This window comes from Mobula hypostoma, chromosome 7, assembly GCF_963921235.1.
Source record: "Mobula hypostoma chromosome 7, sMobHyp1.1, whole genome shotgun sequence".
NCBI classification, from domain to species: domain Eukaryota; kingdom Metazoa; phylum Chordata; class Chondrichthyes; order Myliobatiformes; family Myliobatidae; genus Mobula; species Mobula hypostoma.
This window is the reverse complement of record NC_086103.1, coordinates 171,226,335-171,370,513: the sequence shown is the minus strand read 5'-3', so window position 1 is coordinate 171,370,513 and position 144,179 is coordinate 171,226,335. Positions and strand designations below refer to the sequence as shown.

General features: G+C 42.1%; 1 protein-coding gene across 2 annotated transcripts; it reads left to right on the top strand.

Annotated features, from left to right (window-relative positions):
- Positions 1-34,288: 34,288 nt before the first annotated feature.
- Positions 34,289-132,973, top strand: LOC134349755 (interleukin-13 receptor subunit alpha-2-like). Of its 2 annotated transcripts, XM_063054570.1 has the most exons (12): positions 34,289-34,588; positions 62,783-62,911; positions 81,419-81,568; positions 96,538-96,695; positions 101,970-102,111; positions 103,041-103,161; positions 103,254-103,441; positions 103,549-103,688; positions 116,688-116,826; positions 119,287-119,380; positions 121,904-121,988; positions 131,725-132,973. In XM_063054570.1, the coding sequence occupies exons 3-12, from the start codon at positions 81,481-81,483 to the stop codon at positions 131,902-131,904; spliced, it is 1,335 nt and encodes a 444-aa protein (XP_062910640.1). In that variant the 5' UTR covers positions 34,289-34,588; positions 62,783-62,911; positions 81,419-81,480; the 3' UTR covers positions 131,905-132,973. The 2 variants fall into 2 exon arrangements, with proteins under 2 accessions (XP_062910640.1, XP_062910641.1); XM_063054571.1 differs by lacking the exon at positions 103,041-103,161 and having other exon boundaries at positions 103,295-103,441.
- Positions 132,974-144,179: the final 11,206 nt, after the last annotated feature.

Genomic DNA, 144,179 nt, shown 5'->3' with positions numbered 1-144,179 from the left:
AATGGGGAGAAATTCAAACATCAGAGGTGTAGAGGGACTTAGGAGTCCTCGTGCAAGACACCAGAAGGTTAATTTACAGGGTGAGTTTGTGGTAAAGAAGGCAAATGCAATGCTGGCATTTATTTCGAGGGGAATAGAATGTAAAAGCAAGGAGAAAATGCTGAGGCTTTATAAGACACTGGTCATGCCACACTTGGAGTATTGTCAACAGTTTTGGACTCCAGATCTCAGAAAGGATGTGACTTCATTGGAGAGTGTACAGGGGAGGTTCACAAGGATGATTCCAGGAATTAAGAGGTTAACATGTGAGAAGTGTTTGGCAGCTTTGGGCTTGTACTCACCGGAATTCAGAAGAATGCGGTGTGGATCTCACTGAACCTATCGAATGCTGAAAGGACTAGATAGGGCGGATGTGGAGAGGATGTTTCCTATGGTGGGGGCTATCCAGAACTAGAGGGCACAGCCTCAAAATTGAGGGGTGACCTTTTAGAACATAGGTAAGAAGGAATTCTTTTAGCCAGAGAGTAGTAAATCTGTGGAATGCTCTGCCACAAACTTTGGTGGAGGCCAAGTCCATGGGTATATTTAAGGTGAAGTTCATATTTTTATTGATTGGTCAGGGCATCAAAGAATATGGTGAGAATTATGGGGTTGAGTGTGATCCAGGATCAGCCATGATGGAATGGCAGAGCAGACTGGAAGGGCTGAATGGCCTCATTCTGCTCCTATATCTTATGGTGTTTTGGTCTAAGTGGTCTGTTTCTTTATCCATGAATCTAATAACTGTTATTATTGTTTCTAGGGGGTTTGAGGTATTAGAGAGATGAGCCATCTTAAAGGTTTCATAAAAAAGGCCACATGGCTGTGAAATAATTCTTTATTGGATGGATGAATATTAGCTAGGAAAATATGAGAACTCCAATTATTTTTTCTTTTGGGTCCTTAATCTTCTTAACATTTTGGATTACTGGTATAAGATGGTGCTATCCAAGATATGTGACAACTTACTGGTAGTTGGAAAGCAAAGGAATTTGATTTAAAACATTATTAATAAATCATTTTTTGAAGTTTATTGTGGTAAACTATCACCACAAACAATGAAGAAGCAAGTGAGGACAAAGCGAACTCGAGAGGCGTGCCCTGCTGATGCGCTGCAAAAACGATGCACTTTGAGTTGGAGCCGTGGTGTTTGGAGTGGGTGATTCGGAGGGCAGTAAATGGGTTGGAGGAGTTCCGATGCCCATTCAACTAATATGCATGCAAGGGTAGATCACTCCAAGTGCTGTTTGGAAAGGTCAAGAAAGGCTTCTTTGAGAGCAAAATCCAGGGTCCAAAGAAAATTGCTGGGTGGCATGCACTAGGCCTGGAGTGATTCGCCGTGATGATGCCCAGGTCTTAATGTGATGTACAATGTGCTGTTTGGTCATTGTAAACGCCACCCGAATAGACTAGGAAAGAAGGGTGTTGGGCACTGGATGACATTGAACTGCTCTAAGCGCCAAGCTGATTTAGAGAGGTAGAGAATGGCCTCTCCAACAGGGAAATGTAGGCCCAGAGTGATCCACTGTGGCGGGGCCGCGGTCCTAGTTCGAGGTTCATAGAATTTAAATGCCAGCCCAGATAGCCTCATCTCTCCATGACACTAAGGCGGTAAGACTGCCCTCCGCAGCCGTGCTTCATGTCTGCGAACTTTGTGGTGATTTCCCGGCTAATATGATGAACTGAATGCTGAGGCTTTGGGCCTACTCCAGGTTGTTCTGGGGATTTGGACTTAGTTTGCTTTGGAATGCCGTTGGTATTGCTCACTTCTACTGTTTGCATGATCTCTTCAGATTTTTTTTGTCTTCCTGTGTGGGCCTGTTTAGCAAACAAATGCCAAGGTTGTATAAATTATACATTCTTTGATAATAAATGCACTTTGAATCTTTGAACATCCATTTGAAAAGTCACCACAACTTGACATCAGACCGCCAACTCAGAACAATACTGCTATTAATTTTCTCGGACAGAGATGACGCAATTAATACATGGTTACATTTGTTTCAGTAAACATAATGGGTCAACTAATTGGACACAGGTCACCCAAACCTTCAGTTAGTTAGTTCTTAAAAACCATGAGGTTAACAAATTTTATGTAAACACATAAGCATTTGAAAAAGAGACTTTGGAGGAATCTGTAGAAATGCCGAATGCTAAAGGGCGTGTATTTAATGTGAGAGGGGAAAAGTTGAAAGGAAACCTACACCCTAACACAAAAAGTGGTGGGAGCCAGGAATGAGCTGCCGGGGTGATGCTGGAAAAAGATATGATGGTGGCATTTAAGAGGCTTTTCAACTGACAGATAAATAGGCAGTGAATTCAGGGATATGGTTCTTGTGCAGGCAGAAGAAATTTAGTTTCAGTTGTCATGGTGGACTGAACGGGCTGCTCCTCTGCTGTAAAGTTCTCTTAATCTGATAAAGACTTCAGTATTGCCTTCAGAGAATACAATTGATGACTGACGGTTGCTTGCCTGGTTGATACTGAGTTAGAGGACTAAAATGGAAAGGAGGAACAGGAGATACTGAATGAAACATAAACATTACTCTTCATAAGACTTTTATCTATTTCCCCAAGTGAGGACTCCAAAATGAAGAGTCACCATATCCTCACCAATAGTTCAAGTAGGGCAGTCAGGACAGTTTCCTGACAAAGAAAGGCAGTTAAAAGATATATCCTGTTACCAAGCATAGCAGTTGAATCAATTAACAGGGGACTGCCAATGAGAAGGTTACAAATCTATATAATAGAACAGGTAATATCAGTGGGGTTAGTTTATGAGGGGGTACTTAGAAGCTCATGTGGAACACCGACATCAACCAGTTGGGGAGAAGGACTTGTCCCAAGCTGTAAATCGTATCCCAATTCCATATCATAAAATAAATAATATAAAAATGCCACATGAATTCATAAGATATTGGATAATTTTGGAGAGGAGGAGTAACATGATAGAATTGTACAGAATTATAAAGGGTTTTGATAGGGTAAATTATAATAAGCTTTTTCCCACAACAATGTATCTATAAACCAAGGGGATCGTTTAAGGTAAGGGGTAAGATTTTGAAAGAGGATGTTTAGAAATGTTTCACCCAGTGCTTGTTCGGAATTTGGAACTCAATACCTGAGAAACAGTCTTTCATGACGTTTAAGAACTACGTTTGTATATAGGCAAGCATTTGAATCACGAAAGCATAGAAGGCTACAGTCTGTGGTAAATGAGACTTGTTTTGATGGATATTCAGATTCAGATTCACTTATTTATCACATGTACATCAAAAATATTCTGTGAAGTATGTTTCTCTCAATCTCCTCAATAACTACTTTCAATTCCCTGTCCTCGATTACCTAATTTTCACTATGCATGTCCAGTCCCTTACACTTCTATCTCCCTTCAAGAAGGCCTTAAAGCTCTCCACTTCTTTCTCAATAAAAGAACCAACCTGTTCCCCTCCAGAACCACCTTCCTCCATCTGGCAGAATTGGTCCTCACCCTCAACGATTTTTCTTTTAGCTTTTCCCACTTTCTGCAGACTCAAGGAGTAGCCTCATGGGCCCCAGCTATGCCTGCTTTTTTGTTGGCTACATTGAACAGTCCATGTTCCATGCCTTCCCTGATAATATTTCCCAACTCGTAAATGATTGCTTTCATGACTGCATTGGTGCTACTTCACCCAGCCATACTGAGCTTGTCAATTTAATCAACTTGGCCTCCAACTTCCACCCAGCCCTTAAATTCACTTGGTCCATTTCCAACACCTCCCTTCTCTTTCTCAATCTCTTTGTCTCCATATCTGGAGACAAACGTTTAACCAACACCTTTTATAAACCTTCTGATTTGCATGGTTACCTTGACTATATCTCTTCCCACCTTGTGTCCTATAAAATGCTATTCCCTTTTCTCAATTCCTTCAACTCCACTGCATCTGTTCCCAGGATGAAGCCTTTCTTTCCAGGACAGCAGAGATGTCCTCCTTCTTCAAAGAGTGGTGTTTCCTTTTCTCTGCCATTGACACTGTCCTCAGCCGCTTCGCCTCCATTTCCCAGACATTCACAAACATCCTAACTTCCTGCCGCCTTAACAGTGATAGAGTTCCCCTTGTGTTTACCTACCACCCCATGAGCCTCCACATACAACACATCATTCTCCACAGCTTCCGCCATCTCCAAAGGGATCGTACCACCAAACATGTCTTTACCTTTCCCCCACTCTCCACTTTCCGCAGGGACCGCTCCCTCCATGATTCCCTAGTTTATTCGTCCCTCCCCACTAATCTCCCACCCGACACTTATCCCTGCAAGTGGCCAAAGTGCCACATCTGCCTACTCACCTCCTCCATCACCTCCATTCAGGATCCCAGTCAGTCCTTCCGGGTGAGACAATGCTTCACCTGCGAATCTGCAGGGGCTGTCTATTGTGTCCGGTGCTCCTGAAGCAGCCTCCTCTACACTGGTGAGACATGTCGTTAATTGGGGGAAATGCTTCATCGAGCACCTCAGTTCTATCCGCCAAAAGCATAACTTTCCAGTGGCTCAACTTTTTAATTCAGTTTCCCATTCCTGTTCTAACATGTCGGTCCATGGCCTCCTTTTGTGTCATGATGAGGCCACCCTCAGGGTGGAGGAACAACACCTTACATTTCATCTGGGTAGCCTCCAACCTGATAGCATGAATATCAATTTCTCCTTCCAGTAAAAAAAATCCCTCTCTCTCCCCTCTTCTTCTGTTCCCTACTCTGGCCTCTTACCTATTCTCAGCTGGTCATCAACTCCTCTAGGTCCTCTCCTCCTCCTCTTTCTCCTCTGGTCCACTTTCCTTTCCTATTAGATTCCTTCATCTCCAGTCCTTAAAATTTCCCTCCCACCTGGCTTCACCTATCACCTTCCAGTCATCCTTCTGCCCTTCCCCCCACCGATTTATTTGGGTGTCTTCCCCCTTCCATTCCAGTCCTGAAGAAGGGCCTCAGGCTGACGTGTCGACTGTTTGTTCACCTCCGTAGATGCTGCATGACGCGTTGCGTTGCTCCAACATCTTGTATGTGTTGCAAATGAGTCTCGATGTTGTGTCTGATAATATGTATGCACTTTGTTAATAAAGTTACTTTGAACTTTGAAGAGAGCCAAAATATTGAGGTAATGTTCATAAGTTCATTGACCATTCAGAAATCTGATTGTGGAGAGGAAGTGACTGTTCGAAAACATTAAATGCGCATCTTCAGGCTCTTGTACTTCTTTCCTGGTGGTAGCAATTGAGAATAGGGAACATCCGGAGTGGTGGGTTCTGTAATGATGAATACCGCCTTTTTCTGACCGTAATGGGGAACTATTTCTTTAATATGAAGGTTTTCTTCTCAAGTGACCTCCTCAATTATCTTGCGTTATCATAAATAATTATGCGTTGCTGCTGGCTGTAAACTCTTCAGTCCATCAGAGGTTCTTCCTTGATGAACTTTGCTTGTTGTAAACAGAAATTTACTGCAATAGACCGAGATAGAACATAAACAACACTGAGCGGAGAAGTTAACTGAGTTATTCTGAAAGGGAAGTTGCTAGTTATTTCTGAAAGCAAATTAACAACTGCTGGTTTCCACCTGAACCACAGAAACAACCAGTTTTACATCTCATTTGAATTACTTATGGGGGATGTCAAGGTCTGCTCAACGTTTTCGATCATTTACTTTCAACCTTAGTTTATTTGTGACCTATCTCCATTGCCTCCTCCTCCCCCGACTCCAACTTCAATGATCATGCATCTGATTTAAAAACTAAATTAGTATCTTTACTTGCAAAATGGAGTTCCCGAACTCTACCATCCTCTATGGAGCACAGTTCACTGGGAAAACTTTCCTTTCACTTTTAGAGTAAAGTATAGAATAGTATTCACTATGGAAAAGGATCTTGGTGATTGTAGTGATGACTTGCAGCGGACTGAAAAGCTTGAGCATGTAGATAATAAGAAAGAGGATGTGCTGGAGCTTTTGGAAAGCATCAAGTTGGATAAGTCGCCGGGACCGGATGAGATGTACCCCAGGCTACTGTGGGAGGCAAGGGAGGAGATTGCTGAGCCTCTGCCGATCATCTTTGCATCATCAGTGGGGACTGCAGAGGTTCCAGAGGATTGGAGGGTTGTGGATTTTGTTCCCTTATTCAAGAAAGGGTGTAGAGATAGCCCAGGAAATTACAGACCAGTGAGTCTTACTTCAGTGGTTGGTAAGTTGATGGAGAAGATCCTGAGAGGCAGGATTTATGAACATTCGGAGAGGTATAATATGACTAGGAGTAGTCAGCATGGCTTTGTCAAGGGCAGGTCATGCCTTACGAGCCTGTTTGAATTTTTTGACGATGTGACTAAACACATTGATGAAGGAAGAGCAGTAGATCTAGTGTATATGGATTTCAGCAAGGCATTTGTTAAGATACACCATGCAAGGCATATTGAAAAAGTAAGGAGGCATGGCATCCAAGGAGACATTGCTTTCTGAATCCAGAACTGGCTTGCCCACAGAAGGCAAAAAGTGGTTGTAGACAGGTCGTTTTCTGCATGGAGGTCAGTGACCAGTGGTGTGCCTCCGGGATCTGTTCTAGGACCCTTACTCTTCGTGATTTTTATAAATGACCTGGGTGAGGAAGTGGGGGGATGAGTTAGTAAGTTTGCTGATGACACAGAGGTTGGGGGTGTTGTGGATAGTGTGGGGGGCTGTCAGAGGTTACAGCGGGACATTGATAGGATGCAAACCTGGGCTAAGAAGTGGCAGATGGAGTTCAACACCCATATAACTGTTATCTCAGTGTGAAGTGGTTCATTTTGGTAGGTCAAATATGATGGCAGAATATAGTATTAATGGTAAGACTCTTGGTAGCGTGGAGGATCAGAGGGATCTTGGGGTACGAGTCCATATGATGCTCAAAGCAGTTGCAAAGGTTGACTCTGTGGTTAAGAAGGCGTACGGTGTATTGGTCTTCATCAATCGTGGAATTGAAATTTAGGAGCCGAGAGGTAATGTCGCAGCTATATAGGACCTTGGTCAGACCCCACTGGGAGTACTGTGCTCAGTTCTGGTTGCCTCTTCAGGAAGGATGTGGAAACCATAGAAAGGGTGCAGAGGAGATTTACAAGGATGTTGCCTGGACTGGGGAGCATGCCTTATGAAAACAGGTTGAGTGAACTTGGCCTTTTCTCCTTGGAGTGACGGAGGATGAGAGGTGACCTGATTGAGGTGTTAAGATGATGAGAGGCATTGATCGTGTGGATAGTCAGAGGCTTTTTCCCAGGGCTGAAATGGCTGCCACAAGAGGGCACGGGTTTAAGGTGCTGGGGAGTAGGTACAGAGGAGATGTCAGGTGTAAGTTGTTTTTTTTACTCAGAGAGTGGTGAGTGTGTGGAATGGGCTGCCAGCAATGATGGTGGAGGTGGATACGATAGGGTCTTTTAAGAGGCTTTTGGATAGGTACATGGAGCTTAGAAAAATAGAAGGCTATGGTTAAGTCTAGTAATTTCTACGGTAGGGACATGCTTGGCACAACTTTGTGGACCGAAGGGCCTGTATTTTGCAGTAAGTTTTCTATGTCTCTAACACAAAATGCTGGAGGAACTCAGCAGGTCAGGCAGCATCTATGGAGAAGAATTCACAGTTGATATTTGATGCTGAGACCCTTGATGAAATATTTATTCCTCTCCATTTGTAACAACAAATACAGTAATACAGTGCAATGTATAAAATATACCAATAGTTATAATAAAAATATTTTAAAAAGTAGTGCCAAAAAAAGCAAAATAATGAGGTAGTGTTCATTGATTCATAGAACAGTCATAAATCTGATGGCAGAGCGGAAGTAGCTGTTTCTAAAATATATAGTGTGTATCTTCAGGTTCCCATACTTCCTTCCTCTTAGTAATTGTGAGGGTCACCAGCTAACTCAAGTGCAAGATTCAGTAATTCAAACAAAGCAAAAGATTTATTACAGAAATTAACCATCAACACTAACAAGAACCCACACAAACTATACAGAATCTTGAAGATTTAATATCGCTCACGATACACAGAAGAACTTGGTCTGAGTTTCACCAGACAAGGATCCACAATGAATGAGCAGAGGAGTTGGCGTAGTCCTCAGAAATACACCCTGGAGCACGTAGGAACTCAGGACCAATCAGTCAACCTAGGTGCCCAAATGAAGTAATAATCGCCAAAGACTACAATATCAGACATTCAAAATACCATGCTAATTAAATTGTCCCAAATTGAATAAAGGTGATAAATTCAAAGAGAGTTTAACAATCCTCATGATACCAAATGAGATGCCTGCAACAGAAAGTAAAAAAAAGCAGAGCTAGTCCAAAAACAAGCAATTAGACATAAAAGGTAAACTATCCCAGGAACACTGCACACCCATGAGGTGACACTGAGAAAATACAATCCACATGCTCACTAACAAAAGTATCTTCTTTTTCTTGTAGAAATGACCCCTGGTTGTGCAGGTAATAATGAGAAAAGAGCACATCCTAGGTGGTGAGGGTCCTGAACAAGGAATGTCCCCTTTTTAAGGCATCACCTTTTGAGGATGTTCTCAATGGGTGGAGGAGGGGGGACGATAGTGCCCATCATGGAGATTAGGATACTACAACAAAGCCTACATTTATTGTTCATCCCTAGGTGCCCTTGAGAAGATGCTGATAAGTCACCACCTTGAACCATTACAATCTTCTGATGAGGAATACCCTAATCTCAATGTTGGGTGGAAAGTTCCAAGAGTTCCCAGGTTGTGCTATGCATGATTACAGTCGGTGCAGAACTGCTACCTCCTGGGCATCATTTTATTATCTATGTTGATTATAACTTGAGATTTTTTGTGAAACCTTAGTAACTCGTATACATTGAATTCTATGTTTTCCGAGACTCTTCAACTCAAACTGCTCCATGGAAGTGGCTTCTGAAATAGCTGTTAATAATCAATAATTAATTCACTAAGCATTGTCAATAATTCAACACCTCTTTCAAAGAAGTGACTATTTGATGATTCTATTTATGACAAGGTTGATTGCATTCCAATTTTAGACGTTCCCTTCAGAAGCTATGGTAGAAATTAGCTACATATCAGCTAAAAATAACCAGGTGTAAGGTGTTTTCCCATTTAAATGAGTATTTTACACTCATTCAAGGGACATGATATTGTGTACCAGATGAGGGAAATTCTAAGCAACAAGAACAAGCAGAAGGCTTATATACAAGCACATTTTCAAAGAGCGATGCTACAAAAAAGTAGCAGCCATCATAAAGGATGCCCATTATCTGGGCCGTGCTCTCTTCTTGCTACTTACATTGAGCAGGAGGTACACGAGCCTTAGGTCCCACATCAGTAGGTTCAGGAGCAGTGATTACTCTTCAGCCATTAGGCTCCTGACTGGCAGGGATAACTTCACTCACCTCGATGATGAACTGATTCCAAAACCTATATAGTCACTTTTAAGGTCTCTGCAACTCATGTTCTCAGTATTATTTATTTATTTTTAAAAATTATTTGCAAGATTTGTCTACTTTTGCACAAGGTTGCTTATCTGTCTTGTTATGTAAATTCAATTAAATTTCTTAATCTTCCTGTAAATGCCTGCAAGAAAATAAATCTCACTATGATACATGGTGATATATACGTACCTTGATAATAAACTTACTTTGAACTTCGAAATTTTAAGTTCAGAATTTTAGACAGTGAGATCAAAATATATTGTCTCATTAGAGCAATGAACCTTCCAGTCAGCTGAAAAACAAATTAAATAAAATTTTCGATTCACGAGGTCAAAGAGCACCTGGAGGAAACCCATGTGGTTACAGACAGAGCATGCAAACTGCACAGACAAACAGAAACTGAGGTCCAAATTGAACCCAAGTCTTGAGAGCTCTGAAGCAGCATGCTGTTCTGCTCTGTTACGATGGGAGATGATACAATTTTATTGTAACTCTGCCATGGACAGTCCCAAACCCAGCTGTGAAAGGAGGAGGGTAGAGCATGGAGCTAACAAACGTATCCTGCAAAACCCAACAGAAGCTCCAAAACAATCTCATTCCTGGAAGAGGAAGGATCTTCACCAAGAAGATGTATGACATTTTGTGGTGAAAGCTGACCAAACTATGGCTGAGGACAGAGGACCCTGCTGAGATGCTGTCAGTGGCCTATGCCACAGTCAGGGTGATGGGCTTTAAAAGAAGAAATGTCTTTATACACATACTCCTCTCTTACCCTCTAATGAACTAAGCAGAAAGGTTTTCAATACAGGCCTTCATGATCTGTCTTTCATTTACACTTTTCTTCCTTGGTTCAGACTCTCACAGGCATGCTTTCATCTATCAAAAAATATTTAATTTACCTAAGAACGTAAACACGAGGAATTCTGCAGATGCTGGAAATTCAAGCAACACACATCAAAGTTGCTGGTGAACGCAGCAGGCCAGGCAGCATCTCCAGGAAGAGGTACAGTCGACGTTTCGTGCCGAGACCCTTCGTCAGGACTAACTGAAAGAAGAGCTAGTAAGAGATTTGAAAGTGGGAGGGGGAGGGGGACGGGGAGATCCAAAATGATAGGAGAAGACAGGAGGGGGAGGGATGGAGCCAAGAGCTGGACAGGTGATTGGCAAAAGGGATATGAGAGGATCATGGGACAGGAGGCCCAGGGAGAAGGAAAAGGGGTGGGGGGAACCCAGAGGATGGGCAAGGGGTATAGTCAGAGGGACAAAGGGAGACAAAGGAGAGAGAGAGAAAGAACGTGTATATAAATAAATAACGGATGGGGTACAAGGGGGAGGTGGGACATTAGCGGAAGTTAGAGAAGTCAATGTTCATGCCATCAGGTTGGAGGCTACCGAGACGGAATATAAGGTGTTGTTCCTCCAACCTGACCGTGGCTTCATCTTTACAGTAGAGGAGGCTGTGGACAGACATATCAGAATGGGAATGGGATGTGGAATTAAAATGTGTGGCCACTGGGAGATCCTGCTTTCTCTGGCGGACACTCAGGTTGGAGGAACAACACCTTATATTCCGTCTGGGTAGCCTCCAACCTGATGGCATGAACATTGACTTCTCTAACTTCCGCTAATGCCCCATCTCCCCCTCGTACCCCATCCGTTATTTATATACACACATTCTTTCTCTCACTCTCCTTTCTCTCCCTCTGTCTCTCTGACTATATCCCTTGCCCATCCTCTGGGTTTTCCCCCCTCTTCCTTTTCCTTCTCCCTGGGCCTCCGGTCCCATGATCCTTTCATATCCCTTTTGCCAATCAACTGTTCAGCTCTTGGCTCCATTCCTCCCCCTCCTGTCTTCTCCTATCATTTTGGATCTCCCCCTCCCCCTCCCCCTTTCAAATCTCTTACTAGCTCTTCCTTCAGTTAGTCCTGATGAAGGGTCTCAGCCCGAAACGTCGACTGTACCTCTTCCTAGAGATGCTGCCTGGCCTGCTGCGTTCACCAGCAACCTTGATGTGTGTAATTTACCTAAGAGCTGTCTATTCAACATCAATGAACATGGCTTTATTTGGTAATCAGGCTTAGAATTCTGGGAGTGGGGAAGGCACCCATTGCAAATGGACAGACTCAGCAGGTCAGGCAGCTTCTATGGAGGGAAATGACATCACTGTTGACAACGATGCGTACAGAGAAAGATCAGCTGGGTGAATGGTGTCGCAACAAACACTTCACACTCAATGTCAACAAGTTGAAGGAATTGATAGTGAACTTCAGGAAGGAGAAGTCAGAATATCACACACCAGTCCTCAGCAGAGGAAAAGCTGAATAGTTTCAAGTTCCTGGGCGTCAATACTTCAGTGAATCTATCCTGGCCTCAACACTGATGCAATCTTGAGAAAGACGCACCAGCAGTTCCACTTTATTGGGAGTTTGAGAGGATTTGGTATGTCACCAATGTTCTCTCTAAGGTGTGTGCATGTGTGTATGCAAACATCGTTTGCTATTAGTGCGCAAAGGAATCTAATCTGCACTCAAAAGGTTGTCACACTCTACCTCATTGGCAAGTTCAGTATCTTTCATGATTGTACAAAATCTGTGTTGCATGCAATGATTTCTAAATACAATACCTATCTGGATATTTTGTCAACTAGCTTTGTAATTTTATAAGTTTTGTTTGACAATTTCAAACAGCCTCAATGACATTTGAAAAGATTGATATTACGACATGCTGTTATACAGAATGTGAGAAATAAGGTTCATTGATGTGTATTATTTGACTTCTTTAAACAATGAACAACAGACTGGACTTGGTAGTTTATTATCTTTGGAATAGCTTCAGGTTTATTTCCACTTAAAAATTTAGCGTGCATGTTGTTGTCACTGGGCAAAAAATTGCACAGCGTGAGATTTTTGTGCACACTGGTCATTACAAAGTAGAGGAAATATTGTCTGTCACCAATATTTTTACTAATTTCTACAGATGTACAGTAGAGAGAATTCTGACATCACAGCCTGGTATGTAGGCTCCAATGCACAGGATTGTAAGGGTCTGTGGAGGATGTAGATATGCCCAGGCTCCCACCTTCATCTTCAAGAAACAGTGTATTGAAGTGGTATCCATGATTAGGGACCCTCACTATCAGGTATGTGCCCTTCTCTCATTACAATCATCAGGGAGGCAGTACAGGGGCCTGGAGACCCCCATTCGACAATTCAGAAACAGTGCTTTCCCCTCCACCATCAGGTTTCTCAGTGGTCTGTGAACACTACCTTGTTAGGGTTTTTTTCCTCTATTTATTATTTTATAATTTTTATGTTTTTGATTGTATTCTCTGACTACCGCTACAAGGCAACAGATTTCGTATCGTCTAAGTCAGTGATTAAAAAAACATTAGATACCTGACATTTCAAGTCAAGATCCTTCACCTATTGTGAATTCCAGCATCTCTTGTATCTCCAATGACTATACAAATGCATGTCCTGGTGATGAACACTCCACAAACAACCACAGTCACCCTGAGACAGAAGTTCTGAACACACTGTAAAAGTCTGAAAATTCTGTATACAGCATATATACTTTGATAATGAATGAAACTTTGAACCTTTTGAACACCAATATTCCTTTGCATTCCAAATTGCCAAAAGCATCATAAGATATTTTGGAGCGGAGTTATTGAAATGATATCTAATCCTGGACCTCCTAAGAAGATTTTAGCATGGATGATAAAGAACTGAGTTGTAGTTCGAGTCATCTCTTAAGAAAAAGGAAGCAGAAATATCTGGAAACGTAATACTGATGGCAGAACAGCCAATTAAATTTATGGATGATCATTTGGCTATAAATAAACTTAAGGAAGTAACAGAAGAGGAATAAGATAGGTTGGGGGGGGGTGGCATGAAGGCATGTGCAAGACATTGAGAAAATAGGTGCAAATTTAAAAATTGAGGTGTTTCAACAGGAGGCACTGCAGATCAACTTGCTAACATGATGAGTGAAAGAATCCAGATCTGGTAGAATCCAAGATAGCAAATAATGGTAAGTAGTGGATTAGGCAAATTGTGTAAAATTATGGAAGTATACAGTGTGCTGGAAGATTAGAAAAGAAATTTGAAACTCAACTCAGGTTCACATATTGCATCAAGGTTCTGCAGAAGACAGTTGGCAGTAAGGGAAGTAAAGAAACATACATCAAAGTTGCTGGTGAACGCAGCAGGCCAGGCAGCATCTATAGGAAGAGGCGCAGTCGACGTTTCAGGCCGAGACCCTTCGTCAGGACTAACTGAAGGAAGGGAAGTAAAGAAGGTGGGTATGAATTGGAGTTTGCCAATGGACTCAATAGCCTTGGTCTTCCTGACATATAAATTAACAAAATTGTTATTTGACATGTGGATAGTAGAAAAGGCGAGAGGCATGCTGGTGAGACAAGCTTGTGTGTTGTGAGCAAGCTGTAGACTCAAAAAAGTGGAATTTGGGTCAGGGCATGAGGTTTCAACTCAGCCGAATATGCTGACTGTGTACAGTTGACTTTTTTCCTCAGTAAAGAACATCACAAACCACAAAACTGAAGGTTAGTTTCACAGCACAAGTGGTTTTTAACCATTGTCTCTACGACAGATTGAATCACATGTTTAATTTCTATTTGAGTGGCGGGGTAGCATAGCTGTTAACAGCAGTGACATGGGTTCAATTCTGTCACTGCTTGTAAGGAGTTTCTGCACTCTCTCCGTGGCCACGTGGGTTCCCTCCCGGTGTACCACTGAAATGTGGAGGCATGGCGATGTAAGGCATCGAACCAGAAATCCTATGAACTCAGTTAATGATCTATAGATATGAGTTCAAATCCCATCATAAAAACGGAGGCATTTAAGATTCCTTTAAATGAATCTGGAACAAAAGAAAGAAATTCGAAAAAGAGGTTATGAAAACAGCAGTCTGTTGGTAATTCAATGTCTTTTGAAAATAAAAACTATTGTTTTCACCTGGTCTCTGCTTTTAGGCAGTATATGAGGATTAGTTTCCTTAAAGTTGTCACAGCCAAGTGGTTGGGGACTAGTAGTGGGGATTAGAGCCCACTACCTATCGAATGTTCCCAATGGTATGCATCTCAAATGACAATCAAGTCCAGCTCCTAAACATGAGAAGGTCAGCAGATGCTGGAGAGTCAAAGCTACACGCACACAAAATGCTGGAGGAACTCAGCAGGCCAGGTAACATCTATGGAACAGAGTAAACAGTCAACGTTTCGGGCCACGGCTCTTCCTCAGGACTGGAAAGAACGGGGAGGTCAGAGTTAGAAGATGGGGTCAGGGGAAAAAGAAGTACTGTACAAGGCGGCAAGTAATAGGTGAAACTGGGAGAGGGGGAGGGGGTGAAGAAAAGAGCTGGGAAATTGATTGGTCAGAGATAAAGGGCTGGAGGGGGGGAAATCTGATAGGAGATGGTAGTAGAGCATGGAAGAAAGGAAAGGAGGAGGAGAACGAGAGGGAGGGTGTGGGCAGGTAGTCATAGTCATAGTCATACTTTATTGATCCTGGGGGAAATTGGTTTTCGTTACAGTTGCACCATAAATAATTAAATAGTAATAAAACCATAAATAGTTAAATAGTAAAATGTAAATTATGCCAGGAAATAAGTCCAGGACCAGCCTATTGGCTCAGGGTGTCTGACCCTCCAAGGGAGGAGTTATAAAGTTTGATGGCCACAGGCAGGAATGACTTCCTATGACGCTCTGTGTTGCATCTCGGTGGAATGAGTCTTTGGCTGAATGTACTCCTGTGCCCACCCAGTACATTATGTAGTGGATGGGAGACATTGTCCAAGATGGCATGCAACTTGGACAGCACCCTCTTTTCAGACACCGCCATCAGAAAGTCCAGTTCCATCCCCACAGCATCACTGGCCTGACGAATGAGAATGAAATACCATAAGGTGAGAGAGGGAAGCAGGAATGGGGAATGGTGAAGGAGATTTGGGGGGGGCAATTACCGGAAGTTCAAGAAATCGATCTTCATGCCATCAAGTTGGAGGCTACCCTGCTCCTCTGCTTCATGTCTGGCTGAGCCACCAGGCCCGTTGGAGCTGTTTCTACTGACAAAGAAGGGACAAAGTTCAGTCATTGGTACCTTAAAACCTCTCACCTTTGGGAAGATGGGGCTTATCAGCTGTGATAAGCAGCTCACCTGGGAGAAGGAAAACTCTGATTTCAAAGCTCCGCTGCCCTGTGGGTATACCCGCAAGGCAGTGGGTAGGCTTTTGAAATAAATCCTGAGGAAAGGTCTGGAGCTAGAGTCCCTAAGGCAGTCCTACATTGAGTTGAGTGGCAACTCCTGCGATGTCTCTGGTGCCAAAATGTATCAGACTCTGCTGTTCCTGTGGTTTCATCTGCTGCATAGAGAGGGTGAGCCTGCTCCATGGACAACAGCTTGCTCTCTGTATCGTACTGCCCTGGCATACCTGTGTATCATGTAGATAGCTAGGATGCCAATACCAATGGAGAGCCTGCATCTGGATTGAGGATTATTTGTTCATTTGAGAATAACCCGAATAATCACATTGTCAAGTTTGCCGATGATAGGACAGTGGTGGGGCTCACCACCAACAATGATGAGATGGCCTATGGAGAGGAGGTAGAAGAGCTCGAGGCCTTTTCCCAGGTAAGTGATCTCTTCTTCAACGTCAGCAAGACAAAGGAGATGGTTATCAACTTCAGGAGAGCTCGTACAACTCACACCACTCTTTCCATTAGCAGCACAGCTGTGGAAGCTGTGAGCAGTTTCAAATGCCTGGTAGTGCACATGTCTCACAACCTCTCATGATCCCAGAACAACTTATGAACAAACAGTAAAGTCCACCAGTGCCTCTGCTTTCTTAGGAAGCTGAGGAGAGCTGGACTTTGCACATCTATACTCACACCATTCTACAGATGCGCAGTAGAGAGCATCCTAACCAACTGCATCACTGCATGGTAAGGAAACTGCACTGTGCCAGACAGGAAAGCTCTACCACAGGTGGTCAAGTCTGCCCATTGCATCACTGGCACCTGCCTACTCGCAACCTTGGACATATATGCAGAAAGGTGCCTGAACAGGGCCAGCAACATTATGAAGGATCCCACCCACCCTACTCATGGACTGTTTGTCCCATGCCCACGAGAGAGGAGGCTATGTAGCATCCATACCAGGACCACCAGACCTGAAAACAGTTACTTTCTCCAAACAGTAAGGCAGATCAACCACACCTAACACTAACCTACAACCACTATTTTATCAGTCACCTCACATAAAGACACTCCTGCACCTAGTGTCACTTTATCAGTCAACGATCTATGTATATAAGCAATCTTACAGTATGTATTCCTTTGTGCTGCATCGGATCTGGAGTAACAATGATTCCACTCTCCTTGCACGTGTACTGTTAATGACATTAAGCAACCCTGAATCTTCAATCTCATTCTATCTCATATCTACATTATTATCCTGGGAAGCCTCCAACCTGATGGCATGAATATCAGTTTGTCCTTCTGGGATAACCTTTACCGCCCTCCTCCCCTCTTCTTCTATTCCCCATTTTGGCCTTTTACCTCTACTCACTTGCCTTTTACTTATTCCCAGGGCCCCTCATCCTTTCCTTTCTCCTATGGTCGACTCTGCTCTCCTATCAGCTTCTCCAGCCATTGACCTTCCCCATCAACCTGGCTTCACCTACCACTTTTTAGCTGCCCTTCTTCCTCTCCCGCCACCCTTTCATTCTGGCAGTTCTAAAGTTCCTTTTCAGTTCTGTAGAAAGATCTTGGCCTGAAATGTCGAGTGCTTATTCATTTCCATAGATGCTGCCTGACTTGCTGACTTGCTCCACAATTATAAGACCATAAGACGATAAACTATAGGGGCAGAATTGGGCCATTTGGCCCAATGAATCTGCTGCACCATTTCATCATGGCTGATCCAGTTTTCCTCTCAGCCACAATCTTCTTCCTTACCAGAGGGTGGTGAATCCATGGAATTTGTTGCCAGGGGTGGCAGTGGAGGCCAAGACATTGGGTGTATTTAAGGCAGAGATTGATAGGTATCTGAGTAGCCAGGGCATCAAAGGTTATGGTGAGAAGGTTGGGAAGAGGGACTAAATGGAAGAATGGATCAGCTCATGATAAAATGGCAGAGCAGACTCGACGGGCCAAAAGGCTGACTTCTGCTGCTTTGTCTTATGGTCTTATGGTTTTATCCTCGTATCCTTTCATGCCCTAACCAATCAAGCATCTATTAACCTCTACCTTAAATATACATAAAAACTGGGCCTCCACAGCTGCCTGTGGCAAGGAATTCCAAAGATTCACCACTCTCTGGCCAAAGGAATTTCTCCTCATCTTCATTCTAAAAGGACATGCCTCTATTCTGAGGCTGTTTCCTCTTGTCTTAGAATCCCCGACCATAGGAACCATCCTCTGTCGTTACGGGGGACTGATGGCAGACCCAAATGCAAAACACAGACACTGAAGTACTAGGAACAGGACAGGACTAGAGACTAGAGTTAGGGACGTGACTGGATGCAGACTAGGAGCTGGGACAAGAACACAAACTTGGGCTAGAACATCGGCTAGGCAAGCGGGACCAGGACAAGGAACTGAGAACTAGGAACCTGGGCTTGGACTCCGAGCCAGAGACTGGACAAGGATCCAGAACCTGGTCTTGACTTGGGCTCGGACCCCGGAACTAGGCGAGGACATGACATGCTCTTGGGAGACAGGAACGTCGGAACACAAAGCCAGAAGCCTTGACTTGGTCTTGGGGAGGACAGGAACACAGAACCTTAGTCTAGAGCATGGGAATACGGAACCTTCGATTTGAGAGACAGGAACATGGAACACAGAGCCAGGACCCCTCCTTAGGAACAGGATGTAGGGCTGGGACTCATACACAGAATGCTGAACACGACGAGACAGTTCTCAACACGAGGTAGCGGCAAACAGCCGGACCTACCTAGCGAAGGTGTGGACAGAGACAGTTCCCAAAACTAGGTAGCGGCAAATGGCCAGACCTACCTAGCGAAGGCGTGGACACAGGGACAATTGCCAACACTAGGTAGCAGCAAACGGCCAGACCTACCTAGCGAAGGCGTGGACACAGAGACAGTTCCCAACACTAGGTAGCGGCAAATGGCCAGACCTACCTAGCGAGGGCGTGGACACAGAGGCAGTTCCAACTCAACGATAGACAGTTCCTTATCTCGACACAGCAAGGCTCCTGTCTTGCTCCAGTGGTTGAACTTGACAAGGTTGCAGGCAAGGCTCCAGAATGAAGGGGAAGGAAGGGAACAGTCCAGCCTCAGGGTAACAGCAAAGATGGCCTGGCTTACCCAACAGAGACAAGGACAGGAAGGATCAGATCCAACTGCAGGATAACAGCAAAGACGACTTGACTTACCCCACAGAGGCAAGGACGGGATACTGACAAGATGAACCAGCAACCACACTTGAACCCAGGGCCACTTATATTCCCAGCCCCAAGACGAGCATCAGGTGCCTGTGATTAAGCCCAACTGAAACAAGGGACAGCCGGAAGACCCGGAGTCTGGAGACCATGGACCGGACAGTGAACCGGAACACAGACTTCACGGACCAGACCATGACATCCTCTCCACGTCCACTCTATCAAGGCCTTTCACCAATGGATAGGTTTCAATTAGGTCACCTCTCATTCTTCTGAATTCTTGTGAAATACAGGTCCAGAGTCAGCAGACACTGTTCATACAACAAGCCATTCAATCCTGGAATCATTTTCATGAACCTCCTGTGAACTCTCTCCAGTTTCAGCACATCCTTTCTAAAGTAAGGGGCCCACACCTGTTCACAATACTCCAAGTGAGGCCTCACTAGTGCTATAAAAAGCTTCAACATTACATTCTTGCTTTTATATTCTAGTCCTTTTGAAATGCATGCTAACATTGCAATTGCCATTCTCACCACAGACTCAACCTGCAAACTAAACTTTAGGGAATCCTGGACAAAGACTCCCAAGTCCCTTTGTTTCTCTTTTTTTTGTATTTTCTCTCCATTTAGAAAACAGTCAACTCTTTCATTTCTGCTACCAAACTGCATAACATAAACTTCTTTACACTGTATTCCATTTGCCATTTCTTTGCCCATTCCCCTAATCTGTCTAGGTCCTTATGTAGCCTCTCATCTTCCTCAAAACTACCAGCCACTTGACTATATTCATATTATCTGTAAACTTTACAACAAAACCATCAATTCCATCACGCAGATTATTGACATATAACATAAAAGAATCAGTCCCAACACAGACCCCTGTGGAACACCGCTAATCTCAGGTAAGATTTTTCAGGTAAGATTTTCCAGTGAGGAAACCACACTTATGCCCTATTTTATCATGTGCCTCCAAGTTCCCTGAAACCTCATCCGTAATAATTGACTCTAACATCTTCCCAACCACTGAGGTCAGACTAACTGACCTATAATTTCCTTTCTTCTGCTTCTCTCCCTTCTTGAAGAGTGGAGTGACATTTGCAATTTTCCAGACCATTCTGGAATCAAGCGATTCTTGAAAATACATTACTAATCTCTTCAGCCACCCCTTTCAGAACCCTGGGGTGCACACCATCTGGTCCAGGTGACTTATCTATTTTCAGAACCTTTCAGTTTCCCAATAACCTTCTCTCTAGTTATGGTAGCTTCACACACTTCATGCTCCCTGACACCTGGAACTTCCACCATACTGCTAGTGTCTTCCACAGTGAAAACTAATGCAAAATATTTATTCAGTTCATCCGCTATTCTGTTGTCCACCACTGCTACCTATCCAACGTCTTTTACCAACGGTCCGATATCCATGCTCACCTCTCTTTTACACTTCAGGTATCTGAAGAAACTTTTGGTATCTTCTTTAATATTCCTGGCTAGCTTACTTTCGTATTCCACCTTTACCTTCTTTAATACTTTTTTAGTTGCCTTCTGTTGGTTTTAAAATCTTTCCAATCCTCTAACTTCCCACTAATTTTTGCTCTGTTATATACCCTGTCTTTGGCTTTGACTGCTCTTATTAGCCAATGTTGTGTCATCTTGCTTTTGGAATACTTCTTCCTGTTTGGGATGCATATATCCTGTGCCTTCCAAATTGCTTCCAGAAATTCCAGTCATTGCCGCTCTGCCAGTGTTCTTTTCCAATGCATCCTGGCCAATTCCTCTCCCGTGTCTCTGTAATTCCCTTTACTCCACTGTAAAACTGATACATCTGACTCTAGCTTCTCTTTCTCAAACTTCAGGGTGAATTTGATCATATTATGATCTCTTGCCTCTAAGAGTTCTTTTACCTTAAACTCTAATCGATTCTGGTTCATTGCACAACACCTAATCCAGAATAACTGATACTTTAATAGGCTCAACCATGAACTGCTCTAAAAAGCCATTTAATAGGCACTCTAGAAATTCCTCCTCCTGGAATCCAGCACCAACCTGATTTTCTCGATCTACCTGCATTGTGAAGTCCCCCATGACTATTGTAGCATTGCTCTTTTGGCATGCATTTTCCATCTCCCATTGCAGTTGTAGGCAACATCCTTACTACCGTTTGGGGGTCTGTATACAACTCCCATCAGGCTCTTTTTACCCTTGCAGTTCCTTAATGATTCAACACCTTCCGACCTTATTCACCTCTTTCTAATGATTTGATTTAACTTTTTACAAACAGAGCAACACCGGCCCCTCTGCCTTCCTGCCTATCCTTTTGATACAATATATATCCTTGGCATTAAGCTCCCAGCTATAATCTTTCAGCCATGATTCCATGATGCATACAACATCATACCTACCAATCTGCAACTGTTTGCAAGTTCGTCTCTCTTATTCCATATGGTACATTCACTCAGATACAACACCTTCAGTGCTGTATTCACCTTTTTCAATTTTGTTGCACCATGCTCAATATTTTGATTGCTAACTTTGTGTGATGTCTCACCAACATCTCCCTCCGCTAACTGTACTGGCACTCTGGTTCCCATCCCCCTGCAACTCTTGCAACTCTAGTTTAAATCCCACCATGCAGCATCAACAAACCTTCCCACTGAGATATTAGTCCCCGTCCAGTTTAAGTGTAAACTGTCCTTTCTGTATAGGTCTCACCTTCCCTGGAAGAGAGACCAATGATCAAAAAATCTTATGCCCTCCCTCCTACACTAACTTCTTAGCCATGTATTACACTGTATAATTTTTCTAGTTCTAGCCATGTTCTAGCATGTGGAACAGGTAGCAATCCTGAGATCACAACCCTGGAGATCCTGCCTTTTAACTTTGCACTTAACTCCCTGAACTCCCTATGCAAAACCTCGTCACTCGTCCCACCCATGTCATTGGTATCTACATGGACCACGACTTGTGGCTGTTCACACTTCCCCTTAAGAATGCTGAGGACGCAATCCGAGATATCCCTGACGCTGGCACCCGGAAGGCAACATACCACCTGGGAATCTCGTTCTCACTCACAGAACCTCCTGTGCATTCACCTAACGAATACCCTATCATAACAGCATGCCTTTTCTTCTCCCTTCCCGTCTAAGTCACAGAGGCAGACTCAGTGCCGGAGACCCAACCACTGCGACTTTCCTCTGTTAGGTCATCCTCCCCCCGCCACCCCAACATTATCCAAAATGATATACCTGTTGTTGAGGGGGATGGCCACAGGGATACCCTGCACTGGCTCCTTAACCCCTTTCTCCTTCCTGACGGTCATCCAGTTTCCTATGTCCTACTACCTTCCTATATATGTCCTATCTATCAACCCCTCTGCCTCCCAAATGATCTGGAGTTCATCCAGTTCCAGTTCTAACTCGTTAATATGGTTTGCTAGCAGCTGCAGCTGGATGAACTTCTCGCAGCTGTATTGGTCAGGGATACTGGAGGTCTCCCTACCTTCCCACATCCCGCAAGAGGAGCATCGCACTATCCTGCCTGTCATCTTGACTGTCCTAGCTGAACAGGTATAATGAAGAGAAGGGAAAATAAAAACTTGAACTTTGCTTTCTCTGAATGAAGCCCCTCTCCACTGAAGCCTCAAAGAGCGAAAGCCTTGAGATCACCACTCTGACTATGTGTGTGTTACTTTGAATCTTACTCTGGGTGGGATATGCCACCAGTGGGACAAATTGTGCTAGAGTACGTAACGTGATTGCTTCTGTTCTTTACTGCTCTTTGTGCTTGCTCTCTATGGGCTTAGAGCTGAGAGACATTCAGTCCTCAATCCCTCACCAGACACTGCCTGCATTATTGTTTATTATTGTCAAAGGTCCCAAAATGCAGTGAAGAGATTTTGTTTCTGTGCCATCCAGACAGATCATGGCATACAGAAGTACATCAATGCAGTTAAAGAAAAACAGAATGAGAATAAAGTGTTACAGTTGAAGAGTAAATGCAGTATAGGTAAACAAATTAAATGTGAAGGCCATGATGAGGTAGATTTGGGAATCCACTCAACTGAGTGATCCAGCACATCTCTGCCTTCAAGAAGTTTCCATGAAGCGAGTGTGTACTTGGACGGCCTCGAGGTGAAGAAACTTCGAGATGGGGCACACGCTGACGTTCGACTCCAATGCACCTATTTAAGCATCCATTAATCACTGAATAAAGCGCCGATGAAGACTAAGATATCGCGCGGATGTGGAAGGCGAGCAGAAGCCCAGCACTGACTGCCTTGCCTTTTAATTGGTGCCAGAGAAGCAGTCTGTGAGAGGCCTGTCGCTGTGTGACTCACTGTGGTAGATGGGTAGACCTCTTGTGTGGTGTCCCCTCTTTTGATGATGAAGGAGGACGTTACCGTGGTTCTGTGTTATGGATTGGACCATTGCGTTTATGGACTGCGGACATTTTTCAGACATATGGTTTTTAATATGCTGTGTTCTTCACACGCTTCTTTCTGTTTTGTTGTGTGAGGGGAGGGTGTTTGGGGTTTGGGGAGGGGTTGATGTTCTTGTTGCATTCTGTTAGTTATTTTTTGAGCGGGGCGGGGGTTATGGGGGGAGTTGATGATTGGGATGCCATTCTTTTTTGTGCAATGGGGTGGGTTTGGTGTTTCTCTCCGAATGACTATCATGCTGTTTCTCTGTTTCATGGCTATCTGGAGAAATGAATCTCAGAGTTGTATATGGATACATAAATAAAACTTTGAGATCAATAATTCATCTTTCAGTATATGAGTAGAATAGAAGTCGTTTTTGACTCTTGTGGTACACAAGCTTTTGTGTCGTTAGCCTTACAGGAGAGAATGGCCCTGGTTGGAGTGGTCAGTTGCTTGCCTGAGGCAATGAGAAGTGTGAACAGAGTCAATAGAGGGAAGGCTGGTTTGTTTGATGGACTGGGCTGCTTTCACATCTCTCTGCAGTTTCTTGCAGTCTTGGAAAGAGCAGTGACCATGCCAAGCTGTGATGTATGTGGATGGGATGGTGTCTGTAAAAATTGGTCAGGATTTTTGGGACATGGCACATGTCCTTAGACTTCTGAGGAAGCAGAGGTATTGGCACACTCTCTTGGCTATAGGGGCCACACTGGGTGATCCACGACTAATTTCAGTGATTTTTTTTTTATACCTAAGAACTTAAAGGTCTCATCCATTTCCAGCACACTGCCAGTGATACAAACAGGAGCGTGTACTCCACTCTGTTCCTGAAGTTAATGGTCAGCTCTTTTGTTCTGCCAACATTGGGTTGTGTTGATACCATGTCACGAGGATTTCTGTCTCCTTATTATCCTTTGCCTCATCATTGTTTAATATCTAGCTGGCTACAGAAGCGTCATTTATAAATTTGTAAATGGACTTAGAAGCAGGAATTTGTCATACAGTCATCAGTGGGTGGATTTATATTAGCCAGTGGTTCTGCGAATGGGTGAGGAAGTTGAAGATTTCACAATGACATCTTGTGAATGTTCTCGAAACATTTTCCTCGCCTGCCAGGAAACCGCTTCTCCTGATGAAGTTCAGAGAAGATCTCTTACTATTTGAGTTTAATATATGGCGAATTGATTGTGGTCAGAGCCTCAGTGTTGGGAATGTTGGTTAGAGAGGGCACACCTAAATTGCATAATCTATCATGCAAGTGGATTTGGTTCATTTTACAAAGATGTCTTTGTCTTTTAGATGTCAATGATTCCAAAACATTCAGAACAAAAGATACCACTGATGGTCAGTAGACCACGAGCTTGTTACCATGTTATGGTCTATTTATTAATACATATCTGCCCCGGCATCTGAAGATTGTGTAGATAGATGAAAGGCAATGCTGTGTTTTCTTATTGTTGTATAGCTTCTTTGAATGGCTCTGGAAATAAGGAAATATACCCTTCCAGCCCAATAAGCTTTTACCACCTTATTACACCCATGTGATCTATTAACATGCGCACCTTTGGAATAGGGGAGGCAATTAGAGCACCAGGAGGTGCAAGCCGATCAAGGTGGTGGGTTTCTGGCCCAAGGGGACGTGGTCAAGGGGAGAACATAAACTCCTCATAGACAGTGGCAGAATTGAACCCAGGTCATCGGCACTGTATTAGCATTGCAAAGCTCAAAGTACAAAGTAAATTTATTGTCAAAGTACATACATGTCACTACATACAACCCTGAGGTTCATTTTCTTGCGGGCACATTCAGTAAATCCAATAACCATAATAGAATTAATGAAAGCCATGGTGGCAACCAATATGCAAAAGAAACAAACTACGCAAATTTAAAAGGAAAAAAAGTAAGTAATAAATACGGAGAGTGTGCGATGAAGAGTCCTTGAAAGTGAGTCCATAAGTTGTGGGAACATTTCAGTGATGGGGCAAGTGAAGTTGAGTGAAGTTATCCCCTTTGATTCAAGAGCCTGAAGGTTGAGGGATAATAAGTGTTTCTGAACCTGGTGGCTTGAGTCCTGAGGCTCCTGTACATTCAAAGTATATTTATTATCAAAGTAGGAATACATTATACAACCTTCAGATTCATCTCCTAACATGCAGCCATGAAACAAAGAAACCCAAAGAACCCATGAAAAAAGGATTCTGTCAAACACCCAACGTTCAGAGGGAAAAAGCACATCATGCAAACAGTAACCACAAGTAAATAGCGCTCTGAACTGAAGTCCACAAAGAGAGTGGCGTAGTCCAGCACCCAGCCAAGTGGTGGAGTTGTGATCTGAACCGGCCCAGCTTGGGCCCAGACACCCTGACTTTTTCAATCTGGATCAGCGCTAAATCGACATCCAAACATTGGGTTCCATTGCCCTGATGCGCTCTGGGGCCAGGACCCCACCACCTTGATTCGGCTTGTACCTAAGCTTTCCTATTCGCCCGTGCGCACGAGTTTCCATCCAAACATTGAGTTCAGTCTCCCTGATCAGCTGTGGTGTCTGGACCCTGCCACCTTGATTCAGCCTGTACCTGAGCTTTCTGATTCGGCCCTGCACTTAAGTCTCTGTCCAAACATCGAATTCACTCGAATCGGGATGCTCTGTTACCTGGATCTCGCCGTCTCAATCTGACTTTCAGCACGGTGCTTAAAATGATTGAAGTTCAGGGCTTTCTCACTCTTGGCAACCGGCCTGCTGCCTCGCCTTGCCTTGGTTCTGCCGCATCGAATTGCCTCCGGGTCCAAATGGAAGTTCCAGAATATTACTTGCAATGATCATTTGCCAGAAGAAAAAGTGAGTAACAAAGCATTTAGTTGTTTTCCTTGTTTCATTAGCTACCAGTCAGAAGTCACTCATGATTGCCAGTGCCATCTTAAGCAAGGAGCACCTGATGGCAGCTGTGAGAAGAGCACATGACTTGGCTGAGGGGTTCCCTGATGATGGGTGCAGCTTTCCTGCACCAGTGCTCCCTGTAGATGTGCGTAATGGTGGGGAAGGAGTTACCATGATGGGCTGGGCTGTATCCACTAGTTTTTGCAGGATTTTCCATTCAAGGGCATAGGTGTGTAACACCCCGGCTCACGTTTTTACTGCTATGCTGTAGGCATTTCACTTAGCAGTTCTGTAAGAGTAGTCTGTTCTGCTTTCAGCCTGTTCGGGTTATTGTTGAAGATAAGGGATGCTGAGGAATGTGTATCATCCAATTAGGAAGGTTGGTTACAATTTTCTGCCCTTGTGACCAAAGAGAAATAATAGCATCTTTACTTTTATTTGATCCGGTTTATGTGCCAAAGCCAGTTTAAGATAAAATGCTAATTATTTTATGTACTCCTTCCACTGATTTGACAGGTCACTTTCCTAGTTGGCTGTTAATTGTGCCGACATGAATCAGGGTCACAAAGTCATGCAGCACAGAAACAGACTATTTGGTCTACCCTATTCATGCCCAACATCATCTACCCTCTTAATTTAATTGCACACTTCTCCCTCAGTACATGATCTGAATCAGGAGTGATTGTATCTGCTGTTTGATTTTCTGATCCAGACATGAAGTATACATTTTGTAATTTCATCAGCTGGTGTCAGTGAAGATCAGTGCAAAATCTGGCCCTTCTCTCCAAGCTGCAGAGCTAACATGAACCTCGTACACCAATATCTCCTCTACATTAGTAACAAGATCATCATGACACCAGCAGCTGCAGTAGTCAACTGAGACTTGCGTTCATGTATATTTACATAGAAACATAGAAACATAGAAAATAGGTGCAGGAGTAGGCCATTTGGCCCTTCGAGCCTGCGCCGCCATTCAGTATGATCATGGCTGATTATCCAACTCAGAACCCTGTACCAGCCTTCCCTCCATACCCGCTGATCCCTTTAGCCACAAGGGCCATATCTAACTCCCTCTTAAATATAGCCAATGAACTGGCCTCAACTGTTTCCTGTGGCAGAGAATTCCACAGATTCACCACTCTCTGTGTGAAGAAGTTTTTCCTCATCTCAGTCCTAAAAGGCTTCCCCTTTATCCTTAAACTGTGACCCCTCGTTCTGGACTTCCCCAACATCGGGAACAATCTTCCTGCATCTAGCCTGTCCAATCCCTTGGAGGACAAACTCCAATTCAGCATTCATTTATCTATGAAGATTGTGACAAGATGGGCTTTATAGACAATATCCATGTGATAAAGCTCCCCTCCAAATCCAAGATCTCGATTTTGCAGATGACATAGTCCTGCTCTCTGACCAGATGGAGGAAGCACAGCAGCTACTGACAAAAGTGGAAATTGAGTGTAATAAAGTTGTTCTTCTCCTAAACGCTAAAAAGACAGAGTACATGGCGTTTAACTGCAACGAAGGTACTCTCAAGACTGTAAAGAATGATACCATTAGGAAAGTCTTTGACTACAAGTACCTCAGGTCAAGGATGATGAGTTCGGAGAAGGACATAAGGATATGGAAGGCGCTGGTGTGGAGGGCTATGAACGACATGAAGGAAGTCTGGATGTTGAACCTGACCAGAGGGTTTAGAAAGAGGATTTTCATAGCAGTCATAGAGTCTATTCTCATGTACGGATGCGAGACATGGACACTCACCAAGACTATGCAAAAGTCTCTAGATGGTTGCCATACACGAATGCTCTGGGTGGCTCTTAACGTGAGTTGGCAAAAACACACGAACGTAGAGCTCTATAACGACCTACCGATGCTGACCACTAAAATCGAGGCGAGAAGACTGAAACTAGCGGGGCACTGTCTACGCCACCCCGAGCTACCTGCCAGCCTAGTCATCATATGGGAGCCCAAGCATGGGAGGATGAACCCTGGGCACCCTCCCAAGACTATGGTCAACACGCTCCTAGAAGACAGCGGCGCGGCTAATGTAGATGAACTGAACACACTGATGAGGGAGAGGGAGAAGTGGAGAGTCCGTCATCGTGCCCAACGCCGGCCCTCTAGGCTTGAGTCTACGTAGCAGCAGCAGCCAAATCTGTGTCAAGATGGGCTTTATGGTCGAACTTGATATGATAAAGGTTCCCCTATCAACCTATGGCAGGATGGGTCTATGGTCAATATCCATGTGACAAGGGTCCCCCACCAGCATCAGAATTAGAATCAGGTTTATTATCACCAGCATGTGATGTGAAATTTGTTAACTGAACAGCAACAGTTCAATGAACTACATAATCTAGAAGAGAAAAAAACCAAGTAAATCAATTGCAGTGTACATATTCTGAATAGATTTAAAGAAGTGCCATAAACAGAAATACTGTATATTAAAAAAAAGTGAGGTAGTGTCCAAGGGTTCAATGTCCGTTTAGGAATTGGATGGCAGAGGTGAAGAAGCTGTTCCTGAATCGCTGAGTGTGTGTCTTCGGGCTTCTGTATCTCCTACCTAATGGTAACAGTGAGAAAAGGGCATGCCCTGGTTGCTGGACGTCCTTAATAATGGACACTGCCTTTTTGAGACACTGCTCCCTGAAGATGTCCTGAGTACTTTGTAGGCTAGTACCCAAGATGGAGCTGACTAAATTTACAACCCTCTGCAGCTTCTTTCAGTCCTGTGCAGTAGCCCCTCCATACCAGACAGTGATGCAGCCTGTCAGAATGCTCTCCACAGTACAACTATAGAAGTTTTTGAGTGTATTTGTTGACATGCCAAATCGTTTCAAACTCCTAATGAAGTATAGCCACTGTCTTGCCTTCTTCATAACTGCATCGATATGTTGGTGCCAGGTTAGATCCTCAGAGACTTTGACACCCAGGAACATGAAACTGCTCACTCTCTCCACTTCTGATCCATCTATGAGGATTGGTATGTGTTCCTTCATCTTATCCTTCCTGAAGTCCACAGTCAGCTCTTTCATCTTACTGACGTTGAGTGCCAGTTTGTTGCTGTGGCACAACTCCACTAGTTGGCATATCTCACTCCTGTATGCCCTCTTGTCACCACCTGAGATTCTACCAACAATCAACACACATCAAAGTTGCTGGTGAACGCAGCAGACCAGGCAGCATCTCTAGGAAGAAGTACAGTCGACGTTTCGGGCCGAGACCCTTCTTCAGGACTGATGAAGGGTCTCGGCCTGAAACATCGACTGTACCTCTTCCTAGAGATGCTGCCTGGCCTGCTGCATTCACCGGCAACTTTGATGTGTGTTGCTTCCTCGTGTTTGCGTTCTACCAACAAGGTTGTATCATCTGGAAATGTATAGATGATATTTGAGCTATGCCTAGCCACACAGTCATGTGAGAGTAGAGCAGTGTGCAAAGCACATACCCTTGAAGTGCACCAGTGTTGATTGTCAGCGAGGAGGAGATGTCAGCACCAATCCGCACTGATTGCGGTCTTCCAGTTAGGAAATTCAGGATCCAACTGCAGAGGGAGGTACAGAGGCCCAGGTTCTGCAACTTCTCAATCAGGCTCCTGGGAATGATGGTATTAGATGCTGAGCTATAGTCCATGAACAGCATCCTGACATAGGTGTTTGTACTGTCCAGGTGATCTAAAGCCGTGTGGAGAGCCATTGAGATTGTGTCTGCCGTTGACTTATTGTGGCAATAGGCAAATTGTCACCAACCTGTGACAAGATGGGTTTTATGGTCAATATCCATGTGATAAGGGTCCCCCACCAACCTGTCCTAATCTACTGTACTTACTAACAACAAACATCCATATACATTCTTTGGAAACCTTTTGGTTAAAGCAGACATCAGTAATGAAGTTTACCATTGCCTGCCTCCAAAAAAACTCTATGAATATTGGCTCTCCCTTTTATTGAGTAACATAAATCAAGATCTTAAATCAAGCACACAGCTAACAAATTACAAGGCATCTGTAATCTCGGACCTTCCCTATGCTTTGGAGAACCAAACCATTTGCAGCAGGCATCTCAAAGCTTCGGCAAGATGCCACCAGTACAGTAACCGTGACATTCTCCAAATCTACCCGGAATGCCTGAAATGAAACAGTAAGTATCATTCACTCCCACAGTGTTTCTGGTGGTTTGTTTATTTTTTTTACTTCAAGTTCCCATCAACTGCAACAGCATATTTCATTAGCTTGGTGGTGGCGGGGGGCACAAATCAACTGACCTTTTTGATGGTCGCATCACGGGAATCTGGCTTTAATTAAACCTATTTCAATTACCCAGGCCCTGAGTGAAGATTTATACTCATCACTGATGAATGGACAATCAACCTGAGAATCGGAATCTGAAGCAGGTATATTATCACTGACATACAGAATTTGTTACTTTGTGGCAGCAATACAAAGTCATAAAAAAGATCTTTCCATTGTGAGACCATAAGACATAAGAGAAGAATTAGGGCCATCGAGTCTGTTCCATCATTCAATCATGGCTGATCTTTCTTTCTCCTCCTCAGCCCCAGTCTCAGCTTTCCCCTGGTAACCTTTGATGCCATGTCCAATCAAGAACCTATCAAGCTCTGCCTTCAATTCACTGAAAGACCTGACCTCCACAGCTGTTTGTGGTAATAAATTCCACAAATTCACCATTCCTGGCTGCACATGATCCTCACTGGGGCTAAGCAGGTGCTGCACCTTGCCCAAGGGTGACTTGCAAACCAGCAGAGTGAAGGAGTGCTTTACTCCTTTGGTGGAGACATATAGCGAAGAGGTGCTTGTGGATACATCGACCCTTCAGAAGGGAAGAAGCTGTGTAGGTCTTCCGGCTCCTGTACCCCCTCCTGACTGTATTACAGTAATGAGAATATAGCATTTTATTTATTTAATGAGCCTCATCAATCCCTTGATTTAATCCCAGCCACAGGACAATATACAATGGCCAATTAACCTACCAAACAGTAAGTCTTTGTAATGTGTGAGGAAACCGTTGCACTTCGAGGAAACCCCGTTAGTCACGGGGTACAAAGTCATTGGATACAAACTCCTTACGGGCAGCACCGGGAATTGTACCCGGGTCACCTGTACTGTAGAGAGTTGTGCTACCCAATACGCTATTGTGTTGTCCAGTCATGTCCTGTATGGCGAAAGTCCTTAATGCTACCATTTCTTATTTGTTGATACTTGCGGTTATCACTTTCCTTAATGTGGTAAATTGGATCAGCAAATTTGCTGATGATACAAAGATTGAAGGTGTAGTAGACAGTGAGGAAGGTTTTCAGACCCTGCAGAGGGACTTGGACCAGCTGGAAAAATGGGCTGAAAAATGGCAGATGGAGTTTAATACAGACAAGTGTGAGGTATTGCACGTTGGAAGGACAAACCAAGGAAGAACATACAGGGTTAATGGTAAGGCACTGAGGAGCGCAGTAGAACAGAGGGATCTGGGAATACAGATACAAAATTCCCTAAAAGTGGCGTCACAAGTAGATAGGGTCGTAAAGAGAGCTTTTGGTACATTGGCCTTTATTAATCAAAGTATTGAGTATAAGAGCTGGAATGTTATGATGAGGTTGTACAAGGCATTTGTGAGGCCGAATCTGGAGTATTGTGTTCAGTTTTGGTCACCAAATTACAGGAAGGATATAAATAAGGTTGAAAGAGTGCAGAGAAGGTTTACAAGGATGTTGAGGAACTTGAGGAACTCAGTTACAGAGAAAGGTTGAATAGGTTAGGACTTTATTCCCTGGAGCGTAGAAGAATGAGGGGAGATTTGATAGAGGTATATAAAATTATGAAGGGTATAGATAGAGTGAATGCAAGCAGGCTTTTTCCACTGAGGCAAGGGGAGAAAAAAACCAGAGGACATGGGTTTAGGGTGAGGGGGAAAAAGTTTAAAGGGAACATTAGTGAGGTGCTTCTTCACACAGAGAGTGGTGGGAGTATGGAATGAGCTGCCAGACGAGGTGGTAAATGCGGGTTCTTTTTTAACATTTAAGAATAAATTGGACAGATACATGGATGGGAGGTGTATGGAGGGATATGGTCCGTGTGCAGGTCAGTGGGACTAGGCAGAAAATGGTTCTGCACAGCCAAGAAGGGCCAAAAGGCCTGTTTCTGTGCTGTAGTTTTCTATGGTTCTATGGTTCTATATCAAATTTCCAGCAATGGCTTCTTTTGTGTTTTCTCTTAACATGCTGCAAGCAGATGTCTCCACCTTTACCCTACTTTCATCCACCCCTGCAGGTCTCCATTTGACTCTTCTTTTTCCTTGACTATTTTCACGTATCATTCATCTGCCTGTGTCTTCCAACACCACCCCACCCCCTCCCTCTCTCACACCCATCCCACACACCCTACCAAACACTTGGCTCCACCTACCTATCATCCCTCAGCTTTCCACCTATGACCTACCAGCCCGTGTCTCAGCAACCCCTCACCTCTATATCGACTCCATTTCCCTCTTATTTTAATATGTGCAAATTTGATTCAATGACTACAATATTACAGCAAAACAAAATACAGTATTCAAAAAGGTGGTGTCCAGCTTTAAGGAACCTGTCACACACGACATGCCCTCCTCTCATTGCTATCATCAGGGATGAGATACAGGAGCCTGAAGACACATACTCAATGCTTCAAGAGCAGCTTCTTCTCTTCCACCATCAAATTTCTGAATGGACGATGTGCCTCACTTTTTTTTCTTTCTTTGCTCTAGTTTTGCATTTATTATTTAATATGTATAGATATTTATATACTTAAATTATAAAATTAAAAGTAAAAGATGTTTTTCATATTGTAATTTTTAGTTTTTAATTATGTACTGCAATATATTGCTGCTGCAAAATAACAAATTTAACGGCATATGCCAGTGATGTTAAACCTGATTCTGCGATTACATACATATTAACAGTTTCAAATTAATTTCAACAATCAAGTCCAGTCCCTGTGGAGCCACGATTCCTGGAAATCCCCCCATTACCCCTGCCCCCTTCCCTCTCTGCATTCAGTCCTACTCCAGAGTATCAACCTGGTATGCTGACAGTTCCTTTGTCTCGCTCCCCCCCCCCCCACAATGTCTACCCAAGCTGCTGAGTTCCTCCCGCAGTTCATTTCTCACTACCATTTCCTGTACATGGCCCCTCTTGCATCTACTCAGTTCAGCAAGTTTGCCTGCAATGTTAAAAAAAATGACAAAAAGATTTTATGTTGTAATTTTTACATTGACCTGATTTTTTTTGCACTAATCAGAAACCATTATAGAATTAACGAGTATAAAACAGACATAGGGATGTGATGGAAATTCATGCTTAACTTTGCAGTGAAATTTTATACATCTTCAGTGCATGGGCATTGTCCCTGAGAAGCTGTTGGCTCACCTTAAACTTGACTATCAAAATCCTGAAAATGCACATTACCAGGCTCATGAACAGCTTCTACTTTGCTGTTAGAAATCTAATCAATCTATTGCATGACAAAATGGACTCGATTTTACCATCTACTTTATCATACGCTTGTACGTTGGCTGCCTGCACTGCACGCTCTGTAATATCATTGCACACTCTGCATTTAGTTATTACTTTTCTGAATAATTCCTGAGAGGACACAGGAGCCCTGGTTTACCAGCACACTTCAAGGACAATGCCGATATCTTTTGGCAAGACTCTCTCAGTACTTCGACAAGGTGTCTGTCTTGATAGTCCTATTGCCTATTATGTATTTTTATTCAAGGCTTTGGGCAGCCCATCCCTAAGTGCCCTTGGTGAATTGTGGTGAGATGCCTTCCGGAACAGCTGCAAACATTTTTTAAAAAGTGCTGATTGGGAGAGAATTCCGGGGTTTTGACCCAGCAAAGGTGAAGGAAAAGCAATATTTTTCCCGTAAGTCAGGATGCTGTGTGGCTTGGAGGGCAAATTCGAGGGGGTGGTACTGCCCGTACTTTTGCTGTCCTTGCCCTTCTAGCCAGTAGGGGGCGTGGTCTTGGAAGGTTGCTGCCCAAGGAGTCCATGCGAATGGGATTTCAATCCGATTTAAACTTGTGCTTTTGTGATTTTAAAAGGAAGGGACTAAATCGAGCTAGAAAAAAGTCGAACCAAAACTGGCTCGTGTTCTGTTTCGCTGCGTCCAAGGACCTTGGCTTCACAGATTAAGGCATATCAGATGATCAGGAAGTTTTGTTTATTGGAGCAGTGACCACAACAGAAGAGCAGAGAGGGACTTTCCAATATATTAGCAGTCTTCACACACTGAGCCGCAAAAGCAGAACACACTAAGCGACAGAGTAAGTCGGTGCCGACGAAGCAGCATCTGCCTTGTACTTGGAGACAATCTCAAGAAAGGAAGGTAAGGTTCGATTCCATCTTACAACTCAAGCTTTTTCATCGGTTATTTCAATTCAAATAACTAAAGGTATTTGTTTTAAAGAAACAAACACGTGATCGTTAAGACAACTTTTCAACTAACTGCTCTGGCACTCTAGATCCCATCGCCCGGCAACTCTAGTTTAAACCCCACCGTGCAGTATTAACAAACCTTCCCACTGGGGATAGTAGTCCCTGTCCAGTTCAAATGCAAACCGATCCTCCTATACAGTCCCCACCTTCCCTGGAAGAGAGATCAATGATCCAACAATCTTACGCTCTTCCTTCTACACCAATCCTTGGCACGTATTGAACTGTATAATCTTCCTAGTTCCGTCCTCACTAGCACGTGGCATGGGTAGCAATCCAGACAGCACACTCCAGGAGGTCCTGCCCATTAATTTAGCACCCAATTCCGTACGCAGAACCTCGTCACTCGTACCACCCATTGATACCTACATGGACCACAACTTCTGGCTGTTCACCCTCCCACTTAAGAATGCTGAGGACTCGATCCGAGATATATATCCGGGAGGCAACATACCTCCTGGGAATCTCGTTCTCGCTCACAGAACCTCCTGTCCGTTCCCCTAACTAACGATTCCCCTATCACTATAGCATGCCCCTCCTCCCCCATTCCCTTCTGATTCCCAGAGGCAGACTCGGTGCCCGAGACCCGACCAATGTGACTTTCCTCTTTTAGGTCATCTTCCCGCCCCCCACCCCCGAACCCCGACAGTATCTAAAGCCTGTTGTTGAGGGGGATGGCCGCAGGGGTAGTCTGCACTGGCCCCTTATCCTCCTTACCGAGTCCTGCACCTCAGGCGTAACTACCTCTCTATGTCCTATCACCCGCTCAAGCTTCCCGAATGATCCAATTTTCATCCAGTTCCAGCTCCAACTCCTTGATGCAGATTTGTTAGAAGCTGGAGCTGGAAGCGCTTCTTACAGTCGTAGTTGTCAGGGATACTGGAGGTTTCCCTTCCTTCCCACATCCCGCAAGAGGAGCATTTCACTATCCTACCTGGCATCTCTACTATTCTAGCTGACTTAACCTCGAGCTTTTCTTTTTTTTTTGCCTTCTCTGGATGAAGTCTCTGGCTGAAACCTCGAAGAGCTAAAGCCTCAAGATCACTACTCAGACGACAGCCGCTGTGCTTGTGTTTGCTTTAATTTGCTCTTGCTAATCAATCCCAAACGTCGAATGGGCGCTGGTCAAAGCTCTTTTTCACTGACCCGACTCGCTGCTGCCTTGTGCTCGGGCAGTGGAGCTGACTGTAGTCCCCTTCTCTTAGACTTCTGATGTCTGGATTGGCCGCTGGTCAAAGCTCTCTTTCGCTCCAGGGACTCGTTGCGAAGTTACAGGAAGCCAATGGCAGAGTAACTAGGCTCTCATCCTGGTTTTAATTAAAATCCATCAGCGGGGTTCTAAATGAGTTGAGTTTGTCAATAGATTGCTTTGGAAGGCCAGTAAAAAGTGTATTGCTGGAATCTAGTCTATTCCATATAAAAGCATACGTTAGTTTTGTAGCATCATCACGTGACTGACACGAGTGCATATTTGCGATGCTTCTTAAGTGTCGACATGCTCTCTGGTCATTTCTTCACGTGGGAGTTAAACTTCAAATCCAAATCAGGGGTTACACCCTGATTTTTACAAGGGGAGCCAAGATTGCATGTTTCTTAAGAACTTTATTTCTTTTGGCTATGGGGCCCGGCCAAAATCATTCCATTTTCATCTTCATTTAGTTCTTGGAAATTGTTGTTCATCCACTTGTTTATTGTTGCCAAGCCAGAAGGAGAGAAAGTATTACAGACATCGCACCCTGCAAACACTCATTTCAGGGAGGTCTCAACCTCATAGCAGTCTGTGTCAATGAATTTGTTAATTTTGCAAGACATCAGATTCACAAGTGTTTTCTGAGACAGCTGACTTCTAAATTCCGTCTTAATGTGACACACCATGCTGAATGCCCTTTCTACATCACAATTAGAATTTGGCGGCACCAAAAGCAGCTTCATCAACTGGAAGAGCTCTTTGAATCTCAACTGCCCTGTGCTCACAGATTTTACTTTGGACAGCTTCCCCCAGAACTCATCAACTGGCAAACTTTTGTAGTTTGGCATCAGTCCTTCAAGGTTAGTTGAGACATAATCTAGGACTCACCTCAACATGTCTTTTACAGTCATTTAACCCAGCATGGGCAATAGAAAAGTCACTGTTGCAAACAGTGCAGTGAGCAACACTGTCATTATTTTTGACCTCTATTGGGCAGGGGTACACTTTAGTGTAGTCTGGGGTGACGTACGTTTTATATTTTTTTTGGAACACTCTGCCATGGCGCTGTAGGACACTAAACTGAACTGATGGACAATGAAAGAGAGAGAGAGGTCGACTGTAAAACCTGCCCACAGAGAAAACTGATAGGTCTTCTTAGCACAAAGAGAGACCAATCAGGATGCTCTCCCCTCTCCCCTCTGGGAGCCACTATCAATATGCGGGAGACTCCCGGAACTTCTAGGAGAGGTGGGATGTCTGGTATTATTATTATCATCATCAGACTCAAGCTAGATATGCAATTGTGTTATCTGCATAACTGTGGACATCAAGTTTATGCTGTCAGATTATGTCTCCTAAGGGGAGCAGGTATAAGGAGAAGAGTTTGGTAACAAGACAACTTTCCTGAGCAACACCAGAAGGTCTAACTCTGCTCCTATGCTCTCTCAGTGCCAGCTGACAAATGGAGTGCAATCATATACAAATACTTCTTCTTGTCATTGGCATAGTGGAAGAGTATCCACAATCTTGTACCCATTAACACCAAGAATACAATACAGGGAAGCCCAACCCTGTCTCTAGTTGCTTGTTCATTCACAGAATGTTTGAGCTGTTTTCTTTTTTGCTTCTTGCCCTGGTCCAGTGCATTTCAGTTTGGAGACAAAGACTCAGGGAACAAGTGCCCGGTCAAATATATACCAGGATGGGTAAAGATGGTAGATATCCATCCCTGCAAGACATTCATGTGCCATTTTTAAATGAACAGTACAGCACAGTAACAAGCTCTTTGGCCCATGAAGTTGCTCTGAACATTTTAACCTACACCGCAATCAATCTCCTCCTGCCTTCCCACATAGTCCTCCATTTTTCTTCCATCCATGTGCTTATCTAAAAGTTTTTTAAAGTCCCTAATGTATCTGTCTCTGCCACCACCCCTGGCAGGATGTCCTATGCTATCACTACTCACTTTGTAAAAACCCTACCTCTGGCATTATATATTATTGGAATCAATTTAAAATGATCTCCTCCCATACTAGCCATTTCCACCCGGGGGGGTAAAAGCTCTTCAGCATGAGGGTAAACTTCACTTAGAGGGTCATGATAGTGTGGAACGAGTTGCTGGTGCAAGTGGTGCATGTGAGCTTGATTTGAACGTTTAAGAGAAGTTTGGACAGGTACATGGATGGTGGGGTATGGAGGCATATGGTCTGGGTGGAGCTGATGGGACTAGGCAGTTTAAATGGTTCAGCATGGACTAGATGGGCCGAAGCTCCTGTTTCTGTGTTGTACTTCCCCAAGACTCTAGTTGTATACTTGATCTATACCTCTTACTGTCTTGTACACCTCTATCAAGACACCTCTCATCCTCCTTCACTCTAAGAAAAGCCCTAACTTGCTCAAACTTTCCTCATGCTCTCTAATCCAGGCAGAATCCTGGTAAACCTCTTCTGCACCCTCATTCCTGTTGGTTGGAGACACAAGAGAGACTGCAGATGCTGGAAATCCATTTTAAAAGACAATTTAAGAAATTCATTTTTATTTTGTTGAGTTGAATTTGACTTACCAATGATAATGGTTCAAGCCCTGACAAAATGATTCTACAACACTATGAAAAGCTCTTGTGTCTCTGGAGCGTAAGTCCAAATTTCCACATGCCAGTAACAGTCACAACAATACCATAATTAGCCAAACTTACTGAGCCGTTGATAGCTTAGAATTAAGGTTAAGTGTCCTTCAGTACTTTTCTGGTCAGAGGGTGCAAACCTGGTTCTGCATTGCTTGTAGATTCAAGGCTACTGGTATCAATGTGCTTTGAATCTATTTTGCAATTGGGATGTCACAAAAAAGAGAAAGTAGAAATATGTTAAATGTCCCTCAAGCCCTGTTATGCTACCCAACAGGAACACTGCTGGGTCAGTGCCTTAGGACAGTATTGGAATTCAAATGGAAAGAAGCCTTAATAATACTTAACAAAAATTTTACAACAGTGGGGCCTTATTCACTGAATCACTATTCAGACATTTTGCCAGGTTAAGAATAAGCAATTTACTGATTTCAGTTGGGATCCTGAGGCTAAATATCAAGCAATACAGTGTCTCTTAAAAAGTATTCACCCCTGCTGACTTGGCCTCTCCAGGGCATTAACTTTGTTGTTTTTAAGCCATTCCTGTGTAGTTTTGGCTGTATGCTTGGAGTCATTGTCTTGATGGAAAACAATCTCCCAAGTCGCAGTTCTCTTGCAGACTGCATCTTGCGGACTCCCTGTATTTTGCTGCATTCATTTTACTTTCTACCTTCACAAGCCTTCTGGGGCCTGCTGCAGTGAAGCATCCTCACAGCATGATGCACCCATCAGCATGCTTCATGGTAGGGATCACACAAGAAATTCTGGAGGAACTCAGCAGACCAGGCAGCATCTATGGAAAAAAGTACAGTCAACATTTCGGGCCAAAAAGAGATACAGGGCTGGAGAAGATGGAGTCCAATAGGACAGAACAGAAGGCCATGGTAGGAAGAAAAGGGAGATGGGTACCAGAGGGAGGTGATGGGCAAGCAAGGAGATAAGATGAGAAAGGGGATGGGGAGAAGGCATTACCAGAATTTTGAGAAATCAATGTTCATGCCATCAGGTTGGAGACTACCCAGATGGAATATAAGTATTGTTCCTCCAACCTGAGTGTGGCCTCATTGCAACAGTAGAGGAGGCCATGGATCCTCATCTTTTTTTTTTCTCCAGTCTGGCTGAAGGGTCTCAGTTTGAAACATCGACTGTACTCTTTCCATAGATGCTGCCTGGCCTGCTGAGTTCCTCCTGCATTTTGAGTGTGTTGCTTGGATTTCCAGCATCTGCACATTTTCTCCTTTTCACGGTAGGGATGGTGTGTGTGGGTGATGATATTGCTGTGTTTGGCTTACACCAAACATAGTGTTTAGTCAGATGGCCAAAATCTCAATTTCAGTTTTATCAGACCATAGAACCTCCTTCCAGCTGATTTCAGAGTCTCCCATATGCCTTCTGGCAAACTCTAGCTGAGATTTCATGTGAGATTTTTTTTACAACAGTGGTTTTCTCTTTGCCACTCTCCTATAAGTCTGTGACAGGTGAAGCACCCAGGCAGCAGTTGTTCTCTGCCTTTTTTGCCACTGAAGTTTGTAACTGCTCCAGAGTTGTCATCGGTCACTTGGTGACTTCCCTCACTAGTCCCCTTCTTGCACAGTCACTCTGTTTTTGAGGACAGCCTGCTCTAGGCAGATATACAGCTATTCTTTCCATTTCTTGATGGTTGACTTTATGTATGTGGTCTCACAAACTACTTTTGTGTTTTGAATTAATTTGATGTTTTATTCATAAGGTCTGAATAATTTTAAATTTCTTCAGTGACTTGTGGTAAAGACTTGGATAGGGAAGGATGGATTTAAATACGAGAGGAGATCTAAATTTATGGCATTGAAACAATGGAAGCTAATGTAGTTCACTGACAACATGAGCAAGTCTTTGTAGATGACAGACTTCTGGAAAAGTAAGTTTGCAGTGGGAGACAGGCAATTTTAAAATTTGAGATATAGCGTGGAATAAGCCATTCTGGCCCTTCGAGTCGTGCCGCCCAGCAATCCTATGTCTTTGGACTGTGAGAGAAAACCAGAGCACCCGGAGGAAACCCACAGTCACAGGGAGAACGTTTAAACTACTCGCAGGCAGTGGCAGAAATTTAACCCTGGTCACCTGTACTGTAAAGCATTGTGCTAACCACTACGCTAAATGGTGAAGAATATATGATATGTGTCAGAGCATGATAGGAAGATGTGAATACTAAGATAGAGTCCAAGCCAAAGATTAAATGGTATTTATAATAGAGGTACTAAGAGCTTGAGGAAAAACTTGGGGTGGATGGGAGAACAGTAGTCAAAAAAATGATTACAAATGAATACATATTTGAAAGCCAAACAACTTAGAAACTGGGACGTGAGCCAAGAAAAGAAAGAAAGCTTTTCTATGAAGTGTGTAGTTACCATTTGGAAAATCTTCAACCGTTCCCAGAATGTGAATTACATTTCAGATGATTCAGTCTGATTCGTAAGTCATCAGGGACCCCCACCATACAGGTCTCTACTTGCTCTCACCATCAGAAAAGAGGTACAGGAGCCTCAGGGCTCTCACCACCAGGTTCAGGAACAGTTACTACCCTTCAACCATTTTGCTCTTGAACCAAAGCGGTTAACTTCACTCAGCTTCACTTGAACTGTTCCCACAACCAAGGACTCTTCACTTCATGTTCTCGATACTTACTGCTTATTTATTTATCATTATTAATACTTCTTTCTTTTTCTATTTTCAGTTTTTTGCATTTTGCACATTGCTTGGCCACCTCGTTGGTGCAATCCTTCACTGAGTTTATTATGGTTAATAGATCTATAGGGTATGCCCAGAAGAAAAAGAATCTTGGGATAGTATATGGTGACATATCCTATGTCACCATATAGTCATAGTCATATTTTATTGATCCCGAGGGAAATTGGGTTTCATTACAGTTGCACCAACCAAGAATAGAGTATAAATATAACAATATAAAACCATAAATAATTAAATAATATTATGTAAATTATGCCAGGAAATAAGCCCAGGACCAGCCTATTGGCTCAGGGTGTCTGACCCTCCAAGGGAGGAGTTGTAAAGTTTGATGGCCACAGGCAGGAATGACTTCCTATGACGTTCTGTGTTGCTTCAAAGTTCAAAGCAAATATAATAATACATTTGCTTTGAACTTTTATTTGTTCGTGATTTGAACATATGCAAGGGGAATTTGATTAGCAAAAGTAATTTGCATTTTCATTTGCCCACTATCAGTGTAAACCCAGACTAGAGAAACACAATAACTTCTGAAGTTCTAAGGGATGCGGTGAGCTAAACAAATTAAATGTGAGGTACGAAACAAAGGTCAACTGAGGCAAATTTCTCTCATTTCTTCAAATGCTGTCCTCTCACTTTCCCTTTTCAAACCTTGTCAAACTTCTATAGATCACAGTGCAAAGGGACTTGGAAGTCCTTGTGCAGGATTCCCTAAAGGTTCATTTTCAGATTGAGTGGGTGGCGAGGGAGGCAAATGCAATGTTAGTATTCATTTCGGAAGGACTGCAAAATCAAAACAAGAGAGTAATACTGAGGCTGTATAAAGTACTAGTGAGGCCCCACATGGAGTATTGTGAGTAGTTTAGAGCCCCTTATCTAAGAATAGATGTCCTGATATTAGAAAGAGTTCAAAGGAAGTTTATGAAAATGATTGCAGGAATGAAAAGCTTATTAGATGAGAAGTGTTTGATGGCTATGGGCCTGTATTCACTGAAATTCAGAAGAATGAGTTGATATCTTATTGAAACCTATTGAATGTTAAAGGTCTTGATAGAGTGGATGTGGAGAGGATGTTTCCTGTGGTTGGGGAGTCTAAGACCAGAGGACATTGAGAGATAGCCATATAGACAGAGATGAGGAGGAATTTCTTTAGTCAGAGAGTGATGAGGTCTATGGAAGGCAGAAGTTGATGGATTTTTGATCAGTAAGGGGTGCTGGAAAAGGCAGAAGACTGGGGATGAGAGGGAAGTGAATCAGCTATGCTGAAATGGCAGAGCAAACTTGAGGGCCATATAGCCTAATTCTGCTCCTCCATAGTTTTCTACTTGTGCTATCCTGACTGGTTGTTGTTAGGCTTGTCTGGACGTGAACCCAGGTCTCTAGTGTGGCAGTCCGGAACTCTACCACTGTTCGGAAGGGACCGACTGAGAAATGATCCAAGGTGCAGATGAATGTTTAGACAGGTACTTTATTGGATATTTTGCCTTTCCAGCACAGGTCCAAAACAAAGGCAATAATCCAAATCAGAAACACAGGCTGTGGTTCAATATAACAAAAACAGGAGTCCAAAAGGAGCAGACAAGCAATTCCAAAAAAGAACACACCAGACTGAATACACAGTTCTAAAGTAAAACAAGTCCAAAATGCAAAGTGCAAAAATAGCAAGGCAAGAACAAAAAAAAACACCCGAAGGGAATACTGCAGCGGAGTTATAAGACTATCAAGTGTTGGATCAAAGACTGAGCAAAGACTCAGTCCATTTCACACAGCTTAAGTACTCAAAACAAGTATTCACGGGCGTGGTCAATTATTATACAAAATAAAAATGAATTTCTTTAAATCTTACATCCGTCCCACAACATAAGGGAGTAAAAATATTTCGATATGAGGTGTCACAATGTGCAAACATGTGAATTTATAAGTTTAGTGACTTGTAGAAAGAATCTGTCCTGTAGCCTGTTGGTGCTGGCTTTAATGCTGTGGTACCGTTTGCAGGCAGAAGCAGCTGAAACTGTTTATGATTGGGGTGATTGGTTTTTCTAATGATCTCCCAGGCCTTCTTTCTGCACCTGCTGCTATAAATGTCCCCAGTGGAGGGGAGTTCACATCCACAGATGCGCTGGGCTGTCCGTACCACTTTCTGCAGTGCCCAGCAATCAAGGTTGGTGCAGTTCCCATACCAGGTGGTGATGCAGCCAGTCAGGGTGCTCTCAATGGTGCCCCTGTAGAAGGTCTTGAGGATTTGGGGGCTCATGCTGAACTTCTTCAGTTGCCTGAGATAGAGGAGGTGCTGTTGTGCGTTTTTTGTCACACAGCCAGTGTGTACAGTCCGGGTGAGATCATCGGTCATGAGTGTACCGAGGAACTTGAAACTACTCGCCCTTTCAACTGCTGACCCATTGATGTTGATTGGGGTGAGCCTTTTTCCATTCCTCCTGCAATCCACAATCAGCTCTTTTGTTTTTTGGACATTGAGGGACAGGTTGTTATCCTGGCACCACTTTGTCAGGGTGTCAACCTCTCCTCTGTAGGCTGTCTCATTACCACTAGAAATAAGGCCCATCAGAGTCATGTCATCTGCAAACTTGATCAGAAGATTGGAGCTGTCTGTGGCAGCACAGTCATGGGTGTAACGGGAGTAGAGAAGGGGACTTGGGACACAACCCTGGGGGGCACCTGTGTTGAGGGTCAGAGGGGCAGAGGTCAGGAAGCCCATCCTTACCACCTGTTGGCTATCTGATAGGAAGTCCAGGATCCAGCTGCACAAGGCAGGGTGCAGGCTGAGGTCTCTGAGCTTCCTCTCAAGTCTGGATTGAATTATGGTGTTGAATGCTGAACTGTAGTCCAGAAACAGCATTCTAACGTTGGCATTCCTCTTCTCTAGGTGAGTGAGGATGGTGTGTAGTGCTGTCGCTATGGCATCATCAGTAGACTGGTTCCTTCAGTAGGCGAATTGTAGGGGGTCCAGTGTGGGTGGTAGCAAGCTGCAGATGTAGTCCTTGACCAGCCTCTCAAAGCATTTGCTTATTGTTGAGGTGAGAGGGTGCCAATTATTCAGGCACGGAAGCTTGATTTTCTTAGGTACAGGGACAATGATGGACAATTTGAAACAGGAGGGCACTACACACCAGAAAAGGAAGAGATTAAAAATATCCATAAACACGCCAGCTAGCTGTTCCGCACACACATTGACGCCATCCCAAACGAGTAACACAGAAAGGCTAGAATGCTTAGAAACCAGACACCCACTAAGAGCTTCTGGTGCAAACACGAGGAATTCTGCAGATGCTGGAAATTCAAGCAACACACGTCAACGTTGTTGGTGAACGCAGCAGGCCAGGCAGCATCTCTAGGAAGAGGTACAGTCGACGTGTCGGGCCGAGACCCTTCGTCAGGACTAACTGAATTGTCGACTGTACCTCTTCCTAGAGATGCTGCCTGGCCTGCTGCGTTCACCAGCAACTTTGATGTGTGTTGCAAGAGCTTCTGGTGGACAACTGTGGGGTGGACCCAAAAGTCCTGACAGTTGGATCATGGCATGGGATAGAACCATTAATGCCCAAGAATGGAAAAGCTGGGCAAAAGTAGTGAATACAGCCCAGTCCATCTCAGGCAAAGCCCTCCCCTCCATTGAGCACATCTACACGAGAGAATAGAGCAGTGGGCTAAGCATGTATTCTTGAGTTGCATCATTGTTGATCGTCCGTGAGGAAGAGATGCTACTTCCGTTCCACAGAGACTATCGTTTCCTGGTGAAGAAGACATTTGCAGAGGGAGGCACAGGGGCCCAGGTTTTAGAGCTTGTCGATTAGAACTAATGGTATGATTGTGTTGAACACTGAGTTGTAGTCAATAAACAGCAGCTTGACATATTGTCCAGATGATTCAAGGCCGAGCGGAGAGTTATTGAGATTGCACCCACTGCAGACAGATTGTGGTGATGGGCAAATTGTTGCAGGCCCAGATCCTTGCCTAGGCAGACTGCAGCTATGCCTAGCCACAAGATTGCCGACAACCATTGTTGGCAGATTATCAGATGGTGATGAGGAGGCGTACAGAACTGAGACAGATCAACTGGTTGAGTGGTGTTGCAACAACAATCTCGCATCCAACGTCATTTACACCAAGGAATTGATTGTGGACTTCAGGAATAGGAAGTCGAAGTAACACAAATCAATCCTCATTGAGGGATCAGAGTGGAAAGGGTGAGCAGTTTCAAGTTCCTGGGTGCCAGAATCTCTGAAGATCTTTCCTGGGCCCAACCTATTGATGCAATTACAAGGAAGGCTATATTTCATTAGGCATTTGAGGAGAATTGGTATATCATAAAGATACTTGCAAATTTCTACACACATACCATGGACAGCAATCAAACTGGTTGCGTCACCATCTAGCATGGAGTGGCCACTGCACAGGGTCAGAAAGAAGGGCAGCATCCAGAATGCCTTTAAAAGGGGCAGAGGTCCTCAAAAAGATGGCATACATCAACAAGGAACCTATCACCAGGTCATGCCTTCTTCTCATTGTTACTATCAAGGAGATACAGGATACACACGCCACTGGTATTAACCTGGTTCTGATTCTGATACAAGGAGTGTGGTCACAGCATCCATCGTCAAGGACCTCCAGCATCCACTTCTCTTCTCACTGCTGACATCGAAAAGGAGGTATAGGAGCCTTCGCTCCCACGCCACCGGGTTCAGAAACAGTTATTACTCCTGGATAAGTTCACTCATTACAACACTGAACTGATTGCACAACCTATGGACTCACTTTGAAGGACTCTACAACTCCTGTTCTCACTATTATTTATTTACTTATTTATTGTTTGATTAATTGTATTTGCAGAGTTGAGTCCTTTTGCACGTTGATTGTTTGTCACACTTTGTTTGTGTGTAGGTTTTCGTTAATTCTGTTGTATTTCTTCAAAGTAAATTTATTATCAAAGTACATATATGTCTTCATATACTACCCTGAGATTGATTTGCTTGTGGGCATTCACAGAAAACAAAAAGAAACACAATGAAAACTGCACTCAAAGACATAGACACCAAAATCCTAATGGAAAGACGAGCACTCTGAAGGACTCACTCTGCTTCTGTTTTATAATTGCTGCCAGACTGGCTGTTTCCAGCACTTCCTGACTTTAATTTCAGATTTTCAGGATCCACAGCTCTTTTTCCTGTTGTGTAAGAATCTTACCCTGACTGACTTTTTAGTAATGCCAGTAAAGCAAAAATCTGTCTGAAACCTTCCAAAATTCCAGATGAGCAATTGCTTTGCAGAACCTTTTAGGAAAGATTGAATTCTTGTAATAGACCAGAATAGCCTTTGTGATTGAGTTAGAATGTACTGGTGTTTTGCTGTAAAGGAGGGAACTTCCGAAATGATCTACTAATTCGTGGAAGATGCTCTATATATTTGCAACACTTCATTTTTTTTTTTGGTTATTCTGGTTTGATCAGTTGGATCCCAATAGAAAATGGAACTAGAATGTTTTACTAATATGCCTTTAGCTTTAACATTTCTTCATAACACCTTTATAATTCTTCCCGTCTTGTGCTTAAGGCATGTTTTACACCCAGTGGCCACTTTTTTTTGGTCCCTTCTGGTACTTGTGTGTCAGTGACCAGAATATTTCTTTCCAGTTCGCTTATCACTCAAATCGATCCAGGAACTGTGCAATAGCCTCTGCCCTCCACTTTCTCCCATCCCACCTGGAAAACCGAGTCTTATACGCCAGACTACTGTTTATAGACTTCAGTTCAGCGATCAACACCATCTTACCCTAGAAACCGGTGAGGAAACTGCCCTCGCTGGGTCTCAACACCTCTCTCCGCAATTGAATACGGGACTTCTTAACAGTAACGCCGCAATCAGTCCGTGTGGGCAGCAACGTTTCTCGTCCCATTACGCTGAGCACTGATGCTCCCCTAGGCTGTGTGCTCAGCCCGCGACTATAACTGTTTCACAGGACCAACCTCAAGTTTGCAGATGACACAACAGTCGTTGGCCTTTTCAAGAATGCTGACGAGATGGAATATAGAGAGGAAGTGGAGCAACCAGTAGATTGGTGTGAGAAGAACAACCTAAGCCTGAATGTGAAGACAAAGGAAATCATTGTGGACTTCAGGAATGTTCAGACAAACCATCCCCCTCTGCGAATACATACCTGTTCCATAGAGAGAGTTAAGTGCACCAAGTTCTTGGGAGATCACATCATGGATGACCTCACCTGGTTCCTTAATATTATCTCCCTGAACTAGAAGGCACAGCAGTGCCTCAACTTCCTAAGACAGTTGAAGCAAGCAAGGCCCCCACCCCTCTTCTTAACTGCATTTTACAGGAGCACCATTGAAAGCGTCCTGACCAGTTGCATCTCCATCTGGTATGGGAGCAGTCAAGCTTCGTACCTGAAGTCCCTACAGAGGACTGTGAGAACAGCTGAGAGGATCATAGGGGTCTCCTTACCATTCTTTGGGTCAGTTATCAGGAACATTTAGTATTATCAAGGATCCCACCCACCCATCCATCCAGCATCCTCTGACTTTCTACCATCACACAGGAGACTATGATGCATAAAAACAAGAATGGTTAGAGTGAGGAACAGTTTCTTACCTCAGGCCATTAGACTTCTGAACTCCTTGCCGCATCGTATTCAAAGCATCACTGGTTAATCTGTTCTGTACCTGACAATATTTAATATTAATCCACTTCAGTTTGTTATTTATGTGTGATTCATCTGTAGATTTTCCTTACCTTCGTAAGTTATCATGTGCTGTGTCTGTAATGTGTACTACTTTGCTTGACACCCTGGTTTGAAGAAACATCTTGTTTCTATATATGTTATATGGTTATATATGTTCTGTACATATATAGTTAAATGACAATAGACTTGACTTCTGTACCTAATAAGGAGGCTGTTGAGTGTATGCTTGCGGCCTTCTGATACTGTAACTCATCCTCTTCAAGGTTCAACATATTGTGCATTCAGAGATGCTGTTCTGCACACCACTGTTGTAATGTGTGGTTATTTCAGTTATTGTGGCCTTCCTGTCAGCTTGAAACAGTCTGGCTTTTCTTCTCTGACCTCTGAAGATCTATCGTGGGCCGAACATATTGATGCAAATACAAAGAATTTCATTAGGAATTTGAGAAAACTCTCAGATTTCTATAGATGTTAGAATGCTGTCCAAAGTACATTTTGCATCAATGTCTGGTATGGAGTGACCAGTGTACAGGATTGGAAAAAGCTGCAAAAAGCTGTAAACTCAGTGAGCTCTATCACGAGCCTCCCCAGCATCCAGGACACCTTCAAAAGGCGATGCCACAAAAAGGCAGAATTAAGAACCTTGATTCCGCAATGGTGCCGGTGAACCATGGTGATGTTCTGCAGACTACGTGCAATACTTCTAAATTTATCTCTTTTGAATTACTCTCACCATAACCTGCAGCATGGAATTTCCCTTTAAGCAATTCACTTTTAAATTGACTTAATGCAGTACACCAATGCCCTTGAATGGAAAATCCTACAAAAAATAATGGATATGGTGTAGACTAAGTCCTCCCCACCATTGAGCACATCTACATGGAGCATTTTTACTGGAAACAGCATCCTTCATCAGGGAACCCCTCCACCCAAGTTATGTTCTCTTTTCACTGCTGCAATCAGGAAGAAGATGCAATAGCCTTGGAACTCACTCTGAGGTCAGGAACAGTCAACCATCAGGCTTTGGAACCAAAGGGGTAACTTCACATGTCCCTCACTGAACTGTTCCCACAACTTATGGACTCACTTTCAAGGACTCTTCATCTCATGTTCTCAATATTTATTGTTTATTTATCTACCTATCTCTTTGAAGGTTCAAAGGTTTATTTTATTATCAAAATACACAACTCTGAAATTCTATTCTCCGGGTAGCCATGAGAGCAAGAAAGAAAAGAAAGGCAACACAATGATCAACCCCCAATCCCACCTCCCTGCCAAAAAAAAACTCACAAAAGCAGATCAGGAACATCAACCCCCAATCTGTCCTCCTGCATAAAACCGAGCAAAAACGATCAAGGCACATTGACCCCCAGATTCCTCTTCCTGTACAAAATAAATGAACAAATCTGATCAGGCACGTTGAACCCCTCCCAAATCTCTACCCCATATAGAAACAGTTGAATAGATCAGGCACATCGGCCCCCAAATCCTTCCCCCGCAGAAAAAAAGAACAAAAACGATTAAGGCACATTGACCCCCAGATTCCTCCTCCCATACAAAATAAATGAACAAAGCTGATCAGGCACATCGAACCCCTCCCAAATCTCTCCCCCACATAAAAACCGTTGAATAGATCAGGGACTTTGGCCCCCAAATCCTTCCCCTGCAAACGGAAATTCTCTTTATCTATCTCTTTCTTTCTTCTTATTTGCATAGTTTGTCATCTTTTGCACACTGGTTGCCCTGTCGGGTGTGGTCTTTCATTAATTCTATTCTGGCCATTGGATTTCATGCATGTGCTTCGACTGGATTTTATATATTGGTTACATATATACACTTCGATAATAAATTTACATTGAACTTTAAGGACCTGCATTACCAGGACATGACCTCTTCTTATTGCTACTGTACCATCAAGGAGGAGACAAAGGAGCCTGAAGACACACTCAATGATTCAGGAATAGTTTCTTCCTCTTCATCAGATTTCTGAATGGACAATGTACCCATGAACACTACCTCACTAGCTTTTCCCTCTCTTTTTGCACTGCTTGTTTAACTTATTTTTAAATCTATACTTGTTGGAATTTATAGTTTTCATTATTATGTTTTGCATTGTGCTACTGCTGCAAAGCAACAAATTTCACCACATATGCTGGTGATAGTATATCTGATTCTGAACTGTAAATGATATGACAACCAAAATTTGCACTTGTATCTTGAATCTTATTGAATCTGAAATCTAGAACATTTGAGTCGAAGTGCTATATAACTCTGTAAGGCAAGGTCACTTAACCCATGTAATTAAGAAAGGCACTTATGAAAAGTTTTTGCTGGCAAAATTGTGCAGCAGCATTATTAATTAAATGTCGTGGTTTAGTGCTGGAAATCTGACCTATTCGTTACAGTAAATATTAAAAGAAAATCTGAGATTGAAATATTTACAGCCAGTGTTTTTGCAAGCTTTGGAATTGTAGTTCCTTAAAATTAGTGCTTTTTCAGCAAGATTCTTACATCTGAAAGCGAGATAGGCTTAAAAGGAAATTGCACTTCATTACAGAGTTGGCATGAGGGCACCACTTCTCAACCTTCACCCTTCCTTACTCTGAGTCAGATTAATTCTTCCCGTTAAAATTCTGCATTTGTTAGAGGCAAAAATTGCCATTTTAAATGCTTGAATTAGTTCCCCTAAACATTAGCTTGGTCTTTACTGACTGACTTTCCAAACGCTCTCATGAAAATGGCTTCCAGCTCCCACCCTACTTTTAAATTAGAAGTTTGTTTATTGAGCAAACAGTTAATTTGGAAGTCAGTAGCTCGAGGCCCATTGGCGGGAGCCCTGGGTCTGCGAATTTCCACACATCCGCTGGGGCAGTTCAAGGCCCAATGCCTGCAAGTCTGAGTCTGAGATCGTTGGAGACTGGAAGCTGAATAAGATGGACTATCCTGGGTTTAGAGGACTGTGTATGCATGCAGGTGGGAGGGAAGGTGCTTGTTTTACTGTTGTTTTGTTACCTGTGTTCTGTGTCATTATGCTGAGCACTGTGGGTATGCTATGTTGGCCTTCGAGTGTGAGGCAACGTTCACGGGCTGCACCCAGCATACCCTTGGGTGTACTAGTTGTTAATGCAAACAATGCATTTCACTGTAGTTTCTGATTTATATGTGATAAATAAACTTGTGCCTTGAATTCCCCTTTCTTTGATTACTGGCATTGAGAATCTTTTTATTGTTATGTCAGTCAAGAGAAATATTTTAACACGCACTGCGTTAGCATCAGCTTGTTGCTTTTGAACATTCAAGATTGGAATACACTTCTAAACACAATAAATATTCCAGCTAAGGGACTGACGCAATGTGCTGAAAGACATTCCTTTTGTCATGGGATCAGCAAAAATGTAGGCTCTTCAGCCCATCGTGTATCTGCTAACCATTTATACTCATCCAATCTATGCATCTGGCTTTTATCCTGCCTGTTATTCAGCTTCTACTGTTCATTCTTCCCAAATCTTGTGATGGTTGGGAACTTTTAGAATCAATTAAAAAACATAGATTTTTTTTTAATTGCTTTTATTTAAAAACGTGAACCTATTACTAGTTAATTTGTTAATTAACAGTATAGGCATGCATAGAAACAAATTATTTTTTTCTAAAAAGAGCTTACTTTTAAATGAATGGGTCACTCTAGAGGCATCAGCTAAAGCTAATATTGTGTTGTCATTGGGAAGGGTCCAGAGGGGGTTCACAAGAATGATCTAAAGAATGAAAGGGTTAACAAATGAGGAGCTTTTGATGGCTCTGGGCCTGTACTCACTGGAGTTTAGGAGCATGAGGGGGGATCCCATTGAAACCTATCGAATATTTAAAAAGCTAGTTAGAATGGATATGGAGAAGATCTTTTCTGTAGTGGGCAACTCTAGGAACAGAGGGCACAGCCTCCGTGTACAAGGATGTCACTTTAGAACAGAGATTAAGCTAATTTATTTAGTCAAAGGGTGGTGAATCTGTGGAATTCATTGCCACAAATGGCTGTGGAGGTCAAGGCATTTTTTTTAAAGTGGAGGCTGACAGGTTCATGATTAGTAGGAGTGTCAAAGATTATGGGGAGAAGCCAGGAGAATAGGGTTGAGAGAGATAGTAAATCAGTCATGACAGAATGGCAGCAAAGACTTGATCGGCCAAATGGCCCAATTTTGCCCCTATGTCTTATGGTTTTATGGTCTAACAAATAGGAGACCTGTAAGTATGAAGTATATCCAGGTTCTTCGATTAGCAAATTATCGAATGCCCCGGGGCTCAGTGACTCATCTGAAGCAGTAAGATATTGGAAATGTACACCTGACCTCCAATTTATTCCCAATTTCAGACTATAGCAGAAAGCTATTGTAGATTCCTTCAGCTGATCTCAGAGGGTGGTTTCAATACTTCCAGAAACAATGTACTTGGGGAGAGTCAACATGGTTATTGTTTGACAAATCTGGTAGATCTTTTAGAAGATGGAACTGCTGGGTGGCTAAGTGGGAATTAGTAGATGTATTGTGCATTCAGTGACCACTTTATTAGGTACCTCCTGTACTTAATAAATTGACCACTGAGCATACGTTCATGGTCTTCTGCTGCTGTAGCCCATCCACTTCATGGTTCAATGTCTTCAGAGATGCTCTTTTGTACACCACCGTTATAACACATTATTTGAGTTACTCTTGCCTTCTTGTCAGCTTGAACCAGTCTGGCCATTCTCTTCTGACCTCTCTCATTAACAAGGCATTTTCACCCACAGAAATGCTGCTCACTAGGTGTTTTTTTTTTGTTTTTTGCACCATTCTCTGTAAACTCTAGACTGTTGTGTGTGAAAATCATATGAGATTGGCAGTTTCTGAGATACTCAAGCCACTTAGATCACATTTATTCCTCATTTTGATGTTAGGTCTGAACAACAACTGAACCTCTTGACCATGTCTGGATTTTTTTTATGGATTAAGTTGATGCCACATGATTGGCTGATTAGATATTTGCATAAACGAGCAGGAGTACAAGTGAACCTAATAAAGTGACCACATCAATGAGTGTATTTGTAGTTTCAAACAGCAGTTTATATTTGGCGTTTCAAAAGGGTGTAATGTAAAATAAGAGCTAAGGGAATTGTTGGTTGTACATACTTGGAGGGGTTGTTATAGTGCAGATATACGTCGTGAACCTGTTGGAATGAGGTAGCGGTACATTTGAATATGTAATAACTATAAATTACAGTAAGAAAGCAGGCACGTGGCCAAGTGGTTAAGGCATTCGACTAGTGCTGTGAAGGTCGTGAGTTCGAGCCCCAGCCAAGGCCACGTGTTGTGTCCTTGAGCAAGGCACTTAACCACACATTGCTCTGCGACGACACCGGTGCTAAGCTGTATGGGTCCTAATGCCCTTCCCTTGGACAACATCGGTGTCGTGGAGAGGGGAGACTTGCAGCATGGGCAACTGCCAGTCTTCCATACAATCTTGCCCAGGCCTGCACCCTGAAGAGTGAAGACTTTCCAGGCGCAGATCCATGGTCTTATGTGTTTACTTTACTTTACAGTAAGAAATCAGGTTTATTTTCATCGGTACGTGATGTGAAATTTGTTAACTTAGCAGCGGTTCAATGCAATACATAGTATAGAGGAAATCAATCAATCAATCAATTATAGTATATGTATATTGAATACATTAAAAGTCATACAAAAACAAATAATATATATTTTAAAAAGTGAAGTAGTCTTCAAGGCTTGAATGTCCATTTAGGAATTGGATGGCAGAGGGGAAGAAGCTGTTTATTAATATTTTTAACATAAAAACAGAACTTATTTTGGAAGGTTCCTATCCGTGGATTCCACAAGGAGTAGTACTGGGTTTTCACATTCAAAGCCCTAAATGTTGGTTCCAAGTGATCTGTGAAAATGTCCCCAGAGGAGACACAAAGAGACATAGCCGGGTTTAGATGAGTGGCAAGAATAGAGTGGATGGAATACCGTGAGAAAATGTTAGGTTATCAAGTTTAATTATCATTGGACTGTTCATGAACGCAGCCAAACAAAACAGTGTTCCTCTGGGGCCAAGGTACAAAACACAGATCAAGGTGCATATAAGATAGCTGTAAACGTACAGTCGCATGAAAGAAATACATACTTGATAGCTCAAGTTCCTGGGTGGCATGGTGCACAGGTGTTGACAGCAAGAACGATAAAATACAAGGGTGATGATTGTGCACAATATTGAACAGCAGATACTTGTACAATAACTTGGACTGTTTTTATGCTCCCTGGGAGAAGATGGCTGTTGCCTGGCCAGTATACAATTCAGATGCCATTATCTCCTAAACAAGGTTTCCTGAGCCAACAGACACTGGGACTTGGAGCCGCCAATGATCTAGCTTGGCAGAAGGCCACTAAAAGATAAGAATAATTTAAGTAATTGGTTTATTATTGTCACATGTTGCTGAGATATAGGAAAATATCTGGCAAATGGAGTATGACGTGGGAAAATGTGAAATTGAGCGAAAAAATGGATCTCATGCTTTCCCTGGGTATCTGGCAAATAAACTCTTTTCTCGGGCTTCCAGTCAGGTAACGATTATAACGGCATTTCAATGAAAAACTCAGCCACCGTCATCAGGGACGATGCCTAGGCATGTCTATTTCACTGGTATATATACCCCTGTCACCCATGCCTCCTGATTGATTGATCTTCATCCAGTCAGGTTTCTGCTGTCACAATATACTTACAATAAAATTCCAGTGCTTACTTGGAGGGAGACTTTCGACTTTGTTAAAATTCGATTGTAAACAAGGTGTGACAGCGGAAACCTGATTGGTTGAGGACTAACCAATCAGGAGGGATGGACGATGGGGTTGTAAATACCACTGAACTAGCCATGCCTGTGTATCATTCCTGATGGAGCTGGCAGAGTGTGTCATCGAAACATCGGTTAAAATCAATGACTGTACCCCGATGTGTGAACACGTGATCAAGTGGTTAAGGCATTGGACTAGCTACCTGAAGGTTGTGAGTTCGCGTCCCAGCCGAGGGAACGTGTTGTGTCCTTGAGCAAGGCACTTAATCACACATTGCTCTGCGACGACACTGGTGCCAAGCTGTGTGGATCCTAATGCCCTTCCCTTGGACAGCATTGGTGTCGTGGAGAGGGGAGACTTGCAGCATGGGCAACTGCTGGTCTTCCATACAACCTTGCCCAGGCCTGCGCCCTGGAGAGTGAATGCCTTAAAACCCCGATGGAAGCCTGAGAAGAGTTTACTCATGAAATTGAGCATTTTGGCAAGCAAAATGTAAGTAAGGATGAGAGATTGCAGAGACCTGGGACACGTAACTCGGCGGTCTCTGGTGCATTGTAGATAATTTAAATAAGTGGATAGTTATAATTAAATAAGTAGAATGAAAAGAGAGTAAAAATAACCATATAAACAGGATTTATTGCAGGTTACCATTTTTTGATATATTGAATTGCACTACTGCCTCAAAACACTAAACTTCATGACACATGTCAGTGATATTAAACCTGATTCTGATTTAGTTCATTGCACAGAGCACTGAGATAAGACAAGGTAGAACAGCTGCAGGGAAAGTGCAGTGCAGGTAGACTATAAGGAGAGAAGAGAATAGAGAATTTCTGGTGTAGGTGGGATCTTTGATTATACTTTACTGAGGTAGTGAAAATATGGACTAGTCTAAGGACAGGGAGACAGGTTTTCATGTTGTGCTGAGCTATGTACTCAACTCTCTGCAGTTTGTTGAAGTGGGCAGAACAGCTGCCATACCAAGCTGTGGTGCATCTAGGTAGCAAGCTTTCTATGTCACAATAGGGGCGCTGGGAGCAAGGGTGGACCCAAATGCAAGACACAAAAACACTATGCTCGTTGCAAGGAGAGCAAAGCAGAAGCAGGAATAGCATACTGGACAAGGATTCAGGCCTTGAACTAAGCTGGGTCTAAGGGTCTGGGCTAGGATTCGGAATCATGAGCCGCCAGGGACAGGACTTGAGACTTGGAGCCTCCGGAGCCAGGACTTGAGAGTTGGAGCCTCCGGAGCCAGGACTTGAGACTTGGAGCCTCCGGAGCCAGGAACTCTTCTTATTCACGGGACAGACTCAGACACAGGACATAAAACACTGAGCCGGGAGTCCTCCTTAGACACAGGATGGAGACGGCACTCTTCTTGACACAGAGTCAGGACTCTTCCAGGGTACAGGGCCGGGACCCCTTTTAGATGCACGACATGGATACGGAGACCACACAACAATGGACAGAACTATAACTGGGCTCAAGTACGCTCCAAGCCACGGTGAGCTCTTGACTCACCACAGCGGGTTAACTTTGACTGACCGGTACTGACAAGGGAAGGCGGCTTGCTGGCACTTGCTTCGGGAGGAAAGTAGGCTTGCTCCAGCCAGATGACATTGGCTCACAGTACCTTCGGTGACTTTGTTAACACTCTCCCACTGAATGGCTGAAAGCCAGAGACTTATAAACTGCCAGTTCAGCCAAGAGTAAATTGCCTCCAATCACCAAGCCCGAGGAATATGGGAAAACAGGGAACCAAAGGGAAGCAGGGAGTCAACGGTCTGGATCATAGCACAAACAAAGTAAATTTAAAGGGAACCCAATCCGGACCATGACATCCTGTGGTGTAGTGATTGGTGGATGGGATATGAAGGGTAACCAGGACACAAGTGAATTTTCAGTCGTTCTTCAATTAGTGAAATGGAATCAATCTTGACAAATCCTTCCAACAGATATGGCTGATTTAATTTAAGTCTCCAAATATTGTGCCTCTGACATTGCCATGCTCCTGTAGTGCTGTACAGAAAATAACAATGTAGGTATACTGATGAAGGTCAAATTTCGAAGTAAATTTGTTATCAAAGTCACCATATACTACTCTGGAATTCATTTTGTTGCAGACATACAAAGAAATACAATAGAATCAATGAAAGTTCTTCAAAAATAAATAGTTTTAAAATTAGTGGTTTAGTGTGGACTAGATGGGCTGAGCTGCACTCTTCTGTGACTCTAAAAATTACGCACAAACGAAAATGGATAAACAACCAAAGTACAAAAGAAGACGTACTGTGCAAATATGATAAATAAGTAAATGATATCAATAACATGAATTGTAGAGTTCTGAAAAGTGAGTCTGCAGGTTGTGGAGTTAGTTCAGAGCTGGGGTGAGTGAAGTTATCCACACTGGTTCAGGAGCCTGATGATTGAAGAGTAATAACTGTATCTGAACCTGGTGGTGTGGGACCCAAAGCTCCTTTAGCTCCTTCCCAGAGGAAGCAGAGATCTGATTGCAGATTTGGGAATGTAAACAGTGATCAATGTTCTTGAAACATAAACTTTATCAGTCAGTCCTCTTGATTTGAGAATCACTTCTGTTGGTTTCAATTCACATTCTGACTACATGTACTCCTTTCATCAAAGACAATGTCAGAGAATCGCTGTCTTTGTTTCAGGCACATTGCTTGTTTAAAGAATGCAAAGACTTAGTGCAACTTCCAGCAGCATTTTGGTGGGTTGTTTAAGCAGGCTGTTTCCTTTAATTGTTTCATCAAACATGCTCTGGTGGGGATTACAACTACTGCGGAAACGAAGGGTCGGTCAAGCTCAGGCTGGATGTAAAGGGTCCAGCAAGGAACTAAGACTGGCCGCCTCTCGTGTACATCTTGTGATTGGAGAGATTTATTATGACTGGGCAAGGCTCACAGACAGGACCAAGAAAAAGAATTTTCACAGTGAATCTTGATCTGATCTTCACAGCTTATTCAATTAGTGGAAGTAAGTTCAATTGTCACTTCACAAAGGATTGAATAAATCTTTAAGGGGGAAATTGCTGGAAACAGATGAAAAATGAGATCAATTATGTTGGTTTTCCAGAAGTTTGGAATGGGCTTGTCAAGCCTCCTTCCACTTTGTGACAGTTTTGTGATTTTGCTATCTTATATGCATGGCAAAATAGTGATAAAGAAGCATTGATCTTTATCAATATCAAATTCTTAAATTTAGTCAGATGCTAATGCAAGCACTCTGCAGTTATGAGACAAACTCCCCAAAGAACAGTTTGAATTATTAAACTTCAATAAATACCTCATATTTTGTCTCATCAGTATTTTACATGGTGGTCACAATATCGGAAATGGACACATAGTGATACTTCTGGAAACAGCTATTAAACTAAACAGTTTTGATTAGATGCACCAGAAGTTGTTAAAGCATAGAATTGTTAAGCAAAGAAGTAGGACCTTCAACCCACTGAGAATATGACAACCATCATGCCTTTCTATATCATTATCATCATCAGCATCATGTACCATGTCCTATCCCAGGCAATCATGGTCCCACGACCATGATTGTTTTTGGCAGATTTTTCTCCAGAAGTACTTTGCCATTGCTTTCTTCTGGGCAGTGTCTTTACAAATCACGTGACCCCAGCCATTATCAATACTCTTCAGAGATTGTCTGCTGGCATCACTAGTCTGTCGTTCACCGTTCAGCTAGGTCTTCTAATATACAGTAGCAAACTACAACAAATTCAGAGTGGGTCAAATTATAAGTATGTTTATTACTTGTAAGAAAAGGTCTACCACCATTCATTAAGTTGGTTGTGAGTTTCAATCTTACAACTCAAAACAAACTATTTTTCTACATTTACAAAGTCTAGTAATCTATGGCATGTGTGTTTAATCAGGCCATTGTCTCTAATGGCTTCTTCCCCACCCATGGCAGATGTGTCCTGCTTTTCTGTGATATCAAAACATTCCTTATCATAAATACACTCCTCACTATCAAACACACACAGACTTCTTGTAAGCCTCCCATGAAACCCTGGGATCACACAGGTTTCATGTTGTCACATTAAACTTTACAAAACTTATATATTCATAAAGACTTAGGGTTGCAGATGTATTTCCACAGGTCACATAACCAGCACTTGTGATGTGCACCAGCTGCTCATATGACCATCCCCCACCTGCTCCCATGGCTTTATGTGACGCTGATCAGGGGGTTAAGCAGGCACTACACCTTGCCCAAGGGCAACCTGCAGGCTAGCGGACGGAAGAAGAAGTGCCTTTGTGAGAGACATATCTCCACTCTGCCACCCAAAAAACCCTCCTTTACCACTCTTTGCCTTTTCCTACCAAGCCAATTGACTAGCTCACTTTGGATCGCCTGTGTTCTAACCTTCTGGACTAACCCTTCATGTGGGATTTTATCAAAGCCCCTGCTAACGTCAAGTAAACCAGAATTTGGCAACTCTTCAAATTTTTAATATATTTCCCACGATGTGGGAGGAAATTAGAGCAACCGGGGTGGGATTGGGGTGGAACCACATGCTCAAAGGGAGGGTGTGCAGACTCCACCCAGACAGTACTTGAGGTCAGGATTGAAGCACTGTGGTGCCGGGAGGCAATGCTGCTATTAGTTTCACCTCTGTTCTGGATAACATTATTGAGATGGAGAGACAATAGAGGGATAGTATCAGAGGCTCGTACAAATCAAATACGGTGCAGGTGTAGCAGCGAACGAGGCAAATTTTAGGCTGAATGCTTCTGCCTGCTGCAAAAGATTCTTAAAAAGAACGTTCTCTTTTGATATCCAATGCCATTTCAAAGGTGTGAAAAAATATAAACTGGGAATTTCAAAGCCAAATTTGCAATGACTGTGTTAGCACACAGTTGGATTACTAACAAAAGTACAGTTCACATGGCACTGAAGAGCCACACATTATTTGCCCTTAACAGCTTCACTGTTAATCTTGTGGGTTTTCTAAATTCTTAACACTTTTTTTCCAACAGCTACAAGACCATAAGACATAGGAGCAGAATTAGGCTATTTAGCCCATTGAGTCTGCACCCCTATTCCATGATGGCTGATTTATTATCCATCTCAACCCTATTCTCCTGTCACCTCCCTGTAACCTTTGACACTCTTACTAATCAAGAACTTATCTACCTCTGCTTTAAATACAAGCAATAATTTGGCTTCCACAGTCATCACTGGCAATGAATTCTATAGATTCACCACCCTCTGGTTAAAGAAATTCCTCCTCATCTCTGATCTAAAGGGATATCCTTCTATTCTGAACTTGTGCCCTCTGATCATAGACTCTCTCCAATAAAGAAAACATCCTCTCTACATCCACTCTGTCTAGGTCTTTCAATATTTGAGAGGTTTAAGTGGGATCGCCCCTCATTCTTCTGAACTCCAGCCATTACAGTCCCAGAGCCACCAAACACTCCTCATACTCTGTGCCAACCCTTTCATTCCTGGGATCATTCTCATGAACCTCCTCTAAACCCTCTCCAATGCCAGCACATCCTTTCTTAGATGAGGAGTCTAAAACTGTTCACAATACTCAATGTGAGGCCTCACCAGTTCCTTATAAAGCCTCAGCATCACATCCCTGCTCTTGTATTCCAGACCTCTTAAAATGAATACTAACATTGCATTTGCCTTCCTCACCACCGAATCTACCTACAAGTTAACTTTTAGGGTGTTCTGCACAAGGACTCCCAAGTCTCTTTGCATCTCAGATTTTTGGATTTTCTCCCTGTTTAGAAAATTATCCGCACATTTATTTCTACTACAAAAGTGCATGACCATGCATTTTCCAACATTGTATTTCATTTGCCACTTTCTTGCCCATTCTCCTAATCTGTCTGAGTCCTTCTGTATCTTACCTGTTTCCTCGACACTACCTACCCCTCCACCATTGCGACATACCTCCTCCATTTTTTCAAGCATCGACACTCGCCCCATCTTCCTGCCACCTTAATAGTGATAGAGTTCCTCATGTCGTTAACTACCGCTCCATGAGCCTGCAGTCCAAAACATCATCCTCTATACTAACCCTTTCATTCCTGGGATCATTCTCGTAAAACTCCAATGGTAGCACATCTTTTCTTAGGTAACGGGCCCCATCTCCAAGTGTGGTCTGACCAATGCCTTATAAAGCCTCAGCACTGCATCCTTACTCTTACATTCTAGAGACAACACAGTATCAAAGAACAGGATCTTGATCTTAATGTCACCAGCTGAAAGTTAGTTATCTGAGTCATGATCAGAATTGGACAATTCTGCTATTGGTCATCCATTTGTACTGTTGGCTTCTGTTTTTTTTAGCTCCATTCGCATGACTTGATCTGAGGCCTGGGGTCATATTGTACAACTCTTCATTACTCAGACATAAAGCTCTTTTATTCATTAAATTCTACAGAGCTTTTTTTTTTCAGAATTGGCTTTTTTTTGCCACTGACTTAAATAGTGCAATTTGTTCTCTTGTGGGTTGGAGGTTCTATTCTTCAGTTGAGGTGGTCACAGCTAATCGACTTTTCCTCTCAGGAGGATGGAATAGATCCCACCTCAGTATTTGAAAGGAGAGCAGATGAGATATTTCAGGAGTTCAGGCCACCCCAGTGTCAAGTCACAACATCAGATCATCCAATTATCATTGCTTAGAGTCACAGTCAAATCAGAATCAGGTTTAATATCACTGACGTGTTGTGGAATGTGTTGTTTTGTGGCAGCAGTACAGTGCAATACATTAAAAATTACTTTAAGTTACAATAAGAATATGTGTTTTCATAATCTAAATTATATAGTGTCAGTTGTCGGTGTCTATGTTCAAAAAGCACATTGATTTTTGTCACTGATTACTGGTGAGTAATAAACAGTAAGACAATTCAGAGCTGTTTCGCTTACTGCGGTTTCAAACATTCAGGCTTGGAGATGCCAGAAACAGTCGGGGGTGGAAATGAAATGATTTCACTACTTCAACAAAGTTAAGAACTAGGAACAATTTGAAGATATTGACAAGCATCTTGAATGTTACAGTTAGTCTGAAGATTTGGAGGATGCAATTGTTGAAAGCACTGTTTGAAGGCAGTCCACTTTTTGCACTAAGGGTCTGTCCTGATTTTGTTCATTTAGTCAATCAAAAGAACACAGCAGTGTTTAGTGAATGAATTCCTCCCTCGATAAGCTGTTAGGTTTTAGAGTAATGTAGCAGTTTTGGTAGCGTCCTACTTTATTCAGTTAAATGGTAGTTTGTCTTTTTTATATCTTTTTAACTATTTCCATGAAACTTTGGCTAATTGGGCCAAAATATATGGGTCCCAGTTAATAGGAATCCATTGTATTTACATGTAAAAATAATTAGTGCAAAAAGAGAGCATAACAGTGAGGTAGTGTCCTTGAGTTCATAGCCCGTTCAGGAACCTGATAACAGAGGGGAACAAGTTGTTCCAAAAATAATTGAGTCTGCACCTCCAGGCTCCTGTAACTCCTGCCTGAAGGTGTTAATGAGAAGAGGGTATCTCTAGGTTGGTGAGGGTCCTTAATGTGCAAATTGCCATCTTGAGGAGCTGGCTGAGTCGACAGCCTCTTTCCATCCTGTGCATTGGAGTCTCCACACCAGGCAATGATGCAACTAGTCAGAATGTTCTCCATGATACATGTATTGAAATTTGTACCAAATCTCCTCTAACTCTTAATGAATTATAGCCACTGGCATGCATATTTTTGTGATTACATCAATGTGTTGGGCCCAGGATAGATCCTCTTCGTGTTTGCGGGATCTTGCTGCACCACACTATCCCTGTAAGTGACCGCACTTTCTCACAGACCATGAAGCAACTTGCATTTACGTAAAGTTGTAAAGGCTGCAGCACATATTGGAGTATTTCCTTCCTCAGGGACCAGTGGGAAGTGCAGGATGAGACTAATAAGCATCAAGGAAAGGACCAGTTACATGAGTAATAATACTAGTTTGGCCATATCATGCAATCTTTTGTCTGTATTTACAGGATGCAGGCATCGCTGACAATTCCTGATTGCATTGGGAAAGGAGAAGTGGCTCAGGATAACCAGGGTCACATTTAATCAGACCAGAAGAGTACAACAGATTTCATTCCTGAAGGACTTCAGTGAACCATGTAAGTGATTATGCAGGCCAGTAAGTTCATGGCTTATTGTAGGACAGTGGTTGTTTTATGTTCTATCTTCTGTTGCAAGCCATTTTCCATAAATATCTCTGAATAAATGGTCCAACATTCTTCTAGTTGTCTCAGTTTCTCTGAGGATCATCACCTCGTCAGAGCAGAGAGACTTGTGAGTTCCTGAGATCCCAAGAACAAGGCTCTGTGGAGTTTAACCATCTAGTGCGTAGCTCCTGATAACAGTTAAGGTCAGTGGGGAGTTCTACACAAAGAGCAACCCAACCAAAACCTCACCACTGGAGGTGGTGGAAGGTGATGACTCTTCACAAAAGCATTGAATGAGGAGGAAGGCTACAACAGTGAAGGGCCCCCCGGTCAACTTGTATTCCATACCACTGGACCCTGATACCTGATCTGTCAAGGGTCGTGTGGTAGCTGTCCAGGTTAAGCAAAGTCCTGCACAGGTGTTCTCCATTAAGAGAATCCAGAGACAGCCCTTTAGGAGAAGATCGTACTCGACTTGAGTGATCACACTCGTAGTTGTCTAAAGCAATGCATACGAAATGCTGGGGACTTTAGTTGGTCAGGCTGCGTCTGTGGGGGGTACTGAACAGTCAATGTTTTGGGACAAGACCCTTCATCAGGAAATCTAACTCTCTTAAATCAGTGGTCCAACACTCTGACTGCTAACTTAATCACTAAAGATCATCGGTGCATGGTGGCTCCCTCGCTGATCAGACACACAGGGTTCAGTCCTTGGTGTTGTCTATGCGGAGCTTGCATGCTCTCACATCGACCGCACGAGTTTCCTCTGGGCACTCGTTTCCCTCCACATCCCAGACACCTATGGGTTGATGGGCCACTAGTGTGTAGGTGAGTAGCAGTTTTTTACGGGGTTGTTGATGGGAATGTGGAGAGGACCATGATGAGTTAGGGTAGCATTGGTATATCATACTGTCATGCAGCAGGCAGTGCGCTCTCAGTTACATATCGGTAAAAGTCTTCCAGCAGCTTTTGGGGCAGATTTGCTCTCTTTAAACTCCTGAGCCTTCCCTACTCTCAAGGAGGTGTTGGTGGTCCAAGCGAGCTCCCCCGTGATGTTCAGTCCCAAGAACTTAAAGCTGGAGGCCCTTTCCACTGTTTAACCATTTGAGTAGTGGAGCCTGTTCATAGCTTCTTGATTTCCTGAAGTCAATAATCATTTCTTCATTCTTTTTGAAGTTGAGTGAAAAATTATGGTTGCCGCACCATTCAGACAGTTTCTGCACCCCCCCTCTGTATGCTGTCTTGATGTTATTTGTAATTAATCCAGTCACTGTGGTGTCACCTGCAAGTTTGATTATGGAGCTGGTGACAGAGACAGAGGCAGAGTCATGGGTGAAAAGAGTGTAAATGAGTGGGCTCAGTTTTCATCCCTTCAGTGCACTGGTGTTAAGGGTCTGGGACGTTGTCGTGCAAACAACAGGAATTCTGCAGATGCTGGAAGGGTCTCGGCCTGAAACGTCAACTGTACCTCTTCCTAGAGATGCTGCCTGGCCTGCTGCGTTCACCAGCAACTTTGATGGAGGTTGTTGTGTACTTGGGTACAATTGGTAAGAAAGTTCAGAATCCAGTTGCAAATTGAAGGAGTGAGTCCCAGATTGTGTTGTTTAACAGTCAACTGTTTGGGGAGTATGATCCTCAAGACTGACCAAAAAGCACTTCAACGAGTGATCAGGACTGTATAAAATGTCATTGGGACACAACTACCAGATATGGAAGCCATCGACAACTATAGATGTCTACATGGGTTCATTAGATCGTGATGGGTTTGTCCCACCCCAGTAATCACCTGTTCAATCTACTACCATTGGCAGGAGATACAGAAACATCTCTGTGTGGATTTCCAGAGTGAAAAACAGCTTTTTCCTCAGTGCTGTCATACAACTGAACAATGCCCCCCCCCCCACCCACCCACCCATGGTTCATAGGCACAATGGGAAATCTCTAAATGCAATACGTGGGCATAATTCTTGATGCAGTTTTAGATTTAAGTATTGTATTTTATTGCATGGACATGTGTAACACATGAATGGGATAGCTGCCGTTTCTTTGAATTTTGGAATTCAGTTTTAACTTGGATGTCATTCTAAACTCAGACATTATTTTTAAATTTATTTATTGTGTTTTTAGTAATTGAATTGCCAGTATGCTGGTTGGCACTGCAATCTTGTTGTCCTCAGCAATGACAATAAAACTCTAACTTAGTGTAATAATATGGTCAGAAAAGACTTGATGGGCTGAAGCTCCTATCTCTAGGCAGGACCTTCTCTGACTTTATGTCTAGAGGAGGCAACTGACATATACAGTGCATTTCTAAGTTCATTGTTTGGAGATATTTGGTGATCACTCCTCACTGTAGGTGTGAAATTATTTTTTATAAATATTTAGTGGCTTCTTTGCTTTCTGAAACATACCAAACCACCCCATCAATATCAAGTTAGTAGATACCCCAGAAGACAATACTGAGAATTCACACACAGTTTTCACACCAACCACTTGTGAAGATAAGAAAGATGGTAAGAAATCTACTACAACTGGTGCTTTCTGCGGAATATGTTCTAGGGCCGTTCCACAAACTGTCAGAAACGACAAGAAACCGCGCTAAACTTCAACCATGGTCTTCGCTCCTTCACCAGACCTTCCCACTCCTATGGCTGCTAAGCGATTTTCACAGTTAGTCCAACATCGTTAGTTTTCCCTGCGGACTTTTACATGCATGACATGCAGATAGAATTAGATATCTACAACCATGAGGGGCACAGCAGGGTGAGTGTTCAAGATCTTTATGCCCCAGGAAAAGGGAATCGAAAAGTGGAAGGCTTGTTTTAAGGTGAATTAGAAAAGATTTAAAGGGACTTGTGGGGCAACTTGTATCACATAGAGGAAGGAGGTTGAAAGTCTAGCTGAGTGGTGCCATAACAATAACTGCTTACTCAAAGTCAGCAAGAGCAAGGAGCTGATTATTGACCTGAGGAGGAGAAAACCAGAGGTCCATGAGCCAGTCCTCGTTGGCGAAGAAGGTCAGCAACTTTAAATTCCATAGTGCGGTTATTTTCAAGGACTTGTCCATGGCCCAGCACGTAATTGCAATTATGAAGAGAACACAGCAACACCTCTATTTTCGTAGGAGTTTGCAGAGATTCAGCACAATATCTAAAACATTGGCAAACTTCGATAGATGTGTAGTGGAGAGTACATTAACTGGCTGCATTACAGGCTGGTATGGAAACACCAATGCCCTTGAACAGAAAATTGAATTGAATTGACTTTATTACTTACATCTTTCATATACACGAGGAATCAAAATCTTTACGTTACGTCTGTCTAAATGTGCGATGTGCAATTTATAGTAATTTAGAATAAAAAGTGTGTATAACAGGATAGTCAATATAACATAGAAATTCAGTTGTATCAGCATGAATTAATCAGTCTGAGGGCCTGGTGGAAGAAGCTGTCCCGGAGCTTGTTGGTCCTGGCTTTTATGCTGCGGTACCATTTCCCAGATGGTAGCAGCTGGAACAGTTTCTGATTGGGGTGACTTGGGTCCCTAATGATCTTTCAGGCCATTTATACATACCTGTCTTTGTAAATGTCCTGAATAGTGGGAAGTTGACATCTACAGATGTACTGGGCTGTCCGCACCACTCTCTGCAGAGTCCTGTGATTGAGGGAAGTACAGTTCCCATACCAGGCAGTGATGCAGCCAGTCAGGATGCTCTCAATTATGCTATGGTAGAAAGTTCTTACAATTTGGGGGCCCATACCAAACTTCTTCAGCCGCCTGAGGTGAAAGAGGCACTATTGTGCTTTTTTCATCACGCAGACCACGTGAGACCCGTGGTGATGCATATCCTGAGGAACTTAAAGCTGTTCACCCTCTCAACCACAGATCCATTGTTGTCAATAGGGGCTAGTCTGTCTCCATTCCTCCTGTAGTCCACAACCAGCTCCTTTGTTTTTGCAACATTGAGGGAGAGATCGTTTTCTTGACACCACTGTGTCAGGGTGATGACTTCTTCTCTGTAGACTGCCTCGTTATTATTTGAGATTAGGCCAATCAATGTAGTATCGTCAGCAAATTTAATTAGCAGATTGGAGCTGTGGGTGGCGACACAGTCATGGATATACAGAGAGTAAAGGAGGGGGCTTAGTACACAGCCCTGAGGGGCATCTGTGTTGAGGGTCACAGGGGCAGAGGTGAGGGAGTCCACTCTTAACACCTGCCGGCGATCTGACAGGAAGTCCAGGATCCAGCTACACAAGGCAGGATGAAGGCTGTGGTCTCTGAGCTTCTTGTCGAGCCTGGAGGGAATTATGGTGTTAAATGCTGAACTGTCATCCAAGAACAGCATTCTCACATAATTATTCATCTTCTCCAGATGTGTAGAGCTGTGGTTATTGCGTCATCTGTCAATTGGTTGTGTCAGAAGGCGATTTGTAGGGGGTCCAGTGTGGGTGGTAGCAAGCTACAGATGTAGTCCTTGACCAGCCTCTCAAAGCATTTGCTTATTGTGGCAATGAGTACGACAGGACGCCAGTCATTGAGACATGTTACCTTGGTCTTTTTAGGTACAGGAACAATGGTGGATGTTTTGAAACAGGAGGGCACTCTGCACTGGGAGAGGGAGAGGTTAAAAATGTCTGTAAACACACCTGCCAGTTGTGCTGCACACACTCTGAATACCCACCCTGGGATGCTGTCCGGTCCCGCAGCCTTGAGCCTGTCCACTCTTTGGAAACACCTCCGTACTTCAGCTCCAGAGATGACCAAGGTGCAAATACCTACAAAAAGTCATAAAGATGACCAAGCAACACACATCAAAGTTGCTGGTGAACGCAGCAGGCCAGGCAGCATCTATAGGAAGAGGCGCAGTCGACGTTTCAGGCCGAGACCCTTCGTCAGGACTAACTGAAGGAAGAGTGAGTAAGGGATTTGAAAGCTGGAGGGGGAGGGGGAGATGCAAAATGATAGGAGAAGACAGGAGGGGGAGGGATGGAGCCGAGAGCTGGACAGGTGATAGGCAAAAGGGGATACGAGAGGATCATGGGACAGGAGGTCCGGGAAGAAAGACGGGGGGGGGGTGATCCAGAGGATGGGCAAGAGGTATATTCAGAGGGACAGAGGGAGAAAAAGGAGAGTGAGAGAAAGAATGTGTGCATAAAAAGGAGTAACAGCTGGGGTACGAGGGGGAGGTGGGGCCTAGCGGAAGTTAGAGAAGTCAATGTTCATGCCATCAGGTTGGAGGCTACCCAGACGGAATATAAGGTGTTGTTCCTCCAACCTGAGTGTGGCTTCATCTTTACAGTAGAGGAGGCCGTGGATAGACATGTCAGAATGGGAATGGGATGTGGAATTAAAATGTGTGGCCACTGGGAGATCCTGCTTTCTCTGGTGGACAGAGCGTAGATGTTCAGCAAAGCGGTCTCCCAGTCTGCGTCGGGTCTCACCAATATATAAAAGACCACATCGGGAGCACCGGACGCAGTATATCACCCCAGTCGACTCACAGGTGAAGTGATGCCTCACCTGGAAGGACTGTTTGGGGCCCTGAATGGTGGTAAGGGAGGAAGTGTAAGGGCATGTGTAGCACTTGTTCCGCTTACACGGATAAGTGCCAGGAGGGAGATCAGTGGGGAGGGATGGGGGGGACGAATGGACAAGGGAGTTGTGTAGGGAGCGATCCCTGCGGAATGCAGGGGGGGGGGAGGGAAAGATGTGCTTAGTGGTGGGATCCCGTTGGAGGTGGCGGAAGTTACGGAGAATAATATGTTGGACCCGGAGGGTGGTGGGGTGGTAGGTGAGGACCAGGGGAACCCTATTCCTAGTGGGGTGGTGGGAGGATGGAGTGAGAGCAGAGTGAGAATAGTCCAGATAGCTGTGAGAGTCAGTAGGGGCTATTCCTCTTCTCACCCTGTCTCTTGCAAAAATGCCATCCCCTTCTCGCAATTCCTCCGTCTCCGCCGCATCTGCTCTCAGGATGAGGCTTTTCATTCTAGGACGAGGGAGATGTCTTCATTTTTTAAAGAAAGGGGCTTCCCTTCCTCCACTATCAACTCTGCTCTTAAACGCATCTCCCCCATTTCACGTACATCTGCTCTCACTCCATCCTCCCACCACCCCACTAGGAATAGGGTTCCCCTGGTCCTCACCTACCACCCCACCACCCTCCGGGTCCAACATATTATTCTCCGTAACTTCCGCCACCTCCAACGGGATCCCACCACTAAGCACATCTTTCCCTCCTCCCCCCCTGCATTCCGCAGGGATCGCTCCCTACACAACTCCCTTGTCCATTCGTCCCCCCCATCCCTCCCCACTGATCTCCCTCCTGGCACTTATCCGTGTAAGCGGAACAAGTGCTACACATGCCCTTACACTTCCTCCCTTACCACCATTCAGGGCCCCAAACAGTCCTTCCAGGTGAGGCATCACTTCACCTGTGAGTCGACTGGGGTGATATACTGCGTCCGGTGCTCCCGATGTGGCCTTTTATATATTGGTGAGACCCGACGCAGACTGGGAGACCGCTTTGCTGAACATCTACGCTCTGTCCGCCAGAGAAAGCAGGATCTCCCAGTGGCCACACATTTTAATTCCACATCCCATTCCCATTCTGACATGTCTATCCACGGCCTCCTCTACTGTAAAGATGAAGCCACACTCAGGTTGGAGGAACAACACCTTATATTCCGTCTGGGTAGCCTCCAACCTGATGGCATGAACATTGACTTCTCTAACTTCCGCTAGGTCCCACCTCCCCCTCGTACCCCAGCTGTTACTCATTTTTATGCACACATTCTTTCTCTCACTCTCCTTTTTCTCCCTCTGTCCCTCTGAATATACCTCTTGCCCATCCTCTGGGTCACCCCCCCCCTTGTCTTTCTTCCCGGACCTCCTGTCCCATGATCCTCTCGTATCCCCTTTTGCCTATCACCTGTCCAGCTCTCGGCTCTATCCCTCCCCCTCCTTTCTTCTCCTATCATTTTGCATCTCCCCCTCCCCCTCCAGCTTTCAAATCCCTTACTCACTCTTCCTTCAGTTAGTCCTGACGAAGGGTCTCGGCCTGAAACGTCGACTGCACCTCTTCCTATAGATGCTGCCTGGCCTGCTGCGTTCACCAGCAACTTTGATGTGTGTTGCTTGAATTTCCAGCATCTGCAGAATTCCTGTTGTTTGCATAAAGATGACCAATCCATCATGGGTAAAGCCTTCCCCACCATTGAGCAGAATATCAGCATCCAGCATCAGGGACCCCACTACCCAGATCATGCTCTCTTCTCACTTCTGCCATCAGGAAGAAGGTACAGGAGCCTTAAGACCTACACCACCATGTCAGGAACAGTTATTAGCCCACAACCATCAGGCCGTTAAATTAAAAGGGATAACTTCCCTCGCCCGATCAGTGATCTGTTCCCACAACCTATGGACTCTCTTTCAAGGATTCTTCATCTCATGTTCTCAATATTTGTTGCTTATTTATTTACCATTATTTCTTTCTTTTCATATTTTCATATTGTATTTTCTTCTCCATGCTGGTTGAACGCCAAAGTTGGTGCCATATTTTATTATGGATTTATTGAGTATATCAGCAAGAAAATGAATCTCAGGGTTGTATATGGTGACATACATGTACTTTGAAAATAAATTTACTTTGAACTTTGAGCCTGAACTTCTTCACACAGAGGGTGATGCATAGGTGGAATGTGCTGTTGGAGGAAGTGGTTGAGGCAGGTGTAATGACAAACTCAGGTACATGGTTAGGAAGGGTTTTAGAGGGATATGGGCCAAATACAGGCAACTGCTTCAATGGGCATGGACTAGTTTGGACTGAAGGGCCTTTTTCTGTGTTACAGTGTCAATTATTGTCACACCTGTGCTATGGTATCACTGTAATTTCCTTTGGGATCAATGAAGTATCTATCTATTTCTATCTTTAGAATATTCAACATTTCACATGGTAAATTCCCACTGAGGTCAAGTATTTTCTATTGGTAACATCGGATGCTGTACCCATTTAATTGAAATCTTCCATCAGCTGAAGTCACTATAAGCAGTCAGTGAAAACCCTTTCAGAGTAAGCATTGCCATTCATGAAATGTATAGTATTTACTTTCTGCCCATTACACCACTGAAGTTTAGGGTAGCAACGAAGGTACCCCATCTTTGCACACAGATACAAAGGTTTCTTCCTTGCTGTATTGCTTGTTACTGTTTACTTGCCCCATTTCTGAGCACAAAGTAGTTTCTTTACTCAGAAGTCATTTGTCTTACAGCTCTACCGCAGAAATAGTTAAAAATACTCTAGAAACAGGAAATGATCAACACAGTCATTAGAACAAAAAAACAGATCACTGGAAAAATTCAGCAGATCAAGCAGCATATTGTAGCAAGAGGTGTAAGCCAAAGTTTTATATTGAGACCCATGACATGGGGAACAGAGAATGTTGTCATAAATATAGATGGTCGGGTAGAAACTGGTACATGTTAGGTGGAACCGGATGGGGAGGAGATGATGGGTAAATGGATCTGGGTGAGGGTAGAAGATGGGACGGAAGAGCAAAGGGAGAAGAAATCTAGAGAAATGCACACAAAATACTCAAGTAAGTCAGTGTCTGTAGAGAGTGGTCAACATTATGGACCAAGACCTTCATCATGACCAGAAAGGAGTGGGGGGAAAGTGGGAAGAAACCAGGATAAGAAGGTGGTGGTGGTGGCGGGGGAGGGGAAGGAGTACAAGCTGGCGGGTGATAGGTGAGACAACGAGGGGGAAGGTAGATGAAGTAGTGGGGATGAAGTAAACTGGCAGGCGATATGTGAAAGAAGTAAAAGGCTGAAGTAGGAGGAAGCTGACAGGAAAGGAAAGTGGACCACGGGAGAAAGGGAAGAAAGGAGGGTGATAGGCTAGTAAGAAGAGAAGAGTAAGGCAGGAGCCAAAATGAGGAATATAAAAAGACAGAAGGGAGAGAAATTATTGGAGGTTAGAGAAACTGATCTAAGTAGACGGGTGAGATGTCAGAGAAGAGCACCTGGAATTGGAATATTCAATATTCATCATGTTAGGGTGTCAGCTACCCAAGGAAAACATGAAATATCCTTCTACTTTGTGTTTGGCCTCTCTGTAGGAATGAAAAAGGCCAGGAACAGACAGGTTGGTGTGCAAGTGGGAAGAAGAGTTAAAATAACATGAAACCAGAAACCCAAGATTGTGGTTATGGACAGAGTAGAGGTGCTCTGCAAAATGGTCACCTAGTTTATATGTATTTGGTTTTACCAATATAAAGGAGTCTACATCATAAGCACTACATACATTAGGTCAGGTTTGTGATGAACCTTTGCCTTACCGCAAAGTAGTCTTTGGAAGCTTGGATGGTGAGGAAGAGAAGGTGAAAGAAAAGCATCTTCCATTGCTGGTTAAAGAGCCCTCAACACACAGCAGGACAGGTGGAAAGGAAGAGTGTGTTAACAATCCCAAGCTCTGCAGAAGCAAACCATGAACAGGGAACTGCTTAATACTTCACAGTTCAAAGGTCAAAGTAAATTTATTATCAAAGTACATACATATATGTTACCATATACTACCTTGATATTTAGTTCCTTGCAAGCATTTATGAGAAGATAAGAAATACAATAGCATTTATGAAAATCTGCAAAGACTGACAGACAGCCAGTGTCCAAAAAAAGACAAACTATGCAAATAAAACTAATATTGAAAGCATGAGTTGTAAGGAGTCTTTGAAAGTTAATCTGTAGGTTGTAGGATCAGTTCAAGAATAGTTGTGACTGACATTATCCATGCTGATTCAGGTGCCTGATGGTTGTAGGGTAATGTCTGTTCAGAAACCTAGTGATGTGGGACATACGACTTCTGTACCTTCTGCCCGCTGGGAGTGGTGAGAAGGGTGCATGGCCTGGTTTGTGGATTTACTTGTGTTTCGCAGAAAAGATGATAGGTTTTAAAAAAAAAACTCTCTCCAGTTTCAGCACATCCTTTCTAAGATAAGGGTACAAACCTGCTCACAATACTCCAAGTGCCTGATAAGGTTTCAACATTACATTGTTGCTTTTGTATTCTAGTTCTCCTGGAATGAATGCTAATATTGCACTTGCCTTCCCCACCATAGATTAGGGGATCCTCAAAAGCACTCCCAAGTCCCTTTCCACCTGCTTTTCGTATTTTCTCTCTTTAGAAAATGGTCAACCCTTTCATTTCTTCTACCAAAATGCATGACCATACACTTCCCGACACTGTATCCTATCTACCATTTCTTTGCTCATTCTCCTAATCTTTCGAAGTCCTTCTGTAGCCTCTCTACCTCCTCAAAGCAACCTGACCCTCCACCTGTCTTCATATTGTCTGCAAACTTTGCAACAAAGCCATCAATTCCATCATCCAAATCATTGACATATAACATAAAAAGAATCTGTCCCAACACAGACCCGTGTGGAACACCACCAGTCACCAGCAGCCAACTAAAAAATGCTCCCTTTATTCCCACTCTTTGCCTTTGCTAATCAGACACTGCTTTATCCAAGCTAGAATCCTTCTTGTAATACCATGAGTTCATAGCTTGTTAAGCAGCCTCATGTGTGGCAACTTGTCAAAGGCTTCCTGAAAATCCAAGTACACAACATCAACTGATTCTCCTTTGTCCATCCTGCTTGTTATTTCTTCAAAGCATTCCAACAGATTTGTCAGGCAAGAATTTTCCTTAAGAAACCATGTTGACTGCGGCCTATTTTATTATGTGCCTCCAAATACCCTGAGACCTCACCCTTAATAATCGACCCCAACATCTTCACACCTCCGAGAGCAGACTAACTGGCCTATAATTTCCATTTTCTGCCTCTCTGTCTTCTTGAAGAATGGACTGACATTTGCAAATATCCAGTCTTCTGGAACTATTCCGGAATATAGTGATTCTTGAAAGAACATTATTAATACCTCCACAATCTCTTCAGCCACCTCTTTCAGAACTTTGGAGTCTACTTCATCTAATGCAGGTGACATTTTCTACCTTATGACTTTTCAGTTTCTCAAGAACTTTCTCTTTAGTTATTGTAACTGCACACATTTCATGCCCCCTGATATTTGGAACTTCCACCAATTTGCTAGTGTCTTCCACAATGAAGACTGATGCAATATACTTATTCAGTTCATCTGCTATTTTGTAGTCCCTCATTACTACCTCTCCAGCATTGTTTTCCAGCTGCCCAATATCCATTCTCACCTCTCTCTTACACTTTATGTACCTGAAGAAACTCTCGTTATTCTCTTTAATATTATCGGCTAGCTTACTTTTGTATTCCATCTTTATCTTAATGACTTCTTAGTTGTCTTCTGTTGATTTTTAAAAGCTTCCCAATCCTCCAACTTCCTACTAATTTTTGCTCTATTATATGCCCTCTCTTTGGCTTCTCTTGTTAGCCAACATTGTGTCATCTTTCCTTTAGAATACTTCTTCCTCTTTGAGATGTGTATGTATATCCAAAGCCATCTAAATGGCTTCCATAAATTCTAACAATTGTTGCTGTTCCATCATCCCTGCCAGCTTCTCTCTCATGCCTCTGTAATTCCCTTTACTCCACTGTAATACTGATAGAACTGACTTTAGCTTCTCCTTCTCAAATTTCAGAGTGAATTCGATCATATTGTTAACACATTCCCCTAAGGGTTCTTTTACCTTAAGCTCTCTAGTCAATTCTGGTTCCTTACACAACACCCAATCAAGAATAAGTTCCCACACCTCGCACTTCCCGTTTCTACCTCCTACCCAAGATCCACAAACCTGCCTGTCCTGGCCGACCTATTGTCTCAGCTTGCTCCTGCCCCACCAAACTCGTTTCTGCATACCTCGACACGGTTTTATCCCCCCTTGTTCAATCCCTTCCTACCTATGTTCGTGACACTTCTCACGCCCTTAAACTTTTCGATAATTTTAAGTTCCCTGGCCCCCACCGCTTTATTTTCACCATGGATGTCCAGTCCCGATATACTTCCATCCCCATCAGAAAGGTCTCAAAGCTCTACGCTTCTTTTTGGATTCCAGACCTAATCAGTTCCCCTCTACCACCACTCTGCTCCGTCTAGCGGAATTAGTCCTTACTCTTAATAATTTCTCCTTTGGCTCATCCCACTTCCTCCAAACTAAAGGTGTGGCTATGGGCACCCGTATGGGTCCTAGCTATGCCTGCCTTTTTGTTGGCTTTGTGGAACAATCTATGTTCCGTGCCTATTCTGGTATCTGTCCCCCACTTTTCCTTCGCTACATCGACGACTGCATTGGCGCTGCTTCCTGCACGCATGCAGAGCTCGTTGACTTTATTAACTTTGCCTCCAACTTTCACCCTGCCCTCAAGTTTACCTGGTCCATTTCCGACACCTCCCTCCCCTTTCTAGATCTTTCTGTCTCTGTCTCTGGAGACAGCTTATCCACTGATGTTTACTATAAGCCTACTGACTCTCACAGCTATCTGGACTATTCCTCTTCTCACCCTGTCTCTTGCAAAAACGCCATTCCCTTCTCGTAATTCCTCTGTCTCCGCCGCATCTGCTCTCAGGATGAGGCTTTTCATTCCAGGACGAGGGAGATGTCTTCCTTTTTTAAAGAAAGGGGCTTCCCTTCCTCCACTATCAACTCTGCCCTTAAACGCATCTCCCCCATTTCACATACATTTGCTCTCACTCCATCCTCCCGCCACCCCACTAGGAATAGGGTTCCCCTGGTCCTCACCTACCACCCCGCCAGCCTCCGGGTCCAACATATTATTCTCCGTAACTTCCGCCAGCTCCAACGGGATCCCACCACTAAGCACATCTTTCCCTCCCCCCCCCCTGCATTCCGCAGAGATCGCTCCCTACGCGACTCCCTTGTCCATTCGTCCCCCGCCGTCCCTCCCCACTGATCTCCCTCCTGGCACTTATCCGTGTAAGCAGAACAAGTGCTACACATGCCCTTACACTTCCTCCCTTACCACCATTCAGGGCCCCAAACAGTCCTTCCAGGTGAGGCAACACTTCACCTGTGAGTCAGCTGGGGTGATATACTGCGTCCGGTGCTCCCGATGTGGCCTTTTATATATTGGCGAGACCCGACACAGACTGGGAGACCGCTTTGCTGAACACCTACGCTCTGTCCGCCAGAGAAAGCAGGATCTCCCAGTGGCCACACATTTTAATTCCACATCCCATTCCCATTCTGACATGTCTATCCACGACCTCCTCTACTGTAAAGATGAAGCCACACTCAGGTTGGAGGAACAACACCTTATATTCTGTCTGGGTAGCCTCCAACCTGATGGCATGAACATCGACTTCTCTAACTTCCGCTAATGCCCCACCTCCCCCTCGTACCCCATCTGTTACTTATTTTTATACACACATTCTTTCTCTCACTCTCCTTTTTCTCCCTCTGTTCCTTTGAATATACCCCTTGCCCATCCTCTGGGTCCCCCACCCCCCCTTGTCTTTCTTCCCGGACCTCCTGTCCCATGATCCTCTCGTATCCCCTTTTGCCTATCATCTGTCCAGCTCTTGGCTCCATTCCTCCCCCTCCTGTCTTCTCCTATCATTTTGGATCTCCCCCTCCCCCTCCAACTTTCAAATCCCTTACTCACTCTTCCTTCAGTTAGTCCTGACGAAGGGTCTCGGCCTGAAACGTCGACTGCACCTCTTCCTATAGATGCTGCCTGGCCTGCTGCGTTCACCAGCAACTTGCATGTGTGTTGCTTGAATTTCCAGCATCTGCAGAATTCCTGTTGTTCAAGAATAGTTCATCCTCTGTGGGCTCAACTACAAGTTGCTCTAAAAAGCCATTTTATAGGCCCTCAGGAAATTTCCCTTCCTGTAATCCAGCACCAAACTGAATTTCCCAATCTACCTGCACATTGAAGTCCCCCACGACTGTAGTAACATTGCCCTATTGGAATGCATTTTCTAGGTTCCATTGTAATTTGTAGCCCACATCCTTACTACTGTATTTAGAATGGGGATGAGGAGGAATTTCTTTAGCCAGAGGGTGGTGAATCTGTGGAATTCATTGCCACGGGCAGCAGTAGAGGCCAAGTCTTTGGGTATCTTTAAGATAGATTCTTGATTAGTCAGGACATGAAGGGATATGGGGAGAAGGCAAGAGACTGGGGTGTAGGGTCAGCCATGATGATAAGCCATGATGGAGCAGATTCAATAAGCAAAATGGCCTAATTCTGCTCCTATATCTCAGCCTTGAATCTTTTGAAACCTGCATCTGAAAATGAGCACAATACGAATAGTAACCACCCATGCATGTTTAGAAATTTTCTAATGACATAGAGCAGATTTTGTTATGAGCGAGGAGATTCAGTATCTGGAAATGATACACTGTCATTGAAAGTCATAACAATACCCTTCTTCTTAGGCACAGCGTCATCGAGCCATACAATACAGAAACGAGCCCTTCAGACCAACTGATTCTGTGACAACCAAGCTGTCTATGTGAGTCAGTCCCATTTGTCAACATTTAGCGTGAACTTCTAAACCGTTCCAATGCATGCTCTTGCCTGAAGCTCTGGAAACACACTTTTGGAAAGATATAAAGACTCAGAGAGGATGTAGAAGATACCCCTAAAATTATTGCAAGAACAGGGGAACTGAGTTATGCCAAAAGACTAGAGGAGCTGCGACAATTCTGCCAAGGATAGAGAAGCTTTTAGAGAGATCTGGTGGAATCACAGACACAGTTTATGACAAAAGGGCTAACAGCTAGGAAACAAAAGCAGAAGTGATATGAGGAAAGCCCCTCTCACTCTGCAAATGCAAGCGCCGGAAATGCACTGCTTGGGGTAAATTAAGTTGTATTGTTCAAAGGAGAGCAGGAAATGTGTCTGAAATGAAACAGGTTGCAGAATTGAGGGTGTAGAGTTGGACTTGTTGAATTATTTTTCTAAAGACCTTTTAATTAAGGGGCCAAAAAGACATTATTTAGTGCTTTTTTTTTCCATTTGCTGCTCATATTTTCCCTGTTTTTCTGCATATTCACCTCATTATGTTTCTATCATTATCTTGTCACTTTTAATCCCCACATTTTCTAATTTTGGATATAGAAAACTCCAATGAACAATGGCCATGTAATCTGTTTTGGATTGACTATCGAAGTACTGACTAGTATACATGATTTAATGCTTCTGCTCTTCTGCAGGAACTGTTAAATCCATCCATAGGATTAGGTAAAGATTCAGTTTAATATTTGATTAAGATTCTAACAGAGAACCTCTCAATCACACCCCCTCAACTGAATCTAGATTTTTCAAAGGAAAATTACTGCACACATCGGGCATTTGCAATAAAATGGAACTTATAAAAATACGTACTCGAAATTCTATAGAGAATAGCAGGTTCAAGGTTCAAGGTACATTTATTATCAACGTAAGTATGCAGTATACAACTCTGAGATTTGTCTTCTCCAGACAGCCATGAAACAAAAAGAGCCATGGAACCTGTTCAAAGGAAAACAGCAACCCCCCACAAGCGAAAAAGAAAGTGCAAATGGCAACAAGAAAATCAAACTTGTTTGATTCTGTGATTTGTGCCTTTTGCTGAGCAAGATATTTTCAGAATTTCTTGGCCTACAATCTTTATTATTTGTCAGCAAACAAAAGGGGCTTGTTTTGCTATTTTTGTTTTTGTTTTGTGGCAGTTGTGTAGTTGTTGTTGCTTGTGTTGTTCTGCAATATGTTGTCCTGGCTTTGGCACTTTTGGGTTTTACCCAGCATATTCTTGGGTGGTTACTAAAGTGATGCATTTCACTAAATGGTTTGATGTATGTGCGATAAATAAGTTAATCTGAATCTAAATCAAGTGACTGTATTCTACTATGAGCTAGTGTGCGTATTGTTAAGAAAGTGTCTGATATAATCAGCACAGTACAATCTGTAATGTTCGCGATACAACCATCCCAGTAAGAAATGTGAGTCACTTTCACCTCTGTGTGCAGAAAATACCTTTGGATTTCATTCTGATTTAATTGATAGCGCCATAACATGAGTAGAAAGTCTAGTTTTTTTTTGCATGTCTGTCTTGTAGAACTGGTGATTATCACACAATCAGAACAGTCATACCTTGAAAAACGCTTTTTGACCCATTGCATTCATTCTAGCTCCATGTCAAAATAATTCAGCTAGCTCATCTCGAATATCTGTAATCTGTGAATTATTTCCTCAAGCAATGGATGCTGCAGTTACTTAAGACATTGGCAGAAACCTGCTGGTCTGGAGTTTTTGCTTCATGTTGGTAAATTGGCTTATTATTGTCACATCTAATGAAGCTCGGCGAGGAAATACTTTTTTTTGGAATGCCATCCATATAGATCATTTCATTAGAACAGTGCATTGAGATAGTACAAGGCCAAAGTAAGAGTTACAGTTACAGAGAAAGTGTAGTGCAGACAGACAACAATGTGCAAGGCTACAGCAAGGTAAATTGTGAGGTCAGGAGTCCATCTTGTCAGTCTTTGTAGTTTTTTATCAGTTTTATTGCAGTTCTTTGTTCTATTGTGAATGCCTGCAAGAAAATGAATCTCAGGCTAGTATTTGGTGACATATATGTACATTGAAAATAAATTTACTTTGAACTTTGATCTTTAGACCATTAGATATAGGAGCAAAATTAGGCCATTTGGCCCATTGAATCTGCCCTGCCATTTCATAATGGCTAATCCAATTTTCCACAATCTCATGCCTTCTCTCTGTATCCCTTGATGCCCTGACCAGTCAAGAATCTATCAACCTTTGCCTTAAATATACGTAAAGACTTGGTTCCCACAGCAGTCCGTGGCAAAGAATTTTGCAGATTCACCACCCTCTGGCTAAAGAAAGTCCTCCTCATCTCCATTCTAAAAAGATGCGTGTCTATTCTGAGGCTGTGTCTCCTGGTCTTAGACTCTCCCACCATAGGAAACATCCTTTCCATATCCACTCTATCAAGGCCTTTCACTATTCAATAGGTTTCAATGAGGTCATCCCTCATTCTTCTGAATTCTGGTGAATACAGGCCCAGGGCCATTAAAGGCCTTTCATATAATCGTATTGTTCTAGGGGACAGTTCAAGAGTATAGAAGGGCAGCACAGTACATAGCGGTTAGCGTATAAATATTACAGCGCTAGTGATCGACAATTGGGACTCAATTCTTACTGCTGTCTGTAAGGAGATTGTATGTTTTCTCTGTGACCGTGTGGGTTTCCTTCATGCATTCCAACTTCCTGCCATGTTATAAAGCTGTGCAGTTAGGCTTACTGAGTTGTGGGCATGTCATGTTGGCATCACAAGTGTGTTGACCCTTGGGGGCTGCCTCCTGCACAATCCTCGCTGATTTGATTTGAGACAAATAACGCATTGCAGTGTATGTTGCACTGTTCATGTGACAGATAAAGCTAATATTTACCTTTAATCTGCAAGAGTCCTATAACTGCAAGATAGTGGCTGACCTTGACCCTGGTGATAATGGAGAAGGGTTCACTAGTGAAATAAGGCCCAAGTTTTAATTTTTCACCCCAAAGAAAAAAACTGATAATAAAAACTACACATTTTAATCAACACACATAAAAGTTGCTGGTGAACGCAGCAGGCCAGGCAGCGTCTCTAGGAAGAGGTGCAGTTGACGTTTCAGGCCGAGACCCTTCGTCAGGACACATTTTAATGTTTTTTTTTGACGACAAGACTTTCAAGGATGCCTTCAGTAACTGTAAAGATCACGTTTAAAGTCAAAATATAGTTTCCATTTCAAAGTTTCAAGGAAAGAATCAAGGATCAACTTTATCCACCATATATATTTACATTTATTAGGAATTTACTGTGGTGTGTTGGTCAGGGTGCAACATGCAACAAAGTACAACAACTTTGATCAATTATAAAGAATTAAGAATTATATAAAAATAAAGTTGGAGATTAAAGAATGGATCTGGAATAAAATGTGCATAAATACATAAATACCAGTATGTATTTACATTGTAAGCATTATAAAAAGTGGTTTAAAATGTTCATAGTCTAGTGACAAGGGTGATAGAGGAAGTGGGGGAGTGCTAACTACAGTGGTTGATCATATTAGCTGTCTGAAGAAATAAACTTTTAAGATGGTGTGAGATTTTTTGTTTTCATAACCCTGTTGCACTTTCCAAGAGGGAGCTTTCGGAGTAGAGAATTTGTAGGGTGGGTAATGTTTGCAAAGAGCAATTGAAAACTTCCTTTTCCTTTTACTTGAAAAGTCACTTGCTTATCTGATTCAGTGAATGGCATTCTTAACTATTGAGCTAGGTACCTAAGTACAGAAACAATCTCACACTCTGGTGTAGCACAACCAGAAATATCACCTTTCAGGTAAGATTTTATAGTAAGTGTCCCACATACTAATTAAGAATAAGGTTAACAAGTCCATTCTTTCAAAATTATGCTTACAACTTCATAATATAATATTACTTTCCTTCATTTTCAGAATTTTTTATTACCTGAATTGGGATTTTAGAGCTGGTAAACTTGCAATCGAAGATCTCCATCATGTTCCTTCTACCTGCTTATCTTGCAATCCATCTTGCATTATCAGTTGGATCGAGTAGTAAGATCCTAGACCTCCAGGTAAATCTGAGTAAGTATTGAACATTCATTTAATACAATGCTTGAAAGACTTGCTGAGAGCATTCATCCAAATGTGTTTTACATAGAAACATAGAAAATAGGTGCAGGAGTAGGCCATTCGGCCCTTCGAGCCTGCACCGCCATTTATTATGATCATGGCTGATCATCCAACTCAGAACCCCGCCCCAGCCTTCCCTCCATACCCCCTGACCCCTGTAGCCACAAGGGCCATATCTAACTTCCTTTTAAACATAGCTAATGAACTGGCCTCAACAGTTTGCTGTGGCAGAGAATTCCACAGATTCACCACTCTCTGTGTGAAGAAGTTTTTCCTAACCTCGGTCCTAAAAGGCTTCCCCTTTATCCTCAAACTGTGACCCCTCGTTCCAGACCTCCCCAACATCGGGAACAATCTTCCCGCATCTAGCCTGTCCAATCCCTTTAGGATCTTATACGTTTCAATCAGATCCCCCCTCAATCTTCTAAATTCCAACGAGTACAAGCCCAGTTCATCCAGTCTTTCTTCATATGAAAGACCTGCCATCCCAGGAATCAATCTGGTGAACCTTCTTTGTACTCCCTCTATGGCAAAGATGTCTTTCCTCAGATTAGGGGACCAAAACTGCACACAATACTCCAGGTGTGGTCTCACCAAGGCCTTGTACAACTGCAGTAGTACCTCCCTGCTCCTGTACTCGAATCCTCTCGCTATAAATGCCAGCATACCGTTCGCCTTTTTCACCGCCTGCTGTACCTGCATGCCCACTTTCAATGACTGGTGTATAATGACACCCAGGTCTCGTTGCACCTCCCCTTTTCCTAATCGGCCACCATTCAGATAATAATCTGTTTTCCTATTTTTGCCACCAAAGTGGATAACTTCACATTTTGAAGGATGGTTGAAGAGATATACAAATCCATTCTGTGACATCCAAAACTGGGAACCATTCTTGCTTGTAAAATAAAAATTGGCTGTACTCTATAAACCCTGAAAATCTGAACTATACTGAAATATACGTTTTCTGTTTTATATTCTGTATTTTTCGATTTTTTTTGTTGCTGTTTGCGTATTCTTTTAGTGCTGGGAGATGGAGGGGTTGATGTTTTTATTCGAATGGGTTGTTTCCATGGTTCATCTTTGTTTTGTGACTGTCTGTCAGGAAGACAAATTTCAGCATTGTATACTGTATACATACTCAGATAATGTTTACTTTGAACCTTGAATCCAACAGCCCTCAATTCCTTGATCAATCAAAAGTGTAACGGCTGCCTCCTTAGCTACCACATAACTCTCTGGGGTAGAAAATTCTAGTGATTCACCGCCCTCCATAAAATGAATTTCCCAAGCATAGATTCATTGAATAGTGAAAATTTACAGCACAGAAGCAGAGCTTGATGTCCCACTTCACCCATGCCAACCATGATACGTGTCTCACAGTTCCCCCTCATGTTACCCCTAAACTTTTGCCCTTTAACTCTCAACTCATGTCCTCTTGTTTGAATCTCCCCAATTCTCAATGGAAAAAGCCTATCCATGTCAACTCTATCAATCCCCCTTATAATTTTAAACAACTCTATCAAGTCCCCCCTCAACCTTCTACACTCCAAAGAATAAAGACCTAACTTGTTCAACCTTTCTTTGTAACTCAGGAGATGAAACCCATGCAACATTTTAGTAAATCTCCTCTGTACTCTCTCAATTTTATTGACATCTTTCCTATAATTTGGTGACCAGAACTGAACACAATACTCCAAATTTGGCCTTACCAATGCCTTATACAATTTCAACATTACATCCCAACTTCTATACTCAATGCTCTGATTTATAAAGGCCAACATACCAAAAGCTTTCTCCACCACCCTATCCGCATGAGATTCCACCTTCAGGGAACTATGCACCATTATTCCTAGATCCCTCTGTTCTACTGCATTCTTCAATGCCCTACCATTTACCATGTATGTCCTATTTTGATTAGTCCTACCAAAATGTAGCACCTCACATTTTTCAGCATTGAACTCCATCTGCCATCTTTCAGCCCACTCTTCTAACTGGCCTAAATTTCTCTGCAAGCTTTGAAAACCTACTTCATTATCCACAACGTCTCCTACCTTAGTATCATCTGCAACATGACATCCCAGCTCTTGCACTTGAATCTCTACAAAAACCTCAGTCATGTTCTAAAGCAAACTTAGTGTATTTTCTTGTCAAAAGTTGTGTATGATTTGTTTCACTTGTTTTTCAATGCTTGTATGATACCATGTTCCTGAGATGCTGCTGGAAGATAAGTTTTTCAGTGCACCTGTGCATACATGTACTTGTGCAAATGACAATAAACTTGATGGATGGATGGTGAGCTTGTCATTGTGTGCTCATGGATATGTGCCATGTCCCCTTCGGATAAAGATTATAAGGATACATGATTGGAATCTATATTGTAAAGAGTATTTGGAGGTGTTGGGTGGAAACCAGTTGTTAATAGATCCATTGAACCATTCATTTATTGGTGTTGATGTTATGGTTGACTACATTAGTTTGCAAGCAAAACCAACTTGGCTGCAGTAGTTAATGCCAAAGCCTAAAAGGGAGTAAACAATACAAACGGGTATTTGAATAAAAGACAAATAAATTCAACAACAATGTATAACATTTAGAGGATAGAGAAAGATTGTGAGTGTGTTATTTCCTGTTGTGCTTGATATAATCAGAAAGACTATTTTAAGAAAAAAGAAGCAGAGTGGCTCTCCAACCATTCAATCAGGTCACATCAGATCCTGTGCCAGTCAATCACTTTTTCAACAAATTCCTACATCTCCTAATACCTTTACTGACCAAAAATTTAGTTCTGTCTTCATCATACTAAAATGTTTGGGACATCGTTTCAATGCTTTATTCTTGTTTCTATATTAAAGAAAAGAAATATAATTACTAAAAAGAGTGTAGAACACTGGTATGAGTAATTTTCCTTGAGAGGATGAATTCAGAAGCTGGCTTGTACTCTTTACTGGAAATGGACAGAGAGAGGGGCATGAAAGGACTTCAGAGATATTCAGATCTCAGAAAAGTTAGATTGTGACCACAGAATTTACATATCAGCTTGAAGTGAAGTAAAGAATAAAGTACACTTCTCTTCTTTGGAATATCAAGTCAAGTTAAGTCGATTTTCATTTAACTATATACATGTCATGTGAGACAACTTTTCTCTAAACCAGGGTTTAAAGCACCTTAGCATGCATAACACAAAATAACTTATGACATTAAGGATAAAATCTACAGATGGATTACATATAAATAAATGAACCAAAGTGCATAAATTAAATATTGTAAGGTACAGAACAGATTAACCAGTGAAGCTTTGAATGCGATGCAGCAGGGAGTTGGGAAGCCTGATGGCCTGGAGGAAGAAACTGTTTCCGATCCTGACCATTCTTGTCTATGGATCGGAGTCTCCTGCCTGATTTCATAAAGTCAAAAATGGTACTGGATGGATCGGTGGGATCCTTAATACTACTAAGGCAATGCATACGCAGAGCTCCCGATAAGTGACCCTGACAGATGGTGAGGAAGCCCCAAAATCCTCGCAATGTTCTCACAGTCCTTTGTAGAGACTTCCCGATCCGATGCTTGGCTGCTCCCATACCAGATGGAGATGCAACTTGACAGGATGCTCTTGGCGGTGCTCCTATAAGATGCAGTTAAGAAGGGCGTGGGGGGAAGCCCTCATTTGGAATATGGAAGAAAGACGTAGTAAAATAAAGAAAGGACTTGAAATATAAGTAGAAAATACTGGAGACACTCAGGACATCGGGCAACATCAGTAGAAAGAAAAACAGTTTTAGTCAGGTCTGAGATTATTGATTCTATGATGAGAGCTACCGAAAGAGCCTTACCCAACATATCACTTCTAGATCCCATGTCATCAAATATCAAGAGTTAATCTATGGGCTACTTCTGAGACAAACATCATTTGCTGCTGTATGTGCAGTTTGGTGAAGGACGCTCTTTGGTCTGCATGAAACTTGTTTGCCTTCCGGTGTCTGTCAGCAAATGCTGCTAATGGCACAATTTAGAGTGCAGGAGGATGCACTGAGACTTGGAGCAGCCGACACAAAAGCTGCACGTGGAAAGAACACAGTCTAGGATTGTGGCAGTTCTTGTCACTGCATGGCATGTAACAGCCTCTCTAACATGAGAGGCACTGTAAAAGAATATATAGATTTGATGGCACCATGAATGTAAAGAAATGCATACCAATATTATTTCTGTATATATCTTTATAAATGTGTATTTCTTAAGAAAAATTCCACCTTTTAAATCTTTCTGTTACACTCTTCACTGAAGTCTAAAAATAATCTTGTATATCCCCTTGCCTTATGGGAATTCATCTATCCCCATTTTCAAAGTTGTTAGCATTTTACATTCCTAAAAGTCTTTTGGTAGGAAATTCAGAATGAATCAGATTTAATTTGATTATTTGGTTCTTGTTTCTGTATTACAGAAAAGAAATATAATTACTAGGAAGAGTGTGGGAGGAATGGTGTGAGTCAATTTCCTTGACGGGATGAATTTAGTAGTCAGTTTGTACTCTTTACTGGAAATGGACAGAAGGAAGGTCATGAGAGAGATTTTGAGACATTCAGACTTCAGAAAAGTTAAATCTTGACCACAGAATTTACTAAACTGCTTGAAGTGAATGGAAGTAAAGGACAAAAGCCACTTATTGTCCTTGGTATGTGAAAGAAAGACATAGCAAAATAAAGACTTGAAATACAAACAGAACTCTCAGCATGTCAAGCAACGTCAGTGGAAAGTAAAACAGATTCTGTTTCGGGTCTGGGACCTTCCTCAATATGGACTTTGAAATTTCTAGCTCTTTGATCTTCTACCAAACGATTTAGTAGGAATCAAGTTCAAGTTTATCGTCATCTGACTGTACGCAAGTATAACCTTTGGACCACAGTGCATCCACACTACATATATCACACACAACACGCAAGACAAAATATTACCACAAATAAGTTAATAAATATAGTTCAAAATGCATGTAGTGTGCTGCACAGATAAGCAGTAAACAGTTCACTATCTTCATGATGAGACCTTGATGGTAGCAGGATTTTCATTAGTCTCACAGCCTGAGAAAATGCTGTTACCCAGACTGGCAGTCCTAATCCTAGTCTTATTTCTGATAATGTAAAACTGTAACAATTTTGAAAATGGGGATAGATGAATTCCCTTAAGGCAAGGGGATATACAAGATTAGTATTACAGACTTCATTTATGAGTGCAACAGAAAGTTTAAAAAGGTGGAATTTTTGTAAAACTTATACACATTTTTTACACTCTATACAGGAATACATTTGGTATACGTTTCTCTACAATAATTGTGCCATCAAATCTATATATTTTACAATGCTTTGCATGTTGGAGAGCTTGTTACTTGACATCTCGTCAAGATGGCATCAGTTTACAATGCTCCCATGGTCGACATCTTCCACATAGCTCACAAAAATATCTTTTTTTTACTTCTCTTACATCAGTTTTTAACCTTAGATGTGTTTCTGGGCCTGTTGGAGCTTGTGATTTATGTTTTGAAGATCATTTGAATGACCCAGCGCTTTGCTGTCTCCCAGAAGATTCCGGGAAGTGAGCGCGTTCTTAGACGGTCTTGATGCGAAGAAACTTTGAGACAAGCCGATGTTCAACTCCATTTTGTCGATTAGTGTGTCCGGGTAGATTGACACCTCGTGGCGAATGAGGAAGGCAAGCGAGAATTCAGCGCCAACTCCCTGCCTTTTGATGGCTGCCGGAGAAGGACTCTGTGAGCAGCCTGTTGCTGTGGCAGGCGGGTAGGCCTTTCTACCTTGTGTGGTGTCCCTCTCTTTTGATGAATATCAGTGATAGCGGGAGACGGTATCATGATTCTGCATTTATGGACGTTGGACTATTGCGTTTATGGACTGTGGACTTTTTCAAACTGATGGCTTTAATATTCAGTGTTTTTTTAATCACCTGTTCCTTTTCCAGTTTGTTGTGCAAGGGGAGGGTGATGGGGGTGTGAGGTTCTGTTGGGTTTTTTCGCACAGCGGAGCAGTTGTTTTTAGGGGGTCAATGTTCTTGTTGAGTTTTGTGCAGGGGAGGAGGATTTGGTGATTGGTGATAGCGATGCATGTTTTTTTGTGCATGGGGATTAGGTTTGATGTTTCTCTCTGAATGACTTTCATAGTCTCCCTTTGTTTCGTGGCTAACTGGAGAAGACAAATTTCAGAGTTGTATGTGGATACGCCCTTTGATAACAAATGAATCTTCAAACATGCCCCTCAGTGACGAGAGCTGGCATAATACTAGATTATACTCCTTCCACATGCAGCTTTTGTGTTGGCTACTCCAAGTCTCAGTGCACCCCTCAGCACATTGTCCTGCGTCCTAGATTGTGCCATTGTGCCACTTAGCAGCATTCCCTGACACCGGAAAGCCGACAAGTTTCAGACAGACCAAAGAGCGCCCTTCACCAAACTGATGGTCATACGGCAGCAGCTGATCCTTGTCTCAGGTTTTCCAATGCTGCACCATTGAGCTCATCTTCAAAAAGCACAGCCAGAAGAAAGCAGCATCCATCATCAAGGACCCCTGCCATCCAGACCATGCTCCCTTCTTGCTGCTGCCATGTGGCAGGAGGTACAGGAGCCTTCAGTCCCACACCGCCAGGTTCAGGAACAGTTACTACCCTTCAACCATCAGGCTTCTGAACCAGTGTGGTAACTTCATTCATCTCAACTCCGAGCTGACTCCACAACTTATGGTCTCACTTTAAAGGACACTACAACTCATGTTCTCAATGTTATTAATATATTATTTATTTATTAATTATTATTTTTTAATAAATTTGAACAGTTTACCTTCTTTTCCACCTTGGTTGTTTGTTCGTCTTTGTCTGCATTCTTTCCATTGATTCTATAGAACCAAGAAATCCACAGCACATTACAGCTCTTCAGCCCAGAATGTTGTGCTGACCATGTAACCTACTCTAGAAATGCCTAAAGTTTCCCTACTGCACAGCCCTCTATTTTTCTAAGCTCAAAGTACCTATCTAACAGTCTCTTAAAAGACCCTATTGTATCTGCCTCTACCACTGTTGCTGGCAGTGCATTCCACACACCCACCACTGTCTTTGTGAAAAACTTACCTCTGACATCCCCCTTGTTCTTACTTCCAAGCATCTTAAAACTATGCCCTCTCGTGTTAGCTATTTCAGCCCTGGGAGAAAGCCTCTGGCTATCCACACGATCAATGACTCTTATCAACTTGTACACCTCTATCAGGTCACATCTCATCATCCTTTGCTCCAAGGAGAAAAGGCCAACTTGACTCAACCTATTCTCATAAGGCACACACTCCAATCCAGGCAACATCCTTGTAAATCTCTTCTGCACTCTCTCTTTCATATCCATATCCTTCCTGTATTGAAGTGGGATCTAACTAAGGTCTTTTATAGCTGTAACATTACCTCACGGCTCTTGAACTCAATCCCATGGTTGATGAATGCCGTTACTCCGTACGCCTTCTTAACACTGTCAACCTGCGCATCAGCTTTGAGTATCCTATATCCTATGGACACGGATCCCAAGCTCTCTCATATCCTCCACACTGCCAAGAGTCTTAGCGTTAATATTATATTCTGTCTTCAAATTTGACCTACCAAAGTGAACCATTTCATGCTTATCTGGGTTGAACTCCATCTGCCACTTCTCAGCCCAGTCTATCGATATCCCACCGTAACCTATGACAACCTGCCAGACTTTCCACAATACCACCAATTTTCCATTGTGTTTCTTTGTGTCTACTATGAATACCCACAAGAAAATGAATCTCAGGGAAGTATATGGTGACAAAGATGTACTTTGATAATAAATTTACATTGAACTTTCCCTATAGACCAGCTCTTGTTATAAAGTGATACTGTACCTTTAAGTGATGTTTTTATGAAGGACCATTTGGCACCTTCCTTGTCATACAATCAGAAGGTTGTGGATTCAACTCCAAAATATTCCAGTGAAGCTCTTTCCAGTGGTGCATTGCTGGATGTAATTTCCAATTCAGGGCCTATTTAAAAAAAATAAGATTCAAGATTGTTTATTGTCACACTTCAGTAACCAAGTGCAGAAGAGAACTAAATAAATGTAAGTTTGGATCTGATATTGGGGGAAAAAAAACAAAATAAGCATAAAAATCACAAAAAGTATAAAGCAACACAGACAAAGTGCTGCAGGATCTCATCACTTCGGGCAACATCAATGGAAATGAATGAACAGTCGACATTTTGGGCCAAGACACGTCTTCGAGACTGGAAAGGAAGGGGGAAGACACCAGAATAAAATGGTGGTGGAAAGGAGAGGAGAACAGCCAGGTGAGATGTGAAGCCAAGTGGGTTGGAAAGATAAAAGGATGGAGAGGAGAGTGGATCATAGGAAACAAGTGAAGGACGACAGAGGGAGGTGCTATGCAGGTGAGGAGAAGTAAGAGGGCGGAGTGTGGAATAGAAGAAGAGGGAAGGGGAAGTGGAAAATTTTCTACCGGAAGGAGAAATCTATATTCATGCCATCAGATTGGAGGCTACCCAGTTGGAATATGAGGTGTTGCTCCTCCACCCTGAGGGTGGCCTCATCGTGGCAAAAGAGGAGGCCATGGATCAACATATCGAAACGGGAATTGGAATAGGAATTAAAATGGATAGCCACCAGGAATTTCCACTTTTGGCAGATGGAGCAGAGGTGCTCTGTTGAGTCCCCCAAATTATGATGGGTCAGTTATGACGGTGACTGTGTCAGTGTAGAAATGAGGTGTGGAGTGTAAGCATATAGTGGCAGTGCATGAAGGGGAATGAAGGGTGCTGGGGGATGTAGAGAGGAGTGGTTGATGTGGATGTAGTGGCAGTGGGGTTAGATTGGGTGGGTTAATGGGTGGAGGGTGTTGATCAGCTTTGGTGTTCTGGTTTATATTTGCCTGATAATTCATGAATCGCCTCTTGTGTCTCCACTTATCACCTCCTAGCCTCTGCCTTTATCTCCACCCTTTCCTCTCTTCTCAGCTGATTCCATCTGCCTTTGCCATTCGCTCTCCATATCTGTCTATAGATATCACCAATCACTGTTGACTCCCAATACCACTCTCTTGCTCACTCCCATCTGGCTCGAGCTGTCAATCAATCCCCTTCTCTTGGCTCAACCTACCAGTTTCCAGACCCCGCCTCACTCCCAACCTCCCCCTCAGCTTACATCTTTAGACGGACCTTCTCCCCTCTGCATACTCAGTTCTAGTGTATTGACCTGAAATATCGTCTCACCTACAGTACTGTTTGAAAGTCTTAGGCACATATACAGTGACATGCAAAAATTTGGGCACCCCGTTCAAAATTTCTGTTACTGTGAATAGTTAAGTGAGTAGAAGATGAACTGATCTCCAAAAGTCATAAAGTTAAAGATGAAACATTCTTTTCAACATTTTAAGCAAGATTAGTGTATTATTTTTGTTTTGTACAATTTTAGAATGGAAAAAAAGGAAAGGAGCACCATGCAAAAGTTTGGGCACGCCAAGAGATTTGAGCTCTCAGACAACTTTTACTAAGGTCTAAGACATTAATTAGCTTGTTATGGCTATGGCTTGTTCACAGTCGTCATTTGGAAAGGCCAGGTGATGCAAATTTCAAAACTTTATAAATATCCTGACTCCGCAAACCTTGTCCCAACAATCAGCAGCCATGGGCTCCTCTAAGCAGCTGTCTAGCACTCTGAAAATTAAAATAAATGATGCCCACAAAGCAGGAGAAGGCTATAAGAAGATAGCAAAGTGTTTTCAGGTAACCGTTTCCACAGTTCGTAATGTAATTAAGAAATGGCAGTTAACAGGAATGGTGGAGGTCAGGTTGAGGTCTGGAAGACCAAGAAAACTTTCTGAGAGAACTACTCGTAGGATTGCTAGAAAGGCAAATCAAAACCCCCGTTTGACTGCAAAAGACCTTCAGGAAGACTTAGCAGACTCTGGAGTGGTGGTGCACTGTTCTACTGTGCAATGACACCTGCACAAATATGACCTTCATGGAAGAATCATCAGAAGAAAACCTTTCCTGCGTCCTCACCACAAAATCAGTGTCAGAAGTTTGCAAAGAAATATCTAAACAAGCCTGATGCATTTTGGAAACAAGTCCTGTGGACTGATGAAGTTAAAATAGAACTTTTTGGCCGCAATGAGCAAAGATATGTTTGGAGAAAAAGGGGTGCAGTATTTCATAAAAAGAACCCCTCTCCAACTGTTAAGCATGGGGGTGGATCAATCATGCTTTGGGCTTGTGTTGCAGCCAGTGGCACGGGGAACATTTCACTGGTAGTAGGAAGAATGAATTCAATTAAATACCAGCAAATTCTGGAAGCAAACATCACACCATCTGTTAAAAAAAAAAGCTGAAGATGGAAAGAGGATGGCTTCTACATCAGAATAATGATCCTAAACACACCTCAAAATCCACAATGGACTACCTCAAGAGGCGCAAGCTGAAGGTTTTGCCATGGCCCTCACAAGTCCCCCGACCTAAACATCATCGAAAATCTGTAGATAGACCTCAGAAGAGCAGTGCATGCAAGACAGCCCAAGAATCTCACAGAACTAGCAATACACATAAAAGTTGCTGCTGAACGCAGCAGGCCAGGCTAACAAAGTCCTGACGAAGGGTCTCGGCCTGAAACATCGACTGTACCTCTTCCTAGAGATGCTGCCTGGCCTGCTGTGTTCACCAGCAACTTTTATGTGTGTTGCTTGAATTTCCAGCATCTGCAGAATTCCTGTTGTTTATCTCACAGAACTAGAAGCCTTTTGCAAGGAAGAATGGGCGAAAATTCCCCAAACAATAACTGAAAGACTCTTAGCTGGCTATGGAAAGCGTTTACAAGCTGTGATACTTGCCAAAAGGGATGTTACTAAGTACTGACCATGCAGGGTACCCAAACTTTTGCTTCGTGCCCTTTTCCTTTTCTGTTATTTTGAAACTGTAAAAGACGGAAATAAAAAAGTAATCTTACTGAATCTAAAAGCCACCCTGGAGCAGACTGTGGAAGCGACCACATACCAGTCATTTGCAAAATGAAAATAAAGATGAGAAAATTAAAGAAACCAAAAAGATCAGAACCACTGGATTACCAACAACTACAAAACAACCCTCATCTGAAAACAGAATACACAATCAAGGTGAAAAACCGTTTTCAATTGCTGCAGGGTGAAGGAGGCAAATCTTCCTGGGACATACTGAAGGAATCCATGGTTGAAGCTGCAAAAGAAACCATCCCACAAAAAGAACGTAAAGGTAAGAAGAAATGGATAACTGAAGATATAATACAGTTGATGCAACAAAAACAGACCATCAAACCAAGAGACAGCAAAGAATACAATCAACTTTATAAGACAATAAAAAGAAAATGCAGAGAAGCTAAAGACAGACGGCTAAATGAGAAATGCTCAGAGATAGAAATGCTACAAACCCATAACTCTGGAACAAAGTTGATGCACAGTAAGATTAAAGAACTAATGGGGAAATTACCTCAGCAAGTGGATGCACCAAGACAAAAGACGGCAAATTAAATTATGTGCAAAGAGGAAATCCTAAACAGATGGACAGAATATATAAAAGAACTTTTTGAAAACCAAAGAGGAGAAAAACCGAACATAAAGAAGAATTTTGAAGGACCTAGCATTCTAAAATCAGAAATTCGAGCAGCCGTAAATAAAACAAAACATAGCAGAGCAACTGGTCTAGACAATATCGCTGTTGAAATGATACTGGCCTTAGAAGATTTTGGAATAGAGAAAATAACAGAAATAGCAAATGAAATCTATGATCATGGGGAGATACCTGATGATTTAAGTAAGTTAGTGTTCATCACACTTCCAAAGAAAGAGGGAGCAACAGAATGTGAGTTACATCGTACAATAAGTCTGATGAGCCACGTGTCAAGAATTTTTCTCAGAGTAATCATGATGAGAGCAAGACGCTGTATAAAACCAGAAATCAGTGAAGAACAATGCGGCTTTGTGGAAAACAGTGGAACGAGAAGTGCGATTTTCATGCTACGGATGATCTGTGAACCAGCCATCCAGGTACAAAAAGACATCTACTTATGTTTCAACGACGATACAAAAGCTTTTGACACTGTCAGACAGCAAGGTCTTCTGGAAATGCTTCAAGATCTTGACATAGATGGGAAAGATATACATTTCTTAAGAAACTTATACTGGGACCAGACAACATCCGTCAGAATAGAAGGAGAAGTGAGTGAGTATGTGAATATCATGAGAGGAGTCAGGCAAGGTTGTGTCTTTTCGCCAGACTTATTCAAACTGCACAGTGAAAATATCTTGAGAAGTATCAAAGACATCAAAGGATTCACAATTGGAGGCCATAATATAAATAACATCAGATTTGCTGATGACATCGTACTAAAAGTGGAATCAAAGGTTATGGGGATAAGGCAGGAACTGGATACTGATTGTGGATGATCAGCCATGATCACAGTGAATGGCAGTGCTGGCTCGAAGGGCTGAATGGCTTACTCCTGCACCTATTGTCTATTGTCTAAAAGCTGATGCAGAAACGAAACTTCAAGAACTACTCACTATAGTGGCAACGGAAAGTAATCACAAAGGCCTCTCTATCAAGACCGAGAAGACAGAGAGCATGGTCATCTCCAGAAAGACAAACATCCCACATGTGTGATCAAGATCGGAAAGGCAAACATCAAACAAGTCAACAAATTCAGATATCTTGGCAGCCTAATAACAAGTGATAGCAGGTGCGACACAGATATGAAATACAGAATAGCAAAGGCGAAAGAAGCGTTCCAAAAAATGAAGACTATATTAACAAACAGAAAGATGAGCACGTACACTAAAAACAGAATACTGCAGCGCTACATTTATTCTATCCTGTCTTATGGAAGTGAATACTGGACCATTTCCCCGGCAATGGAAAAGAGACTAGAGGCAGCTGAGTTATGGTTCTACAGGAGACTCCGCTTGAACATTGACTTCTCAAACTTCTGCTAATGCCCCACCTCCCCCTCGTACCCCATCCGTTATTTATTTATTTACATACACACATTCTTTTTCTCTCTCTCCTTTTTCTCCCTCTGTCCCCCTCACTATACCCCTTGCCCATCCTCTGGGCTCCCCCCCACTCACCCTTTTCTTTCTCCCTAGGCCTCCTGTCCCATGATCCTTTCACATCCCTTTTGCCAATCACCTGTCCAGCTCTTGGCTCCATCCCTCCCCCTCCTGTCTTCTCCTATCAATTTGGATCTTCCCCTCCCCCTCCCACTTTCAAATCTCTTACTAGCTCTTCTTTCAGTTAGTCCTGATGAAGGGTCTCAGCCCGAAACGTCGACTGTACCTCTTCCTAGAGATGCTGCCTGGCCTGCTGCGTTCACCAGCAACTTTTATGTGTGTTGCTCAGATTCCTAGGACATGTCATGCGGAAAGATGAACTAGAAAAACTCGTACTCTCTGGAAAGATCGAGGGGAGCAAACCTAGAGGAAGACCTCGGCTTATGTACATCAAAAGCATAGCCAGGTGGTTACACATCGAGGAAATGGAAGTCATCCAAAAAACAAAGGATAGATCTATATGGAAAACCATGGTCACCAATGTCTGCATCGGATATGGTACCTAGACAGACAGACAGAATCTTGCTTAAAATATTAAAGAAATGTGTCATCTTTAACTTTATGCCTTTTGGAAATCAGGTCATCTTTTACTCGCTATTCACAATAACAGAAATTTTGACCAGGGGTGCCCAAACCTTTGCATGCCACTGTGTATAGCTAGGGTGCCTTAGACTTTTGTATAGTACTGTATTCTGTCAACGTGAAGCAGAAAGCGAGTTGGTAAATCTGGCAGGAACAAAGGATGTTGGAAAAGATGAGGGTGGAGTGCTGCAGGAGGGGTGTGGGACAGATGTCAGAGAAGGCATGCCAGAGACAGTGGGGGGCGGGGGGCGGGGGGCGTGGGTGCAAACACAGCCAGTCTTGACACACCAGTCAAGGTCATTTGCTTCCAAACAATTGGTTTATTGCTCATTACAGAATGTCTCTCTGTCGCTTTCCACTCCTTCCCCTCTTTCTTCCTCTATTCCCAACCATGATTCCCCTCTCCCTGCCCCCTTCCCACTCTCAATCCACAATACAGACACATATCAGAATATGGTTTATCATCACTCACATATCTCATGAAGTTTTTTCTTTTCCGCAGAAGTATAGTGCAATACGCGAAATTACTACAGTACTGTGCAAAAGTCTTAGGCAGCCTTGCTATATATATGTGCCTAAGACTTTTGCACAGTTCTGTATAGCCTCCACAGCTGCTGCCTGGCCTGCTGGGTTCTTCCAGCAGTTTGACTTTTTTGATGAATAAAATGCATTAGTTGATTGCATTGGCTTTGGTGCTTGTGGAACATTATGTGGAAAATGGCTGCCGCAGAGAAGACGCATGAAGAATGCTCTCAGTTTGAGTAAAACTCTTAGACATCTATTAAGACTTCCTTGAAGTGTTCTTAGTATTTTTAATATATGTTCATGTCAAAGTGTATAATAAATTGAGTTCTGCTGGCTTCTTCAGCCTTCCTTTCCAGTCATGATGAAGGGTAGCAGCCCGAAATGTCGACTATTTATTCCTCTACATGGGTGCTGCCTGACTTCTGAATTCCTCCAGCATTTTCTGTGTGTTACTCTGGATTTCCAGCATCTGCAGAATCTCTTGTGTTTGTGAACTGTATTGACACAGTTGTTAAGGCATAAGTATCAGACAGAAAAGTGAATGTTGGGATCAGATTAGGAAGTATTATGAAGAACGAGGAACCAGATTTAGAGTGGCATGAATTTTATGTAATCTATAGCCTTTGGCATTGTAACAAATTTTAGTAACTTTGTCACTTATCTTGAAATAGCTCATGTAAATCCACCGACAGACCTTAAGATTGTAGATGGCCAGTTTGGAGACTTCAATTTCTCCTGGAATAGCAACCTCACTGAAGACCTACTGAATGGTTATAAAGTTAAATATGTATTTGAGTATAGATACCACGACAAGGACCGCTGGGAAAATGTAAGTTTAATTCCAATTTCTACTATTATTTATGTGGATTTGTCAATTTCTCTGATTCTTTGTGCTGTAAATTCAAAGAACTATTTCAAGGCACAGAAGAAAGATTCAGCCCATTCTCCAGATGCTAGCTGGAGAAAGAATTACTTAGACTATTCAATCATCCTAGCTCTAGGTCTATAACATTTAACTTCAGGAAGTTCAAGGCTCCCCTAGGGGACAGTTAAATTATAGGGATTTGAATCTCAGACTTATTCAGATTATTTGACATGTGAACCTTTAGTTTAGTGGAAAAGGCTGTGAACCAATCAAATCAAATTTAATCAGTATTCAACCACACAACTGAACAAGACAATGTTCCTTTCCGGCCAAGGTGTAACAACATACATGAACATTTAAAAATAGCGAGAAAAAAAAAATGTATGTAAGAAAACATTTCCAGTCCAAAACCCTGAATAACAAGTACCACAAATTGATGGTTCCTGGCAATCCAGCCTGTCATTCCACAGAATGAACACTGGAAGGCAGCATTGACGGGCGAGGCTACCCCCAACTGAGCACAAACACCATGTGACTCCACCTCTGGCATCTCATCACTTGGACTGCAGCAGGAAGCAAGCTTGCGGCTTGAGGCCTAGTCCTTGCTACAACAGAGGCTACGCTGCTGCCACACCGCCTGTCTCCCCACCAAACAAGGGAAACAGGCCTCTAACTGTCTTCAGATAGTCTGTAAACTTCCAACAAAGCCATCACTTCCATCATCTAAATCATTGATATATATTGTCAAAAGAATCGGTACCAACACAGACCCCTGAAGAACACCACTAGTCATCGGCAGCCAACCTGAAAAGGCTCCCATTATTCCCACACTTTGCCTCCTGCCATTCAGATACTGCTTTATCCATGCTAGATTCCATGAACTTGTAGCATGTTAAGCAGCCTCATGTATGGTAACTTGTCAAAGGCCTTCTGAAAATCCAAGTACACAACATCAACCAATTCTCCTTTGACCATCCTGCTTGCTATTTCTTCAAAGATTTCCAACAGATTTGTCAGGCAAAATTTTTCCTTTAGGAAACCATGCTGACTACAGCTTATTTTATCATGTGCCTCCAAGCACCCCAAAACCACATCTTTAATAATTGACTCCAACTGATAACCCACAGTCTCTTCAGCATCCTCTTTCAGAACTCTGCGGTGTACGCCATCTGGTCTAGGTGACCTGTCTACCTTTAAGCATTCCAGTTTCCCCAAGTACCTTTTCTCTAGTAATGGTAACATTACACACTTCATGGCCCTTGACACCTGGAATTTCCACCATACTGCTAGTGTCTTCTACAGTGAAGACTAATGCAAAATACTTATTCAGTTCATCTGCCGTTTCCTTCTCCCCCAATACTACATCTCCAGCATCGTTTTCCAGCAGTCCAATATCTAGTCTTGCCTCTCTTTTACTTTTTATGTATCTTAAGAAACTTTTGGTATCCTCTTTAATATTATTTGCTAGCTTACTTTGGTATTTTATCTTTACCTTTTTAATGACATTTTTCGTGTCCTTCTGTTGGTATTTAAAAGCTCTCCTGTCCCCACTAATTTTTGCTCTATTATTTAGATGGGGAAAGAATTCAAAGTTCTGAGATGCAATGGGACTTGGGAGTCTTCATACAGGATACCCTTAAGGTTAACCTCCAGGTTGAGTCGGTGGTGAAGAAGGCGAATGCAATGTTGGCATTCATTTCCAGAGGAATAGAGTATAGGAGCAGGGATGTGATGTTGAGGCTCTATAAGGCGCTGGTGAGACCTCACTTGGAGTACTGTGGGTAGTTTTGGTCTCCTTATTTAAGAAAGGATGTGCTGACGTTGGAGAGGGTACAGAGAAGATTCACTAGAATGATTCCGGGAATGAGAGGGTTAACATATGAGGAACGTTTGTCTGCTCTTGGACTGTATTCCTTGGAGTTTAGAAGAATGAGGGGAGACCTCATAGAAACATTTCGAATGTTGAAAGGCATGTACAGAGTTGATGTGGCAAAGTTGTTTCCCATGATGGGGGGAGTCTAGTACGAGAGGGCATGACTTAAGGATGGAAGGGCACCCATTCAGAACACAAATGCGAAGAAATTTTTTTAGCCAGAGGGTGGTGAATCTATGGAATTTGTTGCCACGGGTAGCAGTGGAGGCCAAGTCATTGGGTGTATTTAAGGCAGAGACTGATAGGTATCTGAGTAGCCAGGGCATCAAAGGTTATGGTGAGAAGGCAGGGGAGTGGGACTAAATGGGAGAATGGATCAGCTCATGATAAAATGGTGGAACAGACTCGATGAGCCAAATGGCCGACTTCTGCTCCTTTGTCTTATGGTCTTATTATATGCCCTCTCTTTGGCTTTGACTTCTCTTGTTAGCCATGGTTGTGTCATCTTACCTTTCGAATACTTCTTCCTGTTTGGGATGTATATATCATGTGCCTTTCGAACTGCTTCCAGAAATTCCAGCCATTGCTGCTCCGCTGTCATCCCTGCCAGTGTTCTTTTCCAATCAATTCTGGACAACAACTCTCTCTCATGCCTCTAATTTCCTTTACTCCACTGTAATACAGGTACATCTGACTTCTCCTTCTCTAAATTTCAAGGTGAATTTGATCATATTATGATCAATGGCCTCTAAAGGTTATTTTACTTTAAGCTCTCTAATCAATTTCATTTCATTGCACAACACCTAGTTAAAGATAGCCGATACCCTAATGGGCTCAAGCACGAGCTTCTCTGTAAAGCCATCTCATAAGTGTTCTAGAAACTCTCCCTCTTGGAATCCTGCGCTAACCTGATCTTTGAAATCTACCTGCATAGTGAAATCTTCCATGACTATTTCTCATTGCCTTTTTGGCATAAATTTTGTCTCCCATTGTAACTTGTAGACCACATCCTTACTACTGTTTTAGGGGCCTGTATGAAACAAGTTAAAATGGCAAAGTTGAATCTTGCAGGACCATTCTGATTGTGCGATTCAAATCGGCCATCAAGAACACACTGAGGGAATGATTGTGACCACACAATTCCTTCTACTGGCTCCATGTTACCTAGGAACCATTTGCCTATGATTCTACCCCTCCACAGAGGGTAAACTTACCCATTTTCTCTTTGCTCCTTCATTCTATCGTTAAGGAAACACCCACCCCCCACCAGTGCTCTCATCTCCTTTGCTGCTAATGCCACATTTCCTCACACTGAAGGAAGACATTTGATGGATCTTGAGCCTAGTGCTACAGGACCTTTCTCACCATTTATTAATCCATGCGATATCTACATCATTAGAAACATCAACAATGTTTGTCCATCATTCACTTCTAGAGGACTAGAATATAAAAGCAAGGTTTTATAACCTTGAGGTTTCATACCTGGTTTTAAACTTGAGGTTTGAAACTGCTGAGGTTTTATAAGGCATTGGTCAGCCCACATTTGGAGTATTGTGAGCAGTTTTGGGACACTTATCTTAAAAAAAAAGGTGTGCAGGCATTGGAGAGCATCCAAAAGAAGTTTGTGAGATTGATTCTGGAAATAAAAGGGCTAGCAGATGTAGAGTGATGGCTCTGGGCCTCTATTCGCTGGAGCTTGGAAAAATGGTGGGGAGGGCGTTGCGTGTGTGGATGATGTCCTTGAAACCTGTTGAATATTGAAAAGCCTATACAGAGTGGATGGGGAGGGTGTTTTCATTATTGGTAGGGTCTTGCACCAGAGGACACAGCCTCAGAGTAGAAGGATATTCCTTTCAAACTGCGATGAGGAGGAAACTCTTCAGCAAGAGGGTGGTAAATCTGTAGAATTCATTACTGTAAATAGCTGTGGGGGCCATATCATTGGATATATTTAAAGTGGAGGTTGATAGATTCTTGATTAGTAAGGGTGTCAAAGGTTGTAAGGAGAAGGCAAGAGAATGGGGTTAAGATGGGAAATAACTCAGCCATGATCAGATGGCGGAGCAGACTCTGAGGACTGAATGACCTCATTCTCCTCCTATGTCTTATGACCCAAATCGTTCTTTGAACTGATAATATGGCTAACTGTCAACCTCATTGGCGGTTTGGAGGCATATTTGACAAGGATGAGCAATATCTTCTGTGTAGAAAGGTATTGATAAACTAATTGCATTTTTTACTGACAATGTAATAGTTTCATGGTTACTTTTACCAAGCAACCTTTATCAGAAAAGATCTTTAATCTTTTTAAATTGACTCATTACCATGATTAGGTTCAACCCAATTTTTTGAGATTAAATTTTGGTTGCTGGGCCCATGAGTTAGCCACAGCTCCTTCATATAAGTACATTTAGTGGCCACTTTGAGGTGCACCTGTGCACTGGCTCGTTAATGCTAATATCTGATCAGCCAATCATGTAGCAGCAATTCAATACATAAAAGCATGCAGACATGGTCAAGAGGTTTAGTTGCTGTTCAAATCAAACATCAGAAGGGGGCTGAAATGTGATCCCAGTGACTTTGACTGTGGAATGATTGTTGGTGCCAGGAGTGGTTTGAGTATCTCGGAAATTGCTGATCTCCTGGGGTTTTCACACACTGGTGTTCTCGGGGAGAGGTGCAAAAACAAAAAAAAAAAAGTCCAGTGAGCATCAGTTCTGTGGGCAATAAAATTATACCTTGTTAATGAGAAAGGTCATAGGAGAATGGCCAGACTGGTTCAAATTGACAGGAACGCGACAGTAACTCAAATAGCCAAGTGTTACAACAATGATGTGCAGAAGAACATCTCTGAACCCTCAACACATTAAACCTTAAAGTGGAATGGGCTATGCCAGGTTCCACTCCTATACCTAATTAAGTGGCTACTGAGTGTTGTTATTTATTACTATTATTTAATTTTTTCAATTATAATTTGCACAGTTTGTCTTTTTTGGTTCAATCTTTGTATATCTTTGTTCTGCTGTGAGTGCCTGCAAGAAATGAATCTCACAGTACTTGAAGTGGATGGGCTACAGGAACAGGAGGCCCTGAAGGTTCACTCAGCGGCCACTTTATTAGGTACAGGAGTACCTTGGGTTTCAGCCTCCAGGCCAACCCTGGTTTCAAATTCCCTGTTTCTCCAATTTCAGACACTCATAGCACTCTTGCAACCACCCTTGGCCCTTGGTTTTAAAAATAAATGCAAAATTAATGTTTGTTTCTCATCTGCAAAGAAAAAGAGGGCAATCACACTTTGTAATTGTCGCTGAACAGACTCTGTTGAAAGGGGACCTTCAGACTAATTGCTCAACCTTGTATCATAGGACGGCAGACTACCAACAGAAGAACATGAAAGCAAGTTTGAGTTACATAGGGGTGTTTCTATAAGAATTAGAAATGTGCTCCTAAGTGAAGAAACTGTGCTCAGGAAAAGCAACTGGACTGAAAAGATGATACGGTCACCAGGTATGATATTTTGTTTACTTATTTAGAGATATAGAATGGCAGCAGGCTTCTCTGATCCAATGAGCCCATGCCACTCAATTGCAAAATGTGACCTGTTAACCCGCACATCATTTCTGGAATGTAGGAGGAATCTGGAGCACGGGGACCAAACCATGGTACAATTTCCTTACAGGCAGCGACGGAACTGAAGCTGTATCACTGGCTATGTAATACTGTTATGGTAACAGCTATGCTACTGTGACACCGTATTATGCCTGTTTATGTATCCGTCTGCAGAACTAAGTAAAAAGCACATGTTCTGTTTGCGTATTGATGTCGTAAATAGATGAGCAACCAGGAAACAAACTTTGAACTTGTGCATTGAGTTGCTCTCAAGTTTACTGGCAATGATGGTGAGGCCTGGATGCCTTGCAATGCAGAATGCAGGCCATTGACTCTTGGAATGCCAAGCTGCACCATCTCATTGCAGAGCTGTTGCAGTGATGGGGCGTAAGGGACAAGTTCCATGTGTGAACAGTACAGCCTCAGTGCCAGCATCTGCAGATCGTCTTTTGCGTGTTGGAGACGTGAAGAAAATTGGAGGCGGCGCAGTAACGGAGTGGTTAGCGTAACACTTTACAGCATAGACAATTCCCTACTGTCTGTATGGACAGTCTCTCCATGACTGGGTGGGTTTCTGGCCCCTCCGACCCCACTGTCCAAAGATACATGGGTTGGTCATTGTCAATTGTCCTGCGATTAGGCGATGATTAAATCGAGGGATTGCTGGGTGGCGAAGGTTTAAGGGCTGAAGTTTGGACTGGATTTTCGCATGTGAGAACATGCTTTTGCACCATAATAACTTCAATAAAAAGAATATGGTTTAAAACTACTTTTAAATCAAAAATAAATAATGCTTAATCAGTCTGCTGCTTATATTATTGATACAGGTAATCGAGAAACATTAGCATCCAACTTTTCATGTGTTTTATATAATCATTCATTCATGAATTGCACATGGCATCCTGGCAACAAGCTCCCGATTGGCTCACAATACAGAATGTATTACAAGTAAGTGTGTAATATCAGTACACAATAATTTAGAATACCCCAAAACCTTATGATGAATTCTTTATGTTAATATTCAACTCACTCCTCTTAAGATATCTTGGCAACGCCATGGAATGTGCTCACTACTTTACAGACTTGCAAGGGAGACAAGGCTGCCATATTGGTAAAATGGTCATCGAACAAGATGACCTAGAAGAGCCTTTACTAATATGTGTCAACGGATCGAATAATTCTACATCAATATCGCCGTATTACGTGCAAATTAATCCACAAGAGTTTGGTATGAGAGAAAGTCATTTTTTCCTAATGAAACATCCATCTTTGAGTTGCTGATTGCAAAATATGTGTAAGTGATTAGAAATTTGTTTTTGTGTTGTTGATTTTCAGAGAAGTACAATCCACCGCACAATGTTAAGATCTTTCCAAATCTGACTGTAACGTGGGACAAGCCTGCAGGCTATAATATCAACGATGATTGCTTCGGATATCAACTGCAACTCACAGAATTGGATGGGAATAACATTAAGGTAAGGTAAATGTAAGCACAAATCAGGAGCAGGAGTAGGCCATTCAGCCCTTCAGGTCTTCTCAACTATTGAATAAAGTCATGGATGATCTGACTGTAACATCAGCTCCACCTTCTTTAGCCAGAGGGTGGTAAATCCGTGGAATTGCCACGGATGGCTAAGGGGGTCAAGTCATTGAATACAGTGGAATGCAAAAGTTTGGGCACCCCGGTCAAAATTTCTGTTACTCTGAATAGCTAAGTGAGTAAAAGATGACCTGATTTTCAAAAGACATAAAGTTAAAGATGAAACATTTCTTTAATATTTTAACAAAGATTACCTTTTTTTTATTTCCATCTTTTACAGTTTCAAAATAATAAAAAAAGAGAAGGGCCCGAAGCAAAGGTTTGGGCACCCTGCACGGTCAGTACTTAGTAACACTCCCTTTGGCAAGTATCACAGCTTGTAAGTGCTTTTTGCAGCCAGCTAAGAGTCTTTCAATTCTTGTTTGGGGGATTTTCGCCTATTTGTCCTTGCAAAAGGCTTCTAGTTCTGTGGGATTCTAGGGCCATCTTGCATGCATTGCTCTTTTAATTTTCAATGATGTTTAGGTCGGAGGACTATGAGGGCCATGGCAAAACCTTCAGCCTGCGCCTCTTGAGGTAGTCCATTGTGGATTTTGAGGTGTGTTTAGGATCATTATCCTGTTGTAGAAGCCATCCTCTTTTCATCTTCAGCTTTTTTTTTTCACAGACTATGTGATGTCTGCTTCTAGAATTTGCTGGTATATAATTGAAGTCATTCTTCCCTCTACCAGTGAAATGTTCCCTGTGCCACTGACTACAACATAAGCCCAAAGCGTGTTCGTTCCATCCCCGTGCTTACCAGTTGGAGAGGGGTTCTTTTGAAATTCTGCACCCTTTTTTCTCCAAACATACCATTGCTCATTGCGGCCAAAAAGTACTATTTTAACTTCATCAGTCCACAGGACTTATTTCCAATATGCATCAGGCTTGTTTAGATGTTCCTTCGCAAACCTCTGACGCTGAATTTTGGCCGCAATGAGCAAAGGTATGTTTGGAGAAAAAAGGGTGCAGAATTTCATGAAAAGAACCCCTCTCCAACTGTTAAGCATGGAGGTGGATTGATTATGCTTTGGGCTTGTGTTGCAGCCAGTAGCACAGGGTTTCTGTGGTAGAGGGAAGAATGAATTCAATTAAATACCAACAAATTCTGGAAGCAAACAACACACCATCTGTAAAAAAGCTGAAGATGAAAAGAGGATGGCTTCTACAACAGGATAATGATCCTAAACACACCTCAAAATCCACAATGAACTACCTCAGGAGGCGCAAGCTGAAGGTTTTGCCATGGCGCTAAAAGTCCCCCGACCTAAACATTATCGTGAATCTGTGCATGGACCTCAAAAGAGCAGTGCATGCAAGACAGCCCAAGAATCTCACAGAACTAGAAGCCTTTTGCAAGGAAGAATGAGCGAAAATCCCCCAAACAAGAATTGAAATACTCCTAGCTGGCTACAAAAAGCATTTTCAAGCTGTGATACTTGCCAAAGCGGGTGTTACTAAGTACTGACCATGCAGGGTGCCCAAACTTTTGATTTGGGCCCTTTTCCTTTTTTGTTATTTTGAAACTTTAAAAGATGGAAATAAAAAAGTAATCTTGCTTAAAATATTAAAGAACTGTGTCGTCTTTAACTTTATGCCTTTTGGAAATCAGGTCATCTTTTACTCGCTTAGCTATTCACAGTTACAGAAATTTTGACCGGGGTGCCCAAACTTTTGCATGCCACTGTATATTTAAAGCTGAGGTTGATACATTATTGATTAGTGAGGGTGTCAAAGATTATGGGGAGAAGGTAGGATAATGATGATATATCAGCCTTGATTTAAGAGGGATAATGAATCAGCCATGATCAAATGGCAGAGCAGACTTAATGAGCTGAATGGCCTAATTCTGCTCCCGTGTCTTTTAGTCTTGTGGTCTTCCCAACAATCCACAATACCACTTCAACCTTTTGTTATGAAGTGTCTATTTACCTTATTGGAAAAGAAACCATATTTCACAATTAAGAATATGAAACGTTAAATTAAAAGGCAGAAAAACATGACCTTGCAAACTCTAAGGATTGCTTTGCTTTGTTCTTGATATTCCACCTTAGTTTCAATCTTAAACAGTGATTAGTAGAGAACTGAGGTTTGCAGTAGAACAAAAGGACCTGTGAATGCAGGTCCATAGGTCCATGAAAGTGGCAACGCAGGTATATAGGGTCATAAAGAGAGCTTTCAGCACATTGCCCTTCATAAATCAAGGCACAGAGTACAAAAGTTGGGATGTTGTACAACTTCAACATAAGATGTTGGTGCGGCTGAATTTGGAGTAATGTTTGATGGTCTACCTATAGGAAAAATATCAATAAGATTAAAAGAGTGCAGAGAAACATTTTATAAGGAAAGATTGAATAGGTTAGAAATTTATTCCCTGTAGCACAGAGAATGGGGAGAGCTCTTAGAGGGATACAGAATTATGGGGGGTATAGCTAGGGTGAATGTATGCAGGATTTTTTCCACTGAGGTTGGGTGAGACTGGAAATAAAAGTTGAAGTCATAATATTAGAGAAGTAGAGCTATAAGAGAAGCTTGGATAGGTACATGGATGAGAAGATATGGTCAAGGTGCATGTAGACATGTCTAGGTGGGCTAGAGAGCCTGTTTCTGTGCTGTAGTTTTCTATGTAACTATAGTACCAAATTTTTACATTCCAGACAATCTAGAGCCTGGAGGTAAAGAAACCATCCATTAGACACAATTGGTCAACACTGATCTCTCTATCCATTTCCAAGGCTCCTCTCTCCTTATTTCATACCATTCTCAATATATCAGCAATGTATTCTTTTATACATAAAGCATAGGTCCATAAGAAAAATGAATATCAGTCAAGAATATGGCCTATGATTCGACATAGAACATAGAATAGTACAGCACAGTACAGGCCCTTCGGCCCACAATGTTGTGCCGACCCTTAAACCTCCCACCTTAAATTCCTCTATATACCTGTCTAGTAGTCTCTTAAATTTCACTAGTGTATCTGCCTCCACCACTGACTCAGGCAGTGCATTCCACGCACCAACCACTCTCTGAGTAAAAAACCTTCCTCTCATATCCCCCTTGAAATTCCCACCCCTTACCTTAAAGCCATGTCCTCTTGTACTGAGCAGTGGTGCCCTGGTGAAGAGGCACTGGCTGTCCACTCTACCTATTCCTCTTAATATCTTGTACACCTCTATCATGTCTCCTCTCATCCTCCTGCTCTCCAAAGAGTAAAGCCCTAGCTCCCTTAATCTCTGATCATAATGCATACTCTCTAAACTGGGCAGCATCCTGTTAAATCTCCTCTGTACCCTTTCCAATGCTTCCACATCCTTTCTATAGTGAGGCAACCAGAACTGGACACAGTACTCCAAGTGTGGCCTAACCAGAGTTTTATAGAGCTGCATTGTTACACCGTGACTCTTAAACTCTATCCCTCGACTTATGAAAGCTAACACCCCATAAGCCTTCTTGACTACCCTATCTACCTGTGAGGCAACTTTCAGGGATCTGTGGACATATACCCCCAGATCCCTCTGCTCCTCCACACTACCAAGTATCCTGCCATTTACTTTGTACTCTGCCTTGGAGTTTGTCCCTCCAAAGTGTACCACCTCACACTTCTCTGGGTTGAACTACACCTGCCACTTCTCAGTCCACTTCTGCATCCTATCAATGTCTCTCTGCAATCTTTGACAATCCTCTACACTATCCACTACACCACCAAACTTTATGTCATCTGCAAACTTGCCAACCCACCCTTCTACCCCCACATCCAGGTCGTCAATAAAAATCACGACCTCACAATCTGCCTCACAAAATCTAGTCATCTTCTGCTGATTAGACCTTAGTTAGCATGGACTGGTTGGGCTGAATAGACTTTATTTTTGCTGTATTGCTCTGTGGCTCCGTGATTCAAATAAGTATACCTTTGTTCTAAAATTATTCTCCCAGCTCTAGATTTCCTCAATAGGATAAATAAAAACAATTTCAGCATCTACCCCTTCAAGCCCTCCAAAATATTTGTATCAATAAGATTGCCTCTTATTCTAAAGTCCAAGAAATATTGAATCATTTTACTTTAACTTTCCTCAAAAGACAAAAATCCTCCTCCTTACAAACTGTTTAGTAAGCTTTCTTTGCAGTGCCTTTTTCAAGTAGAGGACAAAATTATATGCTTATTGATGCTCTATAGTCGTGGCAGAATCTTTCTCCTTTAACATACCATCCAAGTTCAATCGAGGGTGACTTTCCATTTATTATCCTAAATACTTTTTTTTATTATTGCATGTTAGCTTTTGTTTCTCGTACACCCAGATCTCCCTGACCACTAACATATAATAGACTCTCTCCGTTCCAGTAGGGTCTTGGCCCGAAACGTCAGCTATCTATTCATTTCCACAGATGCTGTCTTACCTGCTAAGTTCTTCCAGCATTTTATGTGTGTTGCTTTGGATTTTTAGCATCTGCAGACTTTCTCACGTTCAGGATAAACCTGCTTTCTGTATTCATTCTATAACAGTGGATAACCACACACTCAAGTCCACCTACTAGTTTCTGTCATGCCTCAGTCTGACCACCTGGCCCTCCAGGCTGCCCTGATTATTAGTTAATTGGTTCAGCTGCATTTTGTTTTAGTTATCAGTGCACTTATGCTTTTTGTTTGTTGAATTAAGGTCCCACTGTTCTGTTTGTCTTTGTTCACCCTTGAGTTTACTTCCCTATGTGTACTGATTCTCAAGTCCTAGCCTGTTATAATGGGCTGTTTTGATCAGACCCAACATTATGAATGTCCAGGAGATATAGTAATAAGCACACAAGTACAACAAAGTAACTTAAGCTTTCTTTATCATAAAATAGAGAGCACAAATAAACTACACACAATACTAAGGAGCAAGTCACAAAGATTTCAGGGCTCACGATTCTTAGTCGCCACTTAATTGTTGCTATTGTCAGGGGAACTCCGAATTCTGACTCAGTAGTGAATTTACCCTGAGTCCGAAACATTGGTCGCGATTTCCGGTCTAAGTGAAGTCCAAAGAACTGAGCAAAAGGTATCCCAATTAGTATGAGTTCCACAAGTTAGAGAGACACTTACACAGACACTTTGATCTTTTGTTCTCATACCATTAACTCAAACAGCTCATGTGTTCATTAACAGTGTTCAATGTACCCTTATAAATCAATTAGACACTTTAATGTTCACTCTTTATCCACCAATCCACTGATGTTTTTGAACTTACCATTCTTTTAGTTACAAAAGAATATTAATATTATATAGAAGTGACAAGCTGGAATCCAAAAAGACTCCATCAAGCCAATTTGACATACTCAGACAGAATCCATCAACCTCGCTCTCAAAGTGACCAGCAGACATTTTGTCATTAACAGACATCCTCATGTTAATGGGGCCTGAGGCTAAGAAAGAATCCAGCTGCTGTCAACAAACATTAGACATTAACAGACCTACAGTGTTTACTTTGTACAGGCATGGCACATGCTGTGAGTTCACAATGAGTTAAACTGTCATTTTGAACTTTTCAGACATTTATCGAATATTTTAAAAAAATTAATAGAATACAATTGTGATCTCTACAAACCAATCGCCAAGTAGAGATTCTTTCAATTGCATGCTTATTTCTGGTCTCCTTTTAGTTGGATCCATTTGGTCAAAGTCTGTCCTGGTAGTCCACTGGTTAAAGATACAGAACTTCACCATAACAACCCCAGATCAAATCCAGCCTGGCAACCTCTCCTGTTGCAAGGTTAAATGCTCACCTATGCTGTCTGACTCAACTACCCATTCCCATTCTGACATGTCTATCCATGGCCTCCTTTGAGGCCACATTCAGGTTGGAGGAACAACACCTTATATTCTGTCTGGGTAGCCTCCAACCTGATAGCATGAACATTGACTTCTCTACTTTCTGTTAATGCCCCTCCTCCCCTTCTTACCCCATCACTTATTTATTTATTATTTTTTCCTTTCTCTCTCTCTCTTTTCTCTCTCTGTCCCTCTCACAATAACTCCTTGCCTGTGTCACGTGTCCAGTAACAATGAATACAGAATTGAGTCAGGTTTTATAAACAAACATAAACATTTATTAAACTCTGCTCAACAATAGCGAAAAATATTCAAACAACTAACTTAACCGAAAGTTATCTGCTATACGGCAACTTTGGAACAGTTCTTAAAGTGGTAAATTCGAACACAGTCTTAACGTGGTAAATTCGTAAGTCCAAGTGAATTATACAGTCAGTAAGGAGAGGCCTCACTGGAAATGGATTTCTTCAAAGATGTAACGTTACTGCTGAACCCGTCCAAAGGATTCACGATGAAGGAAATAAAACGGCTTAAAGGAACTGACCTTTTTCTGGCGAGTGAACACCGCACAAACCTTCCTGATCTTGCAGGGGTTATTTTGGATGCAGGCCACTATTCCTGAATGAAGATTCAATAAGGTCGATCCTTTATAAAACCGCCAAACAACACCAACTTTACTCAATCCTTCGGGTTCCCGTACTTTGGTAAGGTCTTCACTCTCCAATACTAGACTGTAAAGGTAAATCAAAGGTGCAGTGCCCAAAAACTGGCAGCGATTGGTGAAACTGCTGGCACAACAAATTGTACCTTACAAGTAAAACTCCACTTTAAGACGAAACTGTGTCATGAGATGAATATGCAGCATAACGGAGTAACTGATGAATTAAACAATGAATTAACTGTGTGACAACAGGAATTTCCCCTTTAAATACCTGTTGGGAAGATGTCATCACGTGACCTCACACTGGCAGGAAAATTACATCACCCCACCATCACAAGACCATCATATCATGCTCACAAGATATTCAATTCCATCATGGTCATAGACAGTTGCAAGATGCCCATGAGGTATGTAACACCTCCCTCCAAAAACAGAAAATTTTGCTCTTTTAGGAGCCAAAATTTTAACAGGTATTACAAAAAAGAACACAAATGTATAAAATCTACAACATACACAATATGCACAGTGTTATCATACAGCACCTTAGAAGCTAATATACTGTAGGAGTGTTACAAATGTTAAAATAACACTCCATAAAAAGATTACATTGTACATTCAACATCTAGATAGACAGTCAGTAATCACATTATCTTTACCTTTAATAGGAGTTATCAAAATATTATACTCCTGTAATATCAAACTCCAATTGAGTAACCTTCTATTTTTGTTTCTCATCTTATTCAGAAATACTAACGGATTATGATCGGTGTAAACTATGAGTGGTTTCTGAGTTGTACCAACATACACATCAAAATGTTGTAAAGCCAAAACAAGAGATAATAATTCCTTTTCTATGGTTGAATAATTTCTTTGATGCTCATTAAATTTTTTAGAAAAGTAAGCTACTGGACAATCAACCTCATTACCATCAACCCTTTGGAGTAACACTGCTCCTGCAGCCTCATCACTGGCATCTACAGCTAATGAAAATGATTTTTCAAAGTCAGGTGACCTGAGCACAGGTTTGTGACATAGCATAGTTTTCAATTTAACAAATGCCTCCTGACAAGGCTCTGTCCAAAGAAACTTTTCACTTTTCTTCAAGAGATTAGTTAATGGAAGGGCAATGTTAGCAAAATTCATACAAAATTTACGGTAATATCCTACCATCCCCAAAAATCTTCTGAGAGTCTTTTTACTAGTTGGAATGGGTACCTCTAAAATTGCCCGAACTTTTGCCTGAATAGGAGCTAACTTACCTTGACCCACAACATAACCGAGATAAGTCACAATGGCATGACCAAGTACACTGTTAGCTAAGTTAATGGTTAAGTTAGCTTTTGAAAGCCTTTCAAATAGATTCTCCACTGCAGTAATATGTGCTTCCCAAGTATCATTTCTTGTAACTAAATCATCAATATAGGCATCTGTATCTTTTAACCCATGAATCACAGAATTAAACATCCGCTGAAAAGTACCTGGGGCATTCTTCATCCCAAAGGGAAGAACATTATATTCATATAACCCAGATAGGGTTACAAATGCAGAAATCTCTCTCCCTCTATCCATCAATGGAACACACCAATAACCTTTTAACAAATCAATCTTTGCAAGGAACTTGGCTTTTCCAACTTTATCCACATAATCATCCACCCTAGGGATTGGATATGCATCAGATTTTGTCACAGCATTCACCTTCCTATAATCAGTACAAAAGTGAATACTTTTGTCTGGCTTAGGCACCATAACACAAGTGAACTCCAATTCGAATTAGAAGGTCTAATAATATTATTCTCTAACATATACTTAATTTCTTGTTCAGCAAGTTCACATTCCTCCATGTTCATCCGATATGGATGCTGCTTTATGGGTTTGGCATCTCCAACATCTACATCATGTGAAGATACTATGATTCTTTTAGGAACGTCTGGAAATAAATCCCAATATTTAAAAATTAACTGCTTCATCTGCTGCCTCTGCTCTGGCTGTAAATGAGCTAATTTCTCATCAATATTTTCCAGAATTGTTGAGTTTGGTAATCTGGCAGAAATAATGTTGGGTTTAAAAAGAGTTTCAGATGAATCACCCATTAAGTTCCTAGTGAGATCAGACTCATTATTATTGACCACAACAGTCATAGTAGCAGAACGTTTCTCATAATATGGTTTTATCATATTTATATGACAAAGCTGTGTTGGCTTTCTTTGATCCGGTGTTTTTATCACATAATCCCCATCATTAACTTTAGATATAATCTCATAAGGACAATGAAATTTAGCTTGAAAAGGGATCGCTTGCACCGGGAAAAGAACCAACACCTTATCTCCAGGCTTAAATGACCTCATCCTAGCTTCCTTATCATACCAAGTTTTCCTTTCCTCCTGAGCCAACTTTAAATTTTCCCTAGTTAAGCTACAAGCTTTATGTAATCTTTCTTTAAACTTTAAAACATAATCCAACAAATTTGTATGTATCTCTTTATTAATCCACTGTTCTTTTAACAAAGCTAAAGGTCCTCTAACTCTATGCCCAAATACAAGTTCAAAAGGACTAAAACCTAAGGATTCCTTCACTGACTCCCGTACTAGAAATAGAAGTAAATGTATGTCCTCATCCCAATCCTTTTCATTTTCCACACAATACATCCTAATCATGGTCTTGAGGGTAGAATGGAACCTTACCAAGGCTCCTTGTGATTCTGGATGGTATGCAGACGAGATAATCTGTTTAGCTCCCAGCTTATAAACTATCTGCTGGAACAATCCAGACATAAAGTTACTACCTTGATCAGATTGTATTTCCTTAGGCAACCCAAAGTAAATAAAAAATTTTCTAAGAGCCTTTATGACAGTTTTAGCCATTGTATTCCTGAGTGGTATTGCCTCTGGAAACCTAGATGCTGTGCACATGATGGTCAGCAAATATTGATGGGCGGTTTTGGTTTTTGGCAATGGGCCTACACAATCTACAATAATTTTGGAAAACGGTTCACCAAATGTGGGAATATGTTGTAGTGGGGTCACTGGAGGAACTTGATTAGGTTTATCCACAATTTGACAAGTATGACACATTCGGCAAAATATCGCCACATCTTAAACCAGGCCAGTAAAAATGCTTAAAAACCTTGTTCACAGTTTTCTTCACACCTTGATGGCCACCCGAGGGCATAGTATGAGCCAAAGTTAAAATCTCATTCTGATAAACTTTAGGAACTACTACCCGGTGAAGAACCTCCCATTCCTCACTTGCAGGAATTGTAGGTGTTCTCCACTTCCTCATTAATCCTCCCTTCTCAAAATAATATCCTACTGGCACCTTCTCAATTTCACTATCTGGAAGAGCTTGTTCCTTTAATTTGACTATCTCAGGGTCTCTACTCTGCTCTGCTATCATCTCCTTCCAAGATAGAGAAAAATCTTCATGGTCAGACTTACTACAAGAATTTTGGTCAAACAATGAAGGTAAGAAAGTTTCTGACACATCCTCAAAATTCAAATCCCAAGTTGAACAGTCATGGGTAACAGACCCATCCTGCACATCAATCTTTTTAGCCATAGGTCTGGTTACCACACAGGAGGAATCTGTGTTAGAATCCATCTTTGGTTCCTCAGAGATGGCCTTTATTGTCAAATGCACTTCAGGAAATCTTGTCCATCTGCTAAGTCATTCCCTAACAATAGAGAAACATCATTCACGGGTAAACTGGGTTGTAGTCCTACTTTAACAGGTCCTGTAACTAACCCTGACCTTAAATTCACTCTATGCAAATGTACAGGCATAAGGGCACTCCCAACACCTTGTATATTGTTTACCTCACTAGTGTCAGAGTGTCAGACTCATCACTAAACTTTAGAACACTGTCTAACATAAGTGACTGAGAAGCTCCAGTATCCTTAAGGATTTTTATTGCCACTGGAATGGATCCCTCTTTCAAGGATACATATCCTTCAGTTATAAAATGATCATATCCCCTCTTAACTCGGTCAGCCTCTAACAAAGCTTCAGTTGTATTTATCGAGCCTCATGGATTTACAGGTGTTTCAATATGTTGCGCACAGGCTTTAAATTTTCTGATTTAATTTCTGGTTTACCTTGACTCTCTGTGCTACTTTTCCTTTTAAGAGGAAACTTACTCTTACGGATTAAAGCATACTCATCTGCTAATTTAGCAGACTCCTGCAATGTAGCAGTGTCCCTCTCATTCAAGTATGTCCTTACTTCAACAGGATGCTCCTTTTAAACTCCTCCATTAAAATCAACTCTTTTAAGTTATTATACTCCCCATTCACATTTTTAGAGGAAACCCATCTCTCAAAACACACAGATTTATCATAGGCAAATCCCACGTGTTTTTTCCACGGATTTCTTCAAATTTCTGAATCTTTCTCTATAGGCTTCTGGAACCAGTTCATACACTTTCAGTATATGCTGCTTCACAATATCATAATCAAGTGCTTACTCAGCAGTTAAAGCTGTATAAACTTGTTTCACATTACCTTTAATTACACTTTGTAACATCACTGGCTATTTATTTTTTGGCCACTCTGAAATCAGAGCTACAATTTCAAAATGTTGAAAATATTTGTCCACTTCTGCCTCATTAAATGGAGCAGCCAATATAACTTCCCGATTAGCAACAAACTGTTTCCTAGAACCAGAAGCCTGAGTCTCGGACCTTAACTGCTCTAACGCTAGCTCAAATTGCCTCTGTTTATTTGCAGCTTCTAAACGACGTCGTTCCAAGTCAGCTCCTATTTGTTTCTGTTTTAACTCAGCTTCTACTCTAAGCTTTTCTAATGCTACCTGTTCCAGGTGTAACTGGATCGCTGCTTTACTTACAAGGGAACCTATCTAACTCCGCTTCATCAAAAACTCCTGAATTTATGTAGTGTTCCGTGATTTTCCTCTGAATTACCAGCTTAGTTGGAGCCATCGATATTCCTTTAAGGTCTAACCTTCTAGCAATCTCTACTACATCACCCTTTTTTGCTTTCACTAATCCTGCCAGGTCAGTCAATGCCATAAAGTCTTCAATATTCATTGCTGCTGAACACCACCCACAGACCAATCAAACAAAAGAATTGGGTATTTGCCTTTTCCAAATCAGATTGATAATTAAACAAGCACTTAATCTCAAAATCAGAACATATCGCAGACAAACCCCCAATTTTGTCACGTGTCTAGAAACAATGAATATAGAATTGAGTCAGGTTTTATAAACAAACATAGACATTTATTAAACTCTGCTCAACAATAGCGAGAAGTATTCAAACATCTAACTTAACCAGAACTCTGGAACAGTTCTTAAAGTGGTAAATTCGAACACAGTCTTAAAGTGGTAAATTTGAAAGTCCAAGTGATTTATACAGTCAGTAAAGAGAGACTTCTCTGGAAACGGATTTCTTCGAAGACATGACGTTACTGCTGATCCTGTCCAAAGGATTCATGACGAAGGAAATAAAACTGTTTAAAGGAACTGACCTTTTTCTGGCAAGTGAACACTGCACAAACCTTCCTGATCTTGCAGGGGTTATCTCAGATGCAGGCCACTATTCCTGAATGAAGATTCAATAAGGTCGATTCTTCGGTTTTCCATACTTTGGTGAGGTCTTCACTTTCCAATACTAGACTGTAAAGGTAAATCAAAGGTGCAACACACAAAAACTGGCAGCGATTGGCGAAACTGCCGGCACAACAATTTTTACCTTACAATAGAAAGTAAAACAACACTTTAAAACAAAAGTGCATCATGAGACGAATACGCAGCATAACGGAGTAACTGACGAATTAAACAATGAATCAACTGTGTGACAACAGGGGTTTCCCCTTCAAATACCTGTTGGGAAGATGTCATCACGTGACCTCACTCTGGCAGGAAAATTGCATCACCCCACCATCACAAGACCATTACAACATGCTCACAAGATACTCAATTCAATCATGGTCATAAGACAGTCGCAAGATACCCACGAGGTATGTAACATCTGCTCTCCATTTTCCTCTGGTGCTCCCCTCCCCCTTTCTTTCTCCCCAGGCCTCCTGTCCCATGATCCTTTCCCATCTCCAGCCTTGTATCCCTTTTTGCCAATCAACTTCCCAGCTCTTAGCTTTACCTCTCCCCCTCCTGTCTTCTCCTATCATTTCGGATCTCCCCCCCCCCCACTTTCAAATCTCTTACTATCTCTTCTTTCAGTTAGTCCTGACGAAGGGTCCCAACCTGAAACGTGGACTATGCTTCTTCCTATGGATGCTGTCTGGCCTGCTGCATTCCACCAGCATTTTGTGTGTGTTACTTCAATTTCCAGCATCTGCAGATTTCCTCTTGTTTACAAATTCATATGTTGGCACATCTTGCCTGGTAGGGATATCGTATCTTGTATGTTTCAGTACTCAAAATCATGCAAATAATTATTTTCTTTTCTTTTCAGGTGCTCCATGTGAAAGGTGAAACCAAACGTATTCTAAATACCAATTTAGCAAAACGTTACTCAGTGAAAGTGCGAACAAAGATGGAGGTCTGCTTGGAGACCAAGTATTGGAGTGAATGGAGTGTCGAAGCATTTATTGGTAAGGCTTCTAAGTGTTGTCTTCAACTACTGCCCATCATGATTTCCAATTCAAAATCAAGTTTATCAATACTGTTATGTGTCATGATATATGTTGTTTTGCAGCAGTACAAAATAATACATAAAATATACCATAAATAAAAAATGTACATTAAGAAAAACAAAATGAAGAAGTGACCTTCCTTCACTTCTTCATTCAGTAACTATCATTTGGTGATACTGAATTCCCACCAATAAAGCCAAAGAGTTTGTGGAGTAATCTTTAATGATTCATGTTTCAGATAGCTAGTAAAACAAACTGAAAAAGGAGCTTGCCCAAATTACAAGAAGCATTGTTGCTCTGCTTAGAAAACAAAGGTTTCAGACTGAATCCTTCTATGTTTTGGTGTCATCAGATGCTGCACCATCTCATTGGGGAGCAGTAACTGTGATAGGGCATAAGAGACCAGTTCTAAATGTGAACAGTACAGTCTCAGTGACAACAGCTGCAAATTATCCTTTGTGTGTGTGTTGGAGACCTGAGGAAAATCAGGATGGCGTGGTAGAGTAGTGGTTAGCACAATGCTTAACAATACAGACAATCCAGGTTCAATTTCCGCCGCTGCCTGTAAGGACTTTGTACCTTCTCCCCGTGACCACATGGTTGTCCTCTAGGTGCTCTGGTTTCGTCCCACAGTCTAAAGATGTACCTGTCGGGAGGTTAATTGCTCTTTGTCAATTATCCCGTGGTTAGGCTAGGGTTAAATCGGGTTTCTGGGTGGCATGCCTCAAAGAGCCAAAAGGGCTTTCTCCATGCTGTATCTCAATAAATAAAGATAAAACTACAGATTCAGCTGTCTGGCAGAAGGTTGGAATGGGGAGATAATAGCATCTTGACAAAACAGAGAACCATTCAGCTTATTCTTCTGGGACGTTCTATGAAAGAGCTGTTCATTTAGTCGTACACCTCCATCAGCAGTTTTTAATTTTAAATGACATTGGTGAGACTTGTTTGACAGAATGGATACAAGGATGTTGCCTGGACTTGAGAACCTGAGTTATAGGGAAAGATTGAACAGGTTTGGACTTTATTTCCTGGAGGGTAGGAGAATGAGGGAATATCTCCTAGTTAGAAGGGAGTGGTGTTGGTGATAGGCAGGTGGGTGAAGGGAGAGTGGGACTAGCATCAGAAGCTAGAAGCTGATAGGTGAAAATGACAATGGCTTCAAGATGATGGAATCCAATAGAAGAGGAAATGGAGCTTTGAGTTAAGGAAGTGGGTAGAGTGGGGTGGGAACCACTGGGAGGAGTGTGTGGGTGATGACCTAAATTTTAGCTAACAGTCTTGAAGGAGGTTCAAAAGCAAGAGAAAGTCTTTTTTTTTTAAAAAAAAGATTATGTTTATTTTGGAATCAGAATCAGAATCACATGTCACACGGAGATCAAACCATACAGTGAATTTACCATTTGCATCAAATCAAATCAGTGTGGACTGAGCTGGGCAGCCCACAAGTGTCGCCATGCCTCTGGTGGTGCTAACATTGCATGCTCACAACTCACTAACCCTAACCATACGTCTTTGGAATGTGGAGGAAACCGGATCACCCGAGAGGAAACCCACGCAGTCATGGGGAGAGCATACAAACTCCTTGCAGACAGTCATGGGAATTAAATCCTGATCTTATAGCCAGTGCTGTAAAGTGATCACTGTGCTACCATGGACACCTAGGTTTTGTTATTCAGAAAAGAGAATCAAGTAATGATAATCAAATGAACCTCAGGGTAGTATCTGGTGATATATACAGCACGTACTTGGACAATAAATTTACTTGAACTTTGAACGTAAGTCCAGTTGGCTTTTATGTGCCAAATAATGAGGTCTAGTTGCAGTATGCATCCCTCTTCCTGAACCCACAATAAATTAAGCCCACATGAATCTTCTCTCTTGAAATTTTTCTCAAAGACTCAATGTGCTCCAAAAGAAATCAAACAGGGCCATGCTTGGTTTGGATATTCATTGTCCAACTAAACAAAAATTGCACTGTTGTGGCAATGGATTTAGAACAAGTTTGAGACCTGCAAAAGAATCTTAACCAATTTGGCATTTTTTGTAAAATTCGTGAATATTCGCTGCTTATGATATTGGTCTTTTTGTCACTTATTAAACCATTGGATTGGCTGAGAGTAATGCAATTGAGTCTTAGTTATTTGAGAATTCTCTGCAAGAGTGCTGTTAGCATTGTACTTGTCTCTTTGTAGCAACTTTTTTCTGAACTTTCTTTTGCACATTGGTTGTTTGTCCATCTTTGTGTGTAGTTTTCCATTTGATTCTATCATGTTTCTTCACACCTACTGTGAACATCTGCAAGAAAATTAATGTCAGGGTAGTATTTGGTGACATTTACGTACTTTGATAATAAGTTTACTTTGAACTTAGTCAAGAAATATTCTTCATGACTTAAAATCATTTGTTTGTTTGCAGAACCCAAGGAGTTACTTAATGGACGGGTTGTGGCAATTGTATTGCTTATGACTGCTGTAATGACAATACTGCTTATGAGCTTAATTTTCCGAAGGTAATTTCATGACCAAAATATTTATTGCAAGTATTATTGCAAGTACTTCCTGGTGTATGGACCCATGCCTATCCTGACAAATTCTCACTGTGATTCCTTTCCTGAGATTCTGGCACAAATTCAATACAAAGCTGGCAAGATACAATCTGCACCCAAGAATCATCTTGCCAATCTTCCTTCAAAATTGTGCCAGCAGATACAAATTTAATGGCCACTTTATTAGGTGCAGGAGGTGGGTAATAAAGTGGCCATTGAGAGTAATTTCATGATTTTAGAGACATTCATGCAGAGGAGAATAAGGCAGGCACACAAGGATAAGGGTCCCAATGCAGGAACGTGGGATTAGTATAGAGTGGCTCAAAAATCAGCATGAACTTGGTGGGCTGAAGGGACTGTTTCTGTGCTGTACAATGAGAAAGGATTACCAGCCCTCCAAGTTCAACAGGGAAGCTCAAAGAATTAGGTGAACCTGCATAATTGGCAAAATAAACTTATAAGATTATTTAGCCTCTAAATAACTTGTACAGCCCCACTTATTTTTTGAGCTTAGGAGGTTATTGAGAGAAAATAGTTTTTGAGGAATGTCTGACCCCAAAGGCGATTACTAACAGATTAAACATTCACCATTGCTTAAAATTTCAGGATACTGAAATCACCAAGTCTTTTAAAATTGTGGCTCCCTGAAAGCTTCCAGGATTAAGAAGCAATTTAGATATTGTAAACACTACCAAAGACATGAAGTTCCCTACCTAGTAACAGATTGTTTAATATCCTCATGAACTGGACATGAAAAATGACTTGATGGGAATTAGGGAATTCAATTTTGTGTTGTTTAATAAATCTGGCATAAAAAGCCAGTCTCAGTAACAGTAAACAGCAAACTACATTGCAATCAGAGAAATTCATTGAATTACGTCTTTTAAAAAAAAATCCGCATTCCTTGTCTGGTCTCATGTTGTTGACTCCAAACCCCTTCTTTGTTAAACAACAGTCTTTATTGTGAAGTTTACATCCAATGAATCATGATTAAATTTAAAAAAAACAAATGAATCAAATTCTTCCTCCTTGTCTCTGTTGTCCAGACCTAATTTTGTCTCATCTATTCACCTTTGCCAATTTTCTCCCATAACCTTGTATTCAGAAGGTATAGAACCCTCGTAGGGTAGAATTCTCCGGCTGCCTGTCTTTCTCTAATCCTTTGAAACAATGGCTATGAACTGGCCTTAGGTCTCAGGGACACAAGAGATTCTACAGATGCTGGAGCAACTCATGAGATGAAGGGTCTCAGCCCGAAACATTGCCTCTTTATGCCTTTCCATAGATGTTGCCTGGCCTGCTGCGTTTCTCCAGCATTTTGTCTAAATTCCCATAGGCTTCAGCATCTTCCTTCACCACAAGGTATCATCTTCTTCATCTGGACTGTTGCAAAAAGGATTACTGCAAGACAATTAAGAGTGATTGTCTGGTTGGTAATCTCACCTTAACTCCGGAGAACTGAGATCAATATGGTGGCAATGTGGGAAAGTGTGAGCCAGACTCTCCACACTCTGAAAGTAATTGTCGCTGCCCAGAGGAATGCGGTAGAAAAAGATATTGAACCATATGCAAGTTACATATTCATGGAAAAGGGTGGAAATTCCTTTAATTGAATATAGAATTCTCAAGAAAAGGGTGATCTTGACTTTACAAGATTGTATTACAAGTATGTTGGCAAGTATGGAGCTATTGTATATCTGTCCTCTAGGTTAAAAAAGAAACTGAAGGAGGACAATTTCTGTTGGGCTGCCAATTAACTACTACACCATCTTGCAAACTCAAGATCTTCTATCTAGTGGTAGACAGATACATTAGGGACATTTAAGAGATGCTGAGATAGGCACATAAATGACAGAAGAATTGAAGACTACATGGAAGGGAAGGGTTAGATTGATCTTAGAAAAGGTTGGAAGTTCGGCACAACATTGTAGGCCAAAGGGCCTGTACTGTGCTGTAATGTTCTTTGTTAGATCTCACTTTTGTAAAATAGTATATGCAAAGTAGTTTAAAATGTTGAGCAACAAACAAGATGCTAGAAGAACAGGCTGCATCTGTAGAGTGAAATAGACAGTCAACATTTCAGGTTGAGACTCCTTGTCCGGACTGAACGATAGAGGACAGATAGCCGGTATAATAGGGTGAGAAGAGAGAACGAAGGAAGATCTAGTCGTAATAGATGGATCCAGGTGAAGAGGGGTGATAGACAAGTGGAGGAGGAGAAATTAGAAATGGAGCTGGGCAGTCATAAACTGAGTTCCATCAGCATCTCACGAGGAATTCTGCAGATGCTGGAAATTCAAGCAACACACATCAAAGTTGCTGGTGAACGCAGCAGGCCAGGCAGCATCTCTAAGAAGAGGTACAGTGGACGTTTCAGGCCAAGATCCTTCATCAGCATCTCGTTTGTTGCTCCAGATGCCAGCATATGCAGTCTTTTCTACCTTCAGTTGAAAATGTGAATTGATTGATATATCTATAATTGCTTAGGTACAAAGACTTCATATTCAGACAAGTTCCTGATCCTCAGAAGAATTTCAAAGAATTGTTTGAAGAATACAATGGTGATTTTCAGGTCGGTGGACATTAATAAAATGCTTTCTATTTCTCGATTTTTTAAGAACAGGACTATCTATCTGTTAAGGACATGTTACAGCCATATAACACATTGGTATGAAAACATTTGGTGTATTAGATAACCCTGCTGACAGGAAGGATGAAATTGAACTGGAGAGGGTCCAGTGGAGGTTCATGAGAATGACCCCAGGAATGAAAGGGTTAACACGTGAGGAACGTTTGATGGTTCTGGGCCTGTATTCATTGGAGCTTAGAAGAACGGGTGGGGGCTATCTTGTTGAAACCCACCAAATATTGAAAGGCTTAGATAGAGTGGATGCAGAGAGGCTGTTTCCTATACTGGGTGAGTCTTAAGCCAGAGGGCACATCTTAAGAAAATTCAAGGACATCCCTTTAGTACAGAGAGGAGGAGGAATTTCTATAGCCTGAGGATGGAGAATCTGTGGAATTTCTTCCTTGGAAGTCTGTGGAGCCCAAATCATTGGTGTTGTATATTCCATATTTCAGTAGTATTTGTGTAATATTGTAAATATATTGTTTAAGGATTCTTTTTTGTTTAAATAATTAATTGCAGGTTATATATAAAAATAAGTGAATTGCATACATTATGATGATAGCACGTATGCAGCTTGTTTAAAGTAAACACTAAGTTCGGCTCACATTTTAGACTAATGTCTTTTAATTAGTTTGATGTTTGGTAGTTACTAAACATACCAATTGACTATATTTAAAGTGAAGGTCAATAGGTTCTTGATTATTAAAGGTGTCAAACGTTACATGAAGAAGACAGGAGAATAGGGTTCAGAGGGATAATAAATGAAAGGGCAGAGCAGACACAATGCACGGAATGGCCTAATTATGCTCTGATTTCTTATGGTCTTCAAAAGAGATTTATTAGAATGTTACCAGGGCTGAAGGGATTAGTTATAAGAGAAGGTTGGACAGGATATGACTTTTTTCCTTGGACCATAGGAGACTAAGAGGTGATCTCATAGAGGTGTATAAAATCATGAGAGGCATACAGTACTCTCTCAAATTCTTATGCACATACAGTGCTATAAAAAGTATTCACCCCACTTGGAATTTTTCAAGATCTACAACTTTGAATCACAATGGATTAAATTTGACTTTATTGGTACCGATCAACAGAAGACTCTTGTGTGTCATAATGGAAACAAATTTCTCCAAATTGGTCTGAATGTTTACAATTTTTTTTTAAAAGAAGTGATTGCATAGTTACTCGTCCCTTCAAGTCTGTATTTAATAGATGCACTTTGGCAGCAATTTGTAGCCTTAAGTTTGTGTGGAAAGATCTCTATCAGCTTTGTACATCTGGACACTGCAATTATTTCTCATTCTTCTTTACAAAATTGCTCAAGCTCTGTCAGATTGCATTGGGATCGTGAATGATCAGCTCTTTTCAAGTCCAGCCACAAATTCTCAGTTCGATTGAGATCTAGACTCTGACTTGGCCACTCCAGGACATTAATTTTGTCGTTTTTAATCCAATTTGGTGTAGCTTTGGCATTATACTTAGGGTTATTGTCTTGCTGGAAAACTAAGTCACACTCTCCTGCTAAGTCACAGTTCTCTGATGGACAGCATCAGGTTTTCCTCCAGGATTTCCCTGTATTTTGCTGCATTCATTTTACCCTCTACCTTCACAACCTTCCAAGGTCTGCTTACGCCAAACATTGATTTTAGTCTGATGGCCAAAAAACTCAATTTTGGTTTCATCAGACCATAGAACCTTTTCACGTGCCTTCTGGCAAACTCTAGCCAAGATTTAGGTATCGAGGAGATGTCAGGGGTAAGTTTTTTTACACAGAGAGTGGTGAGTGCATGGAATAGGCTGCTGGCGATGGTGGTGGAGGCAGATGCAATAGGGTCTTTTAAGAGGCTCCTGGATAGGAGCTTAGAAAAATAGAGGGCTATGGGTAACCCGAGGTAATTTCTAAAGTAAGTACATGTTTGGCACAGCCTTGTGGGCTGAAGGGCCTGTATTTTGCTGTAGGTTTTCGATGTTTCTATTTCTTTTTTTTTATTATTATTTATTTATTTTTATTGAAGGAATGACACAATACAGAATATATGATGGATTACATTTTCCTCCATTTTGCTTTAGTATCGTACCCCCAAAACAAACCTCCCCCCCCCACCCGCCCTCCCTGAACATATCATGGCAGCTAATATATCTGCAACACAACAATTCACAAATACAAGTACGGATATTTCACAACCGTACCCCCACACTACTTCAATACGACAGCTCATACACATCTGCAACATGTCAGATGATCCAAAATACACTCATATTTACAATTCATCAACCACCCTGTGAGGTAAATTATAAGTGTGTTAAATGGGAGGCAACTTCCTAAGTATAATCAAATGCCCTCAACTAGTAGGTAATTCCTTAAGACTCCCAAATATGATAAGAAAGGTCCCCATTTCGAATAGAACTTTTTCACAGACCCCCTCAAAGTGAATTTAATCTTTTCTAATTTCAGAAAAAACATTACATCTTCTAACCAAGCAGCAGCAGTTGGGGGAGTGGCAGATTTCCAAACCAGCAAAATTCTCCTACGGGCCAATAGCGATGTAAATGCAATGATATCCGACTGGCTTGCATTTAAACCCAAATCATCATCTGCCACACCAAATACAGCTATAAGCGGGCAAGGTCTCAGTGATACCCCCAAAACCTGACTGATAATTTTAAAAACCAGTGCCCAATAGTCATCAAGCCGAGGGCATGACCAAAATGCATGTATTAAACCAGCCGGAGAGAAGGAACACCTGTCACAGCCAGCGTCTGTCCCAGGGTATATGTCTGCCAGTCTGGCTTTACTTAAATGTACCCTGTGTAAAACTTTGAATTGTATGAGCCCCAGTCTAGCACATGATGATGAGAAATGAACCCTATTCAATACTTTTGCCCAATATTCTTCCGCAAGGTCCATACCGAGGTCGTCCTCCCACCTACTCTTAGTTTTGTTTAGATCTTGAACTCCCAAAGACATCAGCTGAGAGTATAGTTCAGAAATCAGCCCCTTATTGTTAAAGCTAAGAGTGAATTTTTCCCATAACATAGCAGGTGGTAGAACAGGAAAAGAGGGAAATTTTTCCTTGACAAAGTGGCGAATCTGCAGGTATTTAAAAAAATGATTATGCGGAAGGCCATACTTACCGCGCAGGTTATCAAAACTATCAAATATGTTATCAGTATACAAATCCTTAATGCTCATAAGACCGTTCAAACCCCATTGTCTAAAAGCTGAATCGAATGTGGAGGCAGGAAATAAATGGTTTTTATGAATGGGGCCCAAAACTGAAGCTGATATGAACTTATAGTGGCAGCGAAATTGATTAAAAATTTTGAGGGTAGAGAGCACGACCGGGTTAGATGTGAATTGAGAGGATTTCAATGGTAAGGAAGAATACACCAAAGCTGGGAGAGACGAGGAGTGGCAAGACCGTGACTCAAGCAGGCACCAGATTATATCTGGCCGGTGAAGCCAAAATAATACTTTTTGAATGTTCGATGCCCAGTAATAATGAATAAAGCTGGGAAGACCCATTCCGCCTATGTCACGACCTCTTTGAAGAATGCGCTTATTAACCCTTGGGACCTTATTTTCCCAAATAAAGGAGGTTATAGATTGATCAACTGATTTAAAAAATAACTTAGATAAGAAAACTGGCAAACACTGAAACAAATAGGGAAATCTAGGAAGTATAGTCATTTTCACTGACTGAATTCTCCCAGCTATAGTAAGGGGTAAACTGCGCCATCTCTCGAAATCAGCCTTCATTTGGCTAACCTGAGGCCTGTAGTTAGCTTCAAACAGAGATGTAAAAGAGCGAGTAATATGTATTCCTAGGTATACAAAACCATCTTGAGATAAAGGAAAAGGCAAAGATTCCTGTTGGATCTGTAGGGCCAAGTTATTAATGGGAAAGCATTTGTTTTTTTGAAAGTTCAGATTATAGCCAGAGAAGACTCCAAATTGACCTAATTATGACACAATAGCAGGACTACTACCTATAGGGTCGCTAACATAAAGTAAGAGGTCATCAGCATATAGGGAAACACGGTGTTCCATGTCCCCTCTTCTAACACCTTGAAATAATGTAGTTGACTTAATTGCAATAGAAAGAGGCTCAATTGCAATTGCAAAAAGAAGAGGGGACAGTGGGCAGCCTTGGCGAGTGCCACGTGTTAATGGGAAATAGCCAGATCGAAAATAATTTGTCTGTATACACGCTGAAGGCGAGTGGTATAATAGCTTAACCCAAGCTATAAATATTCTGCCAAATCCAAATTTCTCCAAAACACTAAATAAGTATACCCATTCCACTCTATCAAATGCCTTCTCCGCGTCCAAGGCGACAACAACCTCTGGACTTGGAGAATCACTCAGTGAATAAACCACATCAGCCAGTCGACGGATATTAAAAAAAGAATAGCGATTTTTAATAAAACCTGTTTGATCATCTGAAATTATCTTGGGAAGGGGATGTTCTAAACGACATGCAAGCACTTTAGCCAAAATTTTCACATCTACGTTCAAAAGTGAAATGGGGCGATATGATCCACATTGAGTCAGGTCCTTGTCCTTTTTAAGAAGTAGTGAAATAGCTGCCTGTGAAAGAGAAGGGGGTAAGGAGCCATTCTCCAAAGATTCCTGAAACACTTCTAGAAGGACCGGTGTGAGCTTATCCTTAAATTTCTTATAAAATTCTATTGGATAACCATCAGGACCTGGGGACTTACCACTCTGCATCGCCATAATGGCATTATTAATCTCTTCCTGCCCAAGAGCCCGATCTAGGTTCTCCACTTCCTCTGGTTCAAGAGTTGGTATTTCCAAATTATCTAAAAAACGTTCCATATTTGTTTTATCTGAGGGGAACTCTGAGGTATACAGAGAGGAATAAAAAGTTGCAAAGATGTTATTAATCTCTTTTGGATTGCTTGTCAAGTTCTGGTGCATGTCTCTTACCTGAGGAATAAGTCGTGATGCAGCTTGACGTTTCAACTGATGAGCCATAAGCCGGCTCGCCTTGTCACCATATTCATAATAGAGGCCACGTGTCTTAAGAATTAATTGTTCTGATAGGTTTGTAGATAGAAGATTAAACTTCGCTTGCAAATCAATCCGGCTTTTATATAATTCCGCAGTGGGTGCCTCAGAGTATTTTCTATCCAGGTCCCAAATAGATTTCAATAACACTTGCATTTCCTTCCTACGCTCTTTATTGGCATGTGAAGTATAAGATATTATTTGACCCCTCAAGTAAGCTTTTAAAGTTTCCCAGAGTAAAGAGTACAATACCGACTCAGTTTTGTTAGTCTCGAAGAATGTGTCAATGTTAGCCGATATATAACTACAAAATTTCTCATTGGAAAGCAAAAGGGGGTTAAGTCTCCACAGAGGCCGTTTTCTAACGTTTAAAGGAAAACATAGGTCCAGTTTCACAGGCGAGTGATCAGATATAACTATAGCAGTGTATTCAATTTGTCTAATCATAGGTATCAAGGAATTATCTATAAAGAAATAGTCTAGCCTGGAATAGGAGTGGTGAACATGAGAGAAGAAAGAGAATTGCCTAACTGATGGATTCAAAAATCTCCAAGGATCCATATAACCATTTTGTTGCATAAACATCGAGAAGGCCTTTGCCATACCAGAAAATGTTCCCCTAGGGCAAGACCTATCAAGCAGTGGGTCAATAGCAGAGTTCAAATCTCCGGAAAAGATTAGCTTATGTGTATTCAGGTTAGGTATTAATGACAAAACCCTATTTGCAAATTGGACATCGTCCCAATTAGGAGCATAAACATTTACCAAAATAACAGGTATCTGAAAGAGAGAGCCAGAGACTATAATAAAGCGACCATTAGGGTCACTGATTAGATCAGATGGTGTGAACTGCATTCTTTTGGTGATTCATATTGCCACCCCCCTGGACCTACTATTAAATCTGGAATGAAAAACCTGACTAATCCATGCTTTACGAAGTCTATTATGGTCCTCCACTCTTAAATGTGTCTCTTGTAGAAATAGTATATCTGCTTTTAATTGTTTCAGGTGAGAGAAAACTTTAGCTCTTTTAACCGGACCATTGAGCCCCTTTACATTTCAAGAAATAAACCTCACAGGGTGGCCTCCATCAGCTGCACTCATGTTAACCATATCAAAAGACACACAGGACCTACAATCCAAAACAGTGCGAGGGTATAAATTGCACACAATAACGCACAATGAAAAGAAAGTCTGATCAATCCGTAACACACAAAAGAATAAACTGCCATGGTAATCCCCCAAAACACTCCCCCCACCCCTTCACACAAACAAAAAAACCCAATTAACCCCCGAAGCCTAGATCTACCTCCCCAATTGAGGATGATCGCAGGCAGTACCCAACAAAAAACTTCCAAGGCGTTCCCCATACAACCCAACTTTCAATCTAATCTAGGGTGGCTCCCCTCCTTAAAATTTATCCTATCACTTATACTACCTTTAATATAACATATAGGCTAAAGATAACACAGGTCAAGCTAAGCATTAAAAACAAAAAAACACACTGGGCAACTTAAAACACCCGAGATATAAATCCCAAATATTTACATTTTGCTGGTTGAAAGTTTTTGTTAATCAGTTTCGACAGCATAGCAGTTCGACCCGATCGCGTTCCACAAATTAAACTGGAAAAAATGAACAAAGAAGTGGATTGTGAAAATTAACAGTTTGCTTCGGCATGAGGCCCATTCAATGCTGCACGAATAACCTAAAAAAAAAGTCATTGCTCTTGTCGTTCTTCTTCTCCCCAGCGCGAATGGTAAAACTCTTTGGCCGCCTCTGGTGTATCGAAATAATGCTTTTTACCTTCATGCATGACCCGGAGCTGGGCAGGATACAAGAGGCCGAACCTGACCCCTTTCCCGTAAAGCAGGGATTTCACCTGCTTGAAAGCTGCTCATTTTTTACCCAGCTCCGCACTAAAATCTTCATAAAAAAACACGCGGTGTCCGCGGAAATACAGCTCCTGCTTCCGTCTGTTGATGATGCGTTGCTTATCTTGAAAGGAGTGAAAGCAAACCAGGAACGTTCTTGGTCTCGTTTGCTTGGCTGCAGAGACAGCGGATGGTTTACGTCCGACTCGGTGAGCACGCGAAAGTACGAGAGGACTTGGGAAAAAATCTGCCCCCAGCACTTCGTCAAAAAACTCGGTCATAAATTTAACAGGGTCCGAACCTTCCAAATTTTCAGGAATGCCGACCACTCTTAAATTGGATCTCCGTGACCGATTTTCGAGGTCATCAAGCTTTCCCTTCAGAACTGCGTTTTCGCTCTGCAACGCTGCAATGGCGGCTTCGGCGGTCACTGTAATCATTCAGGCCGTCTTCAACCCCACGAATGCGTTCGTCGTGTGTCTCGTAAGCAGACATAATTTGTTCCATGGTAGCAGTCACTGGTGATAAAGCATCTTCAAGTTCTCTTTTTAGGGCAGAATGCACCGCTTGCGTCATGTCAGTAATAAGTACTAAACGAAGCCTCTCCAAGTCATCGGGTAGGGCCGGTCCGGGACCAGCTCCAGCAGCGTGCGACGGCACCATTACTGTAACATCCGCCTTCTTGCTCGAGGCTTCGCTATCTTTTTCCCCAGTTTTACTTCGAAGGTACATTCTACTTGCCATTTCAATGTCCAGCTATGTCCCGCGTTGTTCACAATGGTAAGTATCCAGTTATCTCGAGCATACGGCAAAGATAAACAGGTAGATTTTCAATAAAAATCGGGAGCCACACTCACACGCACCAACTCACTCCATACTCGACCCCGGAAGTCGATGTTTCTATTTCATGTAAGTTTTTTTCAACAGTGGCTTTCTCTTTGCCATTCACCCATAGAGCTGGTGAAGCAGCCAGGCAACAGTTGTTGTATGTGCAGTCTCTCCCATCTCAGCCACTGAAGCTTGTAACACCCCCAGAGTTGTCAAAGTTCTCTTGGTGCCCTCCCTCACTAGTCACCTTCTTGCACAATCACTCAGTTTTTGAGGACAGTCTGCTGTAGTCAGATTTACATGTGTGCCATATTCTTTCCATTTCTTGATGATTGTCTTAACTGTACTCAAAGGGATATTCAGTGACTTTGAAATTTTCTTTTATCCATCCCTTGACTTGTGCTTTTCAATAACCTTTTCACGGAGTTGCTGGGAGTGTTCTTTTGTCTTCATGTGTAGTTTTTGCCAGCATTCTGACTAACCAATAGTTGGACCTTCCAATCAATTGAAACACACAGGTGAACTCCATTTAATTGATTGTGACTTTGAAAACCAATTGGCTACAGAAGTGATGATTTGGTGTGTCATATTAAAAGGGATATTTATGCAATCAATTATTTTGTGGTTTATATTTGTAATTAATTTAGATCACTTTGTAGAGATCTGTTTTCACTTTGTCTTCTTCTGTTGATCGGTGTCCAGAAAAAGGCAAATTAGATCCACTGCAATTCAATGTTGTAAGACAATAAAACATGAAAACTTTCGGGGGGTGGGGGGAAATAATTTTATAGGCACTGTATATAGAGCTAGGGTGCCTATGGTTTTTAGTCAGTAATGTTGTAATTTATTGTATTACACTGTACTGTTGCTGCAAAAAGAAAACAGATTTCATGACATCCAAGTGATGAGAAACCCAATTCTGATATGGGTCTCTATTGTGGACTGAGAGTGGGAAGGGGGCAGGGAGAGGGGAATCATGGTGGGAAAAGGGGAAGGGAGAGGGGAGAGAGACATTCTGTAATGATCAATAAACCAATTGTTTGAAAACAAATAACCTTGCCTGCTGTGTTATGCCTGGGTCTGTCTGCACCCACGTCACCCCTTGCCCCACACTCCTTCTCTGCCACTTGTCCCACACTCCTCCCGTGACACTCTACCTTTACAATTCCCAAAATCCTTTACTCCTGCTAGATCTACAAACTTGCTCTCTGCTCCAAGTTGACAAATGCAGTACCATGCAAAAGTCTTAGGCACCCTAGCTATTTATATGTGCCTAAGATTTTTGCACAGTAGTGTAGATTGGACAAATGCACACAGTCTTTTCCCCAGGGCTGGCAAATCAAGAACTAGAGGACAGTAGTTTGTGGGAAAAGATTTAATAGTAACCTGAGGGCTAACTTTAAAAAAAAAAATCAGAGCGTGTTAGTTATAAGGAATGAGCTTCCAGAGGAAGAAGTTGAGGCAGGTGCAAAAACAACTTCCAAAAGTCAGTTGGACAGATACATAGATTGGAAAGTTTTAGAAAGGTATGGGACAAACAAAGGCAAATGGGATTAGTTTGGGTCAGCATGTTAGTTGGTATGGAACAGTTGGGCCAGAGGGTGTCTTTCTGTTCTGCATAACTCTATGACTAAGTGGCAACACAAGCATCTGATTGGTCTATTCCTGGTAGCCTCCTTCATCTCATCTTTTTTGGAGCTGCCATTCCAACAACCCCTGTCGGAGTAATGTCACCAGAAGAACTACAGTGGTTGAAGTAGACAGCTCATTCCCGCCTTCTCAAGGACGGTCAGGAATTGACAAATAAAATATCAGCCCCACCTCCGATGCCCTTATCTCGTTATTAAATAATTAAAAGAAAGGTCTATTTTTGAGTGCCAAGCTCCCTGGCCACTAGAATGAACTGAAGAATACAATTTTAATACAATTTTTCCTTGCTCAACAGAAATGGCTTGGCTATCAGATACCAACTTCTAAATATGAAGAATGTTCAACGGTTGTCATTGAAGAACGCACAAGACCTGAAGCACAAGTTAAGAAATGTTCTTTTTCCATCACAACAGACCTGTTCACAGCTGAAGATTATCGTCATTCCATGTGTAAAGCAGTGGACCAGATTTCTTAATTACCAACTTCTCTTGCTTAATATAACCCTGAAGCAGGGTCTTAACCAGAAGTATCAACAATTCCTTTCTCCCCATAAACGCTACTTGACCACTGAGTTCCTCCAGTAGATTTTTTGTTTCTTCATCAATATCATCTTTATTTATTTGTACTACATACATTGAAACATGCAGTGAAGTGCATCATTTGCATCACATCAAGACAGCGAAGATTGTACTGGACTTTAAGCAGCAACATAGAAAATATAGAATGCCCACAACTCACTAACCCTAATCTATGCATCTTTGGAATGTGGGAGGAATCATGGAACAACTGGGGGAAACCCACATGGTCACAGGGATAATATACAAACTCTTGAAAGACAGTGGCGGGATTTGAACACCAATCGGTGATTGCTTGTGCTATAACGCGATTCGCTGATGGCAACGTTACCATGCCAATTGTCATTGTCAGTAAAGATTCCTCATGACCAAGATTGATGAGCTGAAACATTAACATAGATTGCTGAGTAATTTCAGTATCACTGATTTTATTACAAATGATTCAATTTAGGTTTCTTCTCTGAGAGCAATAAAAATGAACCGAGAAGACATTTCAAATTTCATCAGCTGCATTTGTCGAAACTCAGCCTCATTCCTTCAGATAAGACGTTTCTACTTGCTCCCTTTGTGATATACCCACAGACAGATAATGACTGATCAACAATGTATCATACCAAATAATTTTTGTTCTATATACAGTGCATGCATCACTTCTCAACTGTGAAAATAGATAAGGAAATATTGAAAAAAAAGAAATAATGAACACATAGTTCTAACTATTTTTATATTTCTTTACTGATAGTTTTATCTGTTTTTATATAGTATGAAATGTATGATTTTATTGAAGAAAAATAAAAGAGGTGTCCATTTAAAACAGACGCAGAGAAAGCTATTTAGCCAGAGGGTGGTGAATTTGTGGAATTTATTACCACAGGCAGCTTCGGAGGCCAGGTTGTTAGGTGTATTTAAAGCAGAGATTGATTGACCACGGTATCAAAGGTTATGGGGAGCAGGCCGGGGATTGGGACTTGGCGGGGTGGGGGGGGGGGAAGGAAAAGGATCAGCCATGATTGAATGGTGGAGCAGACTCGATGGGCAAATGTTATGAATGTTATGGAATGCTATGATGAGGTTGTATAAGGCATTGGTGAGGCCGAATCTGGAGTATTGTGTTCAGTTTTGGTCACCAAATTACAGGAAGCATATAAGTAAGGTTGAAAGAGTGCAGAGAAGGTTTACAAGGATGTTGCTGGGACTTGAGAAACTCAGTTACAGAGAAAGGTTGAATAGGTTAGGACTTTATTCCCTGGAGCGTAGAAGAATGAGGGGAGATTTGATAGAGGTATATAAAATTATGATGGGTATAGATAGAGTGAATGCAAGCAGGCTTTTTCCACTGAGGCAAGGGGAGAAAAAAAACAGAGGACATGGGTTAAGGGTGAGGGGGGAAAAGTTTAAAGGGAACATTAGCGGGGGCTTCTTCACACAGAGAGTGGTGGGAGTATGGAATGAGCTGCCAGACGAGGTGGTAAATGCGGGTTCTTTTTTAACATTTAAGAATAAATTGGACAGATACATGGATGGGAGGTGTATGGAGGGATATGGTCCGTGTGCAGGTCAGTGGGACTAGGCAGAAAATGGTTTGGCACAGCCAAGAAGGGCCAAAGGGCCTGTTTCTGTGCTGTAGTTTCTATGGTTCTATGGTTCTATGGTATGGCAAATGACCTAATTCTGCTTCTGTGTCTTACGGTCTTATAAAGACAAGTGTAAAGGGAAACATTAATTTTGCTCATTGCTTAGAATAAACCTTATTACCTCATATTCCGTCTGGGTAGCCTCCAAGCTGATGGCATGAACATTGACTTCTCTAACTTCCACTAATGCCCCACCTCTCCCTCGTACCCCATCCATTATTTACTTATATACACACATTCTTTCTCTCACTCTCCATTTTCTCCCTCTGTCCCTCTCACTATACCCCTTGCTCATCCTCTGGGGTTTTTTCCCCCTTCCCCCTTTTCCTTCTCCCTGGACCTCCTGTCCCATGATCCTCTCACATCCCTTTTGCCAATCAACTATCCAACTCTTGGCTCCATCCCTCCCCCTCCTGTCTTCTCCTATCAATTTGAATCTTCCCCTCCCCCTCCCACTTTCAAATCTCTGACTAGCTCTTCCTTCAGTTAGTCCTGACGAAGGGTCTCGGCCCGAAACGTCAACTGTACCTCTTCCTAGAGATGCTGCCTGGCCTGCTGCGTTCACCAGCAAATTTGATGTGTGTTGCTTAGAATAAAGGATGGTTTGTATTCATTCCACATGCATAGGTTTTGAAGTAAGACAGGTGCTTCCATGGGCTGTTGACATTGAGACACAGGGATCTCCATTCATTTTTGTATTGAGTTTCTGGAATTCTCTGCCCTTGAGTTTGGTGAAGGCATGACCGTGGGATATATTTATGATGGAGATATGTACATATTTGAAAGATTGAGGAATTGAGAGTTATAGGTACAAAAGGGGAGTTGAGGCCAGCATAGAAGAGCTATGATCATAGTGAATGGCAAAACAGGCTTCAGCGGCCTGGTAGCCTTCTGTTGCTGCTTTTTTCTTCTGCTTTGTGTGCCCCTGCTCTGTTGAACAATAACAGTCCAACCATTGCCAAGAATTGGTGAGAATGTCATTTTACTTCTCCAAGGAGATCTCAGAATATCCTCAAATCATTCTTTTTATCCTCTTGCTAATGTCTGACTGTGTCAGGGTTCAGAGGACAATCCTTATGTCAGGATTTTGGTATTACCAATGTAGACAATATAGCTCATCCTCTGGAGGTGACTGAGCACAAGGAACAATGCTGGGAATGCTGGCCTGGAAGAGAGAACGTTGCCTTTGGTTTACCAATCCTGACAACAGATTTGGAAAATGTTATTTTGACAGCATTGGGTGCATTTCCGCAGGTGCTTGCTCAGGATTATCCATGGATATCTGAAGGTCAGAGATTACTACAGATCCATACACTGTAAAGTCACTGCAGGGTTATGTAGCCTTCGACTTTTGAAACCATTCTCCTCAGTTGGATGAACGGTAAACTGGCCTGATGAAACCTGTCGAATATTGATAGGCCTCAATGGAGTGGATGGGGAGAGGATGTTTCCTATTATGGGAAAGCCTAAGACCAGAGGGCACAGCCTCAGATTAGAGGGGCATCCTTTTAGAATAGAGGTGAAGAGGAATTTCTTTAGGCAAAGAGTGGAGAATCTGTGGAATTTGTTGCCGCAGATGGCTGTGGGGGCCAAGTCTTTACATATAATTAAGGCAGATAGATACTTGGATTCCTGATTAGTCAGGGCATGAAGGGATATGGGGAGAAGGCAGGAGATTGGGACTGAAAAGGAAAATGGATCATCCATGATGAAATGGTGAAGCAGACTCAATCGACCAAATGGCCTAATTCTGCTCCTAATTCTTCTCTTATGGTCTTATGGCAACAGTGGTGGCATGAAGGTGATATTTTGCAAGGTCGTAAATTGAGTTCTGAATGTCATGAGATAGGTAAGCTGACAACATGGACATTTAGGAGTAGAAATAAAGTAATTATATTCAGATAGGTAGATGGGTAGATCATCAAAAATCATGGGCAGATACATACTGATGGAAATCTAATCATTGCACATCAAGGAGTAGTTGCTTGTTCATTAGCAGTTCTTCAAAGCTGTGGTGTACTTTACTTAATTCCAACAATACCACTTAAGACTATTAGACATAGAAGAAGAATTAGGCCATTCAGCCCATCAAGTTAACTCTACCATTCCATCATAGGTGATTTAATATTCCCTTAAAAATGATGTGCAGCCGTTGAAAGAAGTGGAGCATGGATTAGTCCAAATTGTTCTTGTATTCTAAGGGGTAATTGAGAGGAGAGATTCAACAAACCAGGGATCTGTTATTTTTAATGAGACAACCAAGTGTCAGTTTGATTGAAGTCTTCAATTTGGTAAGCAGAAAGAGAGAAAAATATTTCCATTGATTGGGGAATGAAGTGAATGGGTGACCAAAAAACCCGGGATCTGTTATTTTTAATGAGACAACCAAGTGTCAGTTTGATTGAAGTCTTCAATTTGGTAAGCAGAAAGAGAGAAAAATATTTCCAATGATTGGGGAATGAAGTGAATGGGTGACCATTTTAAAAATAAGAGAGCTTTCAGATGTGTCAATGGGAAGCAGTTGGACACAATAAGGAGGATGAATTGTCTTCCACAAATAGCTTGATATTTAATTTTAATTCTGAGATTAATAAATTTGTTGACTTAAAGTATTAAGTGCAGCAAGCACAAAATGCTGGAGAAACTCAGCTGGTCAGGCTGAGAGGAATAAACTGTTGACGTTTCAGTCCAAGACCCTTCATTGGGTCTCTTTTTTTCCCCTTTCCATAGATGCTGGCTGACCTGCTGAGCTCCTCCAGCATTTTGTGTGTGTTGCTCTGGATTTTCAGCATCTGCAGAATCTCTGTGCTCAAAAGTATTTAGTACTCTGGATAGAATCACTGACGAGCCTGGATCTCTTGACTGGCAGGACAGATTCTTAGAGCTAAAAGGTCTCCTCCTGCCACAATATATATGACTGGAATTATTGTCCAATCATTTATTGATTATATCACCAGTTTGATCACCAATCAGAGAATGGTAGCACAGAATTGACCAATGGGTGAATCAGGTGTACCTCAAAATCATAAACAGAAACAGTATGGTGTATTGAGTTGGGGTGGGGTCACTGGTATAAACCAGGTTCACTAGATGAAACAACCCTCTGCTTCTTCCATTTCAGCAGGTCGTGAGTGAGGTGAATTTGAAAGCATAGAGACATTTCTCTTCGTATTTGTGCATATGACATCATTTGATACCAATGCACTTTGGCCTTACCACATAGAAGGTCTATATTAATCTGTAGTCAAATTTATTATTAGCTTTTCATTTCAGAAAGAGAGTTTACTTGTGAAAAATGACAACGTGTATCCTTAATAAGATGGACTTGAATTGCCTTATATTCTCTGTAATTTTCTAATAGCTATCTTTGATATGAAATATACAGTTAAATTTACTACACAGTGTTTAAATTTGTTTCTACAATGTGCAATTATTTATTTTTTAAAGAAGATTGTACCATCATAGCTTTCTTAAACATTGTACTTGATTTTTTTTCCTATGGTAACATATTCATTAAGATAGTGGACTAGCTAGTTAGCCTATCATGTGGCAGCAACTCAATGCATAAAAGCATGCAGGCGTGGTCAAGAGGTTTGGTTTTTGTTCAGACCAAACTTGAGAATGGGGAAGAAATGTGATCTACGTCACCCTGACCATGGAATGATTGCCGGTGCCAGCTAGGGTATCTCAGAAACAGCCGATCTGCTGGGATTTTCACACACAACAGTCTCTACAGTTTACAGAGAGTGATACAAGGAACAAAAAGCACCCACTGAGCAGCAGTTCTGTGGGCAAAACCCCCTAGTTAATGAGTTAGTCAGTGGTGAATGGCGAGACTGGTTCAAGATGACAGAAAAGTGACAGTAACTCAAATAACCACGCCTTACAGCAGTGGTGTGCAGAAGAGCATCTCTGAATGTACAACACCTCAATCCTTGAGGTGGATGGGCTACAGCAGCCATAGAAAGAATACCTTGTGCATCTAATAAAGTGGTCACTGAGTGTACGTTAAGATTATTACGCAAATTTGGAATGAGGAGCTCAAGTCAGTAAGATTAGAAAGTCACTGATGTTCTTCACAGACGGACAACTTCTAACTTTACCTATTGTGATCCATATAAAAATCCAGATCTAGCAGATATGATTGCTTTTAAATGCTGCTTAAATTTAAAGGCAACTAGAATTAAACTATAAAGCAGGTATTTTAAATGATTAAAATCAAATCAACTGAAATTCTTTAGTGATTAGCATTCACCTAGGCACCAGCAAAGGATTGCAGGTAGGCAATGGAGAGTTTTCCACTGCATTAAAAAATTATTGTCACTTTGCTTTCTTTGTTTTTCATTAAATGCCTTTGGGATCTGCAAATGAAGATGTATGAAAACTGCAAAACTATGGATGATTTGGAAAGAAGAAATTCTCAGTGATTTGTGAAAATGTCATAATGCATTAAATAAATGTTTTCTCAAAAGCTGAGAGAATGTGCATGTATTTTTTGTTAAATACTTGAGGCAAATAATTATTGCCAAGATTAGTTTGCTTTCATAGAGGATGAATGACGAGGCTCATCAATGATTTGCTTTTATTTCTACAAGAAGACAAAACAAGATATAGAATAGGATAGGCCGAAAGGTTCTTCAGGCTCCCTCAGCCTATCTAAAACAGGGGTTCCCAACCTGAGGACCACGAACACCTCAGTTAATGGTAGGGGTCCATAGCATAAAAATGGCTGGGAACCCCTTATCTAAAAAGGCTGTGGCTGATCTGCCCTTGCCAGCTCCAACTTCAAGCCCAACCCATTTTACTCTTGATCCCTCAACAGTCTAAAATTCCATTTCAACCTTGAATGGAAGGGTTAACATAAGAACATTTGGGGGTTCCGGGCCTGTAGTCACTGTAATTTAGAAGAATGAAGAGGAAGCTCATTGAAACCTATCGAGTATTGAAAGGCCTAGATAGTGTGGATGTGGAGAGCATGTTTCCTATAATGGGAGAATTGAGGAGTAGAGCGCACAGCCTCAGAATAGAAGAATGACCCTTTAGAACAGAAATGAGGATGAATTTCTTTAGTCGGGGTGATGAATCTGTGAAATCTGTTGCTGCAGGCAGGTGTGAAGGCCAAATCGCTGGGTTTACTTGTATACTGGGTATAAGTGGAGGCTGATAGATTCCTGATTAGTAAGGGTGTTAAAGGTTATGTAGAGAAGGTTTGAGAGGGAAAGTAAATCAGCCATAATCGATTGGTGGAACAGACTCAATGGGTCAAATGGTCTAATTCTGCCTCTATAACTTATATATTTAGTGACTGTACCTTCACAGCTCTTCAGAACAGAGACTTTTGAAGATTCTTATTTTTAAGGAAGGGAATTCCTCCTCATCTCTATCTTAAGTTCCTCATCCCTTACCCTGAGACTTTGCTTTCCTAGCTTCTATCTCCCAAACTTATGTGCATTTCATTAAAAGTTTCCCATCATAGTATAATCTTCTTATTGCCATCTCCCCAGGCAGCAATTTTCAGCGATTTCTAGGAAACAAGATTCTTTCAGTATAACTAAACAGCAACTTGTACATCCCCAGCATGTTACCTCTATTAAACGGAGAAGTGCAATCTTCTTTATTTAATACCTGTTTAAGGTGATGGACTGATCAACAAAGTGCTGGCCAGTGATGTAGTGGCATCCCTACTGGACATCGAGGCGAGTGGTCCTGGGTTTGAATGCGACCAGCTCCTTGCACGCTTTCCGTCTGTGCTGGGTTGAGCGTCGAACTAGCAACTCACAGACAAATGCTAAGGAAACGACAAAATGTTCCTACCTGATGTGCTACAAGACATGGAGAGGTAAAACAACTGATCAATAAAACCTATTTTATTCGATGATTTTCACTAGTCAGCTGGTTCCCAGTTCCCCCTTACTTTTTTTTAGATTATGAAGACACATAGTCCTCTTTTATTGTCATTTAGTAATGCATGCATTAAGAAATGATACAATATTTCCTCTGCTGTGATATCACAAAATATAGGACAGACCAAGACTGAAAAAAGCTGGCAAAGCCACATAATTATAGCATATAGTTACAACAGTGCAACAATACCATAACTTGATGAAGAAGTCCATGAGCACAGTAATGTTCAAAGTCTCTCAAATGTCCCACATCTCACGCAGACGAGAGAATGAAGAAAAACTCCCCCTGCCATGCCGACCACAATCTGAGTCTGAGTCATCCGAAAACTTTGAGTTCTGATCAGCTCTCCGACACCGAGTATTGAGCGCCATCTCTGTCCGAACGATTCGACCTCCTTCTTGGTCGCCAAAAGCAGGCAAGGCTGGGGATTTTGAGGCCTACCATCCGAAAGATTCCCGACCACACAGTAACGAGAGCAGCGAATGAGCGTTTCAGAAATGTCTCCAGCTGTTCCTCTGTGCTTTCACGTCCATTCTCCATCAAATCAGAATTGTCCACGGCCCCTATTTAACAGATACGATATCTTTTTTCACCAGAGGGCTGCACACGCACAGGCGTGCTGCCATCTTCTCCTCCTCCACAGAAGGCTTCAGACCTGGAACGTTAAATGTTTTATCCTTTCACAGATGCTCTCTGACCTGAGATTTTCCAGCATTTCCTGCTTTCATTTTGCTCACTAATAATGCTAAAGACATTATATCGGCACATGTTGGATTGTCAATTTCAACTGGAATGCTGCTCAAACCTGGGTTGCTCTTCTGTCTCGTGATGCTGATGTTTAGGCAGCCATGGACTGGGCATAGACAGAAAATGGAGTAGGACTGTTTAAGCAAAGCACCACACTGTCAAAATGCTCTTGAGTCTGTAGATTGGTCTAGCTAGTGGGATGCCTGTGGCTCTATCCTCCCTGGTGAGCTTCCGAGGCTATATTCTGGCACAGATAGTCAATGAGCACCACAGTGCAGGAACAGGCCCTTTGGCCCATCTAGTCCAGGCTGAACCATTATTTTGCCTCGTCACCTCAGAGCCACACCATAGACCTCCCATCCATGTAATTATCCAAATTTCTCTTAAATATTGAAATCACATTCCCACACTCTTAACACCCTCTGACTGAAGATGGTCCTCCTCAGTTTCCCTTTAAATATTTTATCTTTCACCCTAGCCCTATGACTTCTCACTCTAATCTCATCAAGCCTCAGCGGAAAAACACTTTTTTCATTTACCCTATCTATACGCCTCACAATTTTGTACAGTCTTTCCTCATTCTCCTGCACATGAGGGAATAAAGTCCTAAGATATTCAACCTTTCCCTATAACTCAGGTCCTCAAGTCCCAGCAACATCCTTGTAAATTTTCTCTGCACTCTTTCAACCTTATTGTTCTCTTTCCCGTAGGTAGGTGACCAATACTGCACACAATACTCTACATTAAGCTTCACCAACATCTTATACAACTTCCCTGGTGGCTGTATATGGTAAGATATAATACCCTAGAGACACCAAAATGGATACTCCAGATTTTCATAAGATTTCGGAGCAAAACAGAAAATCTTCTGTAAAACCTATATAACAAAACACTTCAGTTTTGTTATTATATTCAAGAGATTCTATAGATTCTGGAAATCCACACACAAAATGCTACTCAAAAGATCACGCAGCATCTATGGAAAGGAATTAAAAAGTCAGTGTTTCGGGCTGAGACCCTTTATCAGGACAGTTTCTATATTGACTTTCAGGACTGCCCCGAAGTGGTTTGCAGTCATTAATGTGTGGTCACTACTATGATTTAGGAAATAAGAGGCCCCAGTTGTACACTGCAAGAATCTGTAAATAGTTTGCAGTAAAATGTTGATAACTTCTTATCTCGTTCCTCCCTGCGCCTCATTTGGCACATCGGGCGGCAACCGTGCCATTTCTTCAGTGTTTCTTTTTTTTAACAAGGACAAGTTGCTAGCTCGACACTCAAACCAGTACGAATGGAAAGTGCTCAATTTGCTGGTTGGATTCCATCCCCAAAGAAGTGATATACCACAGATAACTTGCTATCTACTTGTTTGATAATCACAATGACTCAGCCTCTGACACTCCAGCTTTCTCCCTTCCCTTTCAACGTTGTTGTTGAGTGCCGTCGAGTCATTGTCGACTCATGGTGAACCTATGAATAGTGTAGGGTTTTCATGGCTAGGTGCGGAAGTAGTTTGCCAGACCTTTCTCCCCTGCAGATACTGTTGCTGCCCAGGTTGGGACCCGGCCGGATTCGAACTCAGGACCATCCACCTCGAAGTCCAGTGCTGATTTCCATTTCCCAGGGTCCCATTAGACTGACTGGGTCCATCTTTTGTGTGATTTTTAAATTGTGTTCTTTATGCTTATCATGTGTTTTTTTTTAACTGCAGCGTATCTGGAGTAACAATTGTTTTATTCTCCTTTACACTTACGTACTGAAGAATGACAGTAAACAATTTTGAATCTTGAATCTTTCCTGCATCACCTAGTAAGCCAAGGGGGGTGGTCATACTAATGTCATGCTTAGCAGAATGCTATTACAGCTTGGACTTTGAAATTCTACATTCAATTCTGTTGCCACCTAGAAGAAGTTTGTTTGTCCTACCCGTGAACACGTGCATTTCCTCCAGGTGCTCTGGTTTCCTCCCAGATTTCAAAGAAGTACCGATGAGTAGGTTCGCAACACGCTGGAGGAACTCAGCAGGTCGGGCAGCATCCGTGGAAACGATGAGTCAACGTTTCGGGCCGTTGTGTTGTGAGTGTTGTTTTTGACCCCAGCATCTGCAGAATATTTTGTGTTTCCGATGAGTAGGTTGATTGATCTTTGTGAATTGTCCTGTGATTAGGCTAGGGTCAAATGGAAGGATTGCTGGATGGTGTTGTCATTGGGCCAGAAGGCCTATTCTGCGCTGCATTTCTAAATAAAAATAAAAATGAAAAGTAACTGGGTCCCCATTCTAGGTGCTCTTTTTCATCTCACTGGGATCCAGCTCTGGGTTCTATGGAAAATTGATTACGCTGCTGTGTAACAGCTAAAAAGGACAATTGTGTTAACTTATTAAATAACTGACATAGCGCATTGAATTATGGTCTTACGGTCTTATAAGGCATAATAGTCGAGAAAGTCTGCCAATTGAATATGTCCCACACCCTAAAGACATGCAGATGAGTAGCATTATAGTCATACAACATGGCAGCTCTCTAGACTGTGGTCCCTCTCCACCATGCTTATCTGGTGACTGTACCAAGCTTTAATGCACTCTTCATTACAAATTCCTGCACCTTATCTCATGCATTCATATCTTGCTAGTTTTGGACTGAACATAAGCAAAAGGTTTTTATTGCTGGCCTAAAAACCTATTTCATCATTTCAACAACTCTCAGGTCTTCTGCTTCAAGCCAGTAAGAACTCAAGCTCATTTCCCTCCACCTTTTTTGACACTTGCCCCATTTCAGTTGCATGCCACCAAATTCTGAAGCATACTGGGATTATCAGAGTCTCACTGTACACTCAGTGGCCAATTTATAAGATACCTCCTGTACCTAATAAAGTGGTCACTGAGTGTATGTTTGTGGTCTTCTGCTGCTGTAGCCCATCCACTTCAAAGTCAGTGTGTTGTGCATTCAGAAGTGCCCTTCTGCACTACTCTTCCTGTCAGCTTGAACCAGTCTAGCCATTCTCCTCTGGCCTCTTTCATTAACAAGACGTTTTTGCCCACAGAACTGCTGCTCAGTGGATGGTTTTTAAATCATTTTTCACACCATTCCCTGTAAACTCTAGAGACTGTTGTGTGTGAACATTCCAGGAAGTCGGCAGTTTCCGTGATGTTCAAACCACCCCATTCAGCGCCGAAAATCATTCCGCAGTCAAAGGCACTTAGGTCACAATTCTTCCCCATTCTACTGGTTGGTCTGAACTTCTGAACAATGTCTGCAGGCTTTTGTGCATTGAGTTGCTGCCACATGGTTGGCTGAATAGATATTTGTATTAACTAGCGGGTGTACAAGTGTACCTAATGAAGTGGCCACTGATTATGTATCGAGCTAGTTTTTAATGCTGTAAAAACGTTATGGATAATTTCCCACTTCTTTTTTAAATAACCCAGGAGCTTTAATGCTCAGCAAAGGAAACATGTCTCATTCAGAAGATGGCAATTCTGACAGTGTGGCACTACCCCAGTGATGCACTGGAATATCAGCTTTAATTTTTGTGCTGAGGTCTCTGGGGTCAGAATTGAATTTAGATTTCAAAGCAAGTATACTTCCAAATGAGCCGAACTGCACCATGAATTTCACCACTGGATTCAAAAACATGAAATAAAGATGGAAAATACAACACTTAAAAACAGGTTCCAGTGTAAACTAATTTTTAGAGATACAGTAAGTTATCAGGTCCTCCAATGGGCCTACGCTACCCAATTACACCTATGTGACTTCTTCCTATCATTGTGAAGCAGAATTCACCAAGCACTGGATTGTTCACCCACTAATAAGGAACATGAGGTGAGTTTAGATCATCACAAGACAGGTTAGTTTTACCCTACTGATGACACTGGAAAACAATCTTTT

Coding starts and splice junctions, on each gene's coding strand:
- LOC134349755 (XM_063054570.1), top strand. CDS start 81,481: ATGTTCCTTCTACCTGCTTATCTTGCAATCCATCTTGCATTATCAGTT. Junction 102,112..103,040: donor AAAGATGATACGGTCACCAG/GTATGATATTTT, acceptor TTATTGATACAG/GTAATCGAGAAACATTAGCA. Junction 116,827..119,286: donor GAGTGTCGAAGCATTTATTG/GTAAGGCTTCTA, acceptor GTTTGTTTGCAG/AACCCAAGGAGTTACTTAAT.